Raw genomic sequence first — 144,179 nt, 5'->3', positions numbered from 1 at the left:
AGGGGTGTACTATTATATATAATACTGGCACTGTGAGAATTCATTTAAGAGAAACAAGGTGAAAATTAGATTAAACTATTTTTATTGATAAATTTTGAATTTGAAGGTAAGGGTGAACACATTATTAATTAATTCAGTATGTATTCCAGGCTTGGGGTTAAAAAGACCAATAGGAGTAGATTCCTAATGTGTTGTGGGAAATGTAAAAGAAATTAGATTTCAGAGTTCTACTCAGACCATAAACACAGAATCTCCAGAGTTCAAACCTGAGCATATATTTCCTGTAAACCTACCAATCTGTTTTCAGTGATTTTATCATAAAGCCATGTTTACAAATCTCTGGTGCATATCAAATATAATCCATAGAATAAGTCAAATTAGCACTAAGAACACCTACTTTTTCTTCATTTAAAAGGCAAATATATTTCCTCTTTTAAATTATTGTTTCTCCCAGCTTGAGGTTTTTCTACAGAAAAAGTTCTTTCCATTCTCAGCTCCATTCACCACCACTCTGTGTATCCACTGACACTCCTCCCACACTTCCCAAGTCCAAACCCCAGAGGAACTCTTCCCAGTTGGGGAAACTCAACTAGACAAAAGTAATCCATTTAGCCCTCAGCCAGTGCGATACTACTTCTTACGTGGAAACAAATACTATTTTTATGGAGTCTTCCCGCTGCTCCCAAAATCATTTTCCTCCTTAATTTGATGAGCCCCTGCTCTATGATACACTAAGCCTGGTACAGGAGAAATATACAGATAAATACCACATGTGCTTACATTCCACTGGGAGAGGTCAATGTGAATCAAGTAAGTATAACATGAGGCAAAAATCAGATTCATAATAATAAGTAGAAAGTTTTCACGTCCCCAAGGCTCCTTGGATGCTTTCTCTTTTATTTTCTGATAAAAAAAACAACAACTCAAGACCCCATCCCGAATACTGTGAGGAGTCAGGTGATTTCTAGTGTTTAGAAGGATTCCTGCCTGCTGGCATTGCAATTTATACCATTGCGGGCAGCTGCCTGTGTCTCCAACACCAGCTCTGTTCTGATCAACTTCTGTCTGTTTCTTCCTTGTTCTCAGGGCTTTACCCAAAGTGTTGACATTTCTCTTTCATTTGCATGGAAAATCACTAACATCAGGCTGTTGTGCTGGTAACTGAAAATCTTACAGAATATTACAGAACAAGAGACCAACTAAACTTCAATATCAGATGTTATTCTGAAATTTCTCCCTTGGGTCAGACATTCCTGGTGTATGGAAATCACTCTACGTATTTCTTTGGGTCCCAGACTTTTCCATGTATTGCTGGATTCACCCTCACACTAACCAAAATCCACCTTTGGTCTCTATTTCCCAAATACTAGAGAAAAATTTCCAGGTTGCCAGGTGATGATACTTTATTATGCAGAATAAATTTGTGCCTTTTAATCCCAAGCTCTCTCCTCCAAACCATCTTGAGAGCCAGTCAAGGTACAACTAATGAGCTCAGGCAAATATTTTACAAACCAGGCTGTTGTCATTCAACATCAGTTGTAACAGTAGCAACTTCTCTTTCTCTGTCCATTGGATTATAGAGATAAAAACTATATGCCATAGGGATGTGCAGCTTTTAGAATGAGATTTAAAACATGAAAGAGAGGGAGAGAAAGAGTGGGAGGGGGGGGATGGAGGGAAGGAGGAAGAAAGGGAGATTAGCTTCTTGAGGTTAAAGACCATCTTTCTTCACTATATTCCTAAATGCTAACATAGTTCCTAACACAAAATTATCATTCTTTATATGCTTGTAGATTAAATAGGTAATTGAACACGTAAAAAATGTTTCAGGCTATTCTGGTCTTTAAACATGAATGCCAAGTCATTTTTGAAATCTAGGAGACATGGAACACCTGTGTGGGCTGAGAAAATCTATGTGGTGGGGTATGGTCTTATACTTAAGCAGACAATTAATTTTTCAACATAATTAGTTATTTAATTGACCATTCACGTAGTGTTAATGCATTTGAATTCCTAATTAATCTCTGTCTTATTTAAAGCATTTTGTATTTATACCTCCAATTTCTAATTTAACAGTAAGTGGTCTTAACTTTTGAGGTACATTTACCACTATGTGCACACACATGCACTCGTTTTCTTTGGGTAAATACTCAAAGTGGGATTTCTGGAGTACACAATAGTTCTGTTTTTAGTTTTTGGAGGAAAACAAACAACTGGATATAGAGTTCAAAACCATGGTTATACACCCAAAATGTATACATACTTTAACAGCTGATAACTCACTTAATTTTCACTCCTTTTCAGGTTTAACTGATTTGAAATAATGGGTAAAGCCAGACTAAGCCTGTGAACAAAGAAAATTTATCCTCAAGTGCCACTAGACTTTTTTGTATGGGGTTACATAAAAGATAAAGTTTACGGTACAAAACTGGCAACAGTCAATGAATCTAGGGCCCACAAACACTGAAGGAAATGATTCTTGATGTTTGCGATTCCCTTGCTTTGTGTTATCAGCAGTGCCTGGACCAGAACGGTCATCAGTTTGAAAACAGGCACTGACCAAAAAAAAAATCATTCATTTCTGTAGATGTTTTTAAATTTTGAGAATGAAATGTGTGTTAATAGACACTGACTTTATAATCATTCAAAGTGTGTACACATTTTTGGGGGACACCCTGTATTTTCCATAGTGACTGTGCCAATATACATTCCCACCAACATTACACAAGGGTTCCTTTTTTTTTGTTTCCTCACCAACAGTTGTTATCTCTCATCTATTTGATGACAGCCATTTTAATAGGTGTGAGGTGATATCTCATTATAGTTTTTTAAAAATGTATTTTTTTGATTTCAGAGAGTAAGTGAGAAGGAGAGAGCAATAGAAACATTAATGATGAGAGGATCATTTGATCAGCTGCTTCCTTCACATCCCACCCTGGGGTGTGGAGCCCATATCCCAGGCATGTGCTCAGATCAGGAATCAAACCATGATCTCCTGGTTTATGGATGGATGCTCAACCACTGAGCATTGCCGGCTGGACTCTCATTATAATTTTGATTTTCAGGAGGGAGAAAAACCAAGATGGCGGCATAGGTAAACACCTATACTGCTGCCTCGCACAACAATTTCAAAACTACAACTAAAAGACAAAACGGACATAATCCAGAACCACCAGAAAGCTGGCTGAGTGGAAATTCTACAACTAGAAGGAAAGAGAAAAGGACACTGAGACTCAGAGGAGCTGCGGAGGGCAGGGGTGCGGAAATGCGCAAGCGGTGAGGGCGGGCAGCTGAGCTCCTGGCTGGCTTTCTTGTTTGGGAGGGAAACAAAACCTCCCGTCTGCACTGTACTCCAGTTCCGGGTGAGACTTTGGGTACCCAGACTCATTCAGGGAGAAACTGGACTGTCTGGCAGCAGGCAAAACTCGAGAGCAGCTTTCTCTCAGAGGTGCTTGCAGCCATTGCCATGGGACACTGAGACCCAGGGGCCTCTTAGGGTGGGGCTGACGGGAAACCAAGGCTCTATGCTCCACCCTGAGATTTCGCCCCATCCAAGCTGAGCACAGAAGCTCTCCCAGCCTAAACACAGCTGATCCTCACAGCCAATTGGCCTGGAGGTCAACTCCTCTCAGTGATACCAACAACAATCTAGGCTTAACTACAACAAGACTGTGCACACAGCCCATAAAGGGGTGCACCAAGAGTGTCCACCTCAGGTAACTGGGGAGGCTGAGCCACTGGGCCCTATAGGACACCTCGCACACAAAGCCACTCTATCAACTCAGGGAAGCAGCAAAGATGCGGAGACAAAGAAACAGATCACAAATGAAAGAAATGGAGGAAAGCAAATGACTGGATATAGAGTTCAAAACCACGGTTATAAGGTTTTTCAAGAATTTTCTAGAAAAGGCCGATAAATTTAGCGAGACCCTCAAGGATATGAAAAAGGATCAACTAGAAATTAAGCATACACTGACTGAAATAAAAAATATTATACAGAGACCTAAGAGCAGACTAGAGGACCGCAAGAATCAAGTCAAAGATTTGAAATACAAAGAAGCAAAAAACACTCATCTGGAAAAGCAAAAAGAAAAAAGAATCCAAAAATATGAAGATAGTATAAGGAGCCTCTGGGACAACTTCAAGTGTACCAGCATCAGAATTATGGGGGTGCCAGAAGAAGAGAGAGAGCAAGATACTGAAAACCTATTTGAAGAAATAGTGACCGAAAACTTCCCCCACCTGGTGAAAGAAATAGACTTACAAGTCCAGGAAGCGCACAGAATCCCAAACAAAAGGAACCCAAAGAGGACCACACCAAGACACATCATAATTAAAATGCCAAGAGCAAAAGACAAAGAGAGAATCTTAAAAGCAGCAAGAGAAAAACAGTTAGTTACCTACAAGGGAGCACCCATACGATTGTCAGCTGATTTCTCAATAGAAACTATGCAGGCCAGATGGGAATGGCAAGAAACATTCAAAGTGATGAATAGCAAGAACTTACAACCAAGATTACCCAGCAAAGCTGACATTCAGAATTGAAGGTCAGATAAAGAGCTTCACAGATAAGAAAAAGCTAAAGGAGTTCATCACCACCAAACCAGTATTATATGAAATGCTGAAAGGTGTTCTTTAAGAAGAGGAAGAAGAAGAAAAAGATAAAGATAAAAATTATAAATAACAAATACATATCTATCAACAAGTGAATCTAAAAACCAAGTGAATAAAAAATCTGATGAACATTATAAACTGGTGAATATAATAGAATCAGGGGCATAGAAAGGGAGTGGACTGACAATTATTGGGGGGAAAGGGACATGGGGGTGCGGGAAAAGACTGGACAAAAATCGTATACCTATAGATGAGGACAGTGTGGGTAAGGGCAGAGGGTGGGGTGGGAACTGGGTGGAGGGGAGCTAAGGGGGGAAAAAAGAGGAACAATTGTAATAATCTGAACAATAAAGATTCATTTAAAAAAATTAAAAATAAATAAAATAAAATAAATAATTTTTATTTTCATTTCCATGATAACAGTAAAGTTGAGCAACCTGTTAGCCATTTGTAGGTCTTCTTTGGAAAAGTGTTTATTCAGTTTCCCTGCCCATATTTAATGAAACTGTTTTCTTTTTGCTATTGAGTTATATGAGTTCCTTGCATATATTGGCATACAATACCGCTTCTCTCATGTTCTTCTAGAAACTAAATTTGTGTTGTTGATTTTTCTTTTGGAAAGTGTGACATGAAATTGTTGAGAAGTTAAGTTCCAAATTCAATTATCTTCCTTAACTTCAACGTATTTAATATTGTTTGCAAACCTGGGTGATTTTCTATTCCCTTGTCATGTATATTAGTTTTCTATGACTGCTGTAACAAATTACCTTACTTGGTAGTTTGAAACAATACAAATTTATCATCTGACAGTCCAATTGTTGGAGTTCTGGAGCTTAGAATTCCAAAATGATCTTTCTGAGCTAAAATCAAGATGAGGGCTGGGCTGCATTCCTTCTGGGAGGCTCTAGGAGAGAATGTTTTTTCCTGTCCTTTCCAGCTTCTAAAGGCTGCCCACATTACTTGGCTCTGGCCCCTTCTATCTTCAAAGCCAGCCATTGCCATTCATATTGTATAATTCTGACACCAACTCTTCTGTCTCTTATCCCAGAGTTAAGGCCACTTGTGATGAATAGGCCCATATGGATAACCCAGGATTAATCCTTTTATTTTAAAGTCAGCTGAGTAACAACCTTAATTTCATCTGCACACTGAATTCCCCTTTACCATGGAATCTGACATATTCAAGGTTCTGGTGATTAGGACATAAACATCTCTTGGTGGGAGGGGGGAGGGGAGGTAGTATTCTACCTACCACATCATTTTGTTGTGTAAGAAACTATAGATTAAAATGGATTAGGAAGAATCAGAGAGATCTTCATCTTTTTTAAGATCACATATTTTAAATCAGTGGTTTGTACATTATTTAAAAAAAAATTTGCCTCAAAGGAGAAAACATTTTTTTCCTGATTGTGGAGTAAAAATATTGAAACATAAGAGCTGATTATTTATAAAGATATTAAATATACATTGAGATATAGGATTTTAAAAATTTGCTTGGAAATTTTGATACCTAAAATTTATATCATCCCAAACTCTGGAATTATTTATTTTAGTAATTGTTTCTAAATTATTCCTGAATTATTGCTTCCTTTTTAATAATTTATGTTATAAAAATATCTTTTCTGCTATTTATACTATAAAAGTGGATATGTTTGTCCTTGAAATAAAAGGGTCATTCACAATTAATAATTACTTTCTCTGAAGTATATTTTGTTGGCCAAGAATTGTTACAGACCTATACTCTGAGTCCTGAGTCTTATCTTTTCCTCTGTTCATATGGTTCCTTAGGCAGTATCACATGAGTGATTTAGAAATCAATACCTCTATAAATTACAATGTAGCCTCAAAGAAGGAGATGTTAGGCCCCTCAAAATTTTCTTTTGGAAGAAACAAGTAGATTAAGAACTTCCATTCCATTTATTAATTCAGGAAATGGAAAGGTTGTACTTAGACTCTATTTACACTCTTTAGAGGTCTTAGGAGTTTTGTTTATACTAAAGTTGGGAGTAATAAGAAGAATAAAGGGAAACATACACTTGAACTAGTAGTCATTGAACCTGTTATAGCTGTCCTTTAATCACTTCATCTTTGTTTCATTTCCCAAATTTGCAAAATAGAGAGATGGATGACTTGTACTTTAAGTTAGCTTCCAGTTCCAATATTTTTCAACTTAAAGATCTCTTATCTTGAAGACTAAATTCCACTTAGTCTCAAGAAATTGCCAGTTACGGTCATAGATATCTATATAATTCTTCACACAATTGACTACATCATACTTACTAATTGTCAGTGGTGTTTAAGTATCACTTTCTAGACATCCGTCTGTCACAGAAGATTTTTGGAGATGGCAGAGGCATTAGCATCATCTGAACCTCTACCAGGGCTGCATTCCTGCTCTTCCCACTTGAATTTCCAGCCAAGCAGTTGATGTCTGCACAGGGACTTTAAAGAAGATACTGTAGAATCCTCATTTTCATCACCATCTCAGCTCTCTGGTATTTCCCAAGCCTGCACTGATCTCTCACAATCCATGGCAGAACTGTTGCATGTCCTCAGAGAATATCATGGCCATTATTCAAAAAACTCATTGCATCTATTTCTAGGAATGGTAGTTATTAGTCTCTGTGTAGATAGATATGCTCCCCATATCATGACAATCCAGGGTTGTATTTGGATATTTTATCAAGCTCTGGACATTTCATTCTCCTACTGAACAAACCTGAAATTGGTGGTGCACAAAAACAGGAACCTGTTTTACTTTTTTTCCTTGTCACTCTTGAAAGAGGCTTCTGATAGACTCAATTCTCCTATCCCCTTTTCATGGAAAGAAGTTCAGTCTGGTCTAGAATAGTTTAGAATTTCAATCTCATTTCTGATGCCGAACTCTCTCTTCTCCTCCTGCTCACGTATCAGCCTTAAATTGTGTGTAGATATGGGTGGGGAAAATTCTAATCCTGAGACATCATCTCCTTCCTTTTGGATTAGGTTGTCAGATTAATTTTAGTATAAGTATATGCCAAATAATTCATGGTATATACTTACACTAATTTTGTTGTTGTTGCTGCTGTTGATCTGAAATTCAAATTTAACTGGGCATCCTGTATTTTATCTTGTAACCCTACTCTTACAGCCTTTGGATCCTTTAGGCCCTAAAAAGATTAAGGGTGTTGGAACTTGGAAACATGGAAAGGAAAGAGAAAAATGTATTTTGTGTAAATCAACACATGATAATAAGCAATTCCTTCTTGATTGATTCTCAGGGTTCTCTTTTGCTGCTAAGTGGCAGGAGCTCAAATAGGGGCCCTCTCATGGGAGGGCATATGCACTCTTGGGAGGTTCTACAGGTAATCTTCCAGTGATCAATTCTCTGACCCATGGAATGTGCTCCTGTGTGACCTTTCCTGAGCCTCCTCAGCTCCTGCCGCTGGCAGCAGACCAGATAGCACAGAGGTAAGATCAGCAAATTCACTGAATAAGCAAAAGTCCAAAGTTATTTGAAAGCCTTTTGGTTGACATCTAATCTCTTGGAAGGGTTTTCTTAAAGCCCCCTCACATGGTTTTGGTAGACATATTAGTTTGAGTGATAGTAAGAAATGAATATCATATTTGAAATGGATCAATGTGAGAAGAGGTTTAAAACTTTTTAAAGTACTGTCTACTTAAATTTAAGGCTAAATGATATTTCATTATATTTTGTTTATCCATTTATCTGTCAATGGACATGGGTTGCTTCTGTGTTTTAGCTATTGAAAACAATGCTGTTTTGAACATGGGTGTACAGATATGTCTTTGAGACTCTGCTTTCAATTATTTTGGGTACATACTTAGAATTGGAATTGGTAGAACATATGGTAAATGGATTTTTATTTTTTTAGAAACTGCCATACTGTTTTCTACAGTGGCTGCACCATTTAACATTTCTACCAACAGTAAAACTAGGGTTGCAATTTCTCCACATCTTTACCTATACTTGCTATTTTCTGTTGTTGTTTTTTTGTTGTTTTTTTAAATAGTGGCCATCCTAAGGGGTGTGAAGTGTATCTCATTGTGGTTTTGATTTGCATTTCCCTAATGATTAGTGATGCTGAGCATCTTTTCATGTACTTATTGGCCCTTTGTATATCTTTTTTAAAAGAAATGTCTATTTAAGCCTTTTGCCATTTTTAAAATCAGATTGTCTTTGGCTTTGTTGGTGAGTTTTAATTGTTCTCCATATATTTTGGATATTAATACTTTAACAGATATGTGATTTATAAATACTTTCTTCTATTCTGTGGGTCATCTTTTTAGAGAGAGAAAGTAGAATGGTGGTTGTCCAGGAGTGGGAGAGGGGAAAAGGGAAGTTATTGTATAATTATATAGAGTTTCAGTTTTGCAAGATGTAACGTGTTCTTTGTGGAGATGGATGATGTGATAGTTGGTACAACATTTTGAATGTACTTAGTACCACTGAATTATATATTTAAAAATGGTTAATATAGTCAGTGTTGTGTATTTTACCACAAAAAAAAAAAAAAAAAGAAGAAGAAGAAAGAACTTTACCTGGGAAAGCCTATGTGTGAGAAAGTGAAAATCTAACTTGTTATAAAGTGATCAAAGTAAAACAATTTAATATATTAATTTAAAAAACTATTTTAAAAGGTATGAAAAGGATATAGGAGAATTCAATATCTTTAAACTCTTATAGACCCCCAAAACTGAAATACTAGGGAGACAGTGATTACTGGAGCTGGAGACAGAGCTGTGTGGAGAAGGTTACCAAACAGGAGTTGTGTCCTTCACCTGATAGGCACAGGCAGCTCTTGGTAACACGTTAGCTAACTTCCTCTCTCCCATATCCTACCCATTCTCCACAAGAGTGGCATGAGAACCCATTGATGTAGCCCATAAAGGTCAGCCTCTCAAGCAGAGGAGGTGGAGAAGGGTTGGGAAGGTGGGCCTGTGGGGAAGAAGAGCACTAACGTTCTTTCCTGTCTCTTGATTCTTATGATTTTCTTTGAATGGTTTAGTCTGCTTTTATGAAATCCCGGAAAGTCTGGGGGTAGGGTGTGTGATACTTGGGCTAGCATGAAGAACCCTTTATAGGTCATGTGGAGGTCTGTCTGCTGGCATTCTCCAGACTGTGTGTGATATTTAGCATTAATAGTCCTCAATCTGGGACATTATTAGCAATCTTAAACTGTTAAAATAGTCCTATACAGCATCCTGACTCAGGTATAAATGAGAAAAATTATTATTAATATACCACGTAGGGGAAGATATAGGTTTTGTAGAGCCTAAACTTATACAAGATTGTAGATACACTTTATGAAAAAAATACAAAAGTATAAGTACAAATTTAGGTAGGAAAGAGACTATTGATATAAAATTAGAAAACCATGGTATATTTTTAAAAGCTGACTCATGCTGAGTATCATAATATCCCCACATCACTAAGGTAGTTTTTTCCCCCCACTTTTGGGCTGAATATTCTTTGAGCACTTTATTTTTACTTTTTAATTTTTATTGATTTCAAAGAGGAAGGGAAAGGGAGAGAGAGAGAGATAGAAACATCAATGATGAGAGAGAATAATTGATCAGATGCCTCCTGCATGCCCGCCACTGGAGATCAAGCCCACAACTCAGGCATATGCCCTGACCAGGAATCTAACCATGACTTTCTGGTTCATAGGTCAATGCTCAACCACTGAGCCATGTTGGCCGGGCTGAGCATCTTTTTATATAAGAAAGATTTTATAGTATTTTCTATAAAGTATAGAAAGTTAATTCAGTTCTTCTTTAGGGATGGTTGATTAAAATTTGTTTTTATTGGTATTTTTACCACTTACTCTTGATACCATCATGTCAATTCTTAGTCTTGTAAATTTTAAGAAAATTGCTATAGTGCGTTAATAATTGTATATGCTCCTTTATCAATTGCATTCTTGACAGGAGTCAGTTCTTTTGACTAGATGCCAATGTGTATCTCTGCCTACACACTTTTAACTTACATAATGATTGGAACATTTTCCACAGTTTAGCTTCTGAGTCTTCCTTTCACATCTCACTGCTTCCCCACCCACATGCTCTGGTTCCAGTTGCTAGACGTCACACTAATCTGACGACTAGACCTGTCTGTTTGTGTCATGAAGCAGGGTGTGTCTACATAGTATATAGCATGTTCCCGGAAGCCTCTCCCAGCTGGCAAATAACCTTATCACACATATAAATGACTGAGAACCATTATTTCATTTTATCTCATTAAACTCATTGTTAATGTATCCATGATTCAACTTCTACTCTACTGGATCCCAAACATGCCTGCAACCACTCTGACTCCAGAGCAGAGGCTGGGATGAAAGAGTTGAGAGTCTTTAGAGCATATCTTAAGTTTGCTAAATTTCCAAATATTCATGACAATACAAACACTTTTTTAAACCCTCTTAGCATGTTAGAGTCCTTGAAGCTGAAATTTTATTTACTTCAAGGTAAACCCATCTCTTCATCCCAACCCCTTTATCTGGAGCACACCTACTTCCTATGTGGCTGGATGTGAATGGGGTCTCCTCTGATGCTCAAGGGCTCTTGGGAATCCAGCATCCTGCGCTGTCTCCTTCAGCCTTTATAAAACATGCTCTCTCAGGGTATTATCCTCTGTGAATTTTGGGTCCTTTTGCTCCACCTCTTCCAGTCCCAGAGGCTTTAGCAGATATTTAGAAAGACAAAGTTATAAGTTTCATTTTCTTCCCATCTCTCAGTTAAACCAACAGGTACAACTTGATCTTTGGGGTGAGGTCACCTGTATGCTATAAATATTTGAGTTCCAGCTTCCCATTGGCCAAGAAAACTCAAGATGATGGAATGGGATGCCTGGGACAGTCCCTTTTCTCACTTGACCATCAGTAATACCCTTAGAATAATAGCAGTCAATATTGTTTGTATATGGAGCATCTTTATATTTATTTCATTTTTAGTCATTCCAATAAAGAATTACATTTTGAAATCACTTTTGGGCCACTGACAACTTTATTGTCTAGGTTCTTGAATGAATTGATAATGCTCATCTTTTTTAACAAGGCCACATCTGAGGAACCTCAGATTAAAATTCTTGTGTCTTCTCTCTGCCAAATAATGGGTAAAATACCAAAGTCAAAAGGACATCTCTCCAGGTCTGGGGATAAATGTTCCTCAACACATTGAATTATGCTGCTGTTTATTCAGCACTTTTGAATTTGTAATTTAAAAAGCAATTACATATGTACATATATACAGATGTCTGTGCCATATATGACATCTACATAGAGTCCTCATATTTTTTAGGCATTTTAACAAAAACAATATCATGTCCATACCAGTAGTGAGTGGTGTTCCTCTACAACTGGACATACTAGTGTTCAGATATTTAACTAGAGATCAAAGTCAGATTGCTAATGCCTCAGCTATGATTTAGGGCAGTGGTCGACAAACTCATTAGTCAACAGAGCCAAATATCAACAGTACAACGATTGAAATTTCTTTTGAGAGCCAAATTTTTTAAACTTAAACTTCTTCTAACGCCACTTCTTCAAAATAGACTCACCCAGGCCGTGGTATTTTGTAGAAGAGCCACACTCAAGGGGCCAAAGAGCCGCATGTGGCTCGCGAGCCGCAGTTTGCCGACCATGGATTTAGGGCATAGATGCATATAAAATGAATTCTTTATGAATTACCTACCAGGTTAAGCTCAGGTTCTTTTCTTTTGTTATCATGGAAAAGAACAAAAGACAACACTGGTTAAAAGCAGGGAGAAAGACTGGTATACAGGGCATGCTTAGGGTATATAATAATAACTAATGTAACTAGGACATAGGGTTGTTGTGATAACAAATAAGTTGAAGTATGGCAAAATATTTGGAAAATATAAAATGCTATAGCCTATTATAATTCTTTGTATTTTATAATTATATATCTCTCTATTTAAATATAAATATTGACCCAATAATCTTTGTATAGCAGGAGTTCTTATTTTAAATATCTACGAAGATTTAAGTGGATTTTCTAAAAATTTCTTGTAAGCCTCATGGTTCTAATGATTTCCATTACATTTAATGTTTTCAAAAAATAATTTGCTCTGGACCAATGCAGATTTTAGCAAACACTATATCTGAAGACAGTTATTACTAGGAAAATAATGAAGAAGGCTAATATACATATTTATGAATAGGCTGGAATAAATTCAGTAGAATAAAATGCAAAATAAAGGTTTACTTGAACAGTGTTAGCTCATGTTTTACCTATCTTCTCCTCATTCTTGCCTGCCTGTTATATTAAAAATTAGAGGCCCAGTGCACAAAATTTGTGCACTGGGGTGTCCCTCAGCCTGGCCTGCGCCCTCTCGCAGTCCAGGACCCCTCAGGGGATGTCCAACTACCGGCTTAGGCCCAGTCCCAAATGATACTGTTTTTGTTAAAATGCCTAAAAAAATATAAGGGCTCTTTGGATATCATATATGTCATGGGGATCGGGCCTAGGCTGCCAGTTGGACATCCCTCTTGCAGTCCTGGACCCCTTGGGGAATGTAGCAGTGCACCAAGCAGCAGGTGGCCAGGGAGGAGCCCGAATTGGGGCTGTGCACTGTGATGCTCACACTCATCCAAGCCTGCTGTGCCTGCTGCCACTGCTCAGTAGTGCTGCCATGGCATCGGGAGAGATTTCCAACACCATGGCAGCTACACTCACCAACCATGAGCCCGGCTTCTGGCTGAGCAGCAATCCCCCTGTGGGAGCGCACTGACCACCAGGGGGCAGCTCCTGCGTTGAGCGTCTGCCCACTGGTGGTCAGTGTGCATCATAGTGACTGGTCATTCTGGTCGTTCTGCCGTAAAGGTTGCTTAGGCTTTTATTATTATAGATGACACTAGAAGGGGGTCCCTCAGCCCAGCCTGCACCCTCCCCAATCCAGGATACCTCTCACAATCCAGAACTACTGGCTCCTAACTGCTCACTTGCCTGCCTGCCTGATGCCCCTTACTGCTCCCCTGCCAGTCTGATGGCCCTAACTGCTCTCCCCTGCCAGCCTGATTTCCCTAACTGCTCTTCCCTCCTGGTCTGATCACCCTAACTGCCTAACTGCTCCCCCCTGCTGGCCTGATACCCCTAACTGCCTATCTGCTCTCCCCTCCTGGCCTGATCACCCTAACTGCCTATCTGTGCTCCCCTCCTGGCCTGATTGCCCTAACTGCCTATCTGCTCTCCCCTCCTGGCCTGATCTCCCTAACTGCCTATCTGCTCTCCCTTCCTCTCCGCACCCTTCAGACCCCAGCGCAGGCGTGCGGAGAGCTCTCTGCCACGGCCCCACCCCCATCCTGATTGTTCATTATGTGGCGGCATCCCAGCCAATTTGCATATTCCTCTATTATTGGTATAGATTTTTCCATATATTTCTGTTAAAACTTTCACCCCATACAATGGAGGTAATGATCATAGGAGTTGGTAGTTCATGGTTCTCTTTTCTCTCCAAAATTCAGCAGATTCATTCATTGATATTCTAAATGAATCCCACAGAATTGATATCAGGGGAAAAAAAACACATGAGAAAAAAACTTTTCCCATTTCTGATTATTATGTTCGCTGTTTGTGGTTTGCAAGTCTACAGTGTTTAAATTTGTGTTTAGTTTACAGACTTTGAACAAAAATTTAAAATTACAATACTACTTTTCAGTTGTGTGACTTATAATTAACATACATTCAAATGTGGGTGGGTGCATAAATAAATAATAAATACATACATAAACATTTTTAAACATTGAACCACAAAAGACTAGACTTCTATTTTGCTATTTTATCCTGCAATACCCCAGCAGTAACAATAAGATGTAGTCAATAAACCAAGTATCTTATTTATTAGATTCTTTGAATTGTGTAGAAATAATCCCATTGCTTAAAGAATTAGGGTCTCACACCTGTAAATACCTTTTAAGCCATAAAAATCTTAACACTCAAAGTTGCTGAAGATCAAGGGTACATATCAAAGTAAAAAACAGACATAACATCTGAGTTTTTATTCTAGCCAGACACAGCCCATATTTCAGTTTATGTCTTTTCTAATTGATTCAGCAGGCCTGACACTGCACAGCACATAACACCACCAGTTTGATGAGGTGCGACCTTCCCTAAGGTCACTCACTGGGTAACTACAAAAACGTGCACATATGTTCCTAAGTTGGAACATAGGGCTTCAAAGTTGGACAGTGTTACTCACAAACATATTAAAAAATAAAGTTTCCAACTGCTATGCACTTCTAAGATATACCTTGCCGAAAAGAATACTCTTTGTAATAAACAACATTAGAGATAGAATAAAGAAATATTCATCATAGGAAAGGTTGAATAATAATTGCAGTGTTGCAATGATTTTTGCATTTCATGAATGAATCCAAAAATTCTTGACTTTAAAATGGGGAGGCAAGTTAGATAATTGTCATTTTCTTTCCAGCTCTGTGAGTCTGTAGGTAAACAGTAAAGGTCAATCCCAAAATGAAAAGCAGAGGAGCCAAATGGAGGTTTCCTTCTCGTACTCCATAGTTGGATCCTTGTTCTGGCTTTCCCTTTCAAATTGGGTTTTCCTCCAAAACAATAAGAATCCTAAATGGGATTCATCATACTTACATCCAGCAAAAACAGAGATGAGAAAAAAAATAGGACAAATCCAGAAAGGTAGCCAGTGTGTGCATAGTCATACCACCCTCGTTCATTTTACCTTGAAAATGAAGTTATTTGTGTGTTGCCAGCAAATTCCTTAGCAAAACAAACTCTGAATCTGTTTTAAAGTGGCTAGAAGGAAAAAGAAAAAAAAAATGATTTCCAGTCTCCCTGATAGTCTCCTTCCATTGCAAAAAAAAAAAAATCTATGGGGAAAAAAAGTGTTTAAAAACTCTTGTTTCTGCAGCCACTGCAGAGGCGATACCACATCTGCGTTCTTGCACAGTTGTCAGGCCTCAGAACCAGGAGCATCTAGCTGAATAAATCTCCACTATTATCCAAAATGAGTTATCGGTAATAAGTCATTATTCCCCTCTGGCATCCTGGTCTTCAGTGTTGAATGTCCCTCCTGTCAGAGCCTGTTTTCTAAAACCATTGGTAAGCACAGTTGATGTGGGCAGAGATCATTACAAAGAAACATTCCCTTCATAAAAACTGTGCCAATGTCCATGCTTGGAAAATGGGTGTGATTTACCTGTGATATATTTGTGTTTGCTTTCTGACATGTCTCCTGGTTCACATGTATTTCAAAAATGAGAGTAGGACATACAGGCACAGAAGCAAAGGGAGGAGAGAGACAATTTGGCAGGAAATTTTGTCTCCTAATGACACAAAACATTGCTGCCTCTCTGAAATGTATTTAATTTTTGTAATTAAAGAAATAATTAAAATTTTAAAATATCCACTTGAAAAGTTCTGTGCAACATTTGTACATTATCAGTTGTTCCCTAAAGTTTTCTTAATATAGAGATTTTTTTTCTATAAAGATCATGGAAATATTTATTATAGAAACATTCTAAGTAGGATAACTTACAAAACAGCATAGAGTAGCATAAGGTATGATATTATTTTATCAGGAGTGTAGCTCTATAGCATTAACTTTCAATTATGAAATATGAACACCATGGATATTAAATATGCAATATGGTGACTAAATTAAATTATTCTTATGAATAATATTTTACCAATCTTCTGAAAATAGGATATATAGGGACTTTTGACAGAACTTAGAAACAAGTCAGGATTGTGTCAACCCACCCATTTTGTAGGTAAGAAAATTGATATAGAGACCATTTGTCTAATGTCTCATTAGTACTTGGTATAGAATGGGCAGTGAGGGCTATTCTTATTCTATCACATTTACTCTCTAGTGTAGAAATCTTTCTAGCATGTATGACTGTCATAGTTACATGCATCAAATATAAATCTAGTATAAGGATATTTTTACATAACTTCATATTGAAAATGTGTATAATATTTCACAGTCACTCTGATGTAACATAAGTAAAATATGATATTCATAAAGGTTTTGATTCATGGCGCAATACTTTCTAAATACCACAGTGATTTATTATTTGAACACTGTGCACTCCTTGTGTAGTTGGACACTCTACTTCAGTTATTAGACACACAACATACAACTTACTGATGCATAGAGGTGTATTTTGCTTTTGAACTTCAGACCTGTTAAATGGAGAGAAAAGAAGTAGTTAGAATCTTGGGACTGTAATTCACAATTGTGTAATATTTAGTATATTTAAAGATTTGAATGTTGTGATCAAGTTTTTTAATTAATTTCATTTGATAAGAGTGTCCTTCTTTGGGGTGTGTTGGCCAAAGATGCAGCTTCTTGGTGCAGGCATCCTTTGAAGCTTACAATTTATAACAAACTGGGGCTTTGTAGAGAACAACTGAGATTTCAGGTAAAGTTGCTGCTTCCTAAGAATCCAATATTGAGAATAACAGCTGTGTTTCTAAGCTTTGTTCTCAATACAAAGAAAAAAAATGAAGAATATTAAGAGGTCAGGGATTATACAGGGAGGTTAGAAATTGAAAAGAGATGGAGCAAACCCTTGAAAGCTTCAGAAAATAGGTAGACCTTGAGAGAAACAATTAGACACAAGATGCAATATGCTTTCCTGAAAGTTATTCCTGAAGTATGAAAGAGCTTGCGCAGGGGCCCAAAGGTCACTCTGAAGCAAGGAAACAAGAGAGTGGAATTGTATTGGAAGAGAATTGGACATTGAAGAGATGTGAGTCATCTCTTATGCATATGATTTATGATTTCATATAATTCATACTAAACACAGAATATGGACAGAGTGTGGATTCTGGAAGTACTCTAACTGTAACACATGAATAATAATTCTATTTACCAAATGGTTAGCACTTTTCAAATTCTTATTATGAGCCAGAATTAAACATTTTGCATATGTCAATTCATTAGACCTCAGGATAATCCTTGAGGTAAATTCTGATGCACTTGTTGTGAGGATTAAATGTACAAATAAATGCCAAGCACTTAAGTAGATGTGGCAAACTCTCCGCAAGTTAGCAATTGGGATCATCTTAATAAGATGGCTTCAAATTAAAATGAACATAAGTTCAATCAAGATCTAGTTAAGTCTCCCTGGCCAGTGGTACTCAGTGGTTGGAGCATCACCCCACAGACCGAAGGGTCTTGGGTTTGATTCCCAGTCAAGGGCATATGCCTGGGTTGCAGGTTCAATCCCTGGCCCTGGGTTGGGGCATGTGCAGGAAGCAACCAATCGATGTGTCTCACATCCATGTTTCTCTCTTTCTCTCTCTCTCTCTCTCTCCTTCTCTCCCCGCCCCCCACCCTCCCTTTCAGTCTTTCTAAAAATCAATGAAAAAAAAAAATCCTGAGGTAAGAATTAACAACAACAACAACAAGATCTAGTTAAGTTGCTCTACTGGTTTGGCTCAGTTGATAGAGCATCAGCCTGCAGACTGAGGGGTCGCGGGTTCGATTCTGGTCAAGGGCACATGCCTGGGTTGTGGGCTTGATCCCCACTGGGGGAGACGCAGGAGGCAGCCAATCAATGATTCTCTCTCATCATTTGATGTTTCTATCTCTCTTTCCTTCTCCCTTCCTTTCTGAAACCAATAAAGATTTAAAAAAAAAAAAGATCTAGTTAAGTCATTGTAGTGATAGCACCAATGTCAACAAAGTAAATGAACAGTTATAACTGGAATTATTGTCCTAGCCATCTTGGCTCAGTGCATAAAGTGTCATCCTGCAGACCCAAGGGTCCCGGTCAAGGGTATGTATCTTGGTTGCAGGCTCCTCCCTGGCCTGGGCCCTGGTTGGGGCTCATGCAGGAGGCAACCGATCAATGTATTTCTTTCACATTGATATTTCTCTTTATCTTTTCCTCTCTCTTCCACTCTCTCCAAAAATCCAAGAAAAAATACCCTCGGGTGAGGATTTAAAAATAAATAAATAAAAATAACTGGAATTATTGTGAATTCAAGCTTCATTATGGTGTCTGAAAATCAGAATAAATTATCTTGTCATTGTTGTGGTGCTTTACTTTTGTAGGTCAACTATGATTTTTATTTTTTTATTTCCTTTTGGGAAGTGCTTATTTCCTTTTGGGAAGTGCACATAGATATGCCTTGAGAATGGGTTCCTAATGAACACATTTTTGTTTTTGGCTACCTGCTCTGTTCAAAATAAATGTAATGTAATAAAATTCATTGGGTGTGATGAAATTTCAGATACTGTTGTATTTAGTAGATCCTTAAAGAATTTCCACCCCTCTTCCACAATAGTTTTGAATGTCTCTTTTCCCTGTACCAAGGGCTCCCCAAAATCTCATCCTTCATAAGAGCTTTGCAGAAATAGTTCAGGACAAGTTTCTCTGACATGTTGGAACAGGCACTGATTCTAGGGGCCTGGAAGTTAATGACTTTAGCTAAAGCTGAAACTTGATTCTACATCTCCCTGGCCTGTGACATAGAGCAATTAGAGTTGAGTGAGATTGGTATACTGATTCTGCTATAACCTGCACAAATGGTGCCTTGTCAATTGCAGATGAAGAAAGGAGCCTTTTGAATATTCACCCTAGATCACGAGGAAATAGAATTGCCTTTCATATTAGATTTTGTAGGTTTGTTGTTGTTTTTTATACTAAGGTATAATTGCTACCTTAAAATCTTTAGGTTTTTTTTTTCTACTTTTCAAATATTATATTTGTGTATTGCAATTTAATGAATTAAAATAATTTGGTCATCAATAGTGCAATTTGAAGTACATGATAAAGTGATTTGCCAATTAGGCTCATGATTACTGTCCTCAAGAAACCTATAATTGATAACCTACATTAGGTATATATAAGTATATATTTGAATAGGAGAATGATATGATTCTTCAGATACTAAATATCCTTGGAGATTGTTGGAAGTTACTTATATAATACATTCAACTAAACCTGGTGGTATTTTTCTGTTATGATTAGGTTGCTACTTTTTAGATGTTATTGTTGAAGATAAAATGCTAAACTGAAGAACATATTATAAAAGTGGAGAATTTGAGCTCTGATACTTTTCAGAAAGCCAAAAGGGAAGAGGTGGAAATAGATTTTGAAAGATATTTGTGAGGCTAAATAATGATCTCAATAAAAGTGCAGGAATAATATATAGGCTGTGCTCCTATAAACTAGTAACCTCCTTGGCTGGGATCCAAGTAATCATCTTTCAGACTGAGCATTTTTTCTTTAGAAAGAGGCAATATGCACATTGATTTTTCAGGAAAATGTGCTCCTCAAGAATCCATTGACGGCAATTCAACTCTAAGTCTGAGAGCATTATTATATGTGATCTGATATTACTCATCCAAAAGACTTTGTTTTCCCACACATTGGTATGTTTTCTCCATTTTAATTTTAATTTCTTTCTTAGTATAGAGAATCTGTGTTGACTCAAGTGTTTTTTCTCTTCCTTCTTTTGTTTTCAGTTTTGTCTGTATTCTTTTGTCTATATTCTGAAAATGGGTCACTGTCTTGTTGACTCTATTACTTAGTCAAATTTTTAAATCATTTTCTACTTGGATGCATCTTAAATCTTAATTTGTCTGTAAGGACTCAAAAAAAGTGTGTATTTAGACTTCAAGACTCTTTGGAAATGATGTCAGATCTTCCACAGTTGAAGAGGCGACATAGCAAAGTGCCGAGAACGTAGACTTTGGAGAGAGATATCTCTAAATTCAAATCACTCCTCTAGTTCATGACACTCTGAACTGTTCCCCCTTTCTGTACAATAGGGATAGTAGTGTATACTCCATTGTATTGTGAGCATTAAATTGGATAATGTGTGATTAGCAGAGTAAAGTATCCAGAGCAGGAATGAATGTTATAAGAGACAAAATTTTTTATCAAATTACACTAAGGAATTTGGAGTTTTTCTAATAATAGAAGATATTCCAATCATATTTGATCTTGCCCTGTGAGAACTGGGAAATAAAGTATATAATGTGAGTATGTGTGAAAATTTTTGGAAAGGAAGCCCCATGAACTGTTTCTGACAATGGAGTATAGAAGAAAGGTGTTTAAATGATGGTAGAAGTTTGTAGAAAATACCTGGGCCCTGGGCTGGCTCTCCCTCAATAAGAAGACAGTGAAAACATCAATTTAAATAAGGGCATTTGAATATCTTATACCCCTGTGGCCTTGTTTTAGGCAAAGGGAATGGTGCAAAGAAGAAAATATACTGAATTTCCTGATTTCTTAGAGTTTATACAAGGGTGGAGAAGGCAGACAATAGATAAGATAAATGGGTCATTTATAACATATAGTAAGAAAGTAGATGCTTCGGAGAAAAATCAAACAGAAACTGATAGGGAATGCTGTTTGGGCAAAGAGCTATTTTTCCCAGCGTGGTCAGAGAAGGCCTCCTTGCTCAAGATTTGAAAGAGGGAGGGAGCCAGCAGATTCCTGGGGATAAAATGTTCCAGGTAGAGAAAAGAGCAAGGTAAATGCCAAGGCAGGAAGGAACTGGCATTTCCAGAGAAGAGCAGGGAAGTTAATATAGGCATAGGCTGAGGGGAGGGGGGAATATTGTCAGAGACATTGTAAGGGCTTCTGCTTTTACTTAGCAAGAGGTAGTAACCAGATGCAAGACCTTATGGAATGTCACATGTAGAACAACCATCACTCTGGCATCTGTGTTGCAAGTTCTCAGTGATCTGTGAATGTGAAAGGGAAGAAGATTTATTTAAAATCTTAAAATATGAAATTGAAGAATAAATGATAACAGTAGTAAGCACATATTTTTAATGTTTTTATTGATTTCAGAGAGAGGAAGAGAGAGGGAGAGAGAGACAGAAACATTAATGATGAGAGAGAATCATCGATCAGCTGCCTCCTGCATATCCCACCCTGGGGATCAAGCCCACAACCTGGAAATGTGCCCTGACCAAGAATCGAACGGTGACCTCGTGGTTCATGATCCACACTCAACCACTGAATCACACCATCCAGGCAGTAGTAGCATATATCTACCAAAAGCTTTAACCTATGGCTCAACCCTGAATAGATTTAACATTACATATGTCATTTAATTATCACAACTAATATAGGTGTGTCCACATTGTGTGGACCGAACACTGAATTTACAGAGTTTAAGTAACTAAGATCACAGGGCTAGTGAGTCACATTGAGAAATATTTCTAGATTCAACTCTAATGGATCTTCCTTCCTTGATGAGACATTAGATGAGATTTTAAATTTTTGTATGGTTATTTATATGCATGTATATTTTAAATTTTTTCTTTAAATTCTGTCTTCTACTATGAAGCCTAATTATATTATATGCGTGTGTGTGTGTGTGTGTGTGTGTGTATAAATGAAAGTTTATTTGCAAAGTTTTCCACTGTAAAATACATAATTCTGTATTATTTTCCAGACTCAACTCTGGCATAAGTACTTCTAACTGATTTTCTCCATAAAGACATGCATGGTGAACCAGTGCTTCCATCCATGGACACCATTAACATCTTTGGGCATAATTATTAGTTTTTAATAAAACATTGCTTTTCATATTAATGACCATGAGTGATTGAAAATGTCTTCATATTTCCACCTCCCAAAGGTCAGCAGTTTTCTGTGAATTATATCAGATTACTTAACACCAATGCTCAGCAATGGGAGGATACTGAAAACATTGATCCATCAATGTAGACTTGCTGTGTCTTGACAGTCTTAAGCCAGTGCAGGTTAAAAGTTAGCCTGATCCTTTTTGATATACAGTATATTTCTTTTTTTCATTTGATGCACAATTTGGCATCCTAAGTAAGTCTTTCCAGAAAAATACCAGATTTTGAAATGGATTGAAGTGAGCAGATATTTGCCTTGAATCTAAACCCTCTTCTCATCTTTGCAGCTTTTTGTGCTCAGGTTCCATTGACATCATTTAAATCCAGAGTGCATTGACTGTTTCTAAAACTCTAAACATTTTTGAGAGCCCTGTGGAACTAGTGTAGTTTAAGTCCTAGTGGAAATATGATTATAATGGCCAATCACAGTTTTAAGCAAATAGAAGGCATATCTTACCTTGCATTTCATACACAAAGGCTAGTCTTCGTTTGCTGACTGTAGTAAGCTGAATACTATCCCCTTAAAGATATCCATATTCTAATCTCTGAAACTTGTGAGTTTGTTACCTTATATTGGGAAAATAACTTTGAAGATGTGGTTAAGGACTTTAAGATGAGAAGATTATCCTTGATTATCTAGATTATCTAGGTGGGCCCAATGTAACCATAGGAACCTTATAAGAGGGAGACAGGAGATCAGAGTGGAGTAGGAGATGTGCAACCAAACCAAGAAGTTGGAGTGATGAGAGGAAGAGCCATGAGCCAAGGGAAGCAGGCAGCCTTCAGCTGAGAAAGACAAGAACTTAGATTGTTCTCTAGAGCCTCCAGAAGGAACCAGAGCTGCTGACACCTTGCCTTTAGTCAGGGGAGGCTGATCTTGAACTTCTGACCTCCAGAAGTATCTATATATATAAAAGCCTAAGCAACCCTTATGACTGGTCAACCGAACGACTGGTCCACTGGTCACTATGACGTGCACTGGCCACCAGGGGGCAGACACTCAATGCAGGAGCTGCCCCCTGGTGGTCAGTGCACTCCCACAGCCAACCTCCTACAGCTGGCAAACCTCCCACAGTCCCTCCCCTTGGCCAGCCAACCTCCTGTGGTCCCTCCCCCCAGCCAGCCAACCTCCTGCGGTCCCTCCCCCTGGCTGGCCAACCTCCAGCGGTCCCTCCCCTATTAGGACTGGGCGAGACAGCCCTGATCATGGGCCAAGCTGAGGACCCCACCAGTGCACGAATTCATGCACTGGGCCTCTAGTAAGATAATAAATGTCTGTTGCTTTTAGCTTCAAAGTTTGTGATCCTTTGCTACAGCAGCAATTAGAAGCCAGCACACTCTCTTATTTCCCTTAGGTTTCTGCTCCGATGTCATCTGACAGATGAGTCTTTCTCTGAACCTCCCTGTAAAACAGCAGTGCTCTGCCTACCAACCTGCCACCTATCATCTCATTGCTCCTCAGTTTATATTCTGTTCTCCAGTCTCTCGTTAGTGCAGGGCTTCATCTTGGAAGGCAGCCTCATGTGGTTCGTTTCAGGAGTCCACAGTGCCTATCACTCCAGCACAGTCATGCCTCACATGGTCCCTTTGCATCAGCCATGAGTTGGATAGAGCCTGCAGAGCTCACCTGTGGTTGTGATCATTGCTTATAGCTGGCCCTGCTGAGCTTCTACTAGTGCCTCTTGGCAAGATGTGGTTACTATAGCTCACAGTAGTACCCTGTGCTTTTCCTCTGCTTTCTCCTTCACAGCTGCTCATGCTCTGTGGATTTCTGCTTTGGGTGGCTGAGATTTGTAAGGATACTGTGTTACTTTACTTAGTTGTAGGTGTTTGTGGGTTTTGTGTCTTTGGTTGTTATTCATGTGGAGGTTCATGAAAATCCCAAAACTATGTCTCCATTGCCATCTGTTCCCAGAATCTTTTAATATCATTTTAAATATTCACAAATCTGGGAACGGGCTTTTTTAAAAAGGGTTTGGAGAAACACAGAAAAAAACAAAAATACATCACTTAGGGATTTTGAAACCAAAATTATTAATTGACACTAAATAAACTATTGCCCTGGTACAAACTGATACTGATTTTTATTCTGTGACAGGCCTCTCCTTTAGAAGGGAAGTCAAAGACATTTTACATACTGTATGCCAGCACAGTGCTGAGTAATGTACATTAGGTCACATATTCCGTATCACCTCATGAGGATGTGTGAGCTCCATGTGACATACAAAAACTCCAGCAAAGTGAATGTGTTTGGTTTTCTCAAGGAGGTGGGTGGATGTTTCCAGAACCCTGGATCCTGAGAATAATGAAAATCCAAGGGCTCATAAGCAAAATGCAATCAGGGCAAGGCAGAGAAACCAAGGCAGAAAATTACCAAAGTGAGCTGGGCTAGCATGTTGTAGGGTTGGAACTTTAGTAACAGGATGGGCATGTGGGTGACCAGGAGCTATCTCACACCTGACTCCTGAGTTGGGGATGAAAATTCATGACCTGTCCTCATAAGAACTGGCTTGAGTAGGAGGGGAAGAGTGTCAGGGAGTCAAGAAGACGCCACCATGCTATGGATGGAATAAGTTGTCCGTGTTTTTTTTTTTTTTTTTTTTTTTTTTGTTGTTGTTGTTTTGCAAGATTCAGCAGCCTATTAGAAAATCTATTGAATTATTATGCAATTATTCTTAAAATACATGGAATAAAAGGTTACTCTATCTGAATAAGCAAGGAGTACTTTGAATGTTCCCATGCCAAACAAACAAATTTAAAAAAAAGAAAAAAAAAGCAAAAACAAAAACACGAAACCTTTCTACACATACCACCAATTGATTTTAATTAGAAAATATCTTTCGGGGTTTGTGACGTAGCCACTCATACTAAGTATGAATTTCTTCAATAAAATTGCTCTTTAAAATTATTATATGTAAAAGAAAGGGCATTTGCATTGAAGAAAATATTATTTGTGTTATGAAGCACTTTACTGAAAAGTGGATTCAGTTGGGGAATTTCAGCAGACCAAAAACATAGCAAAAATATTCAGTTAAAAGAAGGGGGAAGGATGGTTGGAGGATGCCAGCAGTATGTTTTTCCTAATTTACCATTTTCCTAAGTGTGCCATTAAAAATGTTCTTTCTGGAAGACTTTGAATGCCATCAGTTACCCTTACTTCATCTTTTAAAACAGCAAAAGTATTTTGATTCTGTCAAACTCATAAAAAAGGGTTGACTCCAATTTCTTTCTCTCTCATGTTTAAAATGTGTCAGATAAACATGACTTCTTGTACAGGTTTCCCCTGCTATCCAAACGGAGAGTGTTCCTATGAGGCCTTTTGTGAGCCAAGATGGCATAAAGTAAAGAAGCAATTACCTTAGGACAGACACATCTTGCTCACAGATGCACAAAATAAGCCGAGATACAGCACAGATGCTCACAGACACAGTTCCCAGACGTGGGGCTTGATGCGGAGATGCTGAGGGTAGTTTCTGGGAAGGAGCTCGGTGGGGCCACTCTTGCTGTTGGGGTGCTGCTGCCTCTATAATGCTCCCTGCAAAACAAATGATGAATGTTATTTTTGCTTTTCAATGTTTTGGGTTTTGTTTTTTTTCCATAAAAAAATGAAAGTCCTCTTCCAATTTCTTTCAGTTAGTGAAAACAGGTATTAATGTAGGCCATTCATGGAAGAAAGTGGCATATATGGTACATTATAAAATGTTATATACCAGTTTTACCTCAATTAAAAAGTTTCTTCCTTAAAAATTTCAGTGGCATAAAGCAACTTTCAAAAAGCAAGGGATACCTGTAGTTGGATGCTTTTTCTCATATGGCATTCTCCAACTGTAATTGAAATATTAAAAAATTATTAAAAAAACAAAAATGACTATAATACATCCAGCTATGTACATATTATAAAAAAATGACTTCCTTCCTCTCTCAGTATTTTCCTTCCTTGCTTTATTTCTTTCCTCCTTTCCTTTTTTAAAAATGCAAATGAGTATTGACTCACTTTAGTAGGAAATGATATTTGACACTAATAGGTACAGTTTGAACCTTTATTTCATTGGCAGGTTGAACACCAAAACTCAAAGCTATTGTTGGTCCAATTTCCAACCATTCTTATCAAGAAATCTAAGCCACAAAAATGTGGCCAGATAACGAGCCATGATAAATGTTGCACTCAATATTGCCCCTGGGTATTTAACTAAAATGGCCACCTTGTGAGTTGACATGAGTGGGAGAAAAAAAAGCTTTTTTTTTTTTTTTTTGCCAAATTAAAAACTCATTTCCAACTTAGAGCTTTGCAAATTTGTCATTGTCAATCATGCTGCATTTGAGTATGTAATCCCCAAGCATAGTGTAACTACATGTTTCAGAATGTTCAACATGCTCTCTGAGTCAGCTGTACTTACCACCTTCCCCTCCTTTCAGTCTTTTCATGAACGCCTGTCAAGGCCTGCTACTTTTTTCTTTCTTTTTTTGTTTTGTTTCAAAAACGTGTTTGTTCCAGACTTACTGACATTTTCCCAGGACGTGATATGTGTTTTGGGTTAGCTCCAGCCTGGCTTTCCTTTCTGGCTCTTTCACAAGGTGTGCATTTGATCGTTGGAGGGTCAGACGGGACCTACTGCCAGGTTGCACTTCGAGCCTTAACTTGGCAGTTTGATCAATTCAGAGTTTCTGTGGAAGGCCACACCAATGGATCACGCTGATGTGTTGGGTATAGTTGTCATTTGAGTGGCCACTTTAACAGTTCTTATATTTACTATCCCCACCTTTCCAAGCAACATCTCCCCACCACACACACACACACACACACACACACACACACACACACACACGTGACTCTTTGACTTTCAAGGGTCACAACTCTGCTGCTATCTCTGAGGTTGCTGTTTTCTTTGTCCTCACATTGTGTTATGCCAAACATTAGACTTTTAATTACTATTTTAGGGACTGATAGACATACACGCACATATATGTACAGTTGAACAAAACTTGTATTTGTTGGACAGAATTTCATTATTATTGTTTCAATAGAGTATACTATACTACAAGACACTAGCCAGGACTTTAAAACATATTTATTACTGCATATTTTACCTTTCAATATTATTTCTCAAGATTGATTAGTTCTGTTTGCTTTTGTTTTATTTTTTATTTTTATTTACAATATGCTTTCAAATTTGTAATAAGGAGGAAAAAAAGAAACTATCACTTTAAGAGCTAGGAAAAAAAATCTATCTTCTGCAAAACAAATGCATTTCTTGAGATAAGTGTTGGGATGGGCCATTTGTTTTGTGGAATGTCTACCAGTGTAAGTATAGGCTGGGCTGGGAGTGAGGCAAAGGCAAACCCAATTGCTCTGAATGATAAAATAAGAAGCCCGAGTTCTCTAAACATCCTGAGAAGGAAAGAGAAGAATAAAGTAGATGAGGGAAAACAAACAACTAACAACTTTCCAAGGTGGCCATTTTGTCTGGAAGGAGGTTGACCAGGCAATAGTCTCCAGTGTCAGAAATGGCTAAGGGACTTAGAAATTGATACATCTTTAATTTGAATTAAGAGGTTTGGTGGACTTTACTGAAAATGAAAGGACAAGGTGACCTGAATACTATGGAGTGTTTACTGCCCCCAGGGGCTGACATTTGCATTACAGTGTACTCTGTATGAGGAAAGAACTGAGTATATTCATGCTAAAATACGAGTTTTAAATTGTGCATTTATGTTTGTTGAAATCCAAGGAGATAAAAAAGAATACTAATGAAAAGTGAAAGAAAGAAGAGCAAGAAATAACAAGTGTTGGTGAGGATGTGGAGGAAAGAGAACCCTTGTGCTGTTGTGGAATGTAAATTCCACTATGGAAGACAGTGTTGAGGCTCCTCAAAAAATTAGGTGAGGACCCTCAGTTGGTTGGAGCATTGTCCTGCTCACAAAAAGGTTGCAGGTTTGATTTCCCATCAGGGCACATACCTAGGTTATGGGTTTATTCCCCAGTCGGGGCATGTTTAAGAGGCAACCAATTGATGTTTCTCTCTCTCTCTCTCCTGCCCTCCCCCCTTCTAAAAATCAGTAAAACATCACCTTGGTTGAGGATTAAAAATATAGAACAACCATATGATTCAGCATTTCTGTTTCTGCATATTTGTCCAAGAAAATAAAACCCTAGCTGGTTTGGCTCAGTGGATGGAGTGTCAGCCTGCCGACGGAAGGGTCCCAGGTTTGATTCCGGTCAAGGGCATATGCCAATGTTTTGGACTGTATCCCCAGTAGGGGACATGCTGGAAGCAGCCGATCAATGATTCTTTCTCATCATTGATGTTTCTATCTCTTTTTCCCTCTCCCTTCCTCTCTGAAATCAATAAAGATATATTTTTTAAAATAAATAAAATAAAATAAAAACACTAACTCAAAAAGATATATGCAGTGCACCCCCAAGGCTAATTGCAGCATTACTTACAATAGTCAAGATTTGGAAACAATTTGTGTTCCTCAATGGATGAATGGATGAGTGGATAAGAAAGATACGGTGTGTGTATATATATATATATATATATATATATATATATATATATATATATATATAGTGGCCAGATTATTATGATCTCTGAATGCATAATAATCTGGCCACTCAGTGTGTGTGTGTGTGTGTGTGTGTGTGTGTGTGTGTGTGTGTGTGTGTATATTAGAGGCCCGGTGTATGAATTTATGCATGGGTGGGGTCCGGCCAACCTGGCCCGGGGCGGCGGGGGGGGCAGGGGACATGGGTGGTTGGCTGGCCTGCCTGCTGGCTGAACTTCTGGTTGAGGGGACAATTTGCATATAAGCCTTTTATTATATAGGATATACACTGAGTGGCCAGATTATTATGCATTCAGAGATCATAATAATCTGGCCACTCAGTGTATATATATATTCCATTATATATATAATGGAATGCTATTTAGCTATAAAAAGGAATAAACTCTTGCGATTTATAACAACAGGATGGACCTTAAAGGGCATTATGCTAAGTGAAATAAGTCAGAGATTATTCGTGGAATGTAAAAACAGTAAATAAAAGCAAGCTCATAGATATAGAGAACAGATTGATAGTTGCCAGAGGCAGAGGTGGGAGATGGGAGAAATAGATGAACTATTTGTTTGTTTTTTCTTAGTCAAATAAGTAGAATTTAAAAATAAGAGGAAAAGGAAAAAAAGGGAGGGAGCCAAAAGACAAGTCAGAGTTTTCCTAAAAACTGATTGTGAACTTTACTGGTATACCAGTACCCTTATCTCTCTTATTTCTTTCTCTTTCCCTTCTTTTCTTCTCTTCCTCCTTCCTGCCTTCCCATTCTCATTTTTTTTCTAGCAATGAAAGAGAACAGACTGGGGCCAGGAGTTGTGTGTAAGAATTTTGGGGAACAGTAGCTTTCAATCAGTGATGCCTGCTTTCTCTTTGGTTTTACCTGTATGCTGCAGGGAAACTGTGCCTGAGTGCTCATGTGAGTCTTTGCATGTTCAGTGGATGAAGTGTATTGACCTAAATATGGAGGTGGACGCGGAGTATGGGCTCATTACTGAAGAGCAGGCTGGGACGCAGCAGAGAAAGGGGTGAGAGGGAGGAAAAGGCTGAGAAGGTTCCTGGGGATATAGCATTGGTTGTCAGAGAAAAGCTGTATTGAACAACTGGAGCAAGATGAAGAGGGTGGTTCGTGGAAACCGGGAGCATGTCTATGCTTTCTTAGGGGTGTTATCCCTGATGTTCAGACCATAACCCTGTCATTTAAGGCTCCTATGGGTTTCCTCCTTAGCATTTATTGTCATTGTAACCAATTTATTAGTTGCTACTTCCCTTTCAGAGTATAAACTAGACCATAAACTTCATGAAGGCATGGTTTTTAAAGTACTTATACAGTATTGGCACATAACACATTATCATCGTCATCATTAACTACTAAATATTCCCACCCAATATAATGCCTGGCACATAGTAAATATTCATTAAATATAGGGTGTCCCCCCAAAATGTACACAATTTAACAGCTGATAACTTACTTAATTTTTACTCCTTTTCAGGTTTAACTGATTTGAAATAATGGGTGAAGCCAGACTAAGCTTTGAACAAAGAAAATTTATTCTAAAGTACCACCAGACATCTTTATGGGGATATATAAAAGATAAAGTTTACGGTACAAAACCAGCAACAGTCGACTAAATGAGGGCACACAAATACCCTAATGAAATGATTCTTGATGTTTGTGATTTCACTGCTTTGCATTATCAGCAGTGCCTGGACCAGAATGATCATCAGTTTGACAAAAATATTATTCATTTCTGTAGATTCTTTTAAATTTTTGAAATGAACTGTATGTTAATAAACACTGGCTTTATAATCATTCAAAGTGCATATACAGTTTGGGGACACCCTGTATTTGCTGAAATAAGGAATAAATGGACAGATGCACAGAGGAAAAGCATAGATTGAAGAGGTCAGTAAATGGGGGTGGTTCTTCCAAAGGGCATATTCTCATCTAAGGGGGACATATAGTCAGGCATATGCCTGAATATCATTTATATGCCTTCAAAGGTGGTCAAGTAGAATGGGAATTTGGTTAGCAAAATTAAATCAAATATTTACAAACAGATTTGAAAATTAATCCAATTTTAGCAAACTTTTTTTCTTCACTATATTATTTTTTTCATCACCATTTATTCCCCATGTACCCTCTCCCACCTCCTTCCATCACCGCCCCCTAGTCACCACACTGTTGTCCATACATTTTTTTATTTTGCAATTTATTTATAGTTGTGATACCTGCTATAGTGAGTCAGCCATTTTATAAAAATTGTTTTGGTGAGTTCTGGCCCTGACTTTTGCTAATACATTGAGATTTTCATTTGACTCATGACTGAATTAACTAGGTTTGAATTCACAGTTTATTGCTTTTTTTTAAAATAGGGAAATTTTGTGCATTTGTTTATGTTAGAGACAAAGATTCCACCCTCCCCTACTTTCAGGAATGCTTTTATTGCATTTGCAACTACCCTCTGGCAAGTTCCTTTAATAAGCATGTCCCATTACAAAGTGTGTAAGTACAGTGCCTCTAACGACTTCATCTAGTGAATGTTGATGTAAATCATATTGTAGATATGTTGTCAGTAGTGATGAAGGGTATACCCTTTTCAGAGATTATAAGATTTTCTGCTTCCTAAAAACATAAGGAGTGGAAAGCCAAGTTGAGACTTGCCTGTAGTTATATTGTAATGACTCAATACATGATTGAAATCAAAGCACATGATTCTTTTATAGCTTGCATTTTTGACATGGAAATACCATAAGGATTATGGTATTTCAGTTGTACATAACAGCCATATTTATATGTATAACATAATTTTATTGCTTCTGAATATTTTCTTTAGAGTTTACACATTTTCAAAAAAATCATAGTATAAAAAATTAAAGGTTTTAATTACTATACTCCAGGTGTTTTGAAATTGCTCATTTATGAATGATTTTTGTTTGTTTAGATTTAATATAACCTCATCCATCTGTTACACAAGGGTACTTTCAGGCATTCCCTGATGGTTAATAATGGTTAATAAAAAATTATGTATAGGAGGTTAAGTACTCTCCAAATCTCTTCCATGTCACTATTTAGGCTTAGGTGAGAAAAATAATTGCAGGCAAGGCTGGGCACCTCTTATTATTCCAAGGGTTCTACAGATTTCCCTACTGGGGTGTGCTAGGAATCCTTACTGCAGTGAGCACTGGGATGTTGGGTAGAGTTTGAGATGTCAGATTATTTTGTCCTGTAATTAAATTAAATTTTATTGATAAAAGAAAAAATATAAAATAATATAACAGACACAGGGTGCACAATTTAAACTTAACAGATGTTATTTTGCCATGTTTCTTCGCTCTCACACCTTATTTTTATTTGCAAGAAATAAAACATTAAAGAATCCATCAAAGGCTCATCCCCATAACTCTTTCTCCTTCTGCCTCCTCAAAGTTAACCACTCTTCTGGAGTCAGTTATATCATCATGTGTGCTTTTTGTTCTTTTGCTACATATGGAATGGATTCATAAACAATATGCAAAATTGTAATGGTATCATACTGCATGCATCCTACTGCAACTCGCTTTTTTTCCACTTAAGCTTACATTTTTTATGATGCTAATATATGTAAATTTAGTTCATACATTTACCACTTGTGTCACATTTTAGAGGAATAAACTACAGTTTATTCATTCCCCTATGTTGAATAGTTAGGACATTTACACATTTTGGCTGTTGTGAAAGTTAGTGCAATGAAAGATCCTTGTATGTACTTATCTCCTTTGAGCACTTGCATGAGAATTTCTTTAAGGTAGATTTCTGGAAGTGAAATTCATAACTCATTGGGCAAGTGCAACTTTAAATTTTCTAGAGATTTCTAAATTGCTCTCTTAAGCTGTATAAGTTTACACTCTCAGATCAATATTTAGGTCTCCTTTTTCTTATAACTTCACCAACCTGTGCATGTTATCCATCTTAAATATTTGTCAACTTAAGAGGTGTGAAATATTAACTTTTTTTTTACTATCCTGTGTAAAAGAGATGGTCAAGATTTGTTACTATGAGACCAGGAGATACTATTACTTCTTTTTATTTCCTTTAAGATGTCAGGCATAAGGAATTATATTTATTGTATTCCTAGGTTCATGATACAAAATCATTATTAGCCCATGTGTGGCCATTTTTTAATTTACCTGTTTGTTTATAAATAATGTCCTGGACACCCCTGAACTCTCAAAGCCTCTCCCTTTGCATTTTATAACCCTGAACTTTAGTATTTTATCATTTCCTTGCTATTTAGAAATTTAGTGTTTGTATTACTGTTTTTGCTTCTTTTTGAACCTCATGAAGACAGTATCATATTGAAAAGCTTTTGAGAATATTTTACTTAACAGTATGTAAGATGCATCCTGTTGTTGCATGCAGCTATAGTTTCTTCATTTTCACACTCAATTGTGTGAATAAAACTCAATTTATTTAACATTCTCCAATAGATGGGAATTGGAGGTAAGTTTTGCTTCTGGTTGTTCTTGTGAACATCTCAGAGTGCACATGTGCAAGCCTTTCTCTTAATAAATTGCTATGAGTAGAATTGGTGGGTTATAAGGTATGCAAATTTCCAACTGTACTAAGCTTTGTGAAAGTTTTTGTAAGATCACCTGCAAACATGTCTGGATCTGTGTCTGTTAAAATCTTATAACTCTTCACTTTCTTTCATAGTGCCATTTGAGTGTCTATGTCTTCACAGGTTAGTTTTATTAGGTTAACTTTCTATGGACTTTGTCCATTTCACCCAGGTTTTCAATTAAATTGAATGAGTTGTTGATAATATTCACTTATTATCTTTTTAATTTCAATTGAATCAGTAGTATTATGTATCATTTATCATTTATAATATTATTTATTTGTACATTCTCTGTCTGTTTTTACCCATAAGTATTACCAGAGGTTTGCTTTTATTTTGCCACCCTTCAAAGAATGACTTGGAGTTTATTGAACATTTTTATTTCATCTTTGTCTTCTATTTAATTCTTTTCGTTATCTCTTTTTCTTTATTTTCCTTGGGTTTATTGTTTCTAATTTTTTACATTGAACATTTACTCTTTTTTATTTTATACTTTTCATTACAGTTTACAATCAATGTTATTTTATATTGGTATCAGGTGTACAGCATAGTGGTTAGATAATAACATACGTTGCAAAGTGTTCCCTGTGATATTTCCAGTACCCATCTGGCACCATATATAATTATTACAGTATTATTGACTATATTCTGCATGCTATACTTTACACACCATGACTATTTTGTGCCTACTAAACTGTACTTGTCAACCCTTCACCTTTTTCATCTAATCCCCCAAACTCTCTTCCCTCTGGCAACCATCAGTCTATTCTCTGTGTCTATGAGTCTGTTTCTCTTTTGTTTGTTTATTTATATTGTTCTTTAAATCTTACATATAAGTGAAATCATATGGTATTTGTCTTTCTCTGACTGACTTATTTCACTTAGCACAGTACCCTCTAGGTCCATCCATGCTGTTGCAAATACTAAGATTTCACTCTTTCTTATGGCGGAATAGTATTCCATTATATCCTATATAATAAAAACCTAATATGCAAATTGTTCGACCCGGAGTTCGATCACTCACTATGACATGTGCTGACCACAAGGGGGCGGTGCAGAACATGGTGGGCATCGGTGATGCGGCACTGGCAGCTCCAGTGGGCCCTGACAAGAGCAGGACCATGGCAGGATGGTGGAGCAGGTGAGTGGGTGGCACCAGGCAAAGGTGGGTGTAAGCAGGGGCCTGATCGCCCTGCTAATCGCCCCACAGAGAGCAACCAGTGATAGCGGTGAGGGGCAGGGCTGCCTCCTGGCTCCCAGGCACTGAGGGAACCGGGTGGGGGGACCTAGCCCCGATTGATCGCCCTGTAGGCAGGATGGTGGAGCAGGTGAGGGGGTGGTGCCAGGCCATGGCAGGGTGCCAGGTGGGACTATGAGGCTGGGGGTGTGAGCTGGGGCCCAATCCCCGCAGGCCACCTGGAGGGACCTCACCTGTGCACGAATTTGTGCGCCGGGCATCTAGTATATATGCCCGGCGCACAAATTATATATATATATATATATATACACACACACACACACACACACACACACACACACACACACATACACATATACATACACACACACACACACACACATACACATATCTCACAGGTTTTTTTTTACCCACTTTGGACATTTATTCTTTAGTTTTTATTTGTTCATCTTTTCTAATGTGACCATTTAAGGCTGTATATTCCCTTCTCAGAGAGGCCTTAACTGTTCTCCATAAATTTAGATGTAGTATTTTCATTTTTATCTGTTAATTCTAAGTTAATTTTATTGTGGTCAGAGAATATTGTTTGTATACCTTTTCCCTAAAAAGTTGTGATGTTTGTTTTATGGCCTGATGTTTGTTCAAATGTGGTAATTTTTCCATATGCATTTAAGAAGAGTTTTTTTTCTTCTGATTCTGTTTTGGATGAGACTATGTTAGCCTAGGGTGGCTGGATGAGGTTTGTTCATGTCTAGGCATAATGTAGGGTAATTTGTAATCAAATTGTGGATTATACACTTCTGAGATTGATAGATAAACTTGACCCAGATGAGGTAATCCTGGCACTTACCCAGACTAGCTTACATAAAGAATTGCTCCAGAATTATTTATGTGAAGCTAGATAGGGAGAGCAGAAAGGTAGGGTGACCTCAATCATCTCATTCATGTGCTATGATCTCCAACTGGTGAACGTGAACCTCCATCTGTGCGGAAGAATGTAACTGAAATCTCTGAGGTATATCTTGAATGCACTTGCTTCCTTCTCTATGCTTTAAGTAGGTAACCTCACTTGATTTTCCCAAGTGGTGCTGGTCTTTCAGTCAAATTTATTATTGCCATTTGTCAAGAAAGGTGTTTGTATACCTTAATGAGATAAATGTATTTATGTTTCTGCCAATGAAGTTTTCTTTTCTGTGAATAGTCTGATTAAATCCAATCTGTGTTAAGTTAGTTTTTTTCTTATAGAGTTGCATATTATCTTTATATGTGCAGGACTTTAAGTCTTTCTCTTTTAGGAAATGTAAATATTATCTTTCAGATATGGCCTATTTCCATGGTTATGGTGAGTTTTAATGAACAGAAGAGTTTCTAAATTTGTAAATACTTTTCTTAATTTTTTTTGGTATTTTTATAATCCTACAAATGAGTGAATACTACGTGCGAGTTACTAGGTCTAAGGGATAGAGGAATGAAAGGAATAGACAAAAATCCCTATGCCCATCTCTGCAGTGGTAATAACTGCTGTGATGAAAAATAAAACTGGGTAATAATGTAGAGAATGTCAAGCATAACCTATGAGGACTAGTATTTTATATCTGATAGTCAAAGAAGGCCATTATGATTAGGTGACATTACAGCAGAAAACTTATTAGCTGAGGAAACAAGCCATATATATGTGTGTTTTGTTTAAGAAATCTTGCATTATCTGATAATCTAAAATTTACTTCTGTACATTCTTTACTGTTTTTTGAAATTTGCTTTTTATTAAATTTTTATCTGTCTAAAATATTTTAATGTGTGTGTATGGTGTGAGGTAGAGGTCTAATTTCAAACTTTTCTGCATGGATAGCTAATTCTATACCATATATCAAAACAGGTCACTCTGTCTCCACTGTTTTGTAATGTTACCTATTATATACTAGCTAGAGGCCCCATGCACGAAATTCGTGCATGGAGGGGGGTTCCTCAGCCCGGCCTGCACTCTCTCCAATCTGGGACCCCTGTGGGATCGGGCCTAAACCAGCAGTCGGACATCCCTCTCGCAATCCAGGACCGCTGGCTCCTAACCGCTCGCCTGCCTGCCTGATCGCCCCTAGCCCCTCTGCCTGCCAGCCTGATTGCCCCTACCTTGCTGGCCTGATCGCCCCTAACTGCCTATGCCTCAGCCCCCAGTCTGGCCTCCCTCTTTGGGAGGTGACCTGGCAGATCAGGGGAAGGCACCGCCCCCATTACCCTGCTGCTGCTGCCACTGATGGCCTGAGCCTCAGCCCTTCACAGGCACTGCAGCTTTGTCTGGAAGATGACCACTCTAATAAGCATATTACCCTTTTATTAGTATAGATAGGTCCATATATATGAGTCTTTTGTATAAGTTCTATATTTTGTTCCATTGATTTATTTGTTTCTGTACCAATATTATACTAATTTAATTACTATATACTTGTTATAAGCCATGGTTCCTCATTGGTTGAATCCTCTTCTTATTCATTTTTTTTTCTAATTTGCACTGGATATTCTTAGTTTTTTACCATAACATATGAATTTGAGAATGAGCTTGTTGAGTTTTATGAACTGTTAAGTTTTTAATTTGATTTATTAATTTATTTAGTGAGAACTGTCATCTTTAAGATGTTGACTTAAAGAAAAGGGCATATATCTGTATTATAAATCTTCTTGTAAGTCTTTCAGTAAAGACTACAATTTTCTGTGCCCACCAGCACAGCCAAGGGTGAACCTGAGGAGGGGTGGAGAAGGATTAAAGAAGACAGACAAAGAGAATACAGGTGGGGCTCTTCGGATCTCCCATGCCTGGATGAGGACACAGAAAGACCCAGCCTACAAGCCCATGCTTTATTTTATAGTCAGATTAAAACAAGGGTAGATTAACATGTATACAAATGTTCTTGTGTTGGCAACACTTGCTGCACCTCCCACAGCCCATTGGCTACTTAGGAAGGAATTAGGGAGGGCTACAAGATCAGGCTTAACTATGCTAGGAGAGCTCTGCCCTCCAGGCTGGGACTTGTATGTGGCCCTGCCACAGGTCAGCTCTAGGCTTGACCCTAGAGCCACTCCCTACAATTTTCTAAACTTTTATTATATTTTTAGACACCACACAAGTTTGTTTAAATTATTAATGATACTTTTTAAACAAGGAGTAACATGGCATTGCACTTTTGTTGGTTGTTTAGCAGGTATCAGATAATGTTTCATATATTTCTCTTAGCTTATTTAATCCTCTGCCACAGACCTATAATTTAGCCAATTTTAATTAATGATATTTTTAATTATTCTTTTTAAACTGTTATATTTTATTATTTATCCTATATGTTTAGAAATGTATTTTTCTATAACGATTTTATATCTAGCAACCTTATTGAACATTCTTATTTTAATTATTTTATTTTTATATATTAATAAATTTATCTAATTTATCTCGGACTTTCTATTTAGATAATGTCTTCTGTAAATAACAAAGATTTCTTAACATTTTGTTTCTTTTTCTTGTCTTTTGTTTTTTAGGAATTACAATAAAATGTTAAATAGATTATGTCTACATTTTACTATGTACGTATATATAAAAATAATATATTACATATAAAAGATATAACATTTGTAATTATAATTTTTCATTCATCAATTACACAATTAAAAGATTACACTGATTTTTATGTTATTAAATTCACTTTATATATCTAAGATAGCCTGATTTGATTATTGTGAATTAATAAACATATTTTTGAATGTAGTTTGTTAATATTTTTAGGATTTATGTTAATATTTTAGCATGCATTTATCTGTGTTTTGAGTAAAACTGGACTCGGATTTTTTAATTTTTATTGAATTTTTCTATCTTTTGATATCAAGATTATACTAGCTTAGTAAAAAGATTTGGGAGGTTTTTTTTTCTCTTTCACTAATCTTGGGAAGAGTTTGCTTAAGACAGGAATTTTTTGTTTTTGAATGTTTGTGGATCTTTCATGTATAACTACCAGTATGTTTTTTGTTCATTTCTTATATATGATTTTCTAAAACTGCTGATTCCTTAACTACTAAAGATTTCAAAATTTCTATTTACCCTTGAGTCATTTGGTAATATAGATTTCTTTTTCTAGAAAATTGCTCATTTAATCTGATATTTCAGATGAATTGGCTTGAGTTTGTACCACTTTATTAGTTTGTAAATTTGTATTTTGTTAGTAATTATGACCCTGTTTTTTTTTTACCTTGATACATACATCCTATCAAAAGTATGCTTGTTAGATTTTCATAGAATCATATGATGCTTTTGTTGTTATCATATTTATTTTGTTGTTTTATCATATTTATGTCAATTTCTATTATTACTTTAGTACTCTCTATTTCTTTGCAATCTTTGGAGCTTTCTCCATTGTGCTTTGCTACAATTTCTCTTGTTGTTAAAATATCTAAGAGCATTAAAATAAAAAGTAGCCCTAGCTGGTTTGGCTCAGTGGATAGAGTGTCAGCCTATGGACTGAAGAGTCCCAGGTTCGATTCTGGTCAAGGGCACATGCCTAGGTTGCAGGCTCAATCCCCAGTGTGGGGCATGCAGGAGGCAGCCGATCAATGATTCTCTCACATCATTGATGTTTCTATCTCTCCCTCTCCCTCTCCCTCTCTCTTCCTCTCTGAAATCAATAAAAACATTTAAAAAAAATAAATAAAATAAAAAGTATATAGTGAAAAATTTTCTCCTACTCTTACCCTATATGCTCAATTTCCATGTGGAGGTTTAATACAATCATTTATACACACCCACACAATTATTGTCCTTCCTTTGTAACTTAATGTGATTTATATTATATTAATTTTAGAAATCTATATCAACATTAAGAAATTTGAAGTTTTTAAAAATAGCTGGTTAGTATTCCATTATATATTTGGGTACTTATTTTGACCATTGCAGTTTTCATGGGCATTGATGTTATTTTGAAACTTTTGCTTCTACAGACTATGATGCAGTGATAACATTTTACTGTATTTGGCTTATCTCTCTTTACATATGTTTTTGTTGAACCATTTGAAAATATATTGCCCACATTATGACATATATATATATTTCACATACATCTTTGAAGAATAATGATATTTTCCTATGCAATCACAATTTTATTAACACACCTAAGAAAATTAATAAAAATTCCATATCATCCAATATGCATTTCTCATTAAAATTTCCTCAATTATCTCAGATATCTTTTATATGCTTTTCAGTTTCTTCTAATATAGAACAGTCCCCTCTCCCTTTATTTTTTAATTATATTGACTTCTTTGAAAATTCTAGACTGGTTGTTGAGTAGATTTTCTCCTATTATGGATTTTTATTATTGTTACCTCATCACTGGATTCAGTTTAAACAATTTTATCAAGAATTCTACATAGGTGATATTGGGTTACCTATACAGGTTCTATCAATAGGCACTATTGATGATATTTATTTTGATCACTTAAGGTGGTGACAGTATTGATAAAAAGTAGGTGTTTGTTTTTTAATATTCCTTTCTCCCTGTACCCCTTTTCTTACTCCCCAGGGTTAACACGTTTCCTCTGAATCTGAGTTTTCTCATTCTTTGCTGGAGGATGTTATCCAATGACCTGCTGATCTGATAATGTGAAAGACTGACACCCATGACTTGAGTTGAGGTGAACTCTAAGGTATAATTTACCCTCAAGAGTTCCTCCTGCAGGATCAGCTGGGACTTTATCTGAAATTGTATCTTTGCTTGTCTTCTTTCCCATCCCTGCTCTGCTTTCAGTATTCCCTTACCTGTATTCATGAAAGCATTACTTTAGCACAGTGGTCGGCAAACTGCGGCTCGCGGCTCGCGAGCCACAGTTTGCCGCTCTGTTGACTAATGAGTTTGCCGACCACTGCTTTAGCAAATCACTTGGATAGGATTTATCAATTCATGATATTTTTCTATCTGAAAACTAAGACAATTGAACCTAAAAGTATTATAGTCTAGAATGCGAACTTTAAAAAAAGGATCTGCAGTTTATTCCCTCACCTATCAAATGGCAGGAAGGACCCCATCACTAGTGGCAAGCAGAGTACTGATAGCCCTGTCAGGCTGTTCTATTGCAGTTATTAATACTTTCACCTGGGGTGAACTGGGATAAAACATTTGGAAAGGGATGCACGGCCTTGTGCAAGCTCTTTGGCCTCCAAATCTTTAAATAATATGCTCCTGTTATTTTATAGTTATATTTATATGTTATATATCAACTTCTACTGTGAAAAGATGATGATTCAGCTCTTTTGCTACTCCTCTCTCTCCCTAACCCACCCCTTGCACTCTCCTAATAGAACTCTATAATAACATTTTTTATGTTTCCGGGAGTTAATAACGATCAAATGTATACCCAGTACTTACTACTTGGTAACAGACATATGGGCTAGGTATTTTGAGATGCAGAAATAAAAATTTAGTCCAAGATCAGGTTGTTCACGATCTAATGAGGGATAGAGAAAAGTAATACAAAGTAACTCTGCAATGTAATGATTACTATGATAAAAGGGAGTACAGGAGGTGACATATTGAAATGTCTAGATATTAAGGGAATAGAATCGCAGGCAGAGGGAATAGCAATTTCAAATGCCGTAAGGCTGGAGCATATCTATCTTGCAGGAATAACAAGCTCTGAATGAGCAAGAGGAGTGAGTAGTAAGAGAGAAAAATCAAGGGAGAAATGGGTTGTCAGTTCCTGCATGTTCTTTTAAGCCAGGGTCAGCAAACTTTTTTTGTAAAGAGCCAGATGGTAAACATTTTCCACTTTGTAGACCATTCGGTGTCTGTTGCAGCTACTCAACTCTGTTGCAATGTGAAAGCAGCCAAAGACAGTATATAGAAGGATGGGGTTTTAATAAAAATTTATTTACAAAACCTTTGTCATAAGCCATTGCAATAGCTCTGAGTGTCTTACCCTTTGCAATCAAGATATTATCAGACTAAGAGTTGGCAAGTTCCCCAAGAGTTAAGAACAATTTTTATATTTTTAAAGGGTTATAAAACACACACATGCACACATGCACACACGCATGTGCATGGTATTGGACAGAGACCATATGGGACCATAAAGCTTAAAATATTTATTACCTGGCCTTTTACACAAAAAGTTTGCCAACTCCTGCACTAGATTCAAAAAAAAAAATGAGTTGGATATTTCTTTTTTTTCATTCTCTTAAATAACTTCTCTAAGAAAGAGATTATTTCATGAAAATTTGGTAGGCCTTATCTGTAAAACAAATGATGCCTAGTTTTGTTTTGCTATTTTTTTGAGTCAGATATATCCTTGCTTACCACTTTTAAATAGTTATTTAATTTTTCAATTTTTCCACTTATTTTTTTTTCAGTTTCTTCTAGTGCCAATTTCAGTATTTATTTTCCAGAAATATGTGCACTTGTTCTAGATTTTCATATTACTGGCAGATAGCTGTTCATTACATTCCTTTGTTATTTACAAACTCCAGGTCTCTAAGATATTTTCTCTTTTTCATTTCACATTTATTAATTTCCTAATTTTTTTCTTGTTCAATTTTGTATATTATTTGTCTTTAAAATAATTAAAAGTTGCTCTTAAGAGTATTTTCTATCACTTTTTTGTTCTTACTTTCCTCAGTCTTAGTATTATCTTTTTTTTCTTCTTTGAATATAGTTCTTTTCTCCAAAAATTTGTGTTGACTATTTAGTTTATTTTCTCTAAATCTTTCTTATGTTTTGATTAATGTAACTTATAGCTTTAAATTTTTCTTTAAGTAATTTTTAATGAGTCACACAAATTAGAACAGGCTTTTCATTATTCAATTTTAAATATTTTGTAAATATTTTTCTCACATTTATTAATTTTTTAAAATATATTTTTATTGATTTCAGAGAGGAAAAGAGAGGGAATGAGAGGGAGAAACATCAATGATGAGAGATAATTATTGATTGGCTGCCTCCTGCACACCCCCTACTGTGTATGGAGCCCGCAACCTGGGCATGTGCCCTTGACCAAAATTGAACCTAGGACACTTCAGTCTGCAGACCAACATTCTATCCACTGAGCCAAACCAGCTAGGGCCTCACATTTATTGTTTAATCAATAGATAAGTTGATGGTGTGTTTTTAAATTTCCCAGACATACACAATTTATTTTTTAGCTCTATAATTATTATTCTAATTTTATTACATTATGGTAAGAGTGTATAGTTTTCATGTTAATTCTTTAGACCTTCTTAGGGTTTCTCTTGTATCTTAGACATGGCATATTTGTTAATGCTATATATATGTTTTAAATTAATCTGTATTTTTTATCTGTTGGATAGAAAGTTCTCTATGGAAATACTGTCCTAAGTTTATGAATCACTCTTCAAATTTTCTATAGTTTTGCTTATCTGTCTGCTTGATTTTTGAGAGACTATCATAAATTTTCAGCTAAAATGCTTGTTTTTTAAAAAAGTTGAATTTTACATAAATAAAGAAAAGTACAAAAATATAAGTGCACAGCCCATTGGATTATCATAAAGTTAAAACACTCAGGTACCTACTACTCAGGTTGTAAAGTAGTACATCACTAGGACCCTAGAACTGTCTTTGTGCCGCAGTCAATCATTAGAATCCATTTATCCCCAAAGGTAACGATCAGCGTTCTCCCCCATAGAGTTCTTTTACTTGTTTTTAAACTTAATGTACATTGAATCATATAGTATATATATTTTTGTATCTGTCTTCTAACATTATGTGAGAGTCATCCATATTATTGTACACAGTTATTGTTAATTCTTTTTTTATTGTTTTGTAGTATTTCATTGAATAAATACAATGGTACATGTATTCATTCTGCTGTTTATGGACATTTGCATTATTATCTGTATTGGCTATTATAAATGACAAGAGGCCAGTGCAAGAAATCCGTGCACGGTGGGGGCGGTCCCCTCAGCCCAGCCTGCACCCTTTCCAATCCAGGATCCCTCTCACAATCTGGGACTGCTGGCTCCTAACTGCTCACCTGCCTGCCTGCCTGATCACCCCTAACCCCCCCCCCCCCCCGCCAGCCTGATCACTCCTAACTGCCTCCGCCTGCTGGCCTGATCACCCCTAACTGCACCCCCCCCCCCCCCCCGGCCGACCTGGTTGCTCCCAACTGCCCCCCTGCCGGCCTGGTCGCTCCACATAGCCTGCTGTTCAGTCATTTGGTCATCCCTCACTAACCCCCCTGCTGGCTTGGTCACCCCACTCAGCCTGCTGTTCAGTCATTTGGTCGTCCCTCACTAACCCCGCTGCCGTCTTTTTTTTTTTTTTAATATATTTTATTGATATTTCACAGAGAGGAAGGGAGAGGGATAGAGAGCTAGAAACATCGATGAGAGAGAAACATCGATCAGCTGCCTCCTGCACACCTCCCACTGAGGATGTGCCCGCAACCAAGGTACATGTCCTTGACCGGAATCGAACCCGGGACCCTTCAGTCCGCAGGCCGACGCTCTATCCACTGAGCCAAACCGGTTTCGGTAACCCCGCTGCCGTCTTGGTCGCTCCACGCAGCCTGCTGGTCATTGCTGATACTGTGACGGCATTTCGGACAATTTGCATATTCCTTTATTATTAGATAGATGACCAATATGAATATTCTCATCCATGTCTTTCGGTATGTGGATATCCTGCATTTTTATTGTGCATATCCCTAGGATATGTGTATGTTTAACTTAGTCAATACTACCCAACAACTTTGCATAAAGATGCAACAACTGCTCTGTCCTAGAATGCTTTAAGGCACAAAGGATACCCACGTCATCTTGCCTCCTTCCAAGACCACCCTTTTATGTATTCCATGCATGAAGTTTGTAAGGAAGGAGAAAACTGTCGCTACTCACATGACCTCTCTGAAAGTCCATATGGTGTAGTGTTCAAATATTCTCAGCGAGGGTACCATGTTCATGGAGGTGGCTGCGGATATGAATATAGCAAACCATGGAAACAGGAAGAAAGAAGCAACTGCTAAAGATCTAACTGCAGTATCACCTCTTGCTCCTTCCTCAACTCTCTCGTCAGTAGTTGGACTGATTGTTGAAACGAATACAGGCAAAGCTGAGTCAAGAAATTCAAACTTTGCAACTGCAAGAGCAGGTTCAGAAGACTGAGGGAATGCCATTGAGTTTGTTCCTGGCCAGCCCTACTGTAGCCACACTGCCCCTATGCTGAGGTTGGGGTGCACTAAAGCACCCCTTCCAGTCTCAATGACCAAAGAAGAATCAGAGAAGGTGCCAACAGCAATGGAGACAGATAAGTAGCTTTGCCCCATGCTGAGGTTGAAGAGTGCTCCTATGGAGAGAACTGTGCGTATCTCCATGGAGACTCCTGTGACAAGTGTGGGCTGCACATCCTCCACCCAGAGATCACAGCACATAAAATCTTGCATTGAGGCCATGGGAAGGACATGGAGTTCTCATTTGCTTTCTAGCACAGTAAGGACAAAGTGTGTGGGATCTGTGTACAGGTGATCTATGAGAAAGCCAACCTCAGTGAGCACCACTTTTGGATCCTCTCCAACTCCAACCACACCTACTGTCTCAAGTATATTCACAAGTGGAGAAGTGCTAAGCAATTTGAGAGCAAGACCATTAAGTCCTGCCCAGAAGGCTGGATCACTTCTAACTTTGTCATTCCAAGTGAGTACTGGGTGGAGGAGAAAGAAGAGAAGCAGAAACTCATTCAGAAATATGAGGAGGCAATGAGCAACAAGGTGTGCAGGTATTTTGATGAAGGATGTGGGAGCTGCCCATTTGGAGGGAACTGTCTTTACAAGCATGTGTACCCTGATGGCCATAGAGAGGAGCCACAGAGGCAGAAAGTGGGATTATCAAGCAGACACCGGGCCTACGAAGGAACCACTTCTGGGAGCTCATTGAGGAAAGAGAGAAGAGCAACCCCTTTGACAATGATGAAGAAGAGGTTATCACCTTTGAGCTGGATGAGATGCTGCTTATGCTTTTAGCTGCAGGTGGGGCAATGAGCTGACTGACTCTGAAGATGAGTCGGACTTGTTTCATGATGAGCTGGAAGACTCTTATGACTTAGATCTATAGCAGCTTTGCGTGGTTTGTGAACTGGTTTGCTGAGCCCCAGACAGTAACTGTCCCCTGTGGTGATGTGGCAGTACCCATGCTTCTCCTGGCAGGCCTAGCAACTCCAGGTGCCATCATAATACTTCTCCCCAAGGCCTGTCTTCTCACTCCTTCACCTTTCCCCAAGGAGCATGTTGTTTTCTCGGGTTTAAAAAGTTACAATAGTAAACCTTAAAGTTTGTTTTTTGTAACACAAATTTAACAGTCAAACAGCTGGTGTAGGTTTGTTGCATCATCTGTTTTCAACCAGATTCACACAGTTGGAGGGCGTTCAAAAGTAGCAGCATTTGCCCTGTTTTGGGGTCCAAGAAGAGGGGTGATGGGCGAAGGATCTGAACTGTGGCAAGTAGCCTATGCTACAGACTTAGAGGTGGATACTTGAGGTTTCTGGTGAAATCTGCACATCTGTGTTTTTATATCTGTTCCTTATCCAGCAGTCCCCACCCTGTGCACTTGTTCTGTGGTTTCGGTCTCTTGTTTTATTGCACACAAGTAATAACTACTGGGTAACCATAACCAGGTGCGAATGTGTTGAGATTTTTGCTGTGTTTAGTACGACAGGAATATTCTGGAAGAACACATACTGGTATAAAAGATATACTGGCATAAATGAAATGCAGACTTGAGGTTAACTCCCAAGAGCTGATAGATTTGGTATGTGTGAGTGTGAGTGTGTGGTAAGCTTTTCATCCTTGCAAAGATGCAGTGTTCTTAGCCTTAGTGGAAAACCTTGGCTTAGTGGTTCAGCCTAGTGTGGCATCTTAAAGAACAAAGCAGTATGTTGCTAGTTATTACTAGAGCAGTGCTATCTTTGTCTATATAAAGAAATGGGCTTAGCTATAGAAGGTAAAACTATCTGGTTATCCCATATATTAACACAAACTGGGTCTTGCATACACTGTTGCATTTAATGCTTAATGATCCTTTGCACTCTACAGTTCAGGCGCCTTTTGTCAAATCTTTGTCCTCGTTTGAGGGGTTTTTGTATTTGTTTATTTGTGTGTGTGTGTGTGTATTTGCCTCATTCCATGCCTGTGCTTTGCAGGTAGACAGATTTGATTCAAAACTTTGTTCTAGGGTGTTTCTTATAGTGGAATCATTTGTTTGCAGTAATAAATTATGCTTTCCCACTAAAGGGGGGAGGTGTTGGTAATCTAACAAGACAAGGCACATTGTTAGAAGAATTCCTTGTTTGGAATATTTAGCTTGTGTTTGGTTGCTGTTTCCTGAAAATAACTTGGAGATGCTCTGACTTGTCCCATCTACTGCTTTGATTCCTTGGATTCCAATCATTCTCTCCCTTTAAGAAAAAACAAGTCATTGTTACAGAGGTCTCTGTATTTTACAGCTGCCTTTTTTCCCTAAAATAAAACAATAAAAACCAAAAACAAACAAAAAAGATGCAACAACTAACATTCCCAGCAGCAGAATATAGGCATTCTAGTTGCTCCACGTTTTTACCATTCCTGGTATTGTCAGTAATTCCCATTCCTGGTAATTCCCAACATCATTGGGGCTCAAGTGAGCCCCAATGATGTTGGGAATTAATACCCCATGGTCGTTTTAGTGTTAATTGGCTATTAGTATTTCTTTTCCATGTCCAGTGCGTCTAGAGAGCGGTCGGGTTCCTGAATAGGGGCTGCTGGGGATTGAGAAAATGAAAGAAAGAGACAGATAAAGAGATAGAAGGAAAAAGCTGGGGCTGGGTGGGACAGCTGTCCTCTGATGGAGAGACAGTGACCCAGAGCCAATACAGCAGGTTTATTTTATACAGCAAAATACCAGGAAGTTTTACTAAAGCCAAGACAAAGGATATTATGTGCATTCTTGTGGCTTCTTTGTATCTTCACTTCTGGGTGGGCCTGGATAATCGTGTTTGTTCATGGTGCTTGGCTGGATTTAGATATTGAAACCCACCCCCTGTCACCTGGAGTTGAAGGTCAGGCGGACAACACTCCTGCCTCTGGCAAGGTGTGTTTCCAGGATGTGGCTCTGCCAACACTACTGGATTCAGCTGACAATAATTAAAGAAATGCTCATGTGCCTTCCCAGGTGCTCTCTACAATTGGCCTCATGACTAATACTATTGAGCCGTTTTTTACAAATGTATTGGTCACTTTATCACATGTCTGTTAAAATGTATGGCCCATTGAGCTATCTTTTTCCTTTTGATTTGTAGGAATTTATTTATTCTGGATATGAGATCTTTGCCAGTTGCAAATACCTTCTCCCATTTCATGGTTCACTTTGACAGCTCTTAATCATGTTTTTTAATAAAATGAAATTCTTTTTTTCTCCTTTTAAATATGATTTTTATGAATTTTAGAGAGAAAGGGAGGGAGAGAGAGATACATATATAGAGAGAAACATCAATGTGAGAGAGAAACATTGATTGGTTGCCTCCCATACGAACTCCCACCAGGACTCAAACCTGCAACCTGCATATGTTCCTGATCAGGAGTTGAACTTGCGACCTTTCAGTGCATGGATGACACTCAACCAACTGAACCACACCAGCCAGGGCTGAATTTCTTAATTTTAATATATTCTAATGTATCATCTTTTATGGTTAGTAATTTGTATGTCCCTTTTAAGAAATCCCTGCTTACACCAAGTTGAGAATTATATCCATTTTTCTTCTAGATCAGCACTGTCCATGAAAACATAATGTGAGCCACAAACTTGAACCACATATATAATTTTAATTTTTAAGTAGCCACATTAAAAAACAAAACAAAACTGGTGGAATTAATATAAATAATATAATTATAAGAAGATATTTTTTCTTCATTCTTTAAAAATAAGATTTCAAATTCCAGTGGATATTTTACACTTACAGCACATCCCATTTTTAACTAGCCACATTTCAAGTGCCTGTAACCATATGTGTCGAATGGCTGTCATGTATCATATCAACCCCGTTTAGGAGCTTTAAATGACATACCACTTCCACTGAACCTTGCCATCCATGTGTAACTGTTCTCTGTGTGTGGCATGAGGTAGCATACCTAGCAAGGAAAGGAGGTAGCTTACAGAAATAAAAGATCTTCAGGACTCACAGCCAATCTGGGTCCCTTAGGAACTAAAACAGGGCTCCGCGATCCTGGCATATTCTAAGTTTCTCATCTCTGCATAGTCTCAATTTATTTCATGGGCATTTTTTCAACATGACAGAGGACAAGGCACCTAGTTATTCTGAAGTCACATCTCCACAACTTCCAACAGATGAGAAAAGATAAATCTAATTCTGTTTAGAAAGAGCCCAGCTCAGGTCACATTCCTGTACCCCACTGCCGGGGAGATGATTATTTTTGCCCAGGTCATTATGTGCCCATATTTATAATCTTGGGACAGAAATAATTTACCACAAAGGGGAAGCTACTGAAGTATATCATGTCTGTTTCTTCCATGAGACATGTTTAGGGAACTGAGGCTATTCCTTGTGCACCATAAGCACTAAATAAATATTTGTAAATAGCAGAAGAATAGTCTCCTAACTTGTCAGGAGGGTTTAAAAGAAGGCCTAAAGCAGGAGGAGGAATATAAATGCATTTGTTTGGAACTCATTTCTGTGATACACACGTAGTTTATATGTTTAGAACTGTTGACTATTAGGGTTTGTTAACACCAAAAGTAACAGCATTTTTTTTGTAATCTCCATTTTCTGCCAATATCTAGGTATTAGAAGAAGTATACCTGTGTCTTTGGTAACTATGTGCCACTTTATAGAATTCTTTAGTGTGACTCTGTCTTATCCAACAGTACAATCCTTCTGGCAATTAGTCTAACTTTAGTGATTTTTCTTCATTAATTATGTTTAAAAAATAGTGCAAAGGAGGAGAATATTCTTTTATATTGAAAGAACATTTTTTTCCTTCTTTAGAATTTATCTAACTTTCTCTCTGAGTGAGGTCTTGGTCTCAACTTATTAGTTCAGTCATTTAGCACAAAATGTAAAATTACAGTGTGCTCTGTGCTAGTTGGAGCCAGAACACTGTTCCCTGGGATGCTGAATGTTCTACTTTTAACTCATATGTCTTCAGAGTGAATATGTTCCCCCTTTGGGGAGACAAAGGCCTCCTCTCTCCATTATGTTCATTCATCAGGAGAATTGTGTGAGTGGAAAGACTTGGAGGAGGAAAAATAGAAGAAGAATCTTTTCTTAGTTTTCTTCTTTTAGGACCTTCCAACAAGATTGAATGAGAAAAAGTACCATTTTTTTTTAACATAACATCTGGGTGATTTATTTTGGCTGTAGAAAAACCCTGATTTGATCTACCCAAAGCAAATTATGTAGGGTCAGGTAGACAATATAAAAGGGAATGATGTAGCCTCAATTATTTGGATGGTAGAGTATTTATTGATGTGGTATAATTTTCTCAGGTGCCAACAGAACAAAATAGTTCTTACCTTCTGCCCACTGCTCTCCTAGTTGCTGTTTCTTTCTTATGTCATCCGGAACCTCTCCCCACCCCATCTGTTGTTTTTGTTCAGACATTCCGAAGCATATTTAATAGTGTGCATAACTGTAGCTTCAGGGTAATGTTAATGTGCAATTCTCATGGAATCCCAAACCACCTAAACCACAAACGTGATATCTGGGATTTCTTTTCTTTTTGGTATTTGTTTTATGGACTCAGTTAAGAAAGTTAGTAGGGTTTTAAAATGTTTTGCTTTTTTTTACTGTTTCAAGGTAAACAATTTAATCTTAGCTTATGTTTTTCATTCATTTTAAATTTATAATCATAATATAACAGTAGTTCATATACTTTAGAAAAAAACTTTATACATGATGTCATTACCTTCCGAACTATTATTCTGTGTGTCCCTTTTAAAGCTTTTGCTATATGCATGTTTTTATGCCATTGTGATTATTACTCAATTTTTAAATTAGTGTTTTTTAGTAATTCAATGGATTAACATGCAAATGAAGACTATATACCTTTTATTTAGTTTAGGTGACCACCTAGGATTAATGAGAATCAGAAAATGACAATTTTCTAGAATCATTGGGATTTTAAAACTTGTCACAGTAAGATGGTAATTTTAAATACTGGCTTATTATTGGCAGTAAGTATTTTTATCTTTTAGTGTTGAGTAAGGCTCATAATTGTTATGTGCATGACAGCGGCCATACAGAATCTTTCTAACTTTGTAAATATTAGATTTGATTGTGTTGCTAGGAAACCTCCCCCAAAATAAATAAATAAAATACGCAGGAAACAGATTATAAAATCTAAATTTTGTTTCATAAACAGTGCATTCTGGGTTTCATTCTATTATCAAAACAGTTGCTTGTAACAGAAAAAGGGAACTCCACAATACTGGGATCATTTCCTGTTTCATTTCATACTTTCTTTCTTGAGTCAAGAGTTTTTGTCCCTCCCTAGGCGTTGCTTTAAATCTCTGGGAAGGGCTGTTCTGCATTTACTACTCCTGGATTGGTTAAGATCCCTTTTAAGTGTGTGTGCTTTGCTTTGTTCTCTGAAAAGCTTAGGTCATTTGAGCAACATCCTGCTACTGTTAAAAAAAAAAAAAAAAAGAGCTGAGTCATGCTGGAGCCTTCTCATGTGGCTGATGCAAACCTGGAGAATTTGCATCATCATTTAGCTGGAGTAAGTTGGTGTGACAGGCAGGAGCTTAAATACCAGCCCATGAGGAAGCTGAGCTGGTCTTAATGATAAGGCAGCCGCGGCGGCCACAGCACAGAGGTAGTCGGAGGAGGTGGAGGAGCAGGAGCCCCAAGAACTCACAGGTGTTCCTGAGGAGTAATTAAATAGCTGTGAAGGAGAAAATACACCTCTGAGTTTTTACCTGTGAACACAGTAGCACTGAGAGGCAGTCTGGGAACAAGGAGGAAGAGACTGGTTACTCACACCAAGAGACACCAAAGTTGAAATTTTCAGGTTTTTACTTTTTTTTTCTTTTTTCCCCTCCTCTGTTTCCTTTTTCCCACGGTGTGTCACTACAATGACCAGAAAGCCTGTTGTGGCCACCATCCCCAATGGAGGTTACCTGCATGGGACTGTTAAAGGGAGTCTGCCTTCCCTGGGGGGCAAGGAGCCCCCTGGGCAGGAGACAGTGATGCTGAAGAAGAAAATCACTTTGCTGAGGGGCATCTCCATCATCATTGGCACCATCATTGGATCGGGAATCTTCATCTCTCCTAAGGGCGTGCTCCAGAACACGGGCAGTGTGGGCATGTCTCTGATTGTCTGGACCGCCTGTGGGGTCCTGTCACTATTTGGTGAGTGCAGCTTCTTCTCAGGGGGTGTGTCTGTGGAACAGGGCAGTTCTCTCTCTGGGAAAGCAAAGGGTAATGTTTATGCAGTGAATGAAATGGCCAAGGTTATACTCCCAATTTTCTGATTTCTGTTTAGATATGCGGACTACGCAAATACAGTGTCCACTGTTGACAGGATCCTGAATTCCTTCAAATCTATTCCTGCAGGCTATATTCCCTTTTCCTACGACAGACTGTTTCCTGACTTTTCCCTGGGACAACCAAAGCAAGGGCTAACTTTGATGACCCAGTGCAATCTATGCGAGCTTTCTGTCCCGGGCAGCTGTGCTTGGCTATGTGTGTCTGGGGTGTCTCAGCAGCTGGCACGCTGAATGAAACACCTGTGAAGTGAAAGCTGGCGTGGCCTATTTAGACATGGAACTGAGTGATCAGCAGAAGTTTTACTGACTTTTTTTTTTTTTTTGGCAAAACAAATGGGTGGCAGTCTTTTCCTTTTAAATTTTTAAACTTCATGTGCTTGTCAATTCCTAGGATTCTTTCAAAAGTCTTTGATATGGAAAGATGTGTGATGGCACATGACTCAATCACTCAATCACTCATATATCCATATGAATGGATGTATTGCAAGGGTCTGAGCATACTACAGATTTTTTTTACCTTTCATCTCTCACCTATAAATTTTTGCAATATAAATTGTGAAACTGGAATTGGGCATTAGTTTGCTGTGCTTGCTCAGATCTGTTTTCTTCATTTATAGTCCCCTTGGTCTCTAGAGACGCAGACCATTTGTCCACCTGTTCACTGAACGGAACTGCTAGGAGAAATATGATTATTAATTTTCCTTCGAGATCAAGATTTCTTCTATCGATTTGACAGTTAATAGTAAAGAAGTAATAAATGTCCCCTCATGAGGTGAACAAATTACTAGAAAGCTTACATGAGTTAGTTGTAAAGGTGACAAAAACTGGTGAATGGTTCAAAAAAATAAGTTTCCTTTTTGCTGTGGGGTAAATATTTAAGACATATTTGCTTTTCTCTGGCAAATTGTGTGTTTTGATTTCAAAAGACACTACTCTGTAAAGGTACTAACTGTTATAACTCTAGGACTAAAGAATCTATATATCTGGTTTACAATTCTTTTTTAAAGCCAGGGTCAATACATGGATTTTTATATCCTGTTTTGAACTTTTTTCATGAGCTTGAGAATTTTAAATGAAAATCTCATTCCCCCAGAACTCAATTTAAACCTAGGGTAACCATCCTGGAGTTTCTGCAAAGCATGCACAGGTCTAGGTATTGGTTCTCGGACAGTAAATACTGAAGTACTTAAGACTCTTTCCAATATCTTTTTATATTGGATGCTTTTCTGCACAGCCTATCCACATGGTGAGTGGTTTCCAACAGAGTGTAAATTGCAGATCGCTATAATTAATTATAAACAGGCAAACTCTGTCAAGTGATCCCCAACTATCAATCTGCAGACTAGTTACTCTAGAATCACCTGTGCAAATTTTAAAGTAATAGATTATCTTGGATTCTTTTATTGGAGAATCTAGACTCTCTTGGTTAGAGTATGGGTCCTGGGTATGGCCCTAGAAACTGGTTTTCTGTTTGTATTTAAATAGAAAATCTTCCTGGGTGACTCTGATAAAATGCTAGGATCAGGAATAGGATAAGTGATACTAAGATTTCACTGAGTAGCCAAATTCTATTCATGTTGGACAGTTGTACCTAAACTCTTGCTGACTAGTGATAATTTCCCATACTTTTAGCCTCTGAAGTAGCTCAAGCAAAAAATGAGTGTTACATTTGAGTACTTAGCAGTATGGTAGAACTTTTTACATCATAACAAGATATATTTTTTCATTTTCTTGATAAGTATTTGTGCAAATTAATTAATTACTTAACCTTCCAGGTGTGAGGCCCAGTAATGTCCTTGGCACTTCTTATCTCATTGATACACAAAACATGAAACTGAAATTTTGGGAGGTTACATTACTTAAGTCCATGTGAATTTTATTGCTAAATGTTAAAATTTGGTTCACAATGAATTTTATCAAATGTAATAAATATAACTTATAGCATCTCTTTTTAAAAAGCATGTTGTTTCAACCACCCAGAAGTATATACTTTTAAAACATCCAGGAAAATGTTTTCCCGAAATAGAATATCTGAATTAAATTCATTTTGTTGCACGCAAAACATATCCTACAAAATAATTAAAGCTTTTCAAAACCTAGAATTCATACTTTTCTGAAAAGCAGATAAATCTTCTCTTATTATTTACTGATAAGAAAGAGAAAGAGATAAATTAATTTGTTGTTCCATTTATTTATGCATTCATTGGTTGATTCTTGTTTGTGCCTTGACCTTGGATCAAACTCACTACCTTGGCATATCGGGATGATGTTCTAACCAACTGAGCTACTAGGCCAGGGCTAGATAAATCTTTATTTTGATGTAGCACAGAAATATTTATTAAAAGGACTTTCAATAGCATGAGGTCAGTTTGGGATAATATCTTAGTGTGAAGTTATGCTCTAAAAATAGGTTACTATTATTGGCATTTATCTCTTCTTTTTCCTTTGTTACCAGGTTTGTGATTCAAAATTCTTTAATAATATGATATTGTTTTAGAAGTTTGTCTTAACCATTTCAAGTAAATTTACACTGTTCGAACAGAATGAACTAGATATCAAATTTAAGGAAGTTACAAGAAGAATTTGGTGGCTCTTTAGCAATTAGATGACCGTTATTTGTCTTGAAATAGGATGTCATTTATACCAAAGGATGTAATAATATTCCATGCAATATAAACATTGTTGTTTTAACTCTACTGAGAAATGACTTGGTGATATTTATCTTCGTACCTGTTTATTATAAATATTTCACAGGAGCCATGTCCTATGCTGAATTGGGAACAAGTATAAAGAAATCTGGTGGTCATTACACATATATTCTGGAAGTCTTTGGCCCATTACCAGCTTTTGTACGAGTTTGGGTGGAACTGCTCATAATCCGGTAAGTGCATAAGTAGGGGAAAAAAATTAAGGAAAAATAAACCTATTCATTACACCCTTCTTTGAATTACCATGATTATTTTAAACTAATTAAAACATGCATGCCATGTGACTATACTGTAAATATGTCTACTTCAGGACACAAAGTCTGTGATGAACTACCTTTCTCAATTAATGTTTTAAATTCAGTTTTACCACAGGCAGTAGTTTGCCAACCATGCCAAACTTTTTAGCAGCTGCTTTTCTTTAATCTTCAATTATTCCTTATGACATTTTAGGAAAGATGTTAGTTTGAAAGGACATGAAGCATCAAAATCCACCTGGATAGCCCTAGTCACTTTGGCTCAGTGGATAGAGCATTAGCCCACAGACTGAAGGGTCCCAGGTTCGATTCTAGTCAAGGTCACACACCCCAGTTGCAGGCTCAATCCTGGATGGGTCCCTGCAGGAGGCAACAAATTGATGTGTCTTTTTCACATTGATATTTCTCTCTGTGTGTGTCTCCCTTCTCTTCCAATCTCTCTAACAATCAATGGAAAAATATCCTCAGGTGAGGATTAACAAAAAAATCCAAACTTTTGACTGGCCAGACAAAATGGAGCCCTAGGCTAGAAACTGGAGTAGTCACTCTTGTGGATTACACCACTAAGACATTTCACTTTCCTCAGTTTTTGTGACTAGGAACATTCTGTGCTTCTTACAACATAGTGTGTCACCAAGTTTAATGCTTTACAAAGCAATAAGACTTAAATGACTCACATCCTTACGTTAAACAAATCAGTGGCCCACAGTTGTGAAAATCCTTTTTTGATTTTATTCTTATAGCAATGTGTTCCTCTTCCCGAGACTTTTGGTTTAGAATCAAGCCCAGTTGTGCTAAGTCACCCTGACTAGAAAGTTCCTTGCAACTTCATGGGAAACTTATGATGTCATTTAAAGTATCCCAATTCCTTAAATTTAATTGCTTTCAGAAAACATGACCTGCACATTCTGATCACAGAGTTTAACAGAAATAACTAGGAAAACTTGTTCTTCCTGTAAACTTACCAGTAATACACACCTGAGAGCTCATGAGCACTGATTTATAAGCATTGATTTAACACTGATCTTGATTTTTATTGTCCTAGGAGTCTCTCTTTTAACAAAGATCTTCAGAGTGGAATTTACTTCTTTGATAAGTCTGTTCTCATTTTAAACAATTCTACATCATTTTTTCTAAAATTTGGGATTTTCCCAGAATGTGCCTTCCTCTCTTTTCTGATGATCTAAATCTTACTCCTCAAAGGTCAAGTTAAAATTCTTTTTCACAGTTAATTTCCTGTTCATCCTAGTTGATGGTCTTTCTTCTCTAATTCTTATGAAACATGCAGTCTCTGCTTCTCCTTTGACATTGAACATACTATCTGTATTCTTACTAGTACTTAATATTTTAGAAGTCTGTGTTCTGGTTCCCTGTTAAAATTGCCAGTAATCATCTGTAAAACATAGATTTAAAGGAAAGAAATATCACACATCAGTACAAAGCAGGGGCCATTAGATTGAATTCACACATTCACTATATATTCAATATTTATTGAGTTTCTATTACAGGATAGACATTATACTGAACACGGGGGATAAAATAGTGATTAAGATGGACACAGTTTTATATGCATGGAGCTCAGGGTCAGTGAGGGAAATAGTTATCAATCAAGAAATCACATAAGTGAATGTAAAGTTGCTACTATGATAAGCACCGTGAAAAGGAAGCCAAGGGGTTCACTAAGAGAGTATACCAAGGAGATCTCACACAATCAGAGGATTGGAGGAAGATTGAACTAGATCTGAGGTATAAAAAGCTGTCAAAGAGTTGCAGAGGCTCCAGGCAAAGGGTAAGTGGATCCTTCTAGTGGGAAGAAGCAAACTGAAGAAAAAAAGGAAAGTTTACTCTAGCTGGAGCCTGGAAACGAAGGATTTTTGCATATCTGGAGCATGCTTTGAAAGCACTAAAATGACATGATCAGATTTTAATTTACACATCAAAAGATTTATAAATGATGGAGAACAGGAAAAATAATCCTGTTTTGGAGGATGAAGGGGGTCTCCAGGAAAAGAAGGATGTCAAAGTTGTAGTGCTATCTGGTACTAGCAGGCCAGGGTTAGAACACATAGCAGTGGTTGGTTGTTTGACAGTCTAGGGACTAGGCTTGAGTGTTGGGTGACCACAGGAAAGAGGAGAAGCTGGAAGGGATTAGATAATCCCATGGCTTGTTTGTGAATCCAAAAAATATATCCTATCTAATAAAAGAGTAATATGCAAATTGACCGTACCTCCGCTACACCAACAAGCTACGCCCACCAACCAATCAGAAGCGAGTATGCAAATTAACCCAACCAAAATGGCTGCAGCCACAGAGAGAGCAGGAGGCTTCGGTTTCCCTGGCAATGGAGGAAGCCAAGCTTTCCACATACCCTGGCGGGCCCAGGCCTCCACTCAAGGCTACAAAGTTTCAATTATAGAAGATAAATAAATCACAACAAAAATGTGGCAGCCACGGAGCTTCAGAGAGCAGGAGGCTTGAGTTGCCCCTGGCGATGGGGGAAGCCAAGTTTCCGCCGCCCTGGCCTGCCTTGGCCTCTGCTTAAGGCTACAAAGTTTCAATTATAGAAGATAAATAAATCCCAGATACCAGGGCCTCCGCTTGGGTCACCGGGGGACGTGGCTGGCCTGCAAACCACCACAGGCCCCTCGCCCAGGCCGCCCCATGCTCTAAGGGAACCCCCACCCTGATACGGGGCACCCTTCAGGGCAAACCAGCTGGCCCCCTCCCATGCACCAGGCTTCTATCCTATCTAATAAAAGAGTAATATGCAAATTGACCATCACTCCAACACACAAGATGGCTGCCCCCATGTGGACACAAGATGGCCGCCACAAGATGGTCAGCAGGGGAGGGCAGTTGGGAGGGACCAGGCCTGCAAGGGAGGGCAGTTGGGGGGAACCCAGACCTGCCGGAGAGAGCAGTTGCGGGGTACCAGGCCTGCAGGGGAGGGCAGTTAGGGGCAAACAGGCTGGCAGGGGAGCATTTAGGCATCAATCAGGCTAGCAGGGGAGTGGTTAGGGGGTGATCAGGCTGGTAGGCAGAAGTGGTTAGAGGCAATCAGGAAGGCAGGCAGGTGAGCAGTTGGGAGCCAGCAGTCCTGTATTGTGAGAGGGATGTCCGACTGCCCGTTTAGGCCCGATCCCACCTAAACGGGCAGTCAGACATCCCTCGAGGGGTCCCAGATTGGAGAGGGTGCAGGCTGGGCTGAGGGACACCCCCCGCCCCGGTGCATGAATTTTGTGCACCGGGCGAAATATTTGAAGAATTAAAAGTGAAAAGGCTTGTTACCTATTTTGCTATATACCTACACATATTTCATTTTCTTATTTCACACATATTTTCTCACTTGTGTAAAATTTCTATCTTTCAGCTTATACTTTGAATCTAAATATTTCCATGGAATTATGGAATTAAGAATAATCACTTGGCTCTTCAAGTTTTTGTACGTACTGGAAAAATAATAATAGTGTCAAGGATATATGTTAGGCATATATTTGCAATAAGCACTTACTAATTTTTTATTGACTTTCGTGTTCATTTTCCTGACCATGCCCCATCCCACTAGATATGCACTGTTAACACATTCTTTCTGTGGCTTAGTGAGAAAGAAGACTGCTTTTGTTGAAGCTCGGCTCTATCAGGACCTCAAGTAATAAACTAGACTTTTCAGGGGAAAAAGGGCAAATATAGGAGAACAGAGCCTTGCTCACAAACAAATGGGAAGTTTAAAAACTATCCACCAAAGTTACTGAAAAATTTTTATTTGAAATGTTGGTGACAACCTAATCAAATATGGAGTTCTGAAAATTATAGACTCTCATATTTAACATGTTCCATGTGCGGAATAAAAATACCTCATAGTAGAAAAAGTTTATTGAAGATGCTATTTTTTTTCTGTAGTAACCTAAATATATATGTTTTCTAGCCCTGCAGGCACTGCTGTGATATCTCTGGCATTTGGACGCTACTTTCTGGAACCATTTTTTATTCATTGTGAAATTCCTGAACTTGCAATCCAGCTCATTACAGCTGTGGGCTTAAGTGAGTATGATAGGTATGAATATAAAAAACAAACAAAAAAAATGATTGGAGATAGTTTCTTCAGATTTTTGCATGGTCAAACCTACTTCCCACAGCATGTTCTTTTTTTGCTTATAGTTCCTTGCCAAATTTGTGTTGGAAAAGAGTACTATTTGGAGAGATACCTCATTATATTACATGTCAGTTTTCCATTGGCTCAATAGCCAGGATAGCTAAGCACTTAAAAGGCAAAACAATTACAGATGAAAACCAAATTATTATTTTTTAATATACATATTTTATTGATTTCAGAGAGGAAGGAAGAGGGAGAGAGAGAAACATCAGTGATGAGAGAGAATCATTGATTGGCTGCTTCCTGCACACCCACATTGGGGATAGAGCCTGCAACACGGGCATGTACCCTGATTGGTAATTGAACCATGACCTCCTGATTCTTAGGTCAACACTCAACCACTGAGCCATGTCAGCAGGAGGAAAACCCAATTATTTTATGGATTTTTAATATTAGAAATTCTCCTTCCTCAGTGATAAAACATGCTGAGTTATAACTCATTTATCCTCATGGAGTGATGTGTATGTGTTGGGTGTGTATGTTGTGTTCATACATTTTATGGTGTTAGCAGCTGTCACTCTCAGTGTTATGGGTTTAGTTGCTCATTGGTAATTACGATGAGTCTTCTTTCTATATTTGATTATTAGTAGCATTTCTCAGCTAGGAGTTTTCTTTACAATCTCCAAATTAGTTACTTGCTCATTTTTATCAATGGGCACAGATAGTAGAAAATTTATAGAAACAAATAAAAAAAGGGTTTTGCACGACATTACATAAGTGATATAAAAGCCAAGTATGACTAAGTTTTTAGAAGGGTGTAGCTTCCAAACCTTTGACTCTTACTAGAAACGATAACTTAATTCTAGATGCTAATTGAATCAAACTATTTTAAGAATCAACATTTGATTATTTAAATTACTCAGAAATAGAAAGCTACACAGAAATAACTGAATTACATACTCATAGAATTTTTAGTTATGTGTAGCTCAGGTATTTCAATGGAACAATGAAGAGGATGAGGATGATGCACATTTGATAGCACAGAAGTGAGTGGTTAGTTATCAGGAAAGAGGAATTACACATAAAAAATGTGGTAGTGGTTATAGCTTAGGCTCTGGAGGCAAGCAACCTGGAATTGAAACTTCATGTCACCATTTCTTAGTTATGTGATTTGGGCCTAAATATTAAAGCACTTTAAGCGTCAGTTTTATTTATTGGTAAAATACCTGTGAAAAGATCATTTATCTTGAATGGCTGTAGAAAGATGAAGCTATGTCAAATGTTGAAGGCCTTTAGCAGAACTTCCCATAGCGAATTCTTGATAAATCTGGTATTCCACTTTGGGACACACTAAAAGCCAATGTTGTGCCCATTCTATTCTTGTCCCTCGATTGACTGAGGCAGAATCATACTGAAATTATTATATTTGAAAAGAGAAAGGTAGAGGTAGTATTTTTGAGGGCTTTATAAATTGCCAATAGAAGTTACTAATTAAAAACCATAACCAGCAAACTTTGAATACATTCTATATAAACATTTGCAAATCCACAAATATTGCCCATTTTGGCCTGGAAATAAGCTGGACAATGGTTAATGCATTACTATTTGGGGAAGTCTAAGTGACTATTTTCTTATTTACCCAAATTCTATTAAATAATTTTAAGGGAAAATTTGAATTTTAGGGAAGTTAATGGTAACCATTCAAATCAAAATTTTAGAGCAATTATTTGTAAGGATAACTAAGTATGTTATGGTTTGCAAAACTTCTTTATGTAGTAGAGATTGTTGACCGAATAGTTAATAAAGAGTCACTAAAGCTTGGATGAAGTTAGGCATTCCCTTCTATTTCTGCTATTAGTTATAACATTAGTTTACAAATTCTGATATTCTTTTCTAAGCTTGAAATTTTGAGGAAATGTGTTCCTATAATAAGAAGCACTAAAAGAGAAAAAACACATGGATATTCTTATGACTCAGTCAGAGGTAATGTAAGTCAGTGGCTAATTGGGAAAGTCAAACTTCTTTTGAGAAGAATTTAGCTTTCAGGGAGCAACAGGAACTGGAGATGGCAATAGAGAAGGAGAAATTCACCCGGGGGCAAACTTCTCACAGTCTGCATTATTCAAAGTTAAGATAGGTGACTTTCTGCCTGCTAGGAGTGGGGTGGAAGGTTAGTAAGAAGTAGAAAGTAGAGTTTAATTGTATGAACTGCTTCTTATATTCCCTGGGGGAGGAAATCATTTGTGGTAGTTCAATATAAACTAGCAAACCTGAAGGGTTGTTTTATAATCCATTCACAGAAAAAAATGTATTTCAAGTTTTTTGAAATGTTAGCCAACCATTTAAGAAATGAGAGTGGGGTGGGGATAGAGAGTTACTAAAAGCTAACTTACTCCTCATCCCCCTTTAAAAAGTACAGAAGTTCCTGACTTACAGTGGTTCGACTTATGATTTTTATTTTTTAAATATATTTTTATTGATTTCAGAGAGGAAGGGAGAGAGAGAGAGAGATAGAAACATCAATGGTGCCCTGGCCAGTTTGGCTTAGTGGATAGAGCGTTGGCCTGCGGACTGAAAGGTCCCAGGTTCGATTCCGGTCAAGGGCATGTACTTTGGTTGAGGGCAAATCCCCAGTTGGAGGTGTGCAGGAGGCAGCTGATCGATGTTTCTCTCTCATCGATGTTTCTGACTCTCCATCCCTCTCCCTTCCTCTCTGTAAAAAATCAATAAAATATATTAAAAAAAAAAAAAAGAAACATCAATGATGAGAATCATTGATCGGCTGCCTCCTGCATGCTCCCAACTGGGCAGGGATCAAGCCCACAACCCAGGCATGTGCCCTTGACCGGAATTGAATGTGGGACCCTTCAGTCTACAGGCCAATGCTCTATCCATGGAGCCAAACCGGCCAGGGAGACTTATGATTTTTAGACTTTATGATGATGTGATAATGATTCACACTGTGGACGAAAGGGTCCCACATGCTGACCTGACAAGCTCAGGGGAGGCCTGCATGACAGTCTTGCAAACTCAGAGACCTAAAGGAACCACACAGGATGGTCTGAAATTAAACTTTGCTAAAAGCAGTTATGGTGGGTAGTTACATTCTAGGCTGGTATCTTCACTGACAAGGTCAACCTTTACCTTAACTGAGCCTATCTGTCCTTTTGCATCTATAATAACATACTATTTGCAATGTCTGGGTAACTTGTAACTTCCCTTTTTTCTGGAGCCCCTGGGGTACAACCTAATGTGTCTGGACTCCAGGACAGATACCACAAATTCCTTCATTGTTATCATGTTAATTGTTCCTGCACCCACCTAAGTATGTGGATCATTTTACTTTTTATCCAATCCGAGGGGGTTCCCCACTTTGCTTTCTCTTGCCTCTCTATTCTATCACCAATGGATTTCATATAACTCACCTACATCCCTTTCCTTTCATTGCAGTGTATAAATACAGATGTACCCGCCATTCTCGGGAGCATTATTTCAATTTATTGAGGTTCTGCTTCCTGGCATATATCGACAGTTTGGCTCAAATAAACTCACAAAAATTCTTTACAGGTTTCAATGGTTTTTTACATTAATGTTACTCAGTAGAACCCATACTTCAAATTTTGATTTTAATAATGTTTTACTATATTCTGAGCATATTTAAGGTAGGCTTGGCTAAGCTATGATGTTCAGGAAGTTGGGTGTATTAAATGCATTTTTGACTTAGAATATTTTCACCTCACAAAGGATTTATCTGGATGTAACCCTATGGTAAATACAGGAGCATCTGGGCTCTACTTCATTTCTGTCAAATTAATAAGGATGAGAAGCTGTGTTGAATCAAAGCCTTCTCCATTGGGGTAAACATGTGAGTCACATGGAAGTGTAACTGGGAAATCTTATATTCATGTTTGGCATTCCCCTCTATACCAATACTGACATTACTCTACCTTCAGTGGAACCGTAAATTTACACTGTTTTTGTAGTTTTAAGAAGCATTGGTAATGTTAATGTAAAAAAAACATTGAAACCTGTAAAGAATTTTTGTGAGTTTATTTGAGCCAAACTGTTGACATATGCTGGGAAGCAGAACCTCAATGAATTGAGATAAAGCTCTGGAGAATGGCGGGTTACATTTGTATTTATACATTTTGCAATCAAAGGAGGGACGTAGATGAGTTACATGAAATTCATTGGTGATAGATTAAGGAGGTGGGATAAAGCAAAGCAAGTGGGGGGGGGGCGAGGGAGGGAACCCCTGGGATTAGATAAAAAGTAAAATGATGGACACATACTTAGGTGGATGCAGGAACAATTAACATGATAATGAATGAATTTGGAGAAACCAAGATGGCGGCATAGGTAAACACCTAAACTACTGCCTTGCACAACAATTTCAAAACTACAACTAAAAGACAAAACGGACACCAACCAGAACCACAGGAAAGCTGGCTGAGTGGAAATTCTACAACTAGAAGGAAAGAGAAAAGCACATTGAGACTCAGAGGAGCTGAAAGGCTGAGGTACGGAGACGCACACGCGCAGAGAGGACTGACTGCTGAGTGCGTGGCTGGCTTTCTCAAGCAGGAGGGAGACGGAAGCTCCCGACTGCACTGAACTCCAGTTCCGGGCAAGACTCTGGGAACCCAGACACATTCGGGGAGAAACTGGACTGTCTGGCAGCAGATGAAACTCAAGGGCGGCTTTCTCTCAGAGGTGCTTACAGCGATTACCGAGGGACACTGAGACCCAGGGGCCTCATACAACAGGGCTGATAGGAAGCCAAGGCTGTCTGCTCTGCCCTGAGACTCCATCCCATCCAAGATGAGCACAGAGGCTTTTGCAATTTTGCAAGTCTTGTCTTATAAGGGTGTCTCCAGCACAGAAGTTCTCCCATCTTAGACACAGCTGATCCTCACAGCCAATTGGCCTGGAGGTCAATTCCTCCCAGTGATACCAACAACAATCAAGACTTAACTACAACAAGGCTGTGCACACAGTCCACAAAGGGGTGCACCAAGATTGTCCACCTCAAGTAACTGGGGAGGCTGAGCCACTGGGCCCTATAGGACACATAGCACACAAAACTACTCTACCAACTCAGGGAAGCAGTGAAAATGTGGAGACAAAGAAGCAGATCACAAATGAAAGAAATGGAGGAAAGCAAATGACTGGATATAGAGTTCAAAACCATGGTTATAAGGTTTTTCAAGAATTTCCTAGAAAAGGCTGATAAATTTAGTGAGACCCTCGAGGATATGAAAAAGGACCAACTAGAAATTAAACATACACTGACTGAAATAAAAAATATTATACAGAGACCTAAAAGCAGACTAGAGGACTGCAAGAATCAAGTCAAAGATTTGAAATACAAAGAAGCAAAAAACACTCAACCGGAAAAGCAAAAAGAAAAAAAGAATCCGCCCTAACTGGTTTGGCTCAGTGGATAGAGCGTTGGCCTGCGGGACTGAGGGTCCCAGGTTCGATTCCGGTCAAGGGCATGTACCTTGGTTGCGGGCACATCCCTAGTAGGGGGTTGCAGGAGGCAGCTGGTCAATGTTTCTCTCGCATCGATGTTTCTAACTCCCTCTCCCTTCTTCTCTGTAAAAAATCAATAAAATATAATTAAAAAAATAAAAAAGAAAAAATCCAAAAATTTGAAGATAGTGTAAGGAGCCTCTGGGACAACTTCAAGCGTACCAACATCCAAATTATGGGGGTGCTAGAAGAAGAGAGAGAGCAAGATACTGAAAACCTATTGGAAGAAATAATGACTAAAAACTTCCCCCACCTGGTGAAAGAAATAGATTTACAAGTCCAGGAAGCGCACAGAACCCCAAACAAAAGGAATCCAAAGAGGACCACACCAAAACACATCATAATTAAAATGCCAAGAGCAAAAGACAAAGAGAGAATATTAAAAGCAGCAAGAGAAAAACAGTTAATTACCTACAAGGGAGCATCCGTACGATTGTCGGCTGATTTCTTTTTTTTTTTTTAAATAAATCTTTATTGTTCAGATTATTACAGGTGTTCCTCTTTTTTTACCCCCAAAGCTCCCCTCCACCTGATTCCCCACCCCACCCCATGCCCTTACCCCCCACCACTGTCTTCATCCATAGGTGTAAGATTTTTGTCCAATCTCTTCCCGCACCCCTCACACCCCCTTCCCCCTGAGAATTGTCAGTCCACTCCCTTTTTATGTCCCTGATTCTATTATATTCACCAGTCCATTCTGTTCTTCAGATATTTTATTCACTTGATTTTTAGATTCACTTGTTGGTAGGTATGTATTTGATGTCATTTTGTTGTTCATAATTTTTATCTTTACCTTTTTCTTCTTCCTCTTCTTAAAAAATACCCTTCAGCATTTCATGCAATCCTGGTTGGGAGCTGATGAACTCCTTTAACTTTTTCTTGTCTGTGAAGCTCTGTATCTGACCTTCAACTCTGAATGATAGCTTTGCTGGGTAGAGTAATCTTGGTTGTAGGTTCTTGCTGTTCATCACTTTGAATATTTCTTGCCACTCCCGTCTGGCCTGCATAGTTTCTGTTGAGAAATCAGCTGACAGTCGTATGGGTACTCCCTTGTAGGTAACTAACCGTTTTTCTCTTGCTGCTTTCAAGATTCTCTCTTTGTCTTTTGCCCTTGGCATTTTAATTATGATGTGTCTTGGTGTGGTCCTCTTTGGATTCTTCTTGTACGGGGTTCTGTGAACTTCCTGAACTTGTAAGTCTATTTCTTTCACCAGGTAGGGCAAGTTTTCTGTCATTATTTCTTCTAATAGGTTTTCAATATTTTGCTCTCTGTCTTCTTCTGGCACCCCAAAAATTCGGATGTTGGTACGCTTGAAGTTGTCCCAGAGACTCCTTACACTATCTTCATATTTTTGGATTCTTTTTTCTTTTTGTTTTTCTGGTTGGGTGTTTTTTGTTTCCTCATATTTCAGATCTTTGGTTTGATTCTTGGGGTAAGTTGATCTACAGTTGAGTTTCTGTATATTCTTTATTTCAGACAATGTATGCTTAATTTCTGACTGGTCCTTTTCCATTTTTTTGACATTCTCATTAAGGTCCTTGAAGGTCTCACTAAGCTCCTCGGAGGTCTCATCAAGTTTCTCGGCGGTTTTTAGAAGATTCTTAAGTAACCTTATAAATGTGGTTCTGAACTCTATGTTGTCCAGTAGTTTGCTTTCCTCCATTTCTTTCATTTGTGACATGTTTCTTTTTCTCTACATTTTGCTGCTTCCTTGTGTTGATGGAGTGGCTTTGTTTGGTAGGTGACCTATAGGGGCCAGTAGCTCAGCCTCCCCAATCACCTGAGGTGGACGTTCTTGGTACACCCCTTTGTGGGCTGAGTGCAAAGTCTTGGTGTAGTTAAGCCTTGATTGCTGTTGGTACACTGGGAGGAATTGACCTCCAGGCCAATTGGCTGTGAGGACCCGCTGTGTCTATAATGGAAGAACTGCTGTGCTGGAGACACACTTATGGGGAAGGACTTGTTTCAGTGGGGCTTTGGTGCTCACTGAGTCTGCCTCTTGAATGTGTCACTTATGGATGTGAGGAGTTGAAATCTGGTGTCTCACACTGACCACTAGGTACACTGGCTTCTGGATTTCATTGGGGTGCAGGTCAGCTACTGTCTGTGGCCACCCAGCAGGAGCTACAGCGAGAACTACAGTTTTCTCTTCTTTGCTTGGGGATTGGAGGTTTTAGAGCTGTCTGACCAGGTTAAGCTGCCATAGGGCAGGCCATTCATATGCTAAAGCCGCTGCTTGGAGCTTGGGTGGGTTTGTAGATTGTGCAGGGCGGGGTCTCAGGGCGTCACTAGGCTAGGGTGTGGCAAACAGCGATGGCTACCAGTTAGCCAGCTCTGTGTCTCCAACCGAGTCCCTGCGTCCCATGCCCCAGCGCAGTAAACAATTATTCCTGCGTGCAGCCCTGCAAGCAAGCTTTCCTCACTTTCCTACCCGATGGCAGACAGTCCAGCTTCTCCCCATAGGAGTTTGGGTCCCCCGCGTCTCCCCAGAAACGAGTTCAGAGTAATCAGGAGCTTGTCTCCCTTCGGGTTGAAAAAAGCAGCGCTCCCAGTCGCCTGTCGCCAGCCCGATTTGCGCGCCTCCGTACCTCAGCTTTTCAGCGCTTGTGCACCTCTCAATACTGTTTTCTCTTTCCTTCTAGTTGTAGAACTTCCACTTAGCCAGCTTTCCCGTGGTTCTGGGTGATAGACGTTTTGTCTTTTAGTTGTAGTTTTGAAATTGTTGTGCAAGGCAGCAGTTTAGGTGTTTACCTATGCCGCCATCTTGGATCCTCTCTGTCAGCTGATTTCTCAACAGAAACTATGCAGGCCAGATGGGAGTGGCAAGAAATATTCAAAGTGATGAATAGCAAGAACCTACAACCAAGATTACTCTACCCAGCAAAGCTATCATTCAGAATTGAAGGGCAGATAAAGAGCTTCACAGATAAGAAAAGCTAAAGGAGTTCACCACCACCAAACCAGTATTATATGAAATGCTGAAAGGTATTCTTTAAGAAGAGGAAGAAGAAGATAAAGGTAAAGATAAAAATTAATATAAAAATTATGAACAACAAATACATATCTATCAACAAGTGAATCTAAAAATCAAGTGAATAAAAAATCTGATGAACAGAATAAACTGGTGAATATAATAGAATCAAGGGCATAAAAAGGGAGTGGACTGACAATTCTCCGGGGGACAAAAATCGTATACCTATGGATGAAGACAGTGGGGGGGGGGGGAGGTAAGGGAAGAGGGTGGGGTGGGAACCTGGTTGAGGGGAGCTATGGTGGGAAAAAAGAGGAACAACTGTAATAATCTGAACAATAAAGATTTATTAAATTAAAAAAAAAAACACGATAAGGAATTTGTAGTATCTGTCCTGGTACCCACCACATTTGATTGTGCCCCAGGGACTCCAGAAAAAAGGGAAGTTACAAGTTACCCAGACATTTCAAGGGTATGTTATCATAGATGCAAAAAGACAGATAGGCTCAGTTTAAGGGAAAGCTTGACCTTGTCAGTGAAGATATCGGCCTAGGACGTAACTGCCCACAATAACTGCTTTTAGTTAAAGTTTAATTTCAGACCATCCTTTGTGGTTCCTTTAGGTCTCTGAGTTTGCAAGACCACCATGCAGGCCTCCCCTGAGCTTGTCAGGTCAGCATGTGGCCCCTTTCGTCCACAATATGCATACGTTGAATATTTAAAAAGATATTTTGTCTGTTGTTCTGGTCTCAGGAAACTAAACCCTAAATAAGCACACACTCTAAAGGAAGAATAATATAATAAAAATAGTTTTTCAAAATGTGAGATCTACTCCTAGATCCAACCCTAACAACCTCTGTGAGTTTATGAGTTTAGTTTATGTAGGTGAGTAGACAGCTCTGCCCAGCTCTCATACCTGTGAAAATAATTAGGGGAAGCAAACAAATTAAAAATAACATATGATTGCATTGTAAGAAAAAATTAGCCAGGTCTACAAACACATTACTGTGTTTTCTTTTCTAAAACTGTATTTTCTTGGCATCAGTAACTTACATGAAAGAAAATCTAGTACCAGTTCTGTGCTAGCATTTCAAATATAGCACGTGGAGTGAACTTGTTTCATCTTCTGAAGTCTGGCTATACTTACTCCTTTTCTACCATAACTAAATTACCAAGACAGCCAAGTCTTAGGTAGATATGCATAGTATTTAAATACACAAGTACTGCAGACAACAACCATTTATTCAGGAGGATAACAATACAATGTGTTCCTGAAGTGTCCTGAAATCCCAGCCAAGACAAACATGAACTTTAGCAGAGACGGGGAGTCCCCAGGAGTTTGGAAGAACTAGGTGTTCTAGTGAGATCATATATGTCTTTGAGCTACTTCCTCCTTGTTACCTAGGAACTAGTGGCAAAAGTGAGGACTCTGAAGGAAGCCTACCTTGGCTCCAATCCTATCTTCACACTTACCCATGTGAACATAGGCATGTTCATTGATGTCCTGAGTCTCATCTGAAAAATAAGGCCAGTGATGGTAACCACATCATAGAGAGGTGAAGATTAAATAACATATCCATGTAAAGTCTTTGCACTGTGTCTGCCATGTAATAATGGTTTACACATGTTACCAGCCTAAAGCGGTTTCTTTGCCTGCACACATCAAGGCCCAATAAGACATCAGCAGGAGTTTGTAGCAAAGTAAGGGTTTATTTTTAGGAAGTGGCCTATGCCTGGAGACGGGCGAGCTAATGCTCAAAGACATGGCTCCCCCATGGCTTCCAGGGCATGGGTTATATAGGGGAAAGATCATTAATCACGGTGACTAAGGGAGTTCGTGTCATGGTCTCTACTGATTGGTCAGAGCTAGGGTAGGGGGTCATTAGTCAGTGCATCTGGTCCTGGTGTCAGCCATGGCATCTCTGTCTAGTTTTGCCACTTTGTTTTTCTGGACCTGGTGTTGAAACACAACTGAGGCTTAGCTGTTATCTCTCATTTGACTTTGACTGTAACTCTATCTCTGGGGTCAACAAACCGGAGGCTTTGTTCCTCAGGTTATTTGATGCTGATCAGAGTTTCTTTGTCCTGAAGGCTTAATCATTGAGGGAGTGGCCCTGTAAGAGAGAAGGAGGCAGGTGAGTCAGGATGCCCAATGCAGCCAGTAAGAATTAAAAGGAAAGAAAGAAAAGAGAAAGGTCATATTAAGAAATGAAGTTTCTACACAGTTACACATGATTTAATTCTTACAACTTTTATTCCCAATAGTAAGTTCCCTAGATATGGACTCTCTATTTGTTGCTACACATTTTCTCTGAAATTAGTGCATCCAGGAAATAAATGCTAACAAAGAGATAAAGGCAGTCCAGGCAGCTGTTAGGAAAACAATGACACAATCCACGTTAGCTCAACCATACAACATCCATACAGCATTCATATATTTTACCAGGGTAACATGAGGCAGTCAGAAGTCTGAGCCAGGGAAAACCCAATATATCCAGGCTCAGTAATCTTACTCTGCAAAAGCAAAGGCAGATTTGAATTACAGAAGTGCAGCAAAACATACTTGCCATTCTAAGTCACAGACTCAGTCCTTAACATTCCCCTAAACATCCTCTTCAGATACAGTTCCCTTCAAATATGTATTTATATCCAGGATTTGTACATATGGCTTTCCTGCCTGTATTTCAGGTCTTAGGAGACTGCATCACAAATAAGTGCCAAAAAACTCTATGTCCCTGAATTTTCATTTTGGTAACATTTGGGATAAGCAACACAATAATAGTAACCATTATATCATCATCATCATCATCATCATCATCATCATCATCCCTAATTTATATAAATAGTTCCTAATGTATGAAATTAGCAATTATTATTCAATGAAAGTAAAACTAGGACCAGAGAGCTTGCTCAGATTTGTTTGATTATTACATTTGGGTAGTATATCAAAAACAAAGTAGGTATTATTTGTCTCAGAGACTCAGAAAGCTCTTGCTCTAGTGAATCCCAGATCCTTTTTCAATATTGTTGGATAAGCAGCATTCATAGACTTAAATTTCTCTGTAAAGACACATGATGAAATAGCAGTTTCAGCCAAGTGAGAACCTTCACTGCGCCTCTGTACTGGCCACCTTGTTCCTTGTTCACCTGTATCCTTCAGGGTGGCAGAGATACACCCCAGCTGTACCACATAATGAGTGCAATGTCTGGATGCCCAAGTAAAGCAGCGTTCTGAGAATCTTTGAGAGAAATCAGTCTTAACCAGAATTTTTATTTCAGCTGTCTGAGAGCAAAGTGAGGTGAGATTATCAATTCGTAATATCAGTTTAATTTCGTCTTCCATTTTTCTAAGACTTAACAAAATACAAAAGAAAACCCCAAATACTTTTTTTCTTTTTTAATAGGCACTGAATACTTACATTCTTTATTAAAGTAACAAAACCTCTTCCTCTTCTCAAATATATAGATCGAGGTTCCAAAAATAAGAATGCCTCTTTCTCTCTCTTCTTCCTCCCCCGTCAGTCCCTCCCTCCCCTCCTCCCTTTCTTCCTTCCTCCTCTTTTCTTTTTCTTTTCTTTCCCCTCCCTCCCTCCCTCCCTCCCTCCCTCCCTCCCTCCCTCCCTCCCTCCCTCCCTCCCTCCCTCCCTTCTTTCCTTCCTTCCTTCCTTCCTTCCTTCCTTCCTTCCTTCCTTCCTTCCTTCCTTCCTTCCTTCCTTCCTTCCCCTTTCCTTCCTTTTTTCCCTTTCTCCTCCTCCTTTTTCTCCCTTCCTCTCTATGCAACAGCTCTCTTCTACGGTGGAGTACTACCAGAAATAGTGTTTGGGGTTTTAGGAGTTCTGTTTAAAAGAAAACAGTGCTCTTTTGTTGGTGGTGGGAATATGAGTTCCATTTTCTTTCAGGCCAATGCTGAATCTCTTTAACTGGAAAAATAATCCCCTTCGTATGATGATTCATTTATCACAGAGTCATTTGCATAGAAACAGAAGAAATCACTGGATGACAAAGATGAGAGCAGAGTTGCATTGTATTATTTTTTTATATATAAGTGCTTTATATTGGGGAGAGAAATAATTTTATTTTTTATCCTTTCTCTGATAAAATAATGCACTGTGCCATTGATGCTGTGTCTGTTTCTTCAAGTTTTAAGCTTCAGATGTAGATAAAAACTTTCTCTTAACCTCCCATGTAGCTTATTCCAGGCCCAGCCTTTCTGATCATCCTTCCTTTAAGCCTTTCTTCATTAGGAAACTCCTAGCCCACTGTGTGGGGACTCTACGGAGCCCTTAGTTTTTCCATCTTTGAATTTTTTTCAAAAATGAAAATTGCTTTATTTGTGGCTTTAAAGTGCTGCATGTTCATTATAAATTTATTGAAATAATGCAGAAAAATAAATAAGAAAAATTATTTAGTGTACTGACATCCATAGATACCTTCTGTTAATGTTTTGATACACGATTTTTTAGATTTTTTCATTTCCTTTCTGCCTTTGTGTGTTTATATGTGTCTATCCATCTCTGTCACTTGCTCTATTGGTCAGTGTTATATCATGAACACCCTTTCATATCATAAATATCTGACTACATCATGATTTTAAATGCCTGCATAGCAAACCATTAAAAAATGGTTTTAATCAACCTTCTTTTAGGGATTTAGGCCATTAAGTTGATAACATTTGTACTGATTCTTAAGTTCTGAAACGAGTCAGTGATTATGTCAAGCAGTGGAAGATGAAAAGATAACTCGTTGCTGCTCATAAGGAAAGCTTCCTATTGCAATTTGAATAAGAATTTTGTGTTTTGTTTTATCTGTGGAGAAATACCTTTATACACTTTTTATTTGTTTGGGAGGAATATACATTTTTAAAAATAAAGCTTATAGATAATAACTGCAACTATGGAGTTACTTTTTGGTGGGAAGAGGTGGTTAACACTGAGCATAAGGTTTTGTAAAGAGCATAACATTGAAATCCACGGCCTAGAATAACTCCAGTCATTCTTGCAGAGTATATGAGGCAGCATCTTATCACCATTCATTTCATGTCTTTTTGGCCCATGGTTGTGTTTTTCGGTTTTGTTTGTTTTTAAACTGAGTATCCAGCTCATTCACTCATTCAACTAAACGGTGTTGATGATCTTCCTGGGGCAGGCGTGAAGCTGGATGCTAGCAACGCAGAGATGGGTATGGCTTGTTTTCTCCTTGAGGCTCTCATGGTCCACACAGGGTGGGGAGCGTGGATGGTCACGTGCTGCTGGGAAACCACAGGCAGCCTCCTTAAGAAAGGGACATCCTGCTGGCTTCGGACACATGGTTCATCCTAGCCTGGGTGCTCTTTTGGACTCATCACTTACCATGGTTTTTGTCCAAGTCCCAAAACATGTCTTGGAAGACTCTTTGTTTTGGGTAGGTTGAAAGTCCCTCTTGGCTGTGCTAATTGGACAGTGGAGAGGAACAGCACAACTGCTGGCTAAGGCTAGTCCTGTGAGTGAAGCGTAAGGTCCCAGCCACGTTCTTGACATCTTACTTCTTGACTGTGATTCGCACTGAGAGGTGAATATGCACACAATCACTGAGGGAGGAGAGAGTTGCTGCCTTAGCAAGCTGAAGAGTCACATTCAGCAATCTGATTGTGTGCTGCGATGACTTCAGGATTTGCTTAGAAGATATTTTTATGTAATCATTAAGGCACTATAATATATATTCATTCTTATATTAAAAAAGAACAAGAAATGACTTCTTACTGCCCAGAGGTTTTATCTAAAAGCTTCTCAGACTTTAATGTGTATAAAAATCACTTAGAGATCTTGTTGAAATGCAGATTTGTATTTCTTAGGTCTGGGCCATGCCTGAGTTTCTGCATTTCCACAATGCTTCCAGGTCATGCCAACACTTCTGGTTCGTGGATGGCCCTTAGAGTAATCAGGACCTACGATGTCTTCATGCCAATAAGGATTCTTCATCTGTTTTTTTGTTTGTTTGTTTGTTTGCAGCTGCAGTGATGGTCCTAAATAGCATGAGTGTCAGCTGGAGTGCCCGGATCCAGATTTTCCTCACCTTTTGCAAGCTCATAGCAATTCTGATAATTATAGTCCCTGGAGTTATGCAGCTAATTAAAGGTATGGACTGAAAAATAAATGCTTTTTAAAGTACGTATCTGCTTTTGGTCTCTCCAACACTAACTTTCGCTTGTACTAGCAGAATCCCTTAATTAGTCTCTGCTTGTGGATCTTGGAATCTATACTGTCATCTAATTGATATGAAAGCCTGCTACCCTGAGGATGAGTTGGTATTTAGAGCTAAATGGCAACAAGAGCATTAAGACTGGGCCAAGCAACAAAATAAGGCATCAGTGAATTCTCTCTTGGTGTAAACTGTTTGAAGTGAAAACTCAAAATGGAAAAAAAAATCTGCAGTCAAACTTGCAACTAGTTCAGTGACAGAAATGAAGATTAAAGCTATCTGGAACATAATAAAAGATGATCAATAATTCTTTTCCTTTATGGTTACTATTCTTTTTACCTTAAGAATGGAATTTTGGCAGGGAGACAGATGAGGGAGTAGCATTCCTAAAAACCAAGTATTATCTGACAAAAATAGTGGTGAATACTTAATTATCATTGTTACATTATTTTTAATGTAAACTCTGCATTTTAACAGAAATGTAACAGCATTTTCTGGGAGTACTTGCCTTATGGAGTTGACTGTGTAGTAAGAAACCTGAGGTGGTTGAGGGGGTGATGTCATTTTGAGTTTCAGTTGTTTTAGGGAAGGAGGCACATGCAATAGCTTGGGTCCAGGGGGAAAGTGTTGGAAAAGAAGCAGGCCCAGGTGAGTTATTTAATTAGCAATGGGCAGGATAGTAGGAAGTAAATAGGAAAGTGAGATGAAATTGTAAGGGAGTGACCTATAACTTGAGCATGTAAAGTATTTAATGTTTACATGGACATTGTCAGTTCCAAGAAAGGGAATTTATTGGGAAGTTTAATGAAGTTGCAGAAGAATTACACAAGGCAAAAGATATGCCAAAATTCAGCAAAATGGGTAGAGGCATTAAACAATAACAAATGGCAAAAGGTCAGGGGAAGGGATTTGCTGTTGTCCACTTAATGAGCCCAGTGGGAATTCTTAGAGTCCTCCTGGCTAAATGTTTGCATCCAATCCAGCAACCTTGGCCTACTCAGAATAAACACAATAAAGAGAAGACAGGAGCTGGCTCTCCTCATTCACGTTGGTCTCCACAGAGCTGGCCTGCTCAGGTTTTATCTGAGCCATGAGAAATGTAGGGAAAATGATGTTTTGTTAGTGCTTTCTTTTTCTGGGCTAACTCTTTAGTCTTCTGTAAGGAGCTTCTTCCATTTTTGGAAAGTGTAGAAACTCTGGATCATTGACCCTACTTTGGGCCTGGCTTAGGTTCCAAAAGGTGATACATCACCCTTGAAAACAAGATTTCCACACCCCCCCCCCTTTATCTTTTTTAATATAATGTATGACTGTAGTCAGTTTCTACCACTTAAATGTGTGTGTGAGATGAGAGGAGGTTTCCCAAATACTACTGTGTTGTAGATTCATTGAGAGCAGAAGTCATGAGATACCTTTTGGATCTTTCTCAGCACTTTACACTAGAATGATCCTTAGGATAAAATCTTAGGATATCCATGTTTAATGTGACCAGGCTTCCTCATATAGCTAATCTAAGAAATGCCCCAAGGGTATTACCACATTCAAAGTAAATTTTAACATTTTGGAGAGCATTCTTAGCAGGTATATTTACTCTAGTACTATGAAATGGTGATTTTCTTTTTCTCTAACTAGAGCATATATTTTCCACATGAATTTGAAACTCCAGAGAGGAAAGGGGTGTTTTGTTTTTTGTTTTTTTTTTTGTTTTGTTTTGTTCCAGTCACATTTGGGCATTTATGTCTACTCTAATATGGATTGGGCATTTATGTCTACTCTAATCAGATCCTGAAAATAGTTCTATGATCTGTATTTACTTATGAGGATGTGTTAAGCTTTCCTCTGAAGATCATGACTTCCATCTCCCCGAGACCTCTGTGATGCAGTCGCAGTATCCCTGGAGTTCAGGGATAAAACTTCTCTTCTGTAATACTTGCAGAAGGCACTTTTTAGGATCTGTGCTTGGGACCTGATCTTTATTAAATTTGGTTTCTCTTACTGATTATTCAGTGCTATTAGGAATCCTTAGGCCAAGGAGACCACAGATCATGATAAAAAAAGATACAACAGATGTTTTTATCAGAGTTCCAGCTTTTATAGTTCCCACTTATGCGAAAGAGATGTTTTAGTAAAACAGGCATTTCTGAATTCATTGTATCATTTTAAAAAATGAGCTACATTCGGGAATTGGATGCTTAGAGGAAAAAATCATTTAGTGTATAATTCAACATTCTCCACTGTTGGTCTCAAAACTCACACATATTATGTTGATATATCTGTTGTTGCTGGGCAATCCAGGCAGCAGCTGAGAGGACTGAAGAGAGAGGGTCTCATATACCAGCCACCTTCTTTAATTTACTTAGGTGAAGACCAATTTTGAAGCAATGTCACACTTTCTATTAGGATAATCTCATTTGCTATTTGCTTTGGGAAAGAGACTTTTTTATGCTTCACTTCAGATACTGGCTGACTAAATCTGAATTCTTGTTTTTTGGTTATTATTCAAAAGACATACAAGGAAAGGGCCCATTATGATTCACAAAGTAGAGAAAAATGCGATCAATAAAGTGTGCAATCCACATGTTGATGCAAAATTTGTTGAAATACATCTATTTTAAAGTTCGGTATAATTTCTTTTCAGTGTTTCTAGAAGGAACCCATACCATTCTCTAGAGCAGCATCAGCAGACTTTCTGCACGGGGCCAGATACGAAATCTTTTTAATTTTGAGTGCCGTATAGGCCCGGTCACAACGACCCTACCCTGCTGTCTTAAGGTTACATTAATCATAGACTGGCAGTGTCAACCATAATACTAGTGGGCCTGGCTGCACTCCAATAAAACTTTTTTTACCAAAGAAGCTGGGGTGGGGGGAGTGGAGCAAATTTAGTTGCAAGGTTTTCCAATCCCTGTTGGTGTCTAATGAACTACATGGGAAAAGCAGGAAGTTAAATAACGTAAGAATGTGATTCAGGGCTTTCTTGCCATCTCCTCCTTGAGAATAAATCATGGATATTTCTTCCCAAGCATTCTATTATCTTCATTTTAAAGAATTCTGTCATACTCCTATAAACTGTAGGTTAGCAAAGATCCTTTAATCTTCACTCATGGTCAAACTCTGTCAAGAGTAGAGGCATGCTCAAATAAGGGATTTTTTTTTTTTTTTAAAATACCATTTTCTTCTTTGCTATAATTTTATTAGAAGAGAAGTGTAAAGTAGTGTTAGTGGTGATGAATATACTTTGGGAACTCCATCTCTAGAATGAATACAGTATTAATAGATAACATTGGCAATGGGCAGATGGTAAGAAACCTAGACCCGAAACAGTATAGTTTTTACCCCATTTCCCCTGCCCCCTCCTCATGTTTATGAATAATAACCAATTCTTTGAAAAGTCTTCAAATCTTCTTCTTCTCCTTGCAGGGCAAACGCAACACTTTAAAGATGCCTTTTCAGGAAGAGACGCCAGTATCATGGGCTTGCCACTGGCTTTCTATTATGGAATGTATGCATATGCTGGCTGGTAAGTGCATAACTGTAGTTGGTAGTTAGTCTGGTTCATTAACTCCTTCGAGTACTTCAGTTTATTGCCAAGCAAAGTGCTAGGCAAATGTGACAATCCAGTGCAATTGACTTTACTTGACGTGAAGAAGAGGGCGTGGCTCCCTCCACCAGGCCCATTCCTGAGCATGTAACTTAATGCAAACATAACTGAGGTTCCCAGTCGAGGTGACCACTAGATTGAGCCTAGAGTCATAAAACAAACAAACAAATGCTGGGTCTTAAGAACCAGTGCACATCACTTGTAAGTGTGGATCAGGAAGGACATAATAGTGCCAGGAGATATTGACGATTGCTACTTTGCTTGTCAAAAGGCCTTTCAGCTAAAGCGTCAGGGGTGTTTGGCAATAGGGACTGATTTTTCCCCACCTTCCCATGAGAAAGAAACAATGCAGATGGAGAAATAAGTAAGATGCCCCCAGGAGGTAGAAGGCATGGAAGGAGAAACCAATAATGAAATCGGTAGTGCTAGATAATCTGTTACATTTTAAGGGACCTTACAAATTCCTTAAAACGTTCTCAACATTTAAAAAGAAAATATGCAGCCAAGTTCATGGAAATCACCAGGCCATGGAGGTGCATTTCCTTTGAGGCAAATCCAACTGTGGTACCTCCTCAGGGGAAGCACTGGAACTTTGTATTTGTTGTTTTGTTCAGAAATTTGAATAACAGTAACCATGGATAAGAGTGGGATTTTTCCTAATTTAATTTTATTGATTTAGTACAGTGATTTCCAACCTTTTTCATCTCATGGCACACATAAACTAAATTTTGTGGCACACCAAGAAATCCTATCTAATAAAGAGGGAATATGCTAATTGACCATCACTGTGTCACAAAGATGGCTGCACCCACAGCTGAGGCCAAGTTCCCTTAAGGAGCCTTAATGAGCAATCAGCAGGGACCTGAAGATACACCCTCCCCCACCCCCATGGGGCTTGACAGGGGACCTCAGGTTGTGCCCCCCACCCAGCAGGGCTTGACAAGGGACCTCAGACCACGCCCCCCACCCGGCAGGACTTGACAGGGGACCTCAAATTGTGCCCCCCGCCCTGGCATCAGGCTGGGGGACCTGAGGCCACACCCCCCACCTGGCAGGGCTTGACAGGGGACCTCAAGGTGCACTTCCCATCCTGGTACTGGGCTAGGGGACCTTAGGCTGCTCCCCCCGTCTCAGTGCCAGGCTGGGGTACCTCAGGCCATGCCCCCCACCAGTTGGGGCTTTACAGGGGACTTCAGGCCATGCCCCACACCCTGGCACCAGGCCGGGGGACCTCAGGCTGCACCCCCCGCCCCAGCACCGGGCCAGAGGACCTGAGGCTGTGCCCCCCTGTCTGGCAGTGCTTGAAAGGGGACCTCAGGCCATGTTCCCACCCAGTGGGGCTTGACAGGGGACCTCAAGGTGCACCCCCAGTGCTGGGTCAGGGGAACTCAGGCCACGCCCCCCGCCCAGCGGGGCTTGATGGAGGACCTCAAAGCACACCCTCCACCCCATCTGGGGACCTCAGGCCACACCCCCGTCCTGGCTCCGGGCCAGGGGACCTGAGGCTATGCCCCCTGCCTGGGCTTGACAAGGGTGGGACTGGCTGGGTCTGGATCTAGCCCAATGAGGGGGGGCAGCCGGGTCTGGGTCTCATGTGATTTTGAGGCGCATGTGGGTGGGCGGGGACTTGACTCTGGGTCCCCCTTTTAATGTGCACGAATTTTGTGCACCGGGCCACTAGTATATATATATTTTTTTGCCGATCTGACAAAAAAATAGGTATAATTTTGAATCATTCACACCAGACAGCTTTTGTTGTGTTGGCTGTTATCATTTTTTTTTTTCAATTTGACAACTAAGGGAAAAGAGGTCAGTGCCCCTGATGAAATAGTCAGATATTACATGTTTAAAAAATTTTTGTGGCAAACAGTTGAAAATTGCTGACCTAGTAAGATTTAATCGAAACGACTTTAACTAGAAAGCCCAGTAGATAGAAAAGTATTATTTAAATATCAAAATTGTTGTAGTCAAATTAAATTTCACTGTTTTGGGGTGATTAGTAGCAATATTTCTTTTTTATTATTTATAGAGCTAATAGTTATACAGGTTTAGCTGTGAGAATGTTCTATGAGTCTAAAAATAATATCAGGAAACCACACTAGTTCAAAAATTATGTAAATACATTTCAAACACAAGTACAATTTTCTTTTGTTTCTTTAGTTTTTAACATCTTACCTCCCAGCTAATGCATGGCATATACAAATATATTTCAAAGTAAATGGAGTGTTTACCCTATTAATCTCATTGAGTTATGAAAATATAGCAGTAGAGGAGAATTAGGAGAGAACAGGAACTTAACTTAAAATTTTTACATGGCTTTTGCAGCAAAATATATTTGAAGGTTGTTAAAAGATTGTAGCTCTAAGGAATCTAGCATAAAATATTTGTATATTACTGGAATATTTTTATATCCATTGTGTGTAAGCATTAGTCTTGAATCCCTCAGTATTTTGAAGTCTTTTTAATTTTTGTCCAAAGCACAATGTGGTGCTGGGCAGAGAAAAGAATGGAGTTGTGATCACAGGGTTAGCATTGGAATCAACTATTCTGTGGCTATTCAGCCTGGATCAGAGCTCGGGAGCCCTGGGGCATCAGCCAAGCTACTGGGAAGGTCACCAGGAGGCACCAGCATGAAGTGGGGCGGTGGCAAAAGCTTTCAGCTAGAGCCAAGTGCCTGGAGCCTGGGAGTATTCAATCAAGAATGTGGAATGTGGAGATAGTCACAAGGGAGATTTGATTAATTCTATTGAATGAAGTTTCTTTTGCTTGTGAGTATGATGCATCTGTTCCCACGGAATATTAAAATATTCTTTTACCCAGCTCACTCCCCACTGCTACCAGCACTGAATATTCAGGTCACCTTCTTTATCTGGAGCAAATCTCTACTTCTGTAGGCTTTTGAGGGCTGATAGATTTCTTTATGAATAAAGATTCTTTTCATGTTGAATTATCTTATTATTTTAATTTTTGTTTTCTATTTTTTTAAATATTTTTATTGATTTCAGAGAGGAAGGGAGAGGGAAGGAGCAATAGAAACATCAATGATGAGAGAGAATCATTGATTGGTTACCTTCTGTATGTCCCACAGTAGGGATCAAGCCCACAACCTTTACATGTGTCCTGACCTGGAATCGAACCATGACCTTCTGATTCATAGGTCGATGCTCAACCACTGAACTATGCCAGCCAGGCTATATTTAATTTTATTGACATTGAACCCAAAATGTTACTCTTGTTAAAATGATTTAAAAGGACAATGTAGGTGATACAAACAACCATGATTTAGCACTTCATAAAGTGGGCAGTCTCCACTCTCAAGGGTCCACGGAACTGCACAGTGGAGTGGCAGACAGGAAGCTTTTACTGGATAAAGAATAAGGACCAAAGAAGAGAAAAATAGAAAATGAATAAGGAGCAAGGACATAAGTATATAGCCCAGAGTTGGCTTGGTTTTTGGGGATCCAGCAGCTCCATGTTGGGCCTAAACATTTATCTCAATACTGTTTATAGGGTAAATGGGGTTTACATGAACCTTTATCCTTTTACCCATATAATCCTCATGTCTACTCCCTGTTTTAAAGAATAGGAAACTGTTGATTGTCTTAAATTCTTGAGGATTCAATCATCATTCTGGAAATTAAGGCCAGGATTTTAAATGAAATGTCATCTGATACAAGTGACTAAGGTAGGGGACAGATAAGTAACTATATTTCGATCACAGGTGGTTATGCTACCTGAAAGCTGCTTTGTGGACAGGCAGAAATAGTCTGGTTCTTAATCTATGGCCATCAGCCTTAGGGAAAAAAATGAAGCTGTGTTTAGAAGAAATAGTCTGTTGGCTTGAAGTTCCCCAGGAAAAGTTAATATCTGGATATAAATGGAACAAGAGGGAGACTAAAAGAGTTCCCAGGGAGAGGGGTGTTTATTAATTTTTCAGATGTGATCCTTTCTCTCTGACCTCTCTCTGACTTTCATGAGATATTTACAAGAGCGGGTTGTGGAATTATAAATAAATGGGGCCCTAAATGAGCCTCCACTCCCTCCGCTGCTGTGACAACGTTGGATGGGGAAAAAAAAAAAAGTATGGGGGACATTGCACAGAAGTAAGACAGAAGCTGCAATTGTCATCAGAACTTAACCACCTGGGGTGTAAGTAAAAGCAACAGGAGCCTGATTGTCCTAGAGGTCCAGCTCCATTCGCAGTTCACCTCCCGCATGCTGAATAGGAAAAAGACACTGCCAGACCTTGGCTGGGATGCCATAGGATCTTGGCTGTGAGGAGTGCAGAACCTTTTTAGAATGATAAAAACTCCTTCAGAGAAACATGATTAGGGGGAAAGAAATCATTACCCCAGCCAGATCACAGAGTTGGGTCAGAACAACTTTAATATTCTTGCCAATGTCTGTATTCAGATAAATATGCCTGCCTGTTTCCCTTATGGCCCAGGGGAGTTCAACCAATTTCAGCCTCATACCTGATCCAAAGCTAAATATTGGTTGGTGGGATTTTTTTTTTTTTTTTAAAAACTGTGTGATAGAAAATAGGTTTTCCGTGTCTTTTTTCTTCCTTTTAAATCCTATCCTCGGTGGATTTGGTCTTTTTAAAGCACCTGCGGGGATTATTCCGTACCATTGTGTCAAATCCCATCTAAAGAACAAGCTTCTTTTTAAAATAATTCACATGGTTGGGTACTGGAATGCATTGTCAGCATTGCGGTGCCTTTTATATACAATCATGGAAAAGCTGAGACAATGGATCTTGTGAACATTCTCTGGAGGCCTTGAGGAGATGTAAGGCAAAGAGGATGCTCTGGACTCATTGCTAGAGGCGAGGAGAACATAAAGGTGTATTTCCCACAGGATGGGAATGTTTGGACCAAAATAAGAAGCTTTCTTCTCCCCACCCCTACCCTGCCCCAAGCCCTTTCCTTGTCTCTAGTCTCTGGAGCAATGACAAATATTTGAAATTGTGTTCTTTTTCATAAATATTTCCTTTCTTGCTTTAACATTGTTGGAAAAGACATTTCTAAAACTAACGTTAAGACGGAACTGGTTATTTTTGATATGAGAACCTTGGAAATATTTCTTCGTTTGTGTGCTTTTTTTTGTTTTGTTTTATTTACATTTTCTTTCTGTACTTCCCATTGCCTCGGGCTTTTAACAAACACATCAAATCCCTAAGAGTGCATATTCCACTTGTAAGTATTGATTGCTGCTTGCCTTCCTGGTATAACCACAACCTCTATTTTTAGAATGTACACTTTAGTCATTAAAAGATATCTTTGGCTGCTAACTTAAAAAATGTTTTTATTGATTTTTTTTAGAGAGAGAGGAAGGGAGAGGGATAGAGAGATGGAAACATTGATGAGAGAGAAACATCCATCAGCTGTCTCCTGCATGACCCCTACTAGGTTTTGAACCTGCAACCCAGGCATGTGCCCTGACCAGGAATCGAACTGGGGACCTCTTGGTTCACTGGTCAACTCTCAACCACTGAGACACGCTGCCCTGGCTGACTGCTAACTTTTAATTTATTTTTTATTATTTTAAATATATTTTTATTGATTTCAGAGAGGGAGAGAGAGAAACATCAATGATGAAAGAGAATCATTGATTGGCTGCCTTCTGCACGCCCCCTACTGGGGATCCAGCCACAACCCAGGCATGTGCCCTGACTGGGAATTTAACCTGAGACCTCCTGGTTCATAGTTTGATGCTTAATCACTGAGCTACACCAGCCAGGCAGGCTGCTAACTTTTTAGATCAACATTATCACTACTGTTTTCTCAGCTATTTCCACTTAAAACATATCTTTAAAATATCTTTCACCTTGTTGAAAGATAAATTTATAAAATTAATAATTTCAAGAGTTTATTTGAACAAAAATTGATTCCAATTGGGCAGCTTCCCATATAGCAGATAGAAAGGAGCTCCAAGGAGCTGTACAAAACGGAAGACTTTTATGGGTAGAAGGAAGTGGGAACAAGAAAGTTAGGCTACACAAAAAAGTAGGTTGGTTACTGCAAGGTTACTTACCTGTCTATAGGCAGATGGCCTAACTAGTTCTGGTCAGATGATTCCTGATTGACTGGTTTCAGATTCCATTTCTGGGAGAGCTGGAACTGTAAGTCTCAGTTTGGTGGCATGAGGCTTAGCATAAGTGACTCCATTGGGGGCCTGTTGTCTTGTTTTGAACAACCATGAGCATTAACTGCCTGCTTATTAATTTAGGTAAGTGTATTATAAAGATGGAATGTGATAGGCTTTCTCATCTTTGTTGTAAGTCACGAGAAAGTTTAAGTATATTAAAGGCTGATGGGCTAATATGCCAGCCATTTGGTTTTAGGTTATGAAAAATTTGTACCTGTGGACCCAGGCTTTTGTGCACCTATAAAGTTGGTATTTTACCTCCTAAGGAATACTAAGAGAGCAGAAGGGTACATTGAAAATATCACTTGTTTATTTTGTGGAAATTTCCTAACCTATGAAATGAAGAGGTAGACAGGTCTTTTTCTTTATATGTTCAGCTTTCCCCATTATGAACCCTTAGTTTTCTCATCTTCATGATCCAGTTATCTATGTATGTGTATTTGAGGATGGAGTCTGCCACAATCTTATATTTTGGGGCCCCGAGAGGGAACTACAGGGCTTTAAAGGGTCTCCAGCAGTCCTTTTGGTTGGAAAAAGAAGTCATGTATGCAAGGTGTTGGACATTCCTGAATGAGACAAGTAGGGTCACAAAGTAAAGAAAAGGAACCCTTAAATTCTCTTGGGCCATACTTTTAGGGCAATATTTGCAATTCTATAGAACTTGAAAATGTAATATGTTTGCCCAGAATGCTTCTTGTCATGTAATAGACCCAGAAAAGTGTTCAGGCCTTGAGAAATATTCTAAAATTTCTGCACTTGCCTGGCCAGGGTGGCTCAGTTCATTGAGCGTTGTCCTGTGCACCTAAAGATTATAGGTTCAATTCCCAGTCAGGGCACATAACTAGGTTGTGGGTTTGAACTCTGATTAGGACATGTACAGAGGCAGCCAATCAATTCCTCTCTTTTTCCCTTCCTCTCTCTAAGCATGTCCTTGGGTGAGGATTTCAAAAACAAGTTCTGCTCTTTAGTTATCAACATTGTAAAATGCCTAACAATGTGCCTACCCTTAGTTGCCTAAATATACAAAAAAGAAAAATAGCAACTTCAGAAGCTAGTGACGAGGTTATTTGGTGGGATGCATACTGGAAAAGAGTGAATTGAAAGGGACAAGTGTGAATTGAGAATTTATTATCTTTTATCCCATTTCAGTTCCTACTTATCCTCTGTTTATATCTAGAAAGCCGGTTCCCTAAAACTGAGCAATGCTCTTGTCATATTTCTATTGCGCTGCTCGTTTTGATAGACTTGACACCACTACTAAAGTCTGGATTCTCCGAAGCCAAAGGCTACGTGTACTTAAATTCTGTTCTCACTCCCGTGCCACACTCAGTGCTGTAGAAGACTCAATCATGCGTTACTCATGCCCTGTGCTCACGTGCTCTACTCCATCTGGGATGTCCTTACACCACTTCACCAGGGTAAATGTTAAATAGTTTTGAGGACTCAACTGGGCCAATGCCTATTCTAAATAAATCTTCCCTGACCTACCCTTCTGGGTTAGACCTGCCCTGCCTCCCATGGCGCCCTGTGTGTGCCCCCCAGCATTGCCTCCTACTGTATCACACTATTTTATGGACCATTCTATAAACCATGAGCTCCTTGAGGACAGAGTAAGTATTTTCCACTTTCATGTCCCCAGTGACTGACCATCCTCATCTGTTACTGGAGCAGATTTTAAAAATGGTAGAAAGTAGTTCGCAGTAAACATATCCACCCTATGATCCAGCGATCTTATTCTGAGCATATAACCAAGTGAAATTAATGCATAGACATGTACAAGCATATCAATGGTGTCTATATTCAAAATAGCTATGAATTAGAAGTAATCCAAATATGCATCAACAATAGACTGTATAGTGCTACATTCATTCGATGAATAGCAACAATGGAAAATACTGAATCACTGCTACACGCACTATGGATGAGACTCACAAACACAAAGGCCAGCAAAAAAAAGCCAGACACAAAAGAATAAACATTGTAAAACTGTTATACAAGCAAATATCAGTCTGTTGTGATGAAATAAACAAACCTAATCTATGGTGATAAAATTCAGAACAGTGGTTACCTTTGCAGGAGAGTGGAGGAGATGGTATTACTGGAAAGGGCTTTGAGGAAACCTTCTGGGAGGCCAGACATGTTTTATCTCTTGATCTTGTTGGTTACACAGGTGTGTAAAAATTCATCGTTACTCATTAAGATGTGTACACTTTACTGGTAGTATGTTATACCTCTATAAAAATGTTAAGTAAAAAAGAACTTCACCAATGCAGTTTAATAGGGACATGATTTGCAGGAGCTTTTGGTTGTGGAACATTTTCATCTTACTGTAAGTGTTTGCTTATAAAGTTTTCATAATTCTCAGGTTGATTTTAAAAATTTATACAATATACAGGTGACATGTTATAGAACTGTATATTTGAAACCTATATAATCTTATTAACCAATGTCACCCCAATAAATTCAATAAATAAATGAATAAATTTTGAAATTTTGAATTATGATCATAAAATATATTAATTGCTTATAATTTGTTTATATCTTTTTAGGTTTTATCTCAACTTTGTTACTGAAGAAGTAGAAAATCCTGAAAAGTAAGTAGCCATATTTACTTTGAAATACTTATGAAGAATAAATGTAAGGCTATATAGTTGAAAAGTAGACCTAAAGAAGAAATTTAGTGTGGGCTGATCAACTTTATACTTATCATAATTATCATTCTCTTAGGCAGATAAAATTTATTTGATTTTATCATAAATTAGATGACAATAACTTTATTGTATCTTCTACATTTGGCACTAAATTATAGAACCTGAAAGCATAAAAGAATAAAGTTATATTTTGGTAACCTATTAACATGGATTTAACAGGGCCTTAGCTTCACACATTGATAATATCAATGTTTCCATATATATACAAATATTGAAGGACAATGATGTATTAATTCAGTGTTTTTTTATTGCAAAGAAAGTTTTCACCTCAAAAAAAGAAAAATGAGAATACTAATAGCATCTGCCTCACTGGGTTGTGGAAATGAGTTAATGTGTATAAAGTACTTAGATTAGTGACTATTGATTTTTATTCTCAACACTAGAGGCCCAGTGCATAAAATTCATTGTCCCTTAGCCTGGCCTGCACCCTCTCCAATCTGGGCTGTCCAATCTGGGACCCCTCGGGGAATGTCTGACTGCCGGTTTAGGCCCGATTCTGGGGATCAGGCCTAAACTGACAGTTGGACATCTCTCTAACAATCTGGGACCTCTGGCTCCTAACTTCTCACCTGCCTGCCTGCCTCATCACCCCTAACTGCTCGCCTGTCTGCCTGATCGCCCCTAACTGCTTGCCTGCCTGCCTGATCACCCCTAACTACTCTACCTGCTTGCCTGATCGTCCCTAACCCCTCTGCCTGCCTGCCTGATTGCCCCTAACCCCTCTGCCTGCCTGCCTGATCACCCCTAACTGCCCCTGCCTCGGCCCCTGCTGCCATGGCTTCATCCAGAAGGACATCTGGAATGACGTCCGAAAGGTCGTTCATCTGTCCCGTCTAATTAGCATATTATGCTTTTATTTTTATAGATAATTGTTTGGTTGTTGTTACTCTTATTATGTCCTTATTTTAGGAGCAAGGCAAATATTACTTAGATAAGAGTGTTTTCTATATTTCAATATCCTAAGCTGTTCTCTTTCTTCAGTGTTTTTGGCAGAAATATGAAAAATTATTTCACACCATATTGAAGCTTGTTCTCTAAACTTTCAGTACTAAAATTATGCATTTTATGATCTCTCCTATTCTTGTGTACAGATTCATTGAATCTTTATATTTAGAGAAAATAAACTTGCATTTTAAAAGAGAAACATCAGCTATAAGAGTTTTATAGTAAATTAAAAGTAACTATCAAAACTGATGTAGACTAAGATTATTATCACTGGTTACCTTGGATGAAATATTTTCATTTTCTGGAACTCATGATTCTGAAAAGTTTTCAGAATCATGAGTTCCAGAAAATGAAAATATTCCTAGAATACTTTTTTTTTATATGATATTTTAATGTGTTAAACTAAGGAACTTCTCAGGAGAAATTAAGTAAGAATCTTTGGATTTTTAGGTCAGGATAATGAGTAACTATTGAAACTTCAGTTGAAGAAAGACCTGTCTGATACCATTCTTCTTTCATACTAGATATTCAGATATTTAGTTTTTGCATGGAAGATTTTGCATAAGATTTAGCCAACACATTTATTTTCTCAAAATCAGAATCTGAGATAGCCACAAAATCCCCTTAATGAAAACTACTGATTAAATTTGTACTATGCATTATTTATCAACCAAAGAAATTCAGGGTTTTGAGCAATTTATTCAGTGTATTAAATTAAAAAATAACATTTCCCTGCAATGTTGACAACCAGTCCAAGTCTTTAAAAAATAAACCTTATTTCTTTAAACACAAAGAATGCTTTGGGACATATTCATGGTTGAATATAGAGAACAGATGGTAAAATTATGTGGACCTATTCCAGATGCGTAATTTGTATTATTTTGTAGGTCAACACAGCTCCAAAATACCTTTTGTTACAAGGGAGAAAAATTATAATTCCATCTCCTTTGTGACGTGCCAAGATAAATGTGTTTCCCCAACAGCCGCAGTGCGTGTGTCCAGGTGTGCGGCAACGCGCAGCTCTCTGGCAGCTGGTGAAATGAATCATCAGCTGCAGGTACAACACCTTGTAGTATCCTCCTCCACCTAGGCAATAAATTTTACCTTAAATTGTGATCGAATAGAAAGAGTGGTCATTACTTTCGATCAGTGAAAATGTGATTTAAGAGATATTGAACGGAGAATACGGTTTCGTGATCACTATTGACAATCCTTTATATATCCTATCTAATAAGAGTAATATGCACATTGACCATACCTCTGCTACAACCACAAGCCACGCCCACAAGCCACACCCACCAGCCAATCAGGAGCGAAATGCAAATAAACCCAACCAAGATGGCTGCGGCCACGGAGAGCAGGAGGGAGGCTCGGTTTCCCCGGCAATGGAGGAAGCCAAGCTTTCTGCCTGCCCTTGCCGGCCTTGGCCGGGGGCAGAGCCAGGTGATCCGAACGATCTGGGGGTCCCCTGCCCAGGACCCGAGCCTCGGCCAGAGGCTTGCGGCCTTGGCCAGGGGTGGACCGGGTGATCGGAGCGAGCTGGGGGTCCCCTGCCCAGGGCTGGAGGCTTTAGCCCTTGGCAGAGGCAGAGCCGGCCATTGGAGGGAACTGGGGGGCCCCTGCCCAGTCCCCGAGGCTTTAGGCCATGGCAGGGGTGGAGCCGGAGATCGGAGGAGATAGGTGTGAACTACAGAGGAAACACCTTTTCTGACTGCTCATTGGCTAAGCTTCCTGTATGCTACTGGTAATATTCTTAGTAACTTGGGTATAAGAATCCAAAAAGGTGATCTAGGGTTTTTCCACCACACTCCTGGAGAAAAAAAACGAAGGTCGGCTGCTGGAGGACTAAGAAATGTCATATCCTGCCCTAGGCGGTTTGGCTCAGTGGATAATGCCTAGGTTTGCCAACCGCAGGGTCCGGGTTAGATTCTGATCAAGGGCATGTACCTAGGTTGCAGGCTCCTCCCTGGCTGGGACCCAGGTCAGGGCTCATGCAGGAGGCAACCAATCAAAGTGTTCCTCTCACATTGATGTTTCTCTCTGTCTTTCCCTTTCTCTTCCACATTCTCTAAAAATCAATGGAAACATATCCTCAGGTGAGGATAAGAAAGAAAGAAAGAAAGAAAGAAAGAAAGAAAGAAAGAAAGAAAGAAAGAAAGAAAGAAAGAAAGGTCATATCCTATGAAAGACACATCTTGAAAATGCCTAAAGAAAGTTGTCATTTTTTCATGGTGAAGGTACCGGAGGCCATGTTGATGAAAACACCTTGGTGGCTGCGGTGACTGGCAGTGGCTGCAGCAGCGGTGTGATGGGGCTGGTGCCTTACCCTGATCAGCCCAGTCACCTCCCACAAAGGGAGGCCAGACTGTAGCTTAGGCCCGCACCCCCGTCAGTAGGACATTCCCTGAGGGCTCCCAATATGTGAGAGGGGGCAGGCTGGGCTGAGGGGACCCCCCCGCCAGTGCACAAATTTTGTGCACTGGGCCCCTAGTAATTTAATATCAGTGAAAATCTTTCAAATTACCTAATATTACTCTACAGAATAATTTCTTAACTTCTATTAGGAGCATGGCTTATGGAACAGTTCTGTAAGTATTATAGCAAATGAGAGATAACCTGGGAGATTAATATCATCAAAATAATTGGTTTGTGACTTCTTTCTTATTATCTCACCTATTCTTAATAGCTTATGAAACACTAATCCTAAAATTTGAGGCACAATTCCTGCTATATGATTACATTTATAATGTTAAAAAATGTTCCAATGATCTTTCTCACAATGTTTTCTTCTCTAAAAGTGTCTTTGGACTATAGAAGTAGCAATCCTTGAGAGACATTTACCATTTTTATGTGAAAATACAATAATATCTTTGACATTTTCCAATAATGTAAAAATATTGCATTTAGTAATTATCTATAGCATGGTGACTGGCTCCACAAATGAATATATTAAAATAAGAATAGTATGTTGAGGAGCATAAAAGTCCAAAGTTTAGATCACATAAGTGATAGAATCCCAATGAATATCTGAATTTTAAAATAGTATTGCCCCTCCCCTCAATGAAGTGTGTAGTAGTAATGATTGCTAATGAGTACCTTTGCTTTTAAAAATTGAAATGTTTTTATTTGCAAATCTAATAGGTTTTGCCTATGATATTGCTTTTGTGGTGACTGCAATCCATCATTGTTCAAAAAGTTACACAGTGCAAAGAATGTATCATTGAGATGTATAATGTTTGTAATCCTGCTCTCAGATTGATAAATCATGTCTTGTGTTGATGAAAGGCAAGAAATGAATTGCTTTACTTTGACCTTGGGAGTCTGAGATTAGTCGATTTGCCTATTAGCCTTGTTTCAGTGTTCTTCTCACTTCATTTATTCCTTCTGTTCTGAAGAGTTGGAAATAGTAGACTTGGAGGAAGTCAGTAAAGCTTGATATCATCAGTCATTTTTGAAGAGCAGGCTATCAACATGCTCTGAATAATCAACTTTAATAGGAGGTTTAAATAATCAGAGTGTCATGTTTAATTAATACTATGCCTGCTGCCAATTCATATTAATTGATGCCTGAAAGTCATCAAATCACACCTTGTACCAATGATAACTTCAAAGAAGAGAAACTTGGATTGGGAAAAATGCCCAAAGACATTTAAGACAGTGTGATGGTATCAAACTGGTTCATAAATGGTCCACCATCATGTTATTTTCATTCAGTTCAGATGTTGCATGCATTCTTAGTATATGTGTTTTTATCCTTGTTGATTTGTATTAAGCTAATGTAAAGGTAGCTATAATAATAAAAGTGTAATATGCTAATTAGACCAGACATCCTTCCAAATGTCCTTCCAGATGACCTTCCAGACAAAGCCGGGGCTGTGAGGGAAGCCAGTGCTGGCAACTGGGGGAAGGAAGGCCTACTCTTGCATGAATTCCATGCATCGGGCTCTAGTCTATATATATATAAAAGCCTAAGTGACTGAATGACCGAACGACTGTTTGACCAGTCGCTATGACGTGTATTGACCACCAGGGAGCGCTGCTAAGCTGACTGATGGGCACCAGACACTGGGCTCATGGCTGGCAAGCACAGCTATGGCGGTGGCGTGAGCCTCCCACCTCTGCAGCAGCGTGCTACTGAGCGGCGGTGTCAGGTGCATCAGGGCCGGGATGAGCAGAAGTGGAGTGGGGCTGGCCAGGGTTCGGGCTCCTCCCCAGCTCCCTGCCGCTTCGTGTACTACTACATCCCTCAGGGGATGTTGGACTGCTGGTTTTGGCCCGTCCCTGGCCTGCGGGGATCAGGCCAAAACTGGCAGTCCAACATCCCCGGAGTAGTCCCAGACTGCAAGAGGGCGCAGGCCAGGCTGAGGAACCCTACCAATGCACGAATCTGTGCACCGGGCCTCTAGTTTATTAATAATGTTATATTTTTTATAAGGCCTATTTCTTATAGGACATATAAAACTATTAACCTGGTTAAAAACAGCAAAATAAAACAATTTAAAAATCTTGCCCAAATGTGCTATAGTGAAGTTGCATGATAGCACATTAAAAGTTGAGTTAAAGTCGTTGATCTTGCATTTTGGCATTTTAAGGGTGCAGTTTTCTATGAGAGACAAATCTCCCTGTTTATGTGTTGTAACTTTCTAATTTAATAGGTGCTAGGAAATAGCATATAATGTCTCAACTATATGTGCAGATTATAGCAACATTCTGTTTTTTATTTTTTAATTACAAAGTTATCTACATTTTCAGAAAACTTCCAATGTTTCTTTCACAAATACTCAAATAATATGTGTTCTTAAGGTATGTAAAGTAATTGTCACAGAAAGTTACCTCATTGTAAATAAATGTATATAGAAAAATCTAGGTTATTAAGCAGAATTAGTTTGTAAACATATTTGCTGAATGAATCTCTTAAAAATGATGTCTCCTAATCAAGTTGAATTTTAAAATTGAATTTATACCCAGTTTACAAAGATTTCTTTGGCAAAATGAGGCATCTCTTTATCAATGACAACAAAGCATTGTTAGAATTATCTTAATATGTGTCTGTACATTTCTTCAATTGTTGAAATCAATGATACCTAAATTAAATTCATTCTATTTGGTGCATTTTTTTTCTGGAAACACAGAAAAAGTTTTGCAAATCAACTTTTAAATATGTTTCACAGCAGGAGTATAATTATACTGGTTGAGCCACTGAGGCAGGCAAAGGGTCAGGATTTGGCCAGATGTCACAGAAAATAGATGATTCTATATTCAGAGATCAAGGTTATCAAGTTACTCATCCTTGCCTTTCCTCAATCCAAATATTTCTCACTAATGGGACATGTGTTGATGTGCCCTGGGATCAAAATGCTTGCATTTCTCAGTTTTATATATGTATAAAAAATACATTTGGTTGAAAAAGTTTGTTCATATAAGATTAATGTGCCAAATATGTGGCACAAAAATTATAGGATTATATTATAATTTTTATCAGGCAATAAACAAAGAAGACAGATAATCCTTCAAGGGCTTTGTGGAAGTCATTTAGATTTTTTAATTTTTTTAATTTTAGCTGTTCTACATCCTTTCATATTAGTGGTTTCTAAGTTTGAATTTTAATATTATTGAAATTCACATTTTGAGTGTTGACTCATAAACTCATTCTTTAGGAGCAATAATAGTGACGGATTTAATTTTACCCTCTATTTTTGTTCTCTTTAGTTATCCATAAGATATTCAAAAATTTTCAGAATTAGAGGGGACCATGGATACTATCTAATCTAGCCTTTCACCACATGCATGGATCTCCTCTATAATATCTTTAAACAGATATAATCCATACACAATAAAATGAGACTCTGACTATAACTTCCTTGAACTGAGCTACCAATATGTTCACTTGCATGTGATTAGCAACCTGCTAATTTTTATGACCATTTCGAGCTTTGATAAATTGTGGGTTGGGTGGCATAGGTAGGGTAGGCCAAATGTCATGACTGTAATAGGCACAACACAAATGAGAAATTAAGTGACACACACTGGAGATAACAGAGTTGGAATCTTTTTATCTAAAAGGAAATACTTTCTACAATCAGAAGCAATAAGTTAGCCATTAGTACAGCTTCTGCTTTTGAGTTTACACTTTCGTAACTCCCTTAATTCATATTCCCATTTATGTAAATCAGCTATCCTTCTCTATGCCTAGCTTTAAAAGTTGATGGCTATACCCAATAGGTGGCTCATAAATAAATTTTACGTTCTGAATTATATTTGGGGACAAACTTCTTAGATCACTAATCTCTAGTCTGTGACCTGCTGGGTGGCATTCATTAAGATTCAGTGTTGTTTTAAGATTCTCACAAAAATAGGATAATATCCCATGTTGTTTATTATAGGCAGAGACAAGATGCATCAGGCCATTACACTGACACTTGCCGTGCACTGAAATAATTTTTATAGTTTTGTTCTAGTCATATTCAAACATTGACTCTGCTTATTGATCTACTCAGGAAATTGAGCAACTTCTGAATTTGTATAGGTGCAGCTAGAATGTGATACCAGTGTAAACATCTGAAGTGAGCCAAGTGAAGTTGAGACTTTCTAATAAAGGATTTCCTTCACTTTGATGAACTGTAAAAATAGTCACTTTCTGAGTCTTTGAAAATAGGACTGGTTCAGGAAACCAAAATTTGAATCCTGCCCTCTTTTAACTAGCTGTTTGACCTTGGATAGACCTCTAAATTGCTTCCGAATCTGTGTTTACCACTTTTAAATAGAGGGCAATAATCCTCCTATTACAGTTCTCATGGGATTGTGAGGGTAAAATATGTGAAATTCAAAATGTTAATGAGCTCGACAGGCAATATACAAATACTATCTGCAACCAAAACCTATATTCTTCAAAGATTAGAATATTTCATAATCTTTGAAAAAAATTTAGAGGATTAGCATAATTGTTTTATGAACGTGGGTGCCTCTTCTACACACATAACCTATTAATCAGCTTGAAAAGTTGTTCTGCATCATCAGCAAAGTACCGATTATTAGTTGTTAAAAGGTTCAGAAGATGATGAGAACTGCTTTTTATTTAATAGTCTCTAACCTCCTTCAGGTGGGAATACACTCACGCATCATAATCAGAATGAATTTCTTGGCAGATTTTTTTTTTCTTCTGAACCAAATATTTCTATGCCCACACCCAAACTGTCATCCTCACACTGTTGACTGATGGTGCAGATATAATGGATGGGTTACTTGTACTTTCGCTGCAGTCACCTATTTTTAGGTTCACTATCTTACCAAGAAACTCTATGAAATCTGACAAACAAGGTCTTGATCTGAGTGGCTGGTATCATGTATCTAAACTGTTATTTTTATTTGTAGAAAAGAAGCTATTTAGTTGATACAAAACTGAAGAACACCAGTGTTAATTTACTCCCAAATGGTTTTTATGAATTTTTGCTTAATTTAAAAATGCATAAATTTTATTAAAACTATCAATGGTATTTTTCAATCTGAATACTAGATGGATTACAGGGTAGCACTTCTAATAATACGATGTATTATTTCCATTCTTCAGTTGAGAAACTTGAAGCTTGTAAAAGTGAAGTCACTTCCCATAGCCATGCCAATAGTCCATGAGAAGACTAGGATTATAATCCATATTTGATACAATGCATGGACTATTTGTCTGGCTCCAATGCTCGTACTTATTCCAACCTGCCAGTTTGTCTCTTTGGGAAGCAAAGCAAAGTGATCCATGGGTGTGCCAGGTGGTGTAATGACTGATTTAAGGAAGTAACTTTGCCATGGAAGAGGAAGTTGGAAGAAAAGTATAACTTAGAAAGGTCGAATAGAGAAGTGAAGGCATCTGAGACAGGGAAGGGTGTACCTCAAGCCAGGAACTATTTAGTGGTTCCAGGGAATAATGTGTAAACTACTCTCCCTAAAGCAAAGGATTGTGAAGAGTAGAAGACAAAATGGTAGTTATGTGTGGAAGCTGGGATGTAGTGAACCTTAGCCTCCATTACTACAAGAGTTTTGGACCTGATCCATTGGCCAATGGGACAGGGTATGGGGGGCTATGTCGCAAGTTTTGAGCATATGTGAAGCAGTGCTTGGGGAAGATGAACGTGGTTGCAGACTCAGTAGATTTTTTGCTATTACATATATACAGTTTATTTTTATTTTTATTTTTTTAAATATATTTTATTGATTTTGTACAGAGAGGAAGGGAGAGGGATAGAGAGCCAGAAACATCGATGAGAGAGAAACATTAATCAGCTTCCTCCTGCACACCTCCCACTGGGGATGTGCCCGCAACCAATGTACATGCCCTTGACGAGAATCGAACTCGGGACCCTTCAGTCCGCAGGCCGACGCTCTATCCACTGAGCCAAACCGGTTTCGGCTACATATATACAGTTTAAAGGGAATTATAATCTGAAAAGTTGCATTTCAATCTTTTTTTATGTGTTTATTTTTAATAAAAGCAAATGTCATTGAAAAGCTAATCGCCTCCTTGAGTTGAACCACTGCTGGAGTCAAACAAGGTGACATATCATGTGGCAGAGAATTCTGGTAAATAGCATCACACTTTCCCAGGCCAAAGATATGGGCTACAGAACTGCTTAGAGAGAAAGGATGAGTCAACATAGTGTTCACATATTCTCTTCAAAAGCATCAAATTGTCTTGTTTTTTATGAAAAGAATGCTATCATTTACTAGTATTCTGCATGCTAATGGGAGAGCTAATGAGATTAAATTAAATGAGAAGACAGTTTATTTTAGGGTAAAATGTATGTTCAAAAGTGTTGAAAGGGAATTTGGTTAGGCATTGGAATTCTCAAAAGAGATAAAAGGATTATCATTTAGCTGTAATTCTTTAGATATGCAGGTTGAATAAATGAGGCAGACTTGCTTCCAATTCTATAATATTATGGCTCTATTGTTAGGCTGGTGAATGTATAGGAACCAATGTGGGGAAGCATGTTGTACACAGGAGTGTCTGGTACTAGTAAGATAAAGGAAACCCTCAGATTTTAAGGTCAAATGGAAATCCTAAATCAGAGTTTGGAAATATTTTAAATAAGATCTGTTAAAGATCTGACTTTTAAACATTTTGTATTGGGGAAAGGTAGGCTTAGAGAAGAGGGAAATAGCAAAACCAGTACAGGACAAGAGTCGGCCTGGGAGGCAACTGGCACTACCAGGCACAGTGCGATCACTCACGCTGGTGTTGTAAAAAGAGATCCACATTGGTGTTAGGAAAGGGGCTCTGAACTTGGAGTCAAGTGACTAAGGTTCTAGTTCTGGTCTGGAAATATTTAATTTTGTGACCTTAGCTACATCCTCTATCCTCTCCGAGCCTCCAATTTCTCAGCGACAGAAAAGGCATGATAGAGTAGCAAATTCTGAGTTACCTTTCAACTAACTTAATATGTGCTATGATTCTTGTAGATGACACACAAGTACCTGGTTTGACAAGTAGAAGGTATTATTTTGGGAGCATGGCCAAGGGATAGAAACATAGGCAGAAGATCTGTCTCAGGAGTTAAAAGTGTCAAAAATACTGACATGCAAAAGGGATTCTGTGGCCAATTTCTGGAACTCATGATGAATGGAAGATTATATAGGGCTAAAGTTTTTTGAGTTATTTTAGAAATGGTAAGTTTGAAAGTATGCATGGGGGCAATGAAGCCAGATTGACACCCCAGCAGCAAGGGAACTCAATTATTAGGTCTGAAGATCGAGGATTAGATCAAGCTCTGGCATCTGATTCAGTGGGGTCACCTTAAGTACTGGGTCCATGATAGGTGGAATGCACCAGGAAGAATACAGATGGTAATAGATTTGTTTGGGTAGTCAGTAATGTGTGTGGTGATAAATCCTGGATTCTTCTCACTGTTATTATCACATATACCTACAGAAGAAATAAAATGACTTACAAACCTCTGTGCTACAGGATGTTCATACTAGCCTTTTACTATGTGTTTATTTTTCGCAAGAGTCTACATACATATTGAGGTAATTGCCTATGCAAAGAGGTATCTTCTCTGATAGGTCTATTTTTTAAATTGATTTTATATTTTAGAGAGAGAGAAATCAATGTGAGAGAGAAACATCTGTCTGTTGTCTCCTGTACACCCTCCAACCAGGATCAAACTCACAATCTGGATATGTGCCCTGACTGGGAATAAGACCCATGACCCTTTGGTGCACGGATGAAGCGCTAACCAACTGAGCCACACTAGCCAGAGATGATAGCTCTACTTTAAGCATTAGACATTTCCAATAATCCAGTTAGGATTGCATTATTTATTTTTTTATGCTGTCTACCTAAGGAAGGAGAAAGAGAGAGAGAGAGAGAGAGAGAGAGAGAGAGAGAGAGAGAGAGATTCTAACATGCATTCTAATGCTCATTTTGCAGCATTTTTGTGAGAATTAGAAATAACATACTGATTGATATATCTGACAATACCTTGCTTATAGTTGAAACTTAATTAATGGTAGACCATTTAGTTTTTATTATTGTCATCAAATATCATGTCTTTAGCTCATTTGTAATCTAATTGGGATTATCAAATCAGGATTTAGGAATGTGGGCAAGCTATTTCTTTCCTTCTGCACTGCCTATGTTTTGGGTTTGAAATCCATTACGATGAAGTAAGGGACACCCTTATTTGAAACATCTTACCGTGGGAAGCAGAAATTATCTCAGTCTCAGAGTGAGGCATTTCTAATCTCTGACATTTGGAAGTTGTTTTTTAAAAACATATAGTATTGCATTGATTTTTCTATGGAGACAAGCTCATAGCTTTTAAAAATCAGATGGTTTTCCCAGGTAACTGTTTACTACTGTGCCATATTCTCATTTCCCCCTTTTCTCATATTCCCTTTCTTTCATAAAATTTACATGTGGAAAAGATAGGAAAAGCTATCTACGACAAAAGCTTAACAATATTCAATACTATGCATATTGAGCATTTGGTGGTCAAATGCCAAGGCCACTGTTTTATACAGTAGAATGTACAATATTATATGGAAAATAGTTTATGAAATGAAGTCTATGGCATAACAGTAATATTTTATAATAAGTGAAAAACTAAAGTTTATAATATATAACACATAATGAGAAAAAGACTGAAAATTACAATGCACCAGAGGCCCGGTACATGAAATTTGTGCATGGGGTGGGGTGTCAGCCCAGCCTGCACCCTCTCCAATCTGGGACCCCTCTCAACAATCCAGGACTGCTGGCTCCCAACCACTCACCTGCCTGCCTGCCTGCCTGCCTGCCTGATTACCCCTAACCGCTTCTGCCTGCCAGCCTGATCACCCCCTAACCATTTCCCTGCCAGCCTGATCAATGCTTAACTGCTCCCCTGCTGGCCCGATTGCCCCCAACTGCCCTCCCCTGCCGGCCTGGTCACCCCTAACTGCCCTCCTCTGCCAGCCTGGTCGCCCCAACTGCCCTCCCATGCTGGCCTGGTTGCCCCAACAGCCCTCTCCTGCAGGCCTGGTCCCCCCACCCCCCCCGGCAGCTCCCCTCCCCTGCAGGCCTGGGTCTTCACCAACTGTCCTCCCCTGCTGGCCTGATAGCCCACAACTGCCCTCCCCTGCTGGCCATCTTGTGTCCACATGGGGGCAGCCATCTTTGACTTCATGGGGGCAGCCATCTTGTGTGTTAGAGTGATGGTCAATTTGCATATTGCCTCTTTATTATATAGGATTATTTTTATCAGCAGTCATTTCTTGATCCTGGTTGATTGCTCACCATGCAATGCTTTCTATAGACATGTCTCAGTTCCTCCAAAGTGTCTTTCCTGTTGGCCTTTCATGATGCCACTTCTCCTTCCCTGGCATTCTACCATCAAGTTCATTCTTTCAGGGATAGGATAGGATAATGTCCCTAAATTATTTGAATTTTATGTGACCTGTGTATACAAATAGTTCTCTACACATTTCCCTTCTTCCCTTCACACATTAGCATGGCTGGCCAAGTTTATTAGTCTAATTCACTGTTACAATTAAAAACACAATGAACTTGACCTTGAAAGAATAAATTGCAAAGGCCTGGAATGTTAGAATCATAAATAGCCCTCAAATTATCCAGCCTTCATTGTAAAGATAAAGAAATTGAAGCCATAGAGGTGGATTGATTTGTCTATATTTACAAGTTAAAATCCCAACTCCTTTCTAGTCTTCTTTCGAAACAGTTAGTGTTGTTGAATACAAATCTGAGAGAGATGGATATGGCAAGATTGTAGCCTTGAAATTAGCTGGAGGAGGAATGTAATCATTAGAAGTGACCTGTATGTCATTTAAGAATAGAACAAAACTGCTTTTAAAAATGTGTAAAAGCATTAACATTTGCCTGCATTCAACTTTCTAAAGCTGTTATTCAAACACATAATGGATGAGGTTTGGCTAGCAGAATTAAATAATTTATTCCAGGTCATTTATTGAAGGTCATTGGTTACAAGATTAAAACAGAAGCTTTATGATTAGGAAATGCTGAAATGATAGAATATTATCAGGAAATAGCTGCTTTTTGTTTTCTCTAACATCTTTACAGATATACTTTAAATAGTTCTGATATCTATTTGGGGGGAAATATTTATTCTTTCTGTATTGGTCTTGTCAAACAATCAAAATCTCACTTCCTATATTCTGGCCTGAGGCAAGCGAAAGAGAAATTGATATAGAAGACACAATTAACTTTGTTTTGAACCAGCAAATGACAAAAGAAATGAGTGAGATAGAGAGGAAGAGGAGGTCATGATTTTGAAATCCTGTTTTGTAGCTGCCCAGGGTCTGGTGCCAGAAAGGTTAAATGTGTCTTAAATGTATATAAGAGTTTGGCTCTTTGGTCCCATAATGCTGCAACACTTGTTCAGGAGAGGTGATCAAGTTGCAAATGTTGGGAAAATGCAACTGCTAATTGATCTCAGTGATGTTCCTCTCTGGGTCTTGGAGCTGTTTGTCTTCATGCCAAGCCACAGCCTGAACTCTGAAGTGCGGTGGGGAGGAAGCTGCAGTTTGGGTTCTTAGGTGCTTTTCAAACCGTCAACTGTATGATGCAAGCCTGTGACTAGACAGAGTCAGAGTTTCCTGTTCTCCCCAAAATACGTAAATACTATTCCTGTGGTTGCCATTTCTATAGCAACTCCTGGGCCAATACCATTACCTCTCAGCCCTGCCTGCCTAACTGCACACCTCTGATCTAGGGCCACCAAGAAGCACAAGATATCCCGAATATGTTTGTTCTCAGTCACAGCTTGTTTATTCCATTCTTTAAAGGGCTACAACACAAATCTCCACCCAATTATTGTGATCAGATAATCCATCAATCAAGTGATAGAAAGGGAAAAAAAAATTATGTATTCTGTACCCTAGTGGGAGAAAAAGTCAAAGTAAAACATGATGATTTTCATATCTTTTCAATAACAATATGTATGTAGCCTTTCTCTCTTTCTTTTGATAATAGTAGGTAGTCCATTTTCAAGTGCCAAAACATATGTAGAAGAAAATTAAAATCACCTATCATCTCATTTTCACATCAAAGTACTCTCTGTTACTATTTTGACAGGTGTTTTCCACTGTGTGTGTGTGTGTGTGTGTGTCCCAGTGACATGCATGTGAGCATTGCACTATAGTACTTAAGATAAATGTACACATGCACTTCCTTTATTACCTTGGCACTATATAATATACTTACTTGTTTGTTTATTGTCTGTTACCCTATGAAGACCAGAGCCTCCTCTGTCACTCATTGCTGTATCCCCAGCAGCTTGAAGCTACCTTGAAGTCTGCCCTGCCACCTAGGTTTGCTGTATCTCAGCTCCGCTTTAGCTCTTTCTATTCATCTAGATCTAGCCTGCTTCTTTCACTTCATGTTATTTCATTTAATTTTCCTAGATCTTTAAAGTCTCAGTAAATGCCTTTTTTTTAAAATTGATCTCAGAGAGGAAGGGAAAGGGAGAGAGAGACAGAAACATCAGTGATGAAGGAGAACCATTGATCTGCTGCCTCCTGCACGTCCCCTTCTGGGAATCGAGCCCACAACCTGGGCATATTGCCCTTGATGGGAATAGAACCTGGGAGGCCAACACTCTTATCCACTGAGCCAAACCAACTAGGGCAGTAAGTAACATTTTTAATGGTGGTATAGTGTTTCATTGGGTAGATGTACCAATATTTACTAATTTTCCTGTTAGGCATTGAAAATGTTTTCAGTTGTTCTTAGTTTAATAATGCTACCATATACACTTAATATACAAATCCTTGTAAGTAGTCAATTATTATCTTAGGAAGAATGCTAGGAGAGAGTAATATATCAAAGACAATCCTATATAATAAAAGCATAATATGCAAATCAACCAAACGGCAGAATGACCAGTCAGCGGGAGGCGGGGCCGGCGAGCAGGCAGCCCCAGGCCAGCCAAGGCGCATGCCAGAGGGCAGAGGGAGGGAACGGTGATGTGGGGGGGGGGGAACAGCGACCAGTGGTGGTGAAGGGGTGATGAGGGGGGCCAGCACAGTCCCCTGATTGGCCCATCTGGTCACCTCCCACAGAGGGAGGCTGGGTGGCAATGGAGGGGTGAGGGAGGAGGCACCATCCCCTGATCGGCCAGCCTGGTCGCCTTCTGCAGAGGGAGGCCAGACTGTGACTTAGGCCCACTCCCCACAGGGAGTGGTCTTAAAGCCGTCAGTTGGACATCCCCTGAGGACTCCTGAACTGTGAGAGGGCGCAGGCCAAGCTGAGGGGACCCCCCCCCCGACCCCCACCACTCAGTGCACAAATTTTTGTGCACCAGGCCTCTAGTGAACTTATAAAAAGTCTCTTTGTGGGTGACCAAGTTGCTTTCCAGAGTGGGTATATCACTTTCCTCTCGCAATAGCTATAGCTAAGAATACTTAACCAGCATGGATCATTACTGACAAAAATCTTTGTTAATTAAAAAGCAAAAATTACACTTCATTGTTTTAAATTGCATTTTTTTAATCACACAGGGGGCTTAATATTTCCCCTGTGTTTAGTAGTTGTATGTGTTTGCCGTTTGGGAGCAATCTGTGATTCAACAGAATTCTTTGTATATTATGGGTATACAAATATAATTCTTCATTATATTTTTTTGCAAAAATTTTGTCATACACTTTCATGTGACTAAATTTTTTTTATTGAGTCAGCTTATAGAACTTTGCATTTAAATATATTAATTTAATAAGCTAAATGTTTAAATTGAACTGCATTTAACTGTAATCATGTGTTTTCCACTTCTGTATATTGCTTTTATATCATAAATCTTTCATTATCCCTAGATCATTTAAATCTCATTGGGATTTTCTGTTTGTTTTTTCTTGATTTCTTTTTATATCAACTTTTTAACTAATCTGGAATGGATTTCTTTTAGTGTGATTCAACGTAGGCTCTAGATATTCCTCCAAATTTCCAAATATTTCAACATTTATTGAAAACTAATATTACCCCTTAGTTTATGATATTTTTACTAGTTTATAATACTCACATTATAAATTTTGACTTAAGTCATTGTGTTATATATTAAGTTTCTATGTTTTAAACTAAGTTGTTTTTTAAGTTAATCTATTCTGCTTCACTTATCCTTTCTATTGATATATCTGCCAATTATTATACAGTTTTTATAGTATTATTAGAAGTTTTTTAAGAAAATATATTTGTATTGATTTCAGAGAGAAAGGGAGAGTGACAAAGGGATAGAAACATCAATAATGAGAGAGAATCCTTGATTGGATGCCTCCTGTATGACACCGTCCACTAGGGATCCAACCCACAACCTGGGCATGTGCCTTGACCAGGAATTGAACCATGACCTTCTGGTTCATAGGTCGACACTCAACCACTAAGCCACGCTGGCCAGACTATTATCAGAAGTTTTAATACTCTGTTCTTACTGGGGGAAAGGTGGCATTGATTATTATTATTTTTCTCCAAATAAATCAACATTGGTATAACTTATACTTGTATGAAGGCCATTTCTACTTTTAGCTTTTCATGCATGGGGAAATAATCTGTATAATGCTTTGAAATATAAAGCTCATAGTTTTTAAGTTATTTTGGTTATATTATTTCAATATAATCTGTGCTATATAAGTATATATTCTACATGTATGACTAACTCCCTTTTAGTCCAGAAATTTCTTTTGAGTACTAGGGTTAGTTGTTAAGTTGGTTTCTTCATTTTCTTTTTTCAGATTAAAAAAAAAACCAGTAGCTAATGAAAGTAACTTACAAGGTAGCTGCCAATAATATTAGTTTTAATCTTTTACCATTTTGACCTTTTTTTAAGCTCCTGAATTCTAATAGAGCACCTTTTATAATGATTTTCTATTTTCCAGAACATTTTTAACAAAATGCCCAAATATTAATGGAAATGTCAATGGAAACATGCAAAAATTATTTCTTTATGACCCTTATTACTGTTGAAACTGACCTATAAGGGATTAAAAGTGAATGAATTTAGTTATTATATATGTATGCAACTAGTTGATTTATATTCCTGAGAAATAATCTTTTGACAAATAGGTTATAAACAGAGTAATACATACAGTTCCTAAGACATATATATTAGGAAGAATAATAACTATTTTCTTGGCATCCTTATTTTTGAACCAAACATCTGTTGGAAAATATTTCAATCATATTTTTACACGTCTTAGATGTGTCTATTCTTCTTACGAAATGAGAAAGGCAATATTAGATTATTTCATTACTAGCCTTTGTTTTATTTATTTTTTTATTGATTTCAGAAAGGAAGGGAGAGGGAGAGAAGCATCAATGATGAGAGATTATAATTAATTAGCTGCCTCCTGCATGCCCCCATCTGGGGATTGAGCCCACAACCCAGGCTGACAGGGAATTGAACCATGATCTAGTTCCTAGGTTGACACTCAACCACTGAACCACACCAGCTGGGCACTACCCTTTGTTTCCTCATGGTGGTTCCAATTCACTTGATATATTCTAAATTTATGTACAGAAATCAACATAAAACAGTTGTGTTGCTCTCTCAAATGCAGCAGTCATTTAGGAAGCTCAATATTTGTCCAAGAGTGGGAGCCAGCTGCTGTAGTATATTTAGAAGTGAGTCTTTCTTGCCCCACTACCCTTCCTTGGTGACATCATTTCAGTCTGTGGCCCACTTGCATTGGCTGCTTCCTCTAGATTGTGAGGCCTGATCCTGTCCATGGTTCTGACACCCTGTTTGTACTGCTGACTCCCCATTGATGGCTGCCCACCGGTTATGTCGTGCTGTGTTCCTGTCTTATGGGAAATGTTCATGAATGGCTGCTGTGTTTGATATTAAATCTGAGATGAACTTCAGGAGGTTTCCAGTTTTTTATTAAAAATGATTTTGGCTAGGGCCTGTGTTATCCTGTTCATAAATCAGGTGTTTTTAGAGATTTAATAATTTACAATTCATATGAGCACTTGGTGGAATAACATTTCTTTTCTCTGTTAAAGCTGTCTCTTAACTGTGCTTGTTTATTAATTTTTTTATTTTTCCTCCTCACTGCTTCCATTTTTTAAAAAATCTTCTTTGGGGAGGTTTGTACAGATTTACCTCACAGCTGTGTAAATAATATAGGAGGAAGAGTCAAAATGATAGCTTGGTTTGATTGAAATCATTTAAATATGGTCAAGTTTTGCATGTCTTCCCATCACTACTGGAAACAAGCTTTTATTTTAATTGTGTGTGTGTTTTTAAATCCCAAGTTACATCTTCTAAAGTAGTTATCTTATCTCTCTGTTTTAACGAACCATTTCTTTTAGGACATGTCTTAGAAATAAGAGGTTGGTAAAACAAACAAGCAAAAATATCAAAGGCCAACGAGGCCAACAACCCTTTCCCTATATGGTTACAAGCTACATAAAAAGTGGAGTTATCCTTGAGGGTTAAAAACATTCCTGGCAACCCCTTTCAAAAGTGTTTGCACTAGAGATTCAGAGCAAATACTTTGAAGGCACTTTATAATGCTCAGTGAATGGCTTTACTTTCTTTGTAGACTTTGGTGAGTATGGATACATAAATAAAGTTATTTGAAAAGACAGGAGTTAGAAGATGTTTTGTTTGTTTGTTTCTCATTAAAAAAGAGTAGTGGGGCCAAAACCGGTTTGGCTCAGTGGATAGAGCATTGGCCTGTGGACTGAAGGGTCCCGGGTTCGATTCCGGTCAAGGGCATGTATGTACCTTGGTTGCGGGCACATCCCCAGTAGGAGGTGTGCAGGAGGCAGCTGATCGATGTTTCTCTCTCATCGATGTTTCTAACTCTCTATCCCTCTCCCTTCCTCTCTGTAAAAAAATCAATAAAATATATTTTAAAAAAAATTAGTTAAAAAAAAAAAAGAGTAGTGGGTGGATATTACTGGGGTAGGGAGTGTACTTAGGAAAAGAAGGGAAGATTTCCCAGAGAGGGAGACTCTGATTTGAGACTAGCTGGCAAGATTGAGGCAACCATGTGCGGACCCAGAGGTGGTGGGAGAACTGTGTTCCAGGAAGAGGGCCCTGCGTATCTTATCTGTTTGAATTTTAGGTTCCATTAGAGAATACATTTTTTTGTAGTGGTTGATATCTTTATCTCTTTACTTATAACAATGGCTAGCATAAAGAATATATTTGATAAACATTGGTTAAATGAGTAAACTCTATATAAAGGATTTTGATAGAATGCACATGACAGCATCCTTAATAATATTACTACAAATGCCCTCCTGAAATTCAGATGGATTAAAAAAATTTGTTTGCCATTAAGTTTTGATGAATCTACAGGTATAAAATACAGCAACTTATAAAGACAGTCCACGAGTGTCTGTGATAATAGGTTCCACGTATGTAGCCTTTTGGAGGCCTGGCCTGATCTTCAGACCGCATTTTAGATTCTAGAAGAGTGAACAGTCCACTTATCCTTTACATGATCTGTGGTAATGATCGATTTTTTTTCCAGCCAGGCTGACACTTTGAAGTTGTAGTGATGGGAGGTGATTTAATGCGCTGGTGTTCCTGGTTGAGGATAGAATCATAATCTTCAGAACACAGGAGAGGAGATTGTAAAGTCGGCGTCCTATTCTCGCCTCTGATTGACAGAACAAGGCAAAGCAGAAATTTCCTTAGGATGCTCTGATAGATGAGCAAGTGCTCAACTGACTTTTCAAAGTATTCTGTTAAACAATCTTTATGGATTTGCTTTATTTGCTAAAGGGATTGAATCATGAAATTTTAACTGAAATGGACTTCAGATTTCATTATTTCAACACCTTTTTCAACTGATGAGGAAGTTTAAGCCCAGAGAGGTCCAGTGAGCTCCTGTGTCCCTGCTAGTGACTGGGACATGACTAGACCCAGCCTTCAGATTGCTGTCCAGAGAGTTGTTCATAATTCTCTGAAATCAAGATAAAGCAAATGTCAAAGGTGAAACTCCAGAGAAAAGATGTTGTGAAAAGACAATTTACACTTGAGGTAGTATATATAATTTTGTTCTTTGTTGCAAGGTTTAATTGGGTAATGGGACTAAGAGAAAATGTGGAAGAGAAAGGAAATTAAGTGGTGGGTATATCTAAGGACCACCTCTGCTTCCCCAGGACAAATAGTCCCCTGGCCATTGCACATTGTGCGTGACTTGAACAAATTATCCCTGGAGAGAGGTTTGCCTATGAATCTTTGTAGTCTAAGAAAAGTCATAATAAATATAAAATGAAGGCACAAAAGCTTATTTTTCAAAAGATTTAACTTTTGAGCTGAAAGATAAAAGATCACAACATTTCCATTTCTGCTGGGAATATGAATCTTTGTAAATGGACAGCCTAAGGAGAGGAGAGGGAGGGCTTGCAGGAGGATCTGCCATTCTGTGGGCCTTTGTGACCTTTTCAGGGAGCTGTCAACTGTTCCAATCACAAGTCTTCATCATCTCATTTTTTGACGATGACATATCATCTCTTTAAACCGGCAGGGTGCTTAACCCATCAACTCTATGTCTTCTCATCTTCGCTTTTCTTTACTGCTCCATTCAGCCACTGTGTCATGTTCTCTGTGGCCCTGCCATGTGGATTTACCTTTTTGACTAAAGCCAGGCCATAGCTATTGGTGCTCCTATCTCTTCATAGCTTTCCCACTAAGAATTTTCCCCTCAGTTACTCTGAGTATAACAGGAATTTGTTGCATTTAAAAATTATTTCAACTTCATAGGGTCAAATATATACATGGGTGGACAGGGACTTGACTCTGGGTCCCGTGGCATGCCCCAGACTCTGACAGGAAGAAGATTTTCATATACATTTTACTAATTTTCTTTCATCTCTGACACTTCTATTATAAAGGGCAAAAGCAATATTAAAATATTTCCTCTAATTAATTCCCTTTTAATGTGCATGAATTCATGCACCAGGGCACTAGTTAATACATAAAACAAGAGGACTGACTGGTTGAGATGAGTGCAAACAGAGTAGCCTGTAATCCTATTAATTGTCCCTTTAAAAAAAAAATCGTCACCTGAGGACATGCTTAGAGAGAGGAAGTGAGAGAGAGGGAGACATCAATGCAAGAGAGAAACATCTATCAGTTGCCTTCTGGACATGCCCCAACCAGAGATCAAACCCACAACCCAAGTATGTATGTGCCCTGATGGGGAATTGAACCGGCAACCTTTTGGAGCACAGGATGATGCTCAACCAACTGAACCACTCTGGTTGGGCCAATTGTCCATTTTCTATTTTGGTTCCTAGAGCATCCAATTGGAAAACCAAATATCCACTTGACCACCAGATATCAAATTGAAATGATTACTAATGATTAGACTCATCATTGTTGGTCCGAAGTATTGAATCAATTCTTAGTGGTAGAAGTAGTGGTTCATTTGTTATGGGTGACTGTTCCTATGTTTACCTGTTCCATTTCCTATTGTGTGCTGATCAGAAAAAATGTGAATAGACCTGATTTATGTGTATATAGAAGTGTTATCAGTTCCTTCTAAGATACATGTTCATGGCATGAGGGAATTTTGACTCTAAATCTCATTTACTATGCCAAAGTGAGTATATTTATTTTATGTGGTCTTGTTTTTAGTATATTAATTTAGCATCTCATTATCTTATTATGTATCCTTGGACAAAACAAGGGGCAATTATACTTTGATCTTTGCTGCATTGGTGGCAGTTCCCAGGCATGCAGGAGAGTTTATGTTTCAAAATAATGGGCTCTCTGCTCTGTTTCTGGGAAGTTTGAATAATAAACTTTTCACTACCCTAGCTTTTTTTGGGTGCAAATATTTTTATTTGATTTTGTCATTGGGACATTACTTGAAGAATTTTATATCACATACTGGTTTATTATAAAACAATATAGTATAGGACCCATTTTAAGTTTTACATAAACTAATTAATTGAGATTTACAAAAAGTCTTGATATAATGTAGCCCATCATTGTTAGGGTAATACCAGCTGCTGTAACAAACAAACCACACATTTTCAATGGCTTTAAAAAATCAAAAGTTTAATTTTTAGCTTAAGGAATAGTCGTCCACTGTTGGTGTCCCTGGCGACTGGTGGGCTTTCTTCCACAGGTTGGGTCTGTGACCCAGATTCCTTCCAGAATGTGGCTTTGCTACTCTTTAGTTGTCAGCGAATGGGGTGACAAGGCAACCCACTTCTTAAGCACCTCACTTCGGCCTTAAATTGCCACATTAATTGACACGCAAGAACGAATCACATTCCCACCTAGAAAGAAGAGAGTCTGGGAAATGTGGTCTATCTGCTGCTTCTCAGGAATAACTTCTACTTTGGAAAGAGCAACACAAAATAGTGGTGGGTAGTTAATGGTTGCAGCCATACACGTGAATCTCAAGAACTTCGTTATAAAAAAACGGTTCACTGAGATGTTGCATTACCTTGGTGTACTTTAGACCAAATCCTGAGGAAAATAATGAAAATTGAAGAGGTATATTAAAAAAAAACACAATATAACAAAAATAAGCATTGAACATTAGTGTGAAAGTTAACTTATTGTTATTAAACTATTCTGTCTCAGTTATTTAATTGCTAACATTTTATTGGAAACCAATTTTGTGTTTGCGCACTCAAACTCACCTACTTATATTTTGATGTTTACCCATAAATATGGACAACTGTAATATATCTGGAAGACATATTCTAAATCTTTAGAATATGAGAAAAATGAGATGCAGACAATGCAAATTTTTACTTGTATGAAATGCAAGCAAATGAAAATTTACTCACAAGCTACATTTTGCTGAATAATTCTATTTAGGCATGAATTTATTCTAATAGTAGGGTTAATAAATAAAGTATTTTAAGGGATTAAAAATGCTCATACTAATGTTTCTGACTGCTCATTACCCTGTTTCTGAATTGTAAGTTTTAGTTCATTTTTCCATGTGGTTTTGCTGCACGTTTCTCCCTCCTTTATGTGTCCACGTACATTTTTCCAGGAGCCTCCTTCAGCCCTGCAGTCTCTTAATCTGTGTCTGTTCATTTCTTACATCTCCCTACAGGTCTCTCTGTCTTCTCTTTTTGTTTATGGAGCTCTCCATCTGTGGACAGTGGAAAATGGTGAGATTTAGATGAGACATCCGTGGTATTGAAATGCAAAATGTCTCAGTGAAAACAACCATAGCCTTCATGTAAGAAGCAGAGGGCAGGTGTTTAATGCTTGAAATCAGTGAGATCACTGTGTACCTATATTTGACAATCTGCTTCTCACATCACTGTGTTCAGCGCTGGCCCAGAAATTGTCATTAAGTTAGAACATGAACCATGGATCTTTAAGGATGTTCATAAATAGGTTTATTGAATGTATTCTTCCTCTCTCAGTACATTTTTTTTTTCTTCCAGTACAACCCATGCCATCTCTCCAATGACTTGCTGTGTTTCCACAAATGCATTTCTTAAAATTGTTATTAACAGCGCAATCCCCACTCATGGTGGAAAACAAACATATAGTAATTGCACTAAATGACAATGAGGCAAAATCACTGAAAACACATAAAGGGATTCGTATGAGTCCAGTCATCTGTAATCTAATTGTTTCAAGTCTGGAAAGCTACCAATCCCTGCTAAAAAATATCAAAAATCACATAGCCAAACAGGACAGCTCCATTTCTAGGGGTTTCAGGAGAGTTTGGAATGAGCAAGAGTCAGGGAAAGTATGTAAAAATGTATGGAAGAAAAATCATATGAATGAAAAATATAGATAAAATTTCTTTGATATATACTTTATCTTTTTGTCTGTAACATATGACAGAATTTTGAGACATGAGATAAAATTAACAGCAGTGGTAATATAAAATTAACAGTAATTCTGCAAAAAAAATTATAAGTAAAAAAGAGAAATGCTCGAGTAATTTATGGGTCAGATCTAAAGGAAAGCTTTCAAGGTCTCTTTTGGGTCATTATAAAGAAAATGTGAAATAAGTATGATTCTAAAATGAATACTTGTAATCAAAAGATACTTAATGTAATTTTAAATACTTTATGTTGAGATGAATCACAGTTATGTTTCGATTATATAAACAAATAGTCTCTAGTTTACTAACAGAATTAAAAAATACTCTGAAAAACCCTGTTTTCCTTTTTTTTTTTTTTTTTTTTTTGTATCTCACATATTAAGAAGTTTGGCATTTTCTGGTCCTTATGAATCCCTCCTTTTATTCCTCCTTCCTTTTTCCTGATTACAAATACATGTGTTAAAATATTAATGATTTTTAAATAGAAAATGTGAAGCATCAACAACTTGTCTTTAAAGATTTCCGAATACTCAAATACCCTAGAGCAGGTTTTAACAGAATTGTCATCATGCCCGGCCCATGGCTCAAAGACAATTTTAGATGCCCCAGGATCCATGACTTCTATGATTCCCATTGTGTGTGTTCAACACAGGGGATTATATGGAATTTATTTTGGTTCATGCAAATCTCAGAAGATTTTGATCAGGTTATAAAACAATTTTAGTAGTATCCTAAATTCGAGTAATTATGGAATTACTCATATGGTCTGCATATCAGATATCCCTGTAACCTTTAGTGTGCTCATCTCTCTGGAGAACCACACCAGGTTTACTCATTCTGCTCCCATAGCAAGTCTTTTTAGCCAATATGAAGCCCTGGGAACAATGGTTATTTCTGGATCTATTATAGTTGCAAAGCATATGAAAAATGCAACCCATGCTGCATGTGTATTTATGATGACTCTTAGCTATGTAGAAAAATATTTTTGGCTTAAAATATGTCACATTGTAACAATCAATATCAATTTGTGTCACTTATATAAAATATCATACATGTTTGTCAACATGTAAGGGTCCTAGGGACCTTGTACATAGAGTTAAAGTAGGTACAATTCAGCCATGATATGATAAGATATATCATGGATGTGGAGCTTAGAGTTGGAAGAGCTAGGTTCAAGTTCCAGCCCTTCCACTGACTGCTTTGTTACTTTGACCATGTCACTTAACCCCTCTTAGCCTTAGTTCCCTTGTTTGAAAAGGGGAGTATTACCTCCTATTTCAATGGTTTGTTGTGAATTTTGTTTATTAATTGTTCAGACTCTAGCTCATTCCACACAAAAAATTGAAATGATGTGTAGTTTTGAAGATCAAATATATTTGCTAGTGATTTGTAGATTATACAAATGTAAACTATGAGCTATTTCTACTGGGACCATTTGGATTCTTAGAATGAAAGTGCTTTGAAGCAGCTGTTCCAGACTTCCATGTAATAATTTCAAATGAAACAAGTATTTATCCATAGATATTTGTTGACATAGACTGGTTATTGGCACCAATTCAAAATAAACCTATGAGAAGGGTATTTCAAGACCTTTTGATTGAAGACCATTTGCAACTAATATGAAAAATACCATATTCTCACAAACTTAATGCCTGTTACTTGAAAAGACTATATATAATGACAAAAACTCTTAGGGATTAAGTGACTCTTTTCAATACATTTGTATTTTGTTAATCATAACAGACACTCACAAATACTTGAGAAAGAGTAGACCTCATAGGTGTGAGTAATTTTTATTCAGTGTCAAGACAATGGTTTTGTTGCCTTTGGAATTAGTGGCTGCCTCACAGTCACTCAGAGGCTGTGAAACATCAGTGGCCTAGCAGTTTCTGCAACTCCTTTTATTATCATGTACCATTTGCTTTAATCTTGGGTTACTAACCATGCTTATCTGCCCTCTGCATCTGAAGCCTTTAGAAAGATGCTCTGGCATGGCCTAGTACCTTTTATCAGCTCACCCAGCAGCTCTTAAGCTTTGACGCTTGAAACCCAGGAGTTAACCACTGGTGCCAAGCCCTTCTGAACAAATCAACTGATTTCTTCCTAAACTGATTGCTGTTTCTCTCAAGGCGGCCATGATCCCCTCTCCTCCTTCCCCTTGTCCAAGTGAAATAGAACTTCAGGACAGAAGAGAGTGGCTATTTTGTCACAACCCTTCCAATTCCCAGGGCTTAATTTTACCTGGAGAGGAATTACTAGGTGTGTTAGGAATTGCAGCAAGGTTAGAGCATCTCTCTTGTCATATACTTTAGGGCCCTTTGATTCCTTCTCCCCCTAATATCTATCTAGTATATTTAGCTGATAGTAAAATTGTTAATCTAGTTAATTTTACCTGACAGGCATGCTTACTTTTCCTTCATGTCTACAAAATTAATTAAGTTAGCCTCTGTTGTCTTTTTAATTTTAAAAAGAAAATCTACTACCTAAACAGTGAAACTATACCTTATAGTTCATGTTACACAGAAAAAGGGTAGAAATCATGGAATAAGTATTTTTTCCTCATTTATGGTAACTGCATTCTCAGTGACTGCATGAGAAATGCAGCCTTGAAAAGAGCTCTCCAGTAAACATTATATTCAGCAATTATGATTTCCCTGAAAATCAATAGTCAGTGTTTGAGGACCCACACACAGGAGATCGTGCGCACACATTAGTGGTTAAAATGCTTTGACTTCAAGGTAGGCGAGACCTTGCAGCTGAACTCTGTGTTTCCACTTACCAGCTGTGTATCCTTGAACAGTTATTTAAATTCTCTAAGACTTCATTTCCTCATGTATAAAATGGTGATGATGTTTCCAACCTGCAGGATTTTCCAAGGATAAAATGAGGCAAACATGTAATGTGCCTAATAAAATGTTGGGCACATAGCAGACACCACATAAATGGCAGCAGCTGCTGGTGTTGTTTTTTGTTGTTGACAAGCTGACGGGGGAGAAAACTAACCTGGAGAGTTAGTGTGTTTTTTTTGTTGTTTGGTTGTTTTAGGATCCCTTCTGTTAAGATCAATTTAGAAAACTTTCCTCAGAAGCACCATAATCTCCAGACAGGAAACAGAGGGGGAAGCTGGCATTCTGGCTTCCATTCTGGGAGCCCACAGCCCAAATATGAGACTTACTTCTCTCTACTGTTTTGCAGCATCATGTGATGAGACAGGACTACCTGTCCTGGGCAGGTTAGGTCACTTCACTGCACTGAACCATAACCTTTTATTACCAGAACCTTTTTATTACCAGAACCTTTTCATTGCTTGACCATTTCTTAATTTCATTTCTTAATATTATTCTTGCAAGGAATACAGAGTGTCTCTTCCCCTCTCTCTTTCTCTCCTCCATGGAAAGAACTTAGCATCCCACGTGGGCACATTATAAAGCTGAAAGGATTCAAGTTTATAATAATACAGTGAGTGATTGAAAGGGTGTCTATAGACCTTCATGTTCCTCTTCATTCCCCTTTGCATTTCCATGTAACCTTTCTTTCAAAGAAACAGAACTCATCTTTAATTGGCCTTGTGCCATTCACTCTTTTGTATCTAATTGGCCTGCTGATTTCCTTTGCTTAAATTGAGCATTTATCAATCACAACTAGCAGTGCATGTTACCGTGTTAAGAGGAAATTCCACAGGACCCTCCCCGCACTGGGGAAAGGAAGCATCTGCTCCTTTCCTAACAGGATGCCAGGATTTAGAGGTCAATGTGTTTCTCCATCAAGGCTTAAGACTTTGGGGACCAGGGGAGTGTCAGGCTCTAAGCAGCATAATGAATGGCAGAGGCTGACTGGCTAGGTTTGCCTGTTCTCTACAGCACTCTTTAGCATAATGAGCTGGGACTTAGTGTGCGAAAACCTGCCTGGCTTGGGGAGTGAGGCAGGCTGTGCCTCCCCCGCGCCCCCCCCCCCCCTTTTTCCCCTGGTTCTGAACTGTGTTTTCATCTTGGAAAAAATTATTTATATTGAGGTCTTCATTAGTGACACCAGCAGGGTTAAGGCTCCATGAGGGCTGATAAGCTCCAAGGCCAAAAAAACCCATCAGCCTTTATGCAGGGAGCTGAAGGTTTAAGTTGCTTGAACGGGAAAGAGTCTGAAGAGGTGATTATGTGAAGCAAGTAATGTGTATCAGTAATATGGAATCAAATTATTGGGGTCAGTAACTTCCTGGCTTTCCAAGTGCATTAAATGAAGACATAACCTTGCATTTGCACTGGGTATTTCTTGATGCTGCATCCTGTCAGCACTGTCCGGCCCTATGTGCTTCCCAGCACGTCACCTCTGATTTCATGGGATTATCTTCACTGTTGCTTTAATAGACATTCATGACCTTAAGCTTCCTTTGAACTTGCAGCAGGGCCATGCAAAGTCATTATTGTGAGCACTTCTGTGCTTTTTGTGTTCCATGCAAAATTATTACTCCTATCATTTAGAAAGGTGGCTATATCCTACTCTCAGACTTCAAAAAATATTTGCTGGTAAGGGAAGTTCCTGAAGGGGAAAATCCCATGAATGTGAAAGACCATTTGGGGGAGTGGGGGCTAGTATCAGAAAGGTGCAAAGGCAGCGAATTAGTATTTGAAAGGTGTGGTTCTCAAAGTGTGGGCCCCTGGCCAGCAACATCAGAACCACCCAGGAACTTGTGAGAAATGCAAAACCTACGGAATCAGACACTCTGGAGCTGAGCAATCTGTGTTTTAACAAGCCTTCCAGGGATGCATGCTCAAGTTAAAGAAACACTGCCTTAGCATTCATGGAGTCCAGGAATGGGGTAGAGCAGGAGACAAGACTACAGAAATCTCTGCATCTGCCCCATGGACCTTATTACATTACAAAGGATGCGTGGTACCTCACTCCAGTGAAATGTTTATGCGTACCCAACAAAGCCTATAATTATCATACATACCATTTAATTTTTTGTTTGAATTAGCCTCTGGTCCTTGATTTTAGAAAAAGAATAACGAAAAGATGATTAATAGGCAATTCCTTTGTGCATTTCAGAACCATCCCCCTTGCCATAGGTATATCCATGGCCATCGTCACCATCGGCTACGTGCTAACGAATGTGGCCTACTTTACGACCATTAGTGCTGAAGAGCTCTTGCTTTCAAATGCAGTGGCAGTGGTAAGTCCAAGTTGGGGAAATGCCAATTTGAATTTAGGTTAATGAGTTGATGCAATTTTATACTAGTTCCTTCCAGCAGAAAAGCGTTTTGAAATTCAGTAATCTTTTCTTGACCTGAATGATAATGAGCATCTTAAAAAAATTAGAACACACCTTAGCATATTCCATTTAACTGATACAGCTAAAATCCTATATGATTTCTCTGTAGTGTTAATGTCATGTAAGACATTTCTGCATATACCTGCTTGAAAACACATTTCCACATATACACACAGTCTTCCAACATGTCTTTAAGAACAGGTGAGCAGAATTTAAAAGAATGTAATTTTGGGTACGCAAATTGCAATTATTCTGTATTCTTTCCCATTTGTAAACTTTTCTTTTTTAATTATTTTTTTAAAAATATATTTTATTGATTTTCTAGAGAGAGGAAGGGAGAGGGACAGAGAGCCAGAAATATCAATGAGAGAGAAACATCAATCAGCTGCCTCCTGCACACCCCCCACTGGGGATGTGCCCACAACCAAGGCACATGCCTTTGACTGGAATCAAACCTGGGACCCATCAGGCCACACGCCGATGCTCTATCCACTGAGCCAAACCGGTCAGGGCTTCATTTGTAAACTTTTCAAACATTTTTCCCAAAGTACCACTTTAAGAATTTCCAACTTGACCATATATATTTGTTTTTTTCTCTTATATCCTTTTGAATACTAGTCATGGGATATTGGAGGAATAACGAGTTATTCAAAGTTACACAGATATCATTTCTGTAGCACTTCTCAGAATAATAAAATGCTAATGTGCATTTTTAATTCCCTAAGAAGTAGATACTCATAATTTTACATTTTCCAAAATTTATGAGACTTCAGGACTGTCTTTGCTCCCAAAGGTCATGTTATGGGACTATTATTCTGTGACACATACTTTTATTTTGTATAAAACCATAAGGTAGTAAGAGAGCCTTCACTCATGACCTCATAACAATGAAAGGGGTGGGGGGAATAACTTCCAATCGTTAGCTGTCAGTTCCTTTAAAAACAGTCATATTACCTCATATCAGCAACATCCATGGGGAACAAATGACCTCAATTCACATGAACCTATGTATGCGTTCACTGTATTTAAAAAAGGCTTCAGCCAGTGCTGTAAGTTCTAGCAGACACCCAAACGTACAAAGCTTACTGCTGTCCAGCCAGTCATCTCATCTTATTGGACAGAGGTCAGCACTTACTCCTCGAGCGTCACGTGGTCCATTAATTAATTACACAGCACCAGCTGCATCAAGGACAAGTAAAGAATCACACTTTTTTTTTTTTTTTACAATACAGCCTTATGTCATGGCATAAAAGGAAATTTCGGAAGTTTTGTTTATCTGTTGTCTTTCCTGTGGCTTGATTTCCTTGGCCTTGTATTTGTAGTCTAGCCTTTTCATGGGAAACACAGAAGGAATTGCCCGATAATTGATTTGATGAACACAAATTTAGCTGATGTGATTATTCTGGGCAAAAGATTTTCAGAACATCTCATAGATAGGATATCAGTGATTAAGACATCAGTTATTTTTTTGCCATGCTTTTACTTCATGAAGGTGGGATTGGTATATGAAACAAGTGTCCATCATTCTTCTCGATGTACATTTGTGCTTCACTATCAAAATGTGGCTTTCTGGGCAAAGAGAAGGTATTGCGCAAAAGGATTTCTGTCTCCAAAAGCAGAAATTTTTCTGAAGGAGCTTTTTCCATTTACCAGAATGATAGAAGATTTTGGCCACAGTTTATAAAGATTCGGTAAATGGATCATTGCCTTTTGAAAGTAAAGAATAGGTGCTTGTTTAGACCTTTGCCCACATTTTTGCAACAAGCAATGCCATGGCACCTAATTTTGATTATTGTCTACGGGGTTAGTCTGACCCTAACCAAAGAGAAGGATTATAAAAATACACATATCACCAGGCTAATAGGAAGTCATAGAGCAAGTCTGGCATACATTGTTTCATTTTATGCCACTTTCTGGCAAAACGCTAGTTTACGTCATTCTGTCTTTCACTAGACCTTTGCTGAGAGGCTCCTGGGAAATTTCTCATTAGCAGTTCCCATCTTCGTTGCCCTCACCTGCTTTGGCTCCATGAATGGGGGTGTATTTGCTGTCTCCAGGTGAGTGAGTTCAAGCATTTTCAGAAATGTATTTCTGTTTTTGAGATTGGGTGTGATAAGGATTACTTTAAAAAGAAATAGTGCCTCCTAACCTGTTGTTTTTAAAGGGACAGGCAGGATTGCTTTGTCTAAGTAGCAACAGCATGTCTCCTTCTGCCCATTAGAGGGCACTGCGCCTCTACTCATAGCCGAGTCTGAAGCTTGGCTTGTGGCATTTTTTTTATAGTATGTCTACAGAGTCTAACAACAGCATTTTATTTCTGGTGATAAAATCTGTTGTTTCTCTAAAGGTGACAAGAAAAAAAGTAAAGTAAGAGACACCAGAAATCACCACTTCACCCTATCTCTATCCCTATTGCTTTCTTTGATGTAAAAGTACCTTTTGTTTTAATATAAGATTAAAACCCAATCAGATAAATATGAATGGTAGATGTATTGTCATCCTTAAAAATGAAATAGCCAGTTGTTTACCAGAAAAATGAGATTTTTCGGAAATAGCAGAGGAATCGCAATTCAGAACGTGCAAACTATGGCAAAACCACAGGTGAGTCCTGAGAACAAAGGAGAGGGGCTTGCTTTTACAGGGGAAGGGAAGTCGTTGGGAGTGGAGTTTTGATTGAAAGGCCATTGGAAGAGGGTGGGATTTCAGGGTTGCTGTGGCTTCTCTCCAGCTGGGTTATTGCTGGGCCAGGAGGTAATGTCTTTTCTCCTGTTGGGGTAGTGAAGAAGGCTTCTTCCTGTTGAGCTCCCCTTTCAGGCCCTCCCAACTCTAATTTAAATGAGGTTTCCTTTATTCATGTTCACAGTGTGTATGAACATGTGCATGCGGAGTGTGTGTGTTGGTGTGTGTGTGTGTGTGTGTGTGTGTGTGTTGTTTTGGGTGGATAGACAGCACACCTACAGTACTGGGAACCTAGAGCTAAATTCATTATCAGCTATTTACATGTAGGGAGAGCCATGCTGAGTCAGATGTTGCTATTGTTTCCTCTCAAAGAAGAATGTAATAGTTGGCAGATTTTATAAAATTCTAAGAGACTTCTCATGATGGTCTCTACCTTATCTGAAAAGTGAAATCTAAGTAATCATCTAAGAAATGTCAGACCATTTGGGATGAAAAAGATGCAAGTTTTATCGTAGGGTTCTGGGATATTTTCCCCTCTGCAATGATCAATTATATAGTCAACTCCACCCCCTGTTTTTCTCCCATCAGGTTATTCTATGTTGCGTCTCGAGAGGGTCACCTTCCAGAAATCCTCTCCATGATTCATGTCCGCAAGCACACTCCTCTGCCAGCTGTTATTGTTTTGGTAATGCACATTAACAAGTATCTCTCGATGTAACCTCTAATAGCAGGTTAGCAAAGAGGATTTCACACCAGACATCAGAGTGCTTTCCTTTCTCATTCATTGAGAAAAGGGCTCTATGTATATCTTGGCAGCGTGTGGGAGGCAGGATGTTTTCCGCTGCTTCCCTTGACTCAGTATTGCTGATGCATATTTGATGCTATGGGGCAATAGCCACATCACTTTTTTTTCACCTTTGTAGAAAGTACTGAGGTGTAAGGGAAATTAGTTTGGCTCCTACCATTGACAAAGGACCTGGTAGAAAAGGATGCAGAGTCATAAATCCCAACTCTAAGTACAGAGAGTGGAGCCAAAAACTACAGTCCAAAATGACCCAGATGTCGCATAGGCTCCTTATAATGAAATGCAAACAAAATTATAGAAAATGCAACGATGAAATTCTAGACAGTGCAATGACTCTGTGATTAAAAGCGAGACATTTGAGAGCAACCCTAGAGGGAAGAAATAAAAGCACCAAAACTTAAATTTCAGTTGTAGGATTCTTTATGCCGAGAACGGTACCTGTGAAACATGGGATACAAAAGACTGTGTAAGGTGTAACAGTGCTCAAACACCCACTGGCAATGTTATGGTCCCTTTATGCCTACCATTTTGTAATATTTTTCTCAAATGCAATCTGCTGCCAGAATTCATGGAACATTTTTTTCTCCATGCATTTAATTTGTTTCAAAATGTTTCCTTGAAATTTCTTTGTAAAGTACACAGTACTCTTTGTGAGGAATCCGGAAGGCAACGGTCACTTGTGGGAACAGAATGTATTATTCCGTGAAGAGGGCTTCGTTTTAAGCCTCTGCTATCAGTCATGCTGTCCTTGGCGCGCAGCGGCAGAGACTCGCTGTGCTGATCTCTGGGCCGCATTTCTTTGTGCGGTCTTGAGGGTCACCCGTGGCAAGCACACAGGGAGAGGGACCGTGGAGGAAGGAGAGGTCAACGTTTTGCATTCAGGGCCTGGCAGAGGCACTGAGAAGTGGCCCGTGTTTCATGTGTGCATGGCCAAGAACGACGCAGACCCCACTGGCAGAGCTTTCTGCAGATTGTCCAAGAGGGGACACTTGTGATGTTCATTATTAATTATTTATTAGTCATCTCAGGGTCCTTACGTTTTCAGTCACTGACTGTGACTTCGAAAATATACTCTCTTCTGTCCAATGTAAAAGCAACTAAACACCAGACATCCATGTAAAATTCCTTCTCAGTAACTGGTAGTGACAATGGCCCTCTCATTCTGTTAGTGGTGTGGAAAGGGATTTTAAGAGCGGAATATAGAAGGGAGGTTAGGTTTTAATCAACACGGTAGTTTATCAGTACAAGTAATCATTTGGAAAGGATAATAATGATGTCTAGGTATGTGATGCTTTGGTATCGCCTGTGTTCCCTTTAAACTCACCGAGTGTGGTTTTGTCCCCCTCCCCCAGTATCCTCTGACGATGGTGATGCTCTTCTCTGGGGACCTCTACAGTCTTTTGAATTTCCTCAGTTTTGCCAGGTGGCTTTTTATTGGGCTAGCGGTTGCTGGGCTGATTTATCTTCGATACAAACGCCCAGATATGCATCGTCCTTTCAAGGTAACCTCAGCAATCTTGATGGGTTTACATAAATCTTTCTCCTAATACCTAGTCCTCCCTTTGTCGTAGCTTGATGATGGGGAGCTTGGGCGGGCGGTGGCGGGGGGGGGGGGGGCGGCACATCCTCTGCCATCAGGTGTTTAACTCTTGCAGGTAGTGCCTTTAGATTGGACTGATTTTCCCTGGGAAATAGTTCATCACATTGTTTTATGTGCTGTACTGAGCGCTTTAAAAAGAGGTAGTATTAATAAAGGATGTTTGTTATGCTGATTTTTTCATGACATGTCCAATGACCTGATAAATTCAAAGCATGGGATACTCTGATCCTTATGCTGAACATTTGTGGACAGCCAGACTGAGAAAGAGTGATGCCGATACGTATGGAATGGTGTCACTCTTTAAAACTCTAAAATGGATGCTGCTGTACCAAATAGGCATTCCCAGTATTTTTAAAGGTTATAACTTATTACATTGCTCTTTTTCTACCTTATACACTCCAGAAGGAATAAAAATGTAAAATATAGAGGGAAAGCGAAAGTGTATGAACTTACCACTTAATCAAAAACACAGTTACCATAACTAAGCATTCCTTTGGGGAGGGTTGAAGAATACCCTTCTTGCCCGTCTCCTTCAGCCTCCAAAGCTCATAGATTGATTTGGCCTCACTGTTCATTTGCTTTGAAGAAATAACAGACCAGGTTGTCAGTTACGTTGTCAGAATTTGTTTCTAATTATATTCATTGCCTAATCCTGGCAACATCTTCATTAGCGGTCCAATAGGAGTTGGCCTGTTTTGTTCCTGTCCTCTCTTACTGTGAATCTCCAACAGAAAATCAATTTTCCCTGAAAGGATTTAAGATGTGACTAGCAGCCCATGGTCTTAGCTCCACATTAAAGTGGACTCTAATCATAATTATCAAGGAGCTCATCTTTTAATACCAAAAACAGAAATTATAGTAGTACTTACCTAGTAAAATAAATCAGGACTTCTATAATGAAACATGCTTATTTATCCTTAGAGATTTTTCTATCCAAATATTTTGTTTAAATTAAATCTATAATAATAAAAGTGTAATATGCTAATTAGATCGGACAACCAAACGACCTTCTGGATGTCCTTCCAGACGACCTTCCGGACTAAGCCGGGGCTGCAAGGGCCGAGCCCCTTGCAAGAAATTCGTGCATCGGGCCTTTAGTATTTAATATATTCTCTGTGTCCTTTAAAGGGACTTCGCTACTGCCCAGCTAGCATGGCTCAGTGGTTGAGCATTGACCTATGAACCAGGAGGTCATGGTTCTATTCCCGGTCAGAGCACATGCTTGGGTTGCGGGCTCAATCCCCAGTAGAGGCAGGCAGGAGGCAACCAATCAATGATTCTCTCTCATCATTGATGTTTCTATCTATCTCTCCCTCTCCCTTCCTCTCTGAAATCAATAAAAATATATTTTTTAAAAATAAAGATACTTTGCTACTAAGGTAAGGTGGGATGGAGCCTGTCACCTGGTCATGTATGTCACCCAATGTCATGATTGATGGGCTCACCTTGAACCACTGTCCATCCCTTGCACTGTGTTAGAAGTGATTTTTTTTTTCCTGTGCTGTGTTCCAGGTGCCACTGTTTATCCCGGCTTTGTTTTCCTTCACGTGCTTCTTCATGGTTGCCCTCTCCCTTTATTCAGACCCCTTTAGTACGGGGATTGGCTTCATCCTCACAATGACTGGAGTCCCCGCATACTATCTCTTTATTATCTGGGACAAGAAGCCCAAGTGGTTTAGAAGACTGTCAGGTAAGTCTTTGAACCTTTTTACAGACCGTGTTGTAGAAAACTCATCTATGTGTACACCCATGACACACATTTCTTAAAGTTCAAATTTATAAGTGGGATAGTTGCTAGTTTGAATGCGTTGTTGCGTTTAAATTAGAACTGAAAGAAAGAAAAGTGGAAGGATGTTTAGGGTGCAGCCACTGACTGCTTTCAGAGCAGTATTTAGTTGGGATGCTTAGTCACTTCTTAGGACAACAACTTTCATAGGAAGAATTTTATCAGCATTTCTGAAAATGGTCTTATTGCTCTTCTGAGTCCTTTCCTAACTTGATTCTTTTTATTCTGGGTTGAATGCAGGTTAGTGATTCTGTATCATAACAGACTACTTGATGAGTGATATGAGATTTGGTGGGGAGTTAGGCAGAGACCTACAAAGATCTTAAATATCATGCTTACTACTCCACCCTATTTAATAGGCATGGTAAGTCAAACATGGGTCATAAGACCAGCTAGAACAAGGAAGAGAAGAATAACAGCTCTCATTTACTCTGTGATTCTATAGATTAGCACATACAGACCTTATTTATTATTTAAAAATCTTCTGAGGCAGGAAAATTATTATTCCTACTAGAGGCCCAGTGCACGAAATTCGTGCATGGGGGAGGGGGTGTCCCTCAGCCCAGCCTGGATCCTCTCCAATCTGGGACCCCTTGAGGGATGTCTGACTGCCCGTTTAGGCCCGATCCTACCCGGGATCGGGCCTAAACGGGCAGTCGGACATCCCTCTCACAATCCAGGACTGCTGGCTCCCAACTGCTCACCTACCTGCCTTCCTGATTGCCCCTAACTGCTTCTGCCTGCCAGCCTGATCACCCCCTAACCACTCACCTGCCAGCCTGATTGATGCCTAACTGCTCCCCTACCAGCCTGTTTGCCCCTAACTGCCCTCCCCTGCAGGCCTGGTCACCCCTAACTGCCCTCCCCTGCAGGCCTGGTCACCCCTAACTGCCCTCCCCTGCAGGCCTGGTTCCCCCCAACTGCTCTCCCCTGCAGGCCTGGGTCCCCCCCAACTGCCCTTCCCTGCAGGCCCGGTCGCCCCCAACTTCCCTCCTCTGCCAGCCTGGTCACCCCTAACTGCCCTCCCCTGCAGGCTTGATCACCCCCAACTGCCCTCCCTTGCAGATCTGGTCCCTCCCAACTGCCCTCCCCTGCTGGCCATCTTGTGGTGGCCATCTTGTGCCCACATGGGGGCAGCCATCTTGTGTGTTGGAGTGACAGTCAATTTGCATATTACTCTTTTATTAGATAGGATTTTATAGACTTTGAGTTATAGCATGGGAGAACTCAGATCACTTCTTACACAGCACATATATATTAGGTAGAAGAGCTAGAACTCAAACTCAGGCAATTTTATACTTTAGAAAAATCATCTTGGAGGCAGGGAGGCTGGGTTAGAGGGAGTCGAAGCTGAAAACAGAGAATAGAGGTTAGTTAATGCAGTAATCCTGATGAGGACAGAAGAGGGTCTGAACTCAGGGTGTCAGCAGGGTCCAAGAGAAAGGAACGATATTAAAGAGGAAACGCCCACAGAGCTTGGTGACCAGGTAAGTTGGAGGAGAAAATAGTAGATCAGTAGTAGGAAGGGTGCTTAGGAAGGAACAGCCTTGGTGGAAAGCCCAGCCCTCTGTCCCAGGCTCTGCTGAGGGAGCCCTTTTCCCCACGTCATCATCTCTTTTAATCCTCCACAAGATCCTGTGTGAGGTGGTGTTACTCCTACAGCCGGATGGGGAACTCGGGACTCAGGGAGGGGGATTTTATTTTTGAGTGTACAGAATTTAAACCATTGAGCTAGGATTTGAATTCACATCTGCTGAATGGGGTGCCGGGGGGACGAGAGAGAGGGGTAAAAAACACAACCTGAGAAGCAGATAGGTTCTTGTAGGTGAGTTTAGAAAACAAGTTTTGTTCTCATTTGTTTTAATTTACTTATTTTACCATAACTAATTTTTTAAAGTTCAGCATAAAAGTTCAGAGATATTTCTAGTAAAATTGTTTATAAGTAATGTCAGTGCTACCAAAAATAAAATAACAATTGGTATATGTATTGAATCTCTAGTGTGCTACACGAACTCCTTCAGAAGGCAGTCATTTAAAATAGAGTTTTGCTACTATTCCTCTTTATTAGTTTTTAATTGGTATTTGGTATCTTTAGACCTCTTATATACTACTTATACTGAAATTTGTTTTCTAGCCGACAACACTATTCCCCCAAGAAATGTTACTATGAAAATTAGGTTCTTTAAGGCTAACACAGGCACACTGATCACCTAGCAGGGTATTTAATCTCTATTTCTTGTTAGATCAGATTCATTTTCTGTAGAATGGTTTTAGTTATGTTTTTCCACTTGTAGGCAACACAATTCTGAAAAAAACAAAAGACTTGGTAAACAGTATTTACCATTAGGATTGCTCTTCTCGTTACCAATGTTCAGGACAGATTAACACTCATCACCATGAGATCTGTGTCTATCTCAGATCCTGGCCAGAGACAGTTAAAACCCTTGAGCACCATAGAAAACCAAGAGAATGCAGGATGACAGAGCTGGCAGCCCTAGGGTTGGGCCACATTGAGAAGGGAGCACTGTGAAGGAGCAAATTTCTTGCTTGCTCCCACATAGTAGGCATTTTGTTCTCCCTGTTTGTAGCCAGCCTACTGTAATACTTCTTTCCTTTTGCTAATGTGTGCGTACTTTATACCACATTTTTGTGAGTGCATGCCTATTGCTACGTTCCATGCTTCATTTTTCTTTGATGTGTTTTCCTGCTCATGTAATTTTAAAGTTTGGGGTTATTTTTCTGTCTCTAATGATGTTTTGATCATCTCCAAGAACTCCAAATTTAGTGTTAGGCATTTGTGAAAGCAGCAGCAGTGTAGTAGCCCCATAATGATTATTTGGTTCCCAAAAATGCCATTAAGCATTTTCACCAAAGAACATGACAATTCTGCCTTTTAAACTGCGATCATTGCCACCCTTTATCTTTACAGCTGCCTTGAAAGTCTTCCCTCAATTTTGTTTGATTTTCCTCTTAGGCATCATTCTTGTAATAAAGTAAAATAATAATTCATAGTATTTATTGCTGCAATAGCCAGTATTTTCCTAGCCTTTGGCCAAAACAGAACACTCACACACAGACACACAAAATAGCAGAGTCCTGATCCAGAACGTCACCTCTCCCCCCAGCCACCTCCTTGTCAGAGACAAACTTCATGTGAACTTGGAGGCCAGAGAGCCTCTGCTTGGGGCAGTTAGTTCAGTGATTACAGATCTGGTTGTCTTGGTGGCTAACATTCTTTAGCCTCTGTATTATCATTTCTTTTTACCCCAATACACACAAACCCATTAGCCCTGTGAAGTGCTGGTAGATCAGAACACATCTCACTGAGGGTGCTCCCATAAAAAACACCAGGCAACTGGACAGCTCTCAGAAAACGCTGTAAGGCTGCTCAGCCCAGACAGCCAGGGGATGTGCTGAGCCCGAGGATGGGAGAGGTTCAGAGATTTGATGAATTCCTCTGGCCACAGGATGCCAGTATTGAACCACGTTCTGTTTGACAGCTTTCCTGGGGTGAAATGAAGAGGGGCTCTTGAGGGACTAGACACACAGAAAGCTTTCTCCTGCCGTCTGTGACAGCGTGATTAAATCTCCTGGCTCTTTATGTATTTATTTATTTATAGAAACACCAGCTTCTCACCCAAGGAAAATGGGGCAGAATAGCCACTGATATATTTAGCAGATAACCTGGTGATACCTAATCCTGGCAAAACCCAGCCTGGCCCCCAGCAGCCACTTGACTTGACAGTCTGGGTTTACGAGCCAGACCCCGTCACGGCCAAGAGTGAGTGGGGTCACTGGAAGTTGGTCCCTGTTGCTCAGGGCGAGATAGGAGGACAGCTGCATTTAAACAAAGTATTTGATTATAGAGACTCACACTGGGAAGCACCCGCAGAATGACTGTATCCATCTCTGTGATGGTGACTAGGCAATGCCCCAGTCCTAAAGCATACGCCGCTTACAGTGTGCTGCAGTGACTTCATTTATGATTCCTCAGTGAAAGCTGCTTAATGCATTGAACAGACGCTTCATGCAGACTGCAGTGCCACATGTGAGACTAGTTAAGCTTGCCCACATTTCTTAGGGGCCCAAACCATCTTCATTATAGGATAAAAAGAGACCATCCATGTGAAAAGGTTATGAGGTCTTTTTTAAAAAAAAATACATGCTGGGAGAAACCAAGATGGCGGCATAGGTAAGCACCTAAACTGCTGCCTCGCACAACAATTTCAAAACTACAACTAAAAGACAGAACGTCTATCACCCAGAACCACGGGAAAGCTGGCTGAGTGGAAGTTCTACAACTAGAAGGAAAGAGCAAACAGCATTGAGGGGTGCACAAGCGCTGAAAAGCTGAGGTACGGAGACGCGCGAATTGGGCTGGGGACGGGTGACTGAAAGCTCTGCTGTTTTCAACCCGAAGGGAGATAAGCTCCCGATTACTCCGAACTCGTTTCTGGGGAGACGCGGGGGACCCAAACTCCTACAGGGAGAAGCTGGACTGTCTGCCGTGGGGTCGGAAAGTGAGGGAGGCTTGCTTGCAGGGCTGCGCGCAGGAACAATTGTTTATTGTGCTGGGGCGCGGGACGCGGGGACAGGGTCGGAGCCACAGAGCCGGCTTACTGGCAGCCATCGCTGTTTGTCACGCCCTAGCCTAGTCACGCCCTGAGACCCCGCCCTGCACAATCTACGAACCCACCCAAGCTCCAAGCAGCAGCTTTAGCATATGAATGGCCTGCCCTATCGCAGCTTAACCTAGCAAACTTGCAGCCCGGGTCAGACAGCTCCAAAACCTCCAAACTCCAAGCAAAGAGGAGAAAACTGTAGTTCTTGCTGTAGCTCCTGCTGGGTGGCCTCAGACAGTAGCTGACCTGCACCCCATTGGAGATCCAGAAGCCAGTGTACCTAGTGGTCAGTGTGAGACACCAGATTTCAACTCCTCACATCCATAAGTGATACATTCAAGAGGCAGACTCAGTGAGCACCAAAGCCCCACTGAAACAAGCCCTGCACCATAAGCGTGTCTCCAGCGCAGCAGTTCTTCCATTATAGACACAGCGGGTCCTCACAGCCAATTGGCCTGGAGGTCAATTCCTCCCAGTGTACCAACAGCAATCAAGGCTTAACTACACCAAGACTTTGCACTCAGCCCACAAAGGGGTGTACCAAAGGCGTCCACCTCAGGTGATTGGGGAGGCTGAGCTACTGGCCCCTATAGGTCACCTACCACACAAAGCCACTCCATCAACATAAGGAAGCAGCAAAATGCGGAGACAAAGAAACATGTCACGAATGAGAGAAATGGAGGAAAGCAAACTAATGGACGACATAGTGTTCAGAACCACATTTATAAGGTTACTCAAGAATCTTCTAAAAACCGCCGATAAACTTGATGAGACCTTCAAGGACCTTAATGAGAATGTCAAAAAAATGGAAAAGGACCAGTCAGAAATTAAGCATACACTGTCTGAAATAAAGAATATACCAAAACTGAACTGTAGATCAACCTACCCCAAGAATCAAACCAAAGATCTGAAATATGAGGAAACAAAAAACACCCAACCAGAAAAACAAAAAGAAAAAATCCAAAAATATGAAGGTAGTGTAAGGAGCCTCTGGGACAACTTTAAGCGTACCAACATCCGAATTTTTGGGGTGCCAGAAGAAGAGAGAGAGCAAAATATTGAAAACCTATTAGAAGAAATAATGACAGAAAACTTTCCCTACCTGGTGAAAGAAATAGACTTACAAGTTCAGGAAGCACACAGAACCCCATACAAGAGGAATCCAAAGAGGACCACACCAAGACACATCATAATTAAAATGCCAAGAGCAAAAGACAAAGAGAGAATCTTGAAAGCAGCAAGAGAAAAACGGTTAGTTACCTACAAGGGAGCACCCATACGACTGTCAGCTGATTTCTCGGCAGAAACTATGCAGGCCAGAAGGGAGTGGCAACAAATATTCAAAGTGATGAACAGCAAGAACCTACAACCAAGATTACTCTACCCAGCAAAGCTATCATTCAGAGTTGAAGGTCAGATAAAGAGCTTCACAGACAAGAAAAAGCTAAAGGAGTTCATCACCACCAAACCAGGATTACATGAAATGCTGAAGGGTGTTCTTTAAGAAGAGGAAGAAGAAGAAAAAGGTAAAGATAAAAATTATGAACAACAAAATGACATCAAATACATACCTACCAACAAGTGAATCTAAAAATCAAGTGAATAAAAAATCTGAAGAACAGAATGGACTGGTGAATATAATAGAATCAGGGACATAGAAAGGGAGTGGACTGACAATTCTCAGGGGGGAGGGGGTGTGAGGGGTGCGGGAAGAGACTGGACAAAAAGCTTACACCTATGGATGAAGACAGTGGCGGGGGGTAAGGGCATGGGGTGGGGTGGGGAATCAGGTGGAGGGGAGCTAGGGGGAAAAAAAGAGGAACACCTGTAATAATCTGAACAATAAAGATTTATTAAAAAAATAAAAATAAATAAAAATAAAAATACATACATAAATGCATAAATAAATAAAAAATAAAATAAAAATAAAAAAAAATACATGCTATTATTCTAATCCTGACTTCTGGGGAAGATGGTTTGTGTGCTAGTATTTCACGACTTCTGGCTGTAGTTCCTGTGATTGTACCAGGCGTGGTTGGGAAATCAGATTCTTCAAGGTCACTTGTTGTTTCAACTGGTTTCAGGAATACCTACTGAATATGAAAGGTAAAACTGAAAATACAATTGCTGTTTGGTTTTGTATCTTGTAGTTACTGTAAACAGCAAATACAGACTCACTGGCTCTACTTTATTTAAAGAAATAGTATCATGGGGTTGATTATCCATATAGCCGAAGGACTTATAAGAGCATTAGTGTAATTGAATGCTACATGACTGGGCAAGCAGGAGCTTCCTTAGAGGCTTACTTGGGTCTGTTGAGAACCCATCTAACAGCATAACTGTAGATAACCTAGAAGAAAAGGTTGGTGTGGCTCCAACAGGTACTCAGAGCCAAAATCAGCCACTCCACCCAAACCTCCATAATGATGAAGATTATCCAAATCTTGAGCATAAGAAAGCCACAGGAAACACAGGACTGGTTGAATGTGGAAGAAGAGAAAGGATGGGTGTGAAGAACTAGAAGAGAGAGTCTTTGGCCCCAGATATGCTATGGAATAGAAGTCTAGACTGAACACTCAGGAAGGAGAATGTCACACTAGAAAAGCAGCAGGCTCCCAGCACTGCTCTCCCTTTGTTTAGACCCAGTGCAGTGTTGTGACCTGGGTAAGCAAGTTGGTTAAGAAAACAAAGGGCTGATGGTCCCAAAATAGAGAAACACACTTTGGAAGAGGCTTCTGTTTGGACATGGAGGAGCAGATGCTAAATTAAAAAGTCAGTTATTAAAACAAGAAGAAAGGAAAATCTCAGTAGATAAATGCATGGACACACACACACACACACACACACACACACACGGCAGTTGTGGAGATAGTTCAGCTAGCTACAGCAGACTTCTCCAGTGAAGAACAAAGGGCAGATGAGGATGTCAATTTAACACCACCGTTTTGCATTTGGCCACAGTAGACAACTACAACCCTTGTTTCACCCTGTCAGATGACTCTAGCTCTTCCCTGCCTATAAAGCCACCTCTTCCTACTATTGATTGACGCTTTTATTCTATTTGTTTTTCTAGGATAATTTTACCATTTCCCTTTCCTGTAAGCATGGAGTTTTATTGCTCTTGAGTGTTCACTTGTGCTTCATGTACATCTCAATGTAGAATGGGCTGTGACCAAATATAATTTATTTGCGAAACATTTACATTGAGTTTACCATTTGCCAGAACTGTGCTGGGCCCTGTATCATCAATGGATAGTATAAAAATTAGTATGCTGAGGAAAACAACTGTTACAAAGCAAACGATGGTATTAAATATTGCTTGGAAAGGACTATTACAGGTGGCAAGTAATAAAAGAGAAATGCTAAATGTCTAGATGAGAGATGATCTGGGTCTGAAGCCACCAAAATGACATGGTAGGCTTGAGAGGCTCCAGGGCCAGTAGTAGTTTGAAGAGGTTCTGTAGGGATTGATTACAAAGATAAGAAGTGACCAAAAAGTAATGTCCTAGGAAACCAGAGTCACAGAGTTCTAGGACTACCAAGATAACATGACCTTAGAAATTATCTAGACTAGTGGTTTCTACACATTAGTCTATCTGAATCACACATTTCTGGGCTCCAGGTTCAGTTTCTGATTCAGTGGGTCTAGGGTGGGGCTTGTAAAGATGCCTTTTGAATATCTTAGCTGGTCTGCAGAATACACTCTGAAAACCACAGACCAAGTCCAAGTCCCTCATTCTTCTTTGTTAAATTAATTTATTTTTATTGAGATACTAGAAGCCCAGTGCACAAATTCATGCACGGGTGGGGGCTGGCCAGGGGAAGGGACTCCGGGTGGTTGGTGGGCCGGCCCGGCCCCTTGTTGAACTCCGGTTGAACTCCTGGTCGAGGGGACAATTTGCTTATTACCCTTTTATTATATAGGATAATTGGCATATAACATTGTATAAGATAAAAGTGTAAAATATGTTAGTCTGATACATTTACTAGGTGTACTGGTTAATAATGCGGATTTTTTTCAATAGATGGAGTTACACATATGTTGATATATATGCGATTTGATATGTATGCTATTTTGTTGTATTGACAACAGCTTCAAAACTTCATATGTTAAATTTTCTGAAGGTGTTGACATCATAGATATTTTTATGCTTAAAATGTTGACTTTTGTGCCAACAAAAGAGCATCTTCGGGAAGTTTTATTTATTTATTTATTTTTTAAAATATATTTTATTGATATTTTACAGAGAGGAAGGGAGAGGGATAGAGAGCTAGAAACATCGATGAGAGAGAAACATCGATCAGCTGCCTCCTGCACACCCCCCACTGGGGATGTGCCCACAACCAAGGTACATGCCCTTGACCGGAATCGAACCCGGGACCCCTCAGTCCGCAGGCCGACGCTCTAGCCACTGAGCCAAACCGGTTTCGGCGGGAAGTTTTAATTCATTACTTTATTTTGAAGAAAAGTGCTGCTCAGTACTTCGGGAAGCTTATGGTGAGCATGCTCCATCTCAAGATACTTGTGAACACTGGTTTAAATGTTTTAAAAGTGATGGTTTCGATGTGAAAGACAGAGAACGTCCAGGTCAACCAAAAAAGTTTGAAGACTAACAATTACAAGCATTATTGGATGAAGATGCGTGTCAAACTCAAAAACAATTTGCAGAAAGATTAAACGTTGCTCAGCAAACAATTTCTGATCATTTACAAGCAATGGGAAAGATTTTAAAGGAAGGAAAATGGGTGCCACATCAACTGAACAAAAGACAAATGGAAAAGCGAAAAGTCATCAGTAAAATATTGCTTCAATGGCATGAAAGAAAGTCTTTTTTGCATTGAATTGTGACTGGCAATGAAAAGTGGATTTATTTTGAGAATCCCAAATGCACAAAATCAGGGTTTGATCCAGGTCAACCATCAACATCAACTGCAAGGCCAAATCGCTTTGGAAAGAAGACAATGCTCTGCGTTTGGTGGGATCAGGAAGGTGTGGTGTATTATGAGTTTCTAAAACCAGGTGGAACTGTTAATGCTGATCACTACTGATAACAAATAATCAATTTGAACCACGCTTTGATCGTAAAATGACCAGAATAGGCCAGAAGACACGGCAAAGTAATTTTGCTTCATGATAACACTTCATCACACACCTCAAAACCAGTTAAAGACACGTTAAAAGATCTTGCCTGGGAAGTATTAACCCACCTGCCATATTCACCAGACCTTGCTCCTTCAGATTACCACTTGTTCCGATCCATGGCACATGTACTTTCTGAGCAGCACTTCAAAACGAATGAAGAAGTGGAAAATTGGGTTTCTGAATGGTTTGCCTCAAAACAAGAGAAGTTCTATTGGGACAAAATCCACAAATTACCTGAAAGATGTGGGGGATGTGTAGCTAGTGATGGACATTACTTTGAATAAAGCACTTTTGATGTTTCTCTTGAAATTATTGTGTTTTCTTTGATTAAAAAATCCGCATTATTAACCGGTACACCTGTATATACTGCAATATGATTACTACAGTAGCATTAGCTAACACTAGTTTTATTATGGCATGTATTTATCATTTTTTTTATGTGTGTGTTGAGAGTAGTTAAGATTTAGACTCTGAGCAACTTTTATAATATGGTACATTGACAATTATCACTATGACGTGCATTACATAGAACTTACTTATTTACTAGTTTTAAGTCTGCACCCTTAACATCTCCTCAGTTCCCCCTCTCCCTATCCCCTGATCATCAACATTTTACTCTGTCTTTACATGTTCAGTTTGTTTAGATTCCACATACAAGTTATTTCATACAGTATTTGTCTTCGTCTGATTTATCTCACTTAGCATGATGTCTTTAATGTCCACTCATGTTGTTGCAAATGGCAGGCTTTCCTTCTCTCTCATGGTTAAATAATATTTCACTGTTTGTATATGTGTCACATCTTCACTCATTTGTTGATGGACACTTGTGCTGTTTCCAAATCTTACATATTGTGAATAATAGTTCAATGAACATAAGTGTGCAGCTATCCCTCCGAGATACTAATTTCAGTTCCTTTGGATACATACCCAGGAATAGGATTACTGGGTCATATGGAAGTTCTATTTTTAATTTTTTGAGGAACACCCATACTGTTTTCCATAATGGTTGTTCCAATTTACAATGTATAGGGTTCCCTTTTCTTCTTATCTTTGCCAACATTTGATATCTCTTGTCCTATTTAAAATATTTTTCAGAAGAATATGAATTTTTTTTTTTTTTGCCTCTCTTATGTGTTTGGTTTAAATGTTCTAGGCCAGAAGGCCTCTATGCTCCATTTAACCACCAGGAACCTTGGTCTCTTCATCCCCTGGGGCAGTGCCACTTAAAGTATGGACTACAAACAAGTCTAGCTTATGAACTGCTTGGTAACAGTACTATGAATTGAGTCATAATATCCTAACACATGTAAGGTAACAACATCTCATTGTGGGTTTGTTTTGCATTTTTTTTGATGATTAGTGATGTTGAACAACTTTATGTATGCCTGTTGGCCATTTGTATATCTTTGTTGGAAAAAGGTCGATTCAGGTCTTTTTCCCACTTTTTAAATTGGGTTATTTCTTTTTCTGCTATTGGTTTATCTGAGTTCATCATATATTTTGGAAGTATGCTTTGCTAATATTTTCTTCCATTCTGTAACTTGTCTTTTCAACTTATTGTTTCCTTTGCTTGGCAGAAGTTTTTAGTTTAATGTAGTCATAATTGTTTTACTTTTTATTGCCTGTGCTTTGGCAACTTAACTAAGAAATCATTGCCTAGATCAATGTCAAGGACCTTTTGCCCTATGTTTTCTTCTAGAAGTTTTGTGGCTTCAAGTCTTACATTAAAATTTTTGGTTCATGTCAAGTTAATTTTTGAGTGATATAAGGCAAGGATTGTTTCATTTCTTCTTGCATGTGGATATCCAGTTTTATGTCCTTTCCCTATTGTGTGTTCTTGGTACCCTTGTCAAAAATAAATTAATTATATAGGGAGGTTTGTGTATCTGTTCTCTATTTTGTTCTACTAATTTATGTGTCTATTTTTATGCCAGGACCATACTATTTTGATTGCTATAGCTTCGCATTATAGCTTGAAATTAGGTATCATGATGTCTCCAGATTTGTTCTTTCTCAGTATAGCTTTGGTTATTTGGGGTCTTTTGTGGTTCCAAACACATTTTATGATAATTTTTCTACTTTGTTAGAAATGACATTGGAATTTTGATCAGGATTGCACTGAATATATAGACCATGTTGGGTCTAATGGACATTTTCTCAATATTAATTCTTTCAATCTTGGAACACAAGGTATCTTTCTATTTCTTTGTGGCTTCTTTAATCTCTTTTATCACTGTCTTATGATTTTCACCTTCTTGATTAAGTTTCTTTCCAAGTATTTTATTGTTTTTAATGCTATTGTAAATAGGATCGCTTTCTTAATTTATCTTTTAGATAATTTGTTGTTAGTGTTCAGACATGCTACTGATTCCTGTATGTTGATTTATACCCTGCAATTTTAGAATTCATTCATTCTGATAATTTTTAGTGGCTTCTTTAAGATTTTATATATAAGATGTCATCTGTGAACAGAGATAATTTTACTTCTTCCTCTCTGATACGGATATCTTATATTTCTTTTTCCACTTAATTGCTAATTGCTCTGGCTAGGATACCAGTACTATGATGAGCCATCCTTACATTTCTGAGATAAATCCCACTTGATCATGGTGAATGAGCCTTTAACATGTTGTTGAATCTGGTTTGCTAATATTTTGCTGATAATGTTTTCAGCCATATAATCAAAAAAGTATTGGTGTTCATTCTTCATGTTTGGTAGAATTCACCAGTGAAACCATCTGTTCTGAGCTTTTCTGTATTGGGAAAAATTAATGGGTCTGAGCCTTGAACTGCCTGGGAGTGGGGCCAGGGTAGTGACAGTACTCCTAGCAATAATGGGTCAGAGCCAATACCTGGGACCCAGGGGACAGGGCTTGGGGCAGCAAGAGCTATCTCAGCAATGACAGTTCAGAGTCTTGACCAGGGATGGAGGGAGAGGAATGTGAGGCAGCAGCAACACAGCCCTAAATAAAGGCAGGCCAAGTGTTACTTGGGACCCTGAGGGCTGGACTCAGAGCAGGGGAAGCTGCCTCAGTAATGGTGGGAAAATGCCTGACCTGGGCCCATTTGGGCAAAGAGAAGTGGCAGCTCAAGTCTTGTGTATGGTAAGATGCTGTGGCACCCAATCCCTGAGAATGGGGCACAGCAACAACCAGAGAACCTGAAGCCATCTCACTTCAGCAACAGCTCCAGCATCTGGGAATAGATACAGAGGTGGGGGCACTCCAGGCTGCTCCATCAGGGGATCAGCATGTTCAAGACTGTGGGAGACCTCTCTAGCAAAAGTTGCAAATGTCCACAATGGTGAGGTTTGCTGGGGTTCTCCGGCTCTCTTTCTCTGGGAATTTTCTTAGATCTCTGACTGGGGGATGTGGTGATGTAGGCAAAATACTTTTTTTTAACTTAACTATGTGGCCATCCTTGATTTCTGAGCTCTGCCAGGTTTTTGCTGCATTTTGTTGTTGTTGTTGTCTAGACTCTAGAGCTTTTCCTGAGCTATTTTCTTCCATTTAAAGCTATTTATTGTCCTGTTTTCTTAAGGCGGTGATGAGCATTGGGACCTCCTAGCATTTTACTAGTAGCTTGCTGATGTCACTCCCAAGTCCCTCATTCCTATAGATGATGCAAATGAGGCCCTGGGAGATGAAATGTTTTGCTCAATAATACACTACAAGTTTGAGACTGGAAATTTTATTCTGATTCTTCTCTTGATTTTGCTGAGGAATTGATTGTAATCTCATGGGTACGAAAACAACAAAGCAATTTAAAACTGAATATGAAATGTGTTTTTGAACAGTTATTTACATCTTGATCCTATTGTCTCAGAATATTTTCAGCCTCCTGATTCATAAATAAAAGTCCTTATTTTAATAGAAAGTATTAACATATTCTTCTGAGAAGTCATCATGGGAAGTTATAGACGTGACATACATTAATTGAGCATGATAGAATTCTAATGAAGTAAATAATTCTTGTAAGTGCTCTATGAAATAGAAGTTATGTGTTTTCAGTATTCAACCCCAAATACTTCACATTTTGCTGTTTTTTATATATTTATTTCTGTACATTTTTAATTTTTCTTCATTATTTCTTTGTAGGCAGAATAACCAGAACATTACAAATAATACTGGAAGTTGTACCAGAAGAAGATTGTCATAAATTATAAATTTATGCATTTGAAATCTTGGCAATCTATCCTTGGCTTTGTTTCTGTCCAAAGGGCTGAAACAAAGTATGGACGTTCACCTCGTTTTATGAAAATCCAGAGGACTGCAGCTTTGGTGATGGAATAAAGGAATCAGTTATTTTTATTCAGATCTTTTAGTGTATTCAAACTGGTTTCTAAGAAATTTAGTTATAACTCCATGTAATTGTAGAAAGCTGATATGCAGCTATACCATGAGTTCACGTGATTCTTGTGTCCCTGATACCTACCTGTTGAGGTGAGGGGAAAAGACTATGGGATGGACAATTAACTCAGTGGTCTTTCTCTGTAACATATCATGGCTAAGAAACTTCAAATTGAAGACTGAGGTGTTTTCTGTATATATGGGTTTTGTGAAAACATTTTTTACCTACTGTAGAAGACCATACTGTGAAAAGTGTTCTCTATTCTTCTAGAGAAAGAACAAAAAAAAGCATACATCATCATTATGGACAGAGGAAAGAAAGAAATTTGTGTTACATTGGCATTGCATTGTTTCCCCTTCTGTGCCAACTTAGATGTCACTCATCTTTTAAGGTTAATACTAACAGCATTGTGAACAAAAGACAGAGGGGTATGCCTAACTTTAATAAATACATTAAAGAAGAGCTTCTAGAAGCTATTGTTTACAAATGCAGGAATTATGTTTGTGTAAAAATCAGAATTTATTATGTTGGGGTATATTTTTTCACTCCTCATCAGGAAGCTTTGTGGTTGTCTGACATTTTGTTTTCATGGCAGCCCATTTGATCAGGAAAGGATGTAACATCCTTCTTACAGTAAAACAATAGTCAGTTTGGTATTAAATCCTTTTAAGCACCATTACCTGTTTCACGAATAATTTACCCTTGATAAATATATCTAAATATGTGCATTTTCAAATCTTCAAATTAAAATATCAATGTTAAGACAGAAATTGCCAAGAAAGAAAATGCCCAAAATATTATACCTAACCCTATAATCATATCTATATGCAATGATAGTAATTCTGGACAATATTTTTAGTTTATAGTTATTTTTACATGGTGATGAATTTTGACAGGTTGTACATTGCCTATATATATTTTATATTCTGTTAAAATATCTCTTTAGATAAAACTGTGCAGATCAATTAGGAAATGACATATATTTACATAAAAATTGAGGAAGAAATGCCACTGCTAAATAAGATTCACAACTGATGTTTTTAAAAATTTTTGACTTCTATATTTAGTCTTTGACAGTAATTTATTTACCTTAATTATCATTGAATCTGCAAAAGAGATAACTGATAACAGATTCACTAAAAGAAATAGAAATTGTGCATGCATGCGTATATCCAGACAGGTGTTATTATGCTAGGTTCAGAAACTATTGTGCAATTTTCTAATGATAGTAATATCATGATGACATTTGTTAACTATTATTTACACACATCTAAGGTTAAGTAGTTCATCATAGCCAGAGTTGTGTTTCATCCTGTAATTTTTTGTCCATTTGAAAATAAGAATTTTTGAAAGAATGACACTGGTTAAAATCATTAAGAGAAGATGTAGAGTTCATAGACAATTGACAAATTAATAATGATATTTCATAATTTGAGACAATTCCAATTCACAAATTTCAATTTTTTCTCTTGATAACATTTAAAATATATCCAAGATTGACATTTTTTAGACAAACCTACTATTTGGGTCTGTAAGTGAATTCATAGGGTTTTAAAAGTTGATGTGTAGTCTCTACTTCCTATATCTTTTTAGCCATATCTCTTCCCATTATATTGTTGCTGGAGGTATTGCAATCTAGGCCCATATATTCTAAACCAGAAAACTCTTCTTGGATTTTTATGTAATGAGAAAAAAGGTAGAGTCTCATGGAGAGGTTTGTATGGTTCCTGATTATTCCTGAGGTTAATAGCAACAAATAGGTCTCCATGTTTTATTTATTTGTTTATATTGTGTTATAATTTCTCTTTAAATATACCACTGAACTGGCTAAGTAGAATACATATTCATTATTCTTTCATCATTATCAAAATGAATTTTCCTTATTAAATTTCTAATACCATTGTAATACCATTTTAACCAGACAGAAAGTCAGTCAGTAATTTTTAAAGAAAGTAATGGAGATTATTAAACTGTAACTTATTTTTAGGCTAATCATGACAAAACATGTTTTCTGTGGTCAGGGAATCAATATTCATAATTTTTATTCACAATTGTATCATATCCTAGGAAAGGTGGCTGACTCCAGACCACACATAAATGTTAGGTGTGTGCACACACACGTGCTATGTGCTTGTACAGTATCTCCCCCAGCCCTGCTGGCACAAAATTAGGACAGATTATTAGGATATGGTAGAAATGCATGACAGTTTATCTAACACTAAAACAACTATGTTGAAACAAATTTCCAGATTGCCTTATGTGTCTGGTAAAATTATTTCCCCAATTGCCATCCTATATAATAAAAGCCAAATATACTAAGTGTCCGGTCGTCCATTACAATCAAAGCATAATATGCTAATGATAGGCTAAGGCCACTCAATTGCTCACTATGACGTGCACTGATCACCAGGGGGCAGGCGCTCCGGCTGGTAGGTTAGCTTGTTGCTGGGGTCCAGCTGATTGGGACTGAGTGAGACAGGCTGGACATGCCCTGGAGCCCTCCCGCAGCCCCTCCCTGGTTGGCCAAACTCCCGCATCCATCCCAGCCCTGATTGTGCACTGGTGGGGTCCCTCGGCCTGGCCTGCACCCTCTTGCAATCCAGGACCCCTCACGGGATGTCACAGAGCCAGTTTCAGCCCGATTCTGCAGGCCAGGCCAAGGGACCCCACTGGTGCATGAATTCATGCACCGGGCCTCTAGTTTAAAATATCAATGGATGGTTAGCATTCCATTGTATCACTCAATGGAATTCTCCATGCACTGTAATCAGTCTTCAGGACAATCAATATTTTATCTCTATTAGCAGATCAATCTAATGATAACTAAGAAAGGGAGCATCTTTAACCTATAGTTGATTTCTTATCATTGAGGTATATGTTATGAAAAGATAGAATACTGAAGGTCAGAGTGGCAGGAAATGAAAGTAGTAAATGATTGGAGGTAACGATATTTTGGTGTAATCTATTATGCAGTGTAGTGAGAGAAATATTAAAAATTCAGTGCCTGCTGCACATAGGTGGACATCCTGAGAAGCTAATGAAACTTAAGCTTTAGTGCTGCTCACTTAGACATGCCCTTTCCAAGGTCCTGTACCTAATTTTGCATTAGGAATTAAGTATTAATTTTCTTAAAGAAAATCAGCAAAATTGTATATACTTCTGGCCCTACAAAATAAAAAACCCCTTTGATTAAGGTAAAATACTTCCACTGCTTTTCCTGTTAGAAATAGCTTGGGGCATTTGTAAGATATACTTTTAAATAAGGTTGTGAGTTAGTTAAAGTATATATAAGTGGCTTTCTCATAATATACATTATGTGATATATAAGGGGAGAGTTCACCTTTCACATATTTGTCAGTTCTGAATGATAGAAAAACAATAAATAGGATTCTAATTAGTTCTTTTTTTTTTTTTTTTTTTAGGTTGGTTGGAAATATAGAGAGATTTGGGATTTGAATGCAAATGAGTCAAGAAATTTAACATTACTTAAATATAATTTTGCTTCATTTTACCCTACTAGTGTATAATGGGCTGTATGTCGGTGCTGATAATGTCTACAGGGTTACATTTGACTTTCCTAACCAAAGTCAGGAATTAAGCACACCATCGTGTAACTGGCAACAAGCTCATGGTGGATCTAAATTAGAGTAGATAATGAGTCATTTTGACAGCTTCTGTCTACATTATTTACATATAGGTAATAGAATTATTACCTATACATGTTTATTAGGATAATTTTCTTATAAAAGGCATTTTTAATCTTTTCCATCTACCTAATAAAAGAGTAACATGCTAATTGACCATACCTTCGCTACGCCCACCAGCCAATCAGGAGTGAGTATGCAAAATAACCCAACAAAGATGGAAGGTTAATTTGCATACACAGGTGCCAAGTGGCTGGGGTGAGGCGGGACACTTGTGTTGTCGCCATGGTGACGACGCAGGCATTCCACACCACCCCAGCTGCTCCGGGCCTCTGGGCAGTGTGGGGAGGTGGAAAGGCGGCTCCAGGCCAGAGCGGAAAGGCAGCTCCATCCAGAGCAAAGGCACTGCCGGCAGCCAGGGGAAGGAAGGCCCATTCTTGCACGAATCTTCGTGCATTGGGCCTCTAGTCATATATAATACCTAAAAGTGTAACCTCTAGGTAGTATTTTACTGCACTTAAAAAGATATTTTAACAGTTATATTTAAGAAATAATCCTTTCTTCTTTCTATTACATTTTTCAAATTAGTTGGTATAAAAAAATAAATGCTCAGTCTAGTTTTATATTTGACATAAATCCACAGCAGCATAAATCATGGTCTCACAGGAACTTCACCAGTTTTCCATGTTGTGAGATATTGTTCTTTATAACCTCCAGGGGTATCAACTTGATCTCTTTGAACTATTTCTCTGTTTTCTTGGAATGAATCAATTACTCTTTTTGTATTATTTTTGACATGATATCCTCAAGATAGGAATGAGTCTTGTTTGAATCTATACAATTACCGATATTCTTAGGTTTACTTACAACCACTTAGGTTTACTTCATTGGTAGACCCCTCCCCCCTTTTCTGTTCCCATTGACTTTAAAACATCACTGGAGGATGGCTACAGTCTCCAAATAGTTACTTTTACATGTGCATTTCAGCTATAGATCGAGAGTACATTTATAATACCAATAGCTGCCTTAATGTTTTTATAGATAACCATCCTCTCAAGAAACTGGAGCATTAGGCATCTATCTGAATGCCATACAAAATGCGTGCACTGGTTTAAAAGTGAACATACTTTTCCCCCTCAACATATACACTACTGGTATTTTTTAAAGAATGGCTTTCAAGTGAATTAATTTATTGGTTAGAAGATTTGCTTGCTGAATCCATAGTACCTCTTGCTGAAGTCTCTAAAGGCCACGCTGAAAGCTAGAGGAAAAATAAAGATGAATGCACAGTTATCTCTTTTGCAGCAGTGACTGTATTTTGAGCACCTTGTGTGATAGGATATTTTGCACAGCATCTTGTGGGAAAACATCAGGCCTTTGGATGTTACAGCTGTAAGGGTTGGGTTGTGAGTGGTCTGATGTATAGGAGGATTGTGACGTTAGAACTCAATTATTCCTGCTAATGCTTCCATGCATGCTCAGAAGCACATTCATCTCACACTGGGAAGCAATGCAATGTGGCTCCCTGGTTCTAGGTTCGAACTGTCTGATTTAAAAAGATTTCTGAGTTCTTTTGTCCCTAGCATTTTTCCTTTGTTCCAAATTTCCTTTTATTGACTAATCTTTATATAAAAGCCTAAGCAACCAGACGACTGGACAACCGGCTGGTAGCTATGGTGTGCACTGACCACCAGGAGACAGATGCTCAACGCAGGAGCTGCCCCCTGGTGGCCAGTGCGCTCCCACAGCGGGAGCACCGCTCAGCTGACAAACAGGCACCAGATACGGTTTACAGCTGGCAAGCACAGCTGCAGCAGCACAAGTCTCTCCCGTGGACACTCCCCCTGCCCGCCCTAGCCAGAGCAGGGGCAGCAGGCGCAGTGGTGCCAGATGAGCAGGAGCAGTGCAGCGCCCGGCCTGGGCTCGGGTTCCTCCCTGGCCACTAGCTGCTTCCCACACTACTTTGTGCTGTGCGGGATCAATGTGGACACCAGGCTGGAGCCCGGCAAGCTGGCGGGTAAGGCCAGGCTCCGGTGGCACAGAGGTCCACTGATCCCCGCAGGCCAGGCCGAGGGACCCCACTGGTGTTCGAATTTGTGCATCGGGCCTCTAGTGTAATAGAAAACTATTATATTTAAGTAGAAAAATAATTTGGAGAAATAAAACAGATTGTTTCAAATGAATGTATGCTTATAACAGAATAGGACTGACCTACATTAAACTACTGTGTATATTCATAATTTTAGACACTACCACATAGCACTTTTTAATTGCTCTGGAAATAAAGAACAATATATATGTAGCTGCGGTTATCACAAAAACAAGGATCCTCCAAAAATTTTAAGTAGTCTGAGATTATTTTGATTCTTTTCTTGGAGAAATTTTTTACCTAATAGTTTTCCCTTGTGAATGTTATTTCTAATGCTATAAATCTGGAACTAAACAATGCTTAGATCTTGAAAACTGGGATCTTTTTATATTATCCATGTTCAGAGAATGGCATATCCCTTAACTCTTTTAGGCTACTTAGGGCCAATGCCTGTGTTCAAAATAGCCAATGGTACCTTCCAACTCTTTTGAGAATTTGCAAACATAAGCATCAGATGTGCTAAGAGTGCATTGCTTCATACCATGAGATAGAGTGTCTTCCCTCTGTGCCACTGGTGAACAAACATCTAGTTGCTGTGTTTGAGTGATTACATGCTGGCAACCTGTGCATGCATAATAAGCACAAGTCAGAGAAAGGCAAGCCACGTGGCTGCTTGGACTGAATACTTGGGGAACTTAATTTGTCCTACTTTTCTGACTAAGATTTTACTCAAGATTTTTTAGAGCTTGGTTTTTGCTTATCATAGATTGGATTAGATGGTAGTGATGCACTGGTAGAGATGGTTTTTTAGTTACTGACTCTGAATTCATCTCATGATGAATCATTAATATCTTTTTATTATAACTTTATCTGTATTTACTTTATAAAATGGGTTTAGTGAGCTTTGTGTTAAAACTTGGCTTAGTAATAGTAACTTCTTTTTCAGTTCTCAAGGAATAGAAAATTCTGTATGTGTATGTTCATATTAACATATTGTTAGGTAACATATATGAATGTATTTAAATGCCTTTTATATCATATGTCAAGTGTCAGTAATTTGCACCAATGGAATCAATTGAGCCCAGTGGGAAAATAGTAGTTGGGTTACTCCAGCGAGTTGTGCTGGCAGCCATCTCTTTGATCTGTGCTTAAACTGTAATTTACAGACCAGCTATACCCCTTAGGTTGGGTCTGGAATGTATTTGTCATGACCTTGTACCATTCCCCTAATTGGTAGGGGTCAGGGGAATGGTGGATTTGTCCTGGTGATCTAAAATACAGGAACAGAGAAATCCAGCTGTGGAGGAGTGGGCTTCAGTTTCCTAAGTGGTCCTCATCTGTGGTCCTTCGCTTTGACATTGTGATAGTGAAACTTGGTAAAGTGGATTGTGTGTATTTTATACTTTTACACAATTTATTGATAAATTCTTAAGGAGCAAAACTCCTTTTCTGCACCTACATTCCAATCATATTTGGAGTACTAAGATATTTAACTATGAAAATATAAATGGTACACAGAGAATTTCATTCGTAGATTATGTTGCGTTTCTAGGGTTCTCTGGCACAGATGCCTATACCAGCATGTGATATGTGAAATAAAATGGATTTTTTTTACAGCTTAATGATTTCCTTCTGGGGAGAGTTCTGGTGCAGAAATCACACTGCCAGATGGTGTTTATGGGCTATTTGTGTAA

At 38.7% G+C, this 144,179-nt stretch overlaps 1 protein-coding gene and 1 pseudogene across 3 annotated transcripts; both read left to right on the top strand.

Moving 5' to 3' along the window:
- The first annotated feature begins 44,411 nt into the window (after nucleotides 1-44,411).
- LOC308250659 (E3 ubiquitin-protein ligase makorin-1-like) lies at nucleotides 44,412-45,666 on the top strand (annotated as a pseudogene). The gene has a single exon. The product of its transcript is annotated as an E3 ubiquitin-protein ligase makorin-1-like (transcript).
- Nucleotides 45,667-51,306: 5,640 nt separating this feature from the next.
- On the top strand, nucleotides 51,307-138,085 carry SLC7A11 (solute carrier family 7 member 11). Of its 2 annotated transcripts, none has more exons than XM_080675829.1 (12): nucleotides 51,307-51,952; nucleotides 54,844-54,970; nucleotides 58,978-59,093; nucleotides 73,640-73,765; nucleotides 77,250-77,349; nucleotides 86,130-86,174; nucleotides 115,545-115,668; nucleotides 117,721-117,824; nucleotides 119,035-119,131; nucleotides 120,604-120,753; nucleotides 122,364-122,541; nucleotides 136,500-138,085. In XM_080675829.1, exons 1-12 carry the CDS (start codon nucleotides 51,676-51,678, stop codon nucleotides 136,565-136,567), a joined length of 1,512 nt encoding a protein of 503 aa, XP_080531955.1. In that variant the 5' UTR covers nucleotides 51,307-51,675; the 3' UTR covers nucleotides 136,568-138,085. The 2 variants fall into 2 exon arrangements, 1 of the variants encoding a protein (XP_080531955.1); XR_013960967.1 differs by having other exon boundaries at nucleotides 51,375-51,952; nucleotides 122,434-122,541; nucleotides 136,500-136,624.
- The last annotated feature ends 6,094 nt before the right edge of the window (nucleotides 138,086-144,179 follow it).

The sequence above is a fragment of the Plecotus auritus genome (genome assembly GCF_963455305.1).
Source record: "Plecotus auritus genome assembly, chromosome: 6".
NCBI classification, from domain to species: domain Eukaryota; kingdom Metazoa; phylum Chordata; class Mammalia; order Chiroptera; family Vespertilionidae; genus Plecotus; species Plecotus auritus.
This window is presented reverse-complemented; position numbering and strand designations above follow the sequence as displayed.

Bases quoted from the DNA above. Each gene is read 5' to 3' on its own strand.
- SLC7A11 (XM_080675829.1), top strand. From the start codon at position 51,676: ATGACCAGAAAGCCTGTTGTGGCCACCATCCCCAATGGAGGTTACCTG. The intron at 54,971-58,977 runs GTAAGTGCATAA...TATGTTTTCTAG, and splicing joins GTGGAACTGCTCATAATCCG to CCCTGCAGGCACTGCTGTGA. The intron at 77,350-86,129 runs GTAAGTGCATAA...ATATCTTTTTAG, and splicing joins ATGTATGCATATGCTGGCTG to GTTTTATCTCAACTTTGTTA.